The 115,859-nt window shown below is 48.6% G+C and overlaps 5 protein-coding genes across 10 annotated transcripts; 3 read left to right on the top strand and 2 right to left on the bottom strand.

Moving 5' to 3' along the window:
* Positions 1-10,759: 10,759 nt before the first annotated feature.
* On the top strand, positions 10,760-36,721 carry GNL2 (G protein nucleolar 2). Its single transcript, XM_003989868.6, has 16 exons — positions 10,760-10,961; positions 12,791-12,875; positions 13,865-13,959; positions 15,687-15,826; positions 18,390-18,574; positions 22,822-22,888; positions 23,744-23,902; positions 24,670-24,783; positions 28,677-28,805; positions 29,554-29,658; positions 30,445-30,603; positions 30,816-30,929; positions 34,089-34,537; positions 34,865-34,941; positions 35,762-35,847; positions 36,531-36,721. The coding sequence occupies exons 1-16, from the start codon at positions 10,898-10,900 to the stop codon at positions 36,681-36,683; spliced, it is 2,181 nt and encodes a 726-aa protein (XP_003989917.1). The 5' UTR covers positions 10,760-10,897; the 3' UTR covers positions 36,684-36,721.
* Positions 36,681-45,300, bottom strand: DNALI1 (dynein axonemal light intermediate chain 1). Its single transcript, XM_004001551.5, has 6 exons — positions 45,106-45,300; positions 44,410-44,555; positions 42,162-42,331; positions 40,796-40,974; positions 40,292-40,456; positions 36,681-38,422 (listed from the first exon to the last, which is right to left on the bottom strand). Exons 1-6 carry the CDS (start codon positions 45,184-45,186, stop codon positions 38,387-38,389), a joined length of 777 nt encoding a protein of 258 aa, XP_004001600.4. The 5' UTR covers positions 45,187-45,300; the 3' UTR covers positions 36,681-38,386.
* A 1,292-nt stretch (positions 45,301-46,592) lies between these two features.
* Positions 46,593-57,920, top strand: SNIP1 (Smad nuclear interacting protein 1). The gene is made up of 4 exons (XM_003989867.5): positions 46,593-46,906; positions 48,167-48,269; positions 54,904-55,502; positions 56,438-57,920. The coding sequence occupies exons 1-4, from the start codon at positions 46,671-46,673 to the stop codon at positions 56,700-56,702; spliced, it is 1,203 nt and encodes a 400-aa protein (XP_003989916.1). The 5' UTR covers positions 46,593-46,670; the 3' UTR covers positions 56,703-57,920.
* Positions 57,921-64,281: 6,361 nt separating this feature from the next.
* Positions 64,282-98,103, top strand: MEAF6 (MYST/Esa1 associated factor 6). Of its 5 annotated transcripts, none has more exons than XM_023258488.2 (8): positions 64,282-64,437; positions 65,647-65,762; positions 68,580-68,667; positions 68,817-68,862; positions 83,975-84,164; positions 88,474-88,503; positions 89,290-89,323; positions 89,920-91,487. In XM_023258488.2, exons 1-8 carry the CDS (start codon positions 64,348-64,350, stop codon positions 89,926-89,928), a joined length of 603 nt encoding a protein of 200 aa, XP_023114256.1. In that variant the 5' UTR covers positions 64,282-64,347; the 3' UTR covers positions 89,929-91,487. The 5 variants fall into 5 exon arrangements, 4 of the variants coding, with proteins under 4 accessions (XP_023114256.1, XP_023114257.1, XP_044891495.1 ...); XR_002744423.2 differs by lacking the exon at positions 88,474-88,503 and adding an exon at positions 88,609-88,666; XM_023258489.2 differs by lacking the exon at positions 88,474-88,503.
* A 1,007-nt stretch (positions 98,104-99,110) lies between these two features.
* Positions 99,111-108,127, bottom strand: ZC3H12A (zinc finger CCCH-type containing 12A). Of its 2 annotated transcripts, none has more exons than XM_023258487.2 (6): positions 107,971-108,127; positions 106,651-107,122; positions 102,137-102,276; positions 101,414-101,648; positions 100,859-100,965; positions 99,111-100,680 (listed from the first exon to the last, which is right to left on the bottom strand). In XM_023258487.2, the coding sequence occupies exons 2-6, from the start codon at positions 107,040-107,042 to the stop codon at positions 99,806-99,808; spliced, it is 1,749 nt and encodes a 582-aa protein (XP_023114255.1). In that variant the 5' UTR covers positions 107,043-107,122; positions 107,971-108,127; the 3' UTR covers positions 99,111-99,805. The 2 variants fall into 2 exon arrangements, with proteins under 2 accessions (XP_023114255.1, XP_044891494.1); XM_045035559.1 differs by lacking the exon at positions 107,971-108,127 and adding an exon at positions 107,262-107,670.
* Positions 108,128-115,859: the final 7,732 nt, after the last annotated feature.

The following is a 115,859-nucleotide window of genomic DNA, read 5'->3' as shown; positions in this document are numbered from 1 at the left end:
CCTCTAAACACCCAAGCAAAAAATCAGAGTCTTAGCAAGATGGAACGATCTGAATCCTCCCCTGCATCTCCTGTGTCACCTTGATGTTTACTCTGAGACCTTCAGCTTCTCCGCATCCACTCCTTAGGCTGCTCCTGAAGCTCTAGGCCAATGGGGAAAGGACCGTGACGCGGGCTTCAGCGGGGCCTGAGTTTCCACACCTGCAGAATTACGGGTGGGAGGGAATTCTCCTGATACCAATATGCCGGGCGCTTCTAGATATGACCTCTTCTTGAAAAGTTAGCCCCGCCTGGACCTACCCCTATCTGTCTCACTCTATCCTTTAAAGACTAAGAATGTGGTTTTTTGCTGGTGGCGGGGTGTGGGTTCCACACGGTTGGGAAGGGGGCAGCGACCTGTGCATGGCCCTAGATGGAGCCCACCTGAGGCCGTGGACCACAAGGCTTGACCGAAAGGCACACCTGGTGATTTTCAGGCATACCGGAAAGAGGGAGTGTGGTTGAGATTCCTAACCCTACCCCCCCCCCCACCCCCCTGTTTAGGCAAACACAGCACATGATTTTTATGTGGCCATTATGTGCCCACATTGTCATTTGGGAAAGGTTAGTTTTTTCCTCCACAAGGTCGCAGATCTGCCCAGACTAATACATCTCTGTCACCTTACCCAGTGCCAGCGTGGGTATGTTTCAGACCAAGTCTCTAGAGAATGGATTTGTTTTCCACTTCAGGATGTTGAGTGATGGAGTTGTTTTCTGGATTTTTTTAAAGTGGTTTTTTCCCCCTCTCTGGTTGGTTTTGTTTGGTTTAGAAGGGCGGTGAGGGAATTTAGGAAAAGGGTCAATTTCCCGGGCCTTGATTCAAGCCCTTGACCCGGGCCCAGGCATTTAGGTGCTTGATCTTGTTCCCTGGCTTCCCATAGCTGTAGTCCAGACCAGACTTAAACGGACGACAGGTGGAAACCCCAGCGAAAGGTGTCAAAGGAAGGAGAAAACAGCCAGCAAGGACAGCTTCCATTTTGGAGGATTAAAGAGATTCGTTGCGAGGGGGGTTGGAGTACAGTCTGGCTGGTAAAAGCCAGAACAAAAGCCTCGTTATAGGGGAGTAGGGAAGATCTGAAGGTGAGATGCCTCCAGGGTTGCTGAGGCCGAGCATACCAGAGCTGGGTGCACCTGCTTTGGTGTGGTGTGCCTCCTGGCTCTCCCGAGGGAAAGAACCGACACAGGGTGAAGAATAAACAGGTTTTGGCTGGAGGCTTGCTTGAGGCTCCTTCAGCATCGCATAGACCCGGGGTGAGCAGCCACTGAAGGGGCTGGGGGCAGAGCTACAAAACTCTGGTGCCCCCGTTTCTCCGGCACCTCGAGCCTGCCAGGTTGGTGGTGAGGATAAGAGACCCAGGCCTGTGGCTAGAGAAGGTGGCTTGGGTCCTACCCTAGAGCCCTTCCAGAACTTAAGTAGGAAATTGCGAAACAGAGCTACATTTTGAAAGAGAAAGTATGTGAAATATGGTTCCTCCCTCGCCTGTTCGCTCTCCCGGAGCTTGGTGCAGGGAGGTGGGTGAAATGGATTCCTGGCTAGACGCAGCCGGCTGCGGGAAAGAGGGCACAGCCAAGCCCCCAAGGGCCCCTCAGGCCAGGCCACCCCAGCTGCCAGCCTTTGATTATTGATTATTGTGATCGGGATGTACTTTTGCCATCTGTGGAGCATCAGCCTGGCCCGTGGAGAAGGCCGGCTCCTTGCTCTGGCCGAAAAGGCTGGCTTCTGAGGGCTCCCTCTGCAACCCAATACGTACCATGGGCTGCTGATTAAATACTTGGAATGTCTTCAGGTTGAGCGAGGCCTATCCATAAAATGGGAGGCATTTTGGCAGTTCCAAGGCCCCTGGCACCCAGTCTTGGCACTAGCCCGGCTGTCTTCTTCAAGGAGCTGGGGTGGGCTTCCCGCCAGCATGCTTCCCTGGGAAACATCGAAGTGAGTTAAAGTCAACAATGAGTTCATCTCCAAAAGGAATAAGCCGGCAGCCTTCAGGGCAGGGGAGCAGGAGGAGGGAGGGGGGACAGGGATTTGGGGGCAGCGGAGGGGGTTCCGTGATGCTGGAACAGCCAGACCAGATCCAAGCCTGTCAAACAAGCTGGCAGCTCAAGGAACAAAGAAAAGTGCTTTCCCAGGCCAGCCCTGGGGAGCTCACTTGGCAAAAGGTGGTCACAATAAGGGTGTCACAATCCCGGGGGCCAGGGGAAGCGTCCTCTCAAGGATTGGGAGCTGGGGCAAGACACTGGCGTGGAAAGAGGCTGGTGGCGGTGGGGTGAGCGGATCCGTGAGCTCTGGCTCTCCTGGCCCCCGGCCTGCCCTGTGGCCACATGAGGATGGGCGCTTGGGCAGTTGAACTCCACTGTCTCGCCTTGGAGGATCCAAGCAGGAAGATGTAGGTGTCAAGGCCAAGCAAAGAGCAGGCTCAGATCGCAGAAGCCGGCCGCTTCATCTGGGCATCTCAATCACTACATTGATCTGTGAGGGCTTTGCATCGGGCCAGGGGTGCCTGATTTGAGCCAGTGTCTCCCTTCTGTGTTCCTTACCGCCGGGGGGCATGCTGAAACCGCACCCTCAATCCGGCTGCCCTGGACTCACTCGATCCAACGCGCTGTGGGACTGGGGAGCCAGCGGCAGAGTAAAGCCCGAAGTGAGCCGCACTCTGGGACTGGGCTGAGGCCGGAGCCACCTCCCTTTGGGCAATGAGTGGAGTTGCGGCCTCCCTGGCCACCTCAAGGGCTGGGCTCCCAAAAGCCTGATGACGGCCCAGCAGCTGCTTGCTGAGATACACAGAACCCATCTGGTTCAGACTCCAAATCCACCCTGGGGGCTGGGAGACCAGCAACACCTGCCTCGAATATATACTTGGTCTTTCTCCCGGGGGCAGGACCATCGCCAGCGATAGACTGTTCGACATCTGCCCTCACATTTGTTCTACAAGGTACTTTATTGTACGAGGTATTTGCCTATCACGCATATTTATAATTCTTTTCCTGCCACCAAACCAACAGAATGTCCACAGACACTGCATCTCGATTTCTCACAAACACATTCTCATCAACATTCCCGTGGCTTGCCCTTCTCCTATTTCCTTCTTAAAAAACCCCAAAACCAAAAACCAACCTGCTTCATCCTTCTGGTCCTACTGATTCCTTTCCACGTTGGCCGATTTGGATATTTTGACTCTCCCAAGAGCTTTTTGGGCCCTTCCTACCTTTTCTTTCTTTCTTTTCTTTTCTTTTTTTTTTTTTTTTTTTTTTTTTTTGATATGCAGCCACAGTTTCTTCCCAGCCGTGGCTCGCCCGGTCTATATTTCCCCTGTATATTTGACCACTGGCATTTGTGTTTTGTTATGACAGCCTAGACGTTTGTTGAACGAATGCCAAAAAAGTGAATGAATGCGAAGGTCCCGCTTGAATGGGTTTGTTCTCACATTATTCCTGGGGATCATAATTATTGATAGTGACTACGCTCTTTTTTCCATCTGGGATGAAAAATGAGACCAGCATCAAAGTTCGTCAGGACACTGGACCAAAAGCAACCTGACCTTGATCTTTTTGTCATGTGGCCACGACTGGTTGGGACAACCCAGCTTTCCAGTCATCTCTGGCCACTCCCATGCCCCCCTCCTGTCTACTCATCTACTCAGTGATGCCTGATAGAAACAATCTTTCCAACTGGGGTGCCTTTGTGTGTGCCGCTCTTCCCCCCTAAAATGCACTTCCCCCATGCTCTCATCTGTGGATCTTCTACTTACATTTCATGGTGAGACCAGATTATTGTGTGAAGAAGCTCCCCTTACTGCGAGTTATTCCCCTCCCCGTATGTCTACGTCTGTGTGCCTTTATCACACTGGTGTCTATGCCCCCAGCCATACACCAGCCCCTGAGAGCAGGGGCTGCGGGATTCATTGTTGCAATTCCCTGTCCCCACCCACCTCCCACTAAGGTGTGGATGCTGCTGGAAGCATACTCATAATCGCCCATGGCAAACATTTATGGAGCCCTGACACTACTCTCAGGCCTTTACTTGCATTGCCTCCCTTAATCCTCAACGCAGTCCTGGGAGGTGGACACTGTTATAATGCCCATCCTGCAGACGATGACACCGAGACAGGAATTGGGGAAGGTGTGTGACCCAAGGCACGCAGTTGATAAATGGTGGAGCCAGGATTGGAACTCAGGAAGTTTGGCTGCACTGCAGCCCCGCTGTGTGAAAACTCACATTTTTGCACGTGCTCTTCCTCACCTGTGGGCCAGGACGCTCAGCCTGTCCAGGTCTCATCTGTTTAGTAGGAAGAGGGATGGGATCCAGGGGCTAGATCACATGAGCTCCCAAATAATACCGGAGCGTCCTCACGGGCTCTCCACTCCAGCCCCTCACTGGTGTCCGTTGCTCATGAAGCTGGTCACAACTGCCTTATGACCGCATGGCTGCCACCAAGCGTGCCAGCGTCGGGTGCGGGGACTGCCTTGGGATGCTCTGTTCCTACAGCTGTGCACCCCGAGATCAGCTCCTGAAGATTCCAATGCACCAGGACCACTTTGGGCAAAGCTGAGAGTCACTTCTTTACCTGTGCTGTGCTTTGTCTCAAGGTCATCGAAGGTAGTCTCATAAAGACCCTGGGCAGAGGGGCTCTTTGGATTTCTGCCGGAAGCTTCATTCTCCTCAGGACCCAGAAAAAACAAAAACAAAAACAAAAAATCCCAGGACTCTGCCAGGGGACTGACAGACCAGTGCTGCTCCCCTCAGATCTCCTTTCTCCTATGCAAGCCTCCCTCTGCTCCCTCACCAGGAAGGTTAAACCTCTATAGAAGCTCCCTCCTAGTCCACTAAAGCATCAGCTATACTCAGGTGTGCATCTGACCCCCTCATTTGAATCCCCCAGGCAGAAAAAAACCAAATGTACCTCCACATTGGGACAGGCAACGTTCACTCTCAGAGGACAATGGCAACTGACAGCCAGTTGTAGTCAGTTACATGCTTATTCAACGCACAGAACACGCACCAGAACCCTAGGACGGGGTGTGGGCGAGCTCTCTCTCTAAAGATCCATATAGCTACTCATCTCTGACATTGCAGTGCAAAAGCAGACGTAGGGGCACCTGGGTGGCTCCATCGGTGCGTCTGACTTCAGCTCAGGTCATGATCTCGCACCTCGTGAGTTCAAGCTCCGCATCGGGCTCGCTGCCATCAGCCAGTCAGCGCAGAGCCTGCTTCAGATCCTCTGTCCTCCTCTCTCTCTGCTCCTCCCCCACTTACACTCTCAAATAAATAAATAAATAAATAAATAAATAAATGCAGTTGTAGATCATGTGTAAGCCAAGGCCGGAGCTGAAATTTACATTTCATGTATTCCTCAGATGTCACAAAACATTATTCTTACTTTGATTTTTTTCCCACCATTTAAAAATGCAAATTCCTAGCTCACGGGCCATAGAAAAACAGGCGGCTGGCAGGATTTGGTGGGCAGGCTATAACAGTTTGCCTACCCCTGCCCTTGGAGATGAGCTGCTTGGGTTTGTTGCTGTTGTTGTTTATCTTATTTTATTTCATTTAAGAGAGAGAGAGGACAGGAGCGGGGAGAGGGGCAGAGGGAGAGAGAGAGAGAGAGAGAGAGAGGCTCTTAAGCAGGCTCCACGCTCAGCACGGAGCCCCACAGGAGGTTCCATCTCATGACCCGTGGGATCCCTTGACTGGGATCATGACCTGAGCCAAAATCAAGAGTGGGACACTCAACCGGCTGAACCACGCAGATGTCCAGGGCTACTTGGTTTATGCCCGGTGCGCCAATGAGGTGGGACAGGATAGGGAGAGCAGAAACATGAATCCCCAGGTCCTGGGCACAGGGTCCAGACATCCTGGGGACTTGCCCAGCTCTGGCTGGAAGCCAAACACAACTCTAAAATCTCTCAATGAGGGTTGATGGGGGGTGGGAGGGAGGGGAGGGTGGGTGATGGGTATTGAGGAGGGCACCTTTTGGGATGAGCACTGGGTGTTGTATGGAAACCAATTTGACAATAAATTTCATATATTGAAAAAATAAATAAATAAATAAAATCTCTCAATGAGAGGAATTTAGAGGATTCCTCCAACCTGGTTGCACACTGAGTAGTCAGAAGGATTGCTTTTCCCCTGAGATGAGTGGGTGGTAGACTTGTCATTTTTTCATCCAGACCCCAAAGTGACCTAAATCAAGATTTTGATCTGTTCTTCCTCTGCTACTTGAAACGGTATTCATCCTAACTTTCTTCTACACCTCAGCCTGAGTCTCCACGTCGGGGGTCAGATTTTGTTTCCAGTCTAGACTAGACCAGACAAGGGGACAAGAGGGATGCAGGAGACCAAGGGAAACCTTAATGTCTTGCTGGGCAGACGCTTGCCTCTGGGCAAGACTGACCTTCTGACAGAGAGCCCCCCCACCCCCCACCCGGTTTCAGGAGTTGACTTTTCGGATTCTTTAACGTGACATTGTTCTTCTGCAAACAATCCAAGGGACCCGGTTAACATTTCTAAAAACTGTTTTCCTAAGGAAAAGGGGGGAGGCCGGCAGGAGGAGAGGAGGTAAAGAATTACACAAAGATTTAGTCTAACGGCTTAAAAATCAAAAGGATCACTGGACAGATAAGATATCAAGTGTAATAGGAAACACACTGATCCTGGGGAGATGACTTAATACGGGCCCTTCAGTCTCTCTGGGGCTTAAACAATTATCTACGATTTGGAATTATGCTTTAAATTCCCACATCGGTGTGTATTCTGGATGCATTTTTCGGGACGCAGCCAGCAATCTTGAGTTATCTAAACCAGGCTGAAAATTACAAGTCATTAATAGCCTTTCACGAAATTGCGTCTCAGATTTTTCCTAAGTGGGATACGCTGAGGGCCACAAGGATTCCGTGATAGGAAGGAGCAAACTGCTGCTAGTTATTTTTCTGAAGCCTAATCGAGGGATCTTTTTGAAGAGCTCCTTGTCTGGCAATAAGATGAATGCCAAGACCAATATAGACCGTGTTTTTCCCACTTAGACGTGGTGATGAGATACATCATTCACGTGGAGAAATTTCTTGCGTTTCTCGGCCACGTTTCATAGCCATTCAGCCCACCGGCTTGCCATACCCTGGTCTCCAAACTTCCCAGGCATCTTCGACTGAAAACCGAGGGCAATTTGGCCCATCAAACTCCCAGTTAATACACCTTAGTTTTCCACTATTCCCTTATAAGGTTGAGCTTAGGTGACCAAGGACTCTCTCCTGTTGTTTCGTACAAAAGAAACAATATAACCAAAGTCTGAGACTCTCTTCCGGGTGCTTCTCTGTTCTTCCAGGGTCCCAGAGCCTCTGCCTGGGGGTTAGTTAACTGTCTCACATCCAGCAGCCGCCACCCAGGGGCCCAACCCTTGGCCTCAGCGGGCAGGGGGGTCAATTCATCACCGCCTTGCCAGAGGAGAGAGACACAGGAGACTGAACGGAGAAGCCTCCCCTCTCAGTTCAACCGGGAAGGATAAACCAACAAGCTGGCACTAATTAAGAGCTAATGGCCTTACAGTGGAGCATTGCCAAAGGATAACGACCCTCAGGCTACAGCATAAATATCAAGGCATTTGGGACAGAGCCAAGACATATATTTTCAGAGTACATTAGACACCGCTGCAGCCTTCCTTGCCCTGGCTCTGCAAGGAAAAAAAAAAAAAGAGGATTTAAGGTAGGTGGGAAAGGAGTGGGGTTGAACTGGAGCTGCCTTCTGGTCAGCTGGTCAGAAAGCCCGGGGGGCGGGGTGGGGGGGGAGCTTTTAGGAAAGAATTTGCTTTTTTTGATCTCTAACTTTTGTGTGTACCAGAATTACCAGCGGAGCTCGTTAAAATGTATATCCTGGGGGGTGTGTGTGTGTGTGTGTGTGTGTGTGTGTGTGTATCCCTACCCCCAGGGGGTTTGGTTGCAGTAGCTCCCAGGTGAAGCCCGGGGAGTCGGCATTTGTAATCAGTTTCCCCCATGGTGATCTTCCAACCACACTCTGAAAAATGCTACTTTAGAAGCTGCCGCTACTGGCTCATTAGATCCCAAAGAGAAGGTTTTCACAGAATGAAGAAGGACGTGGGGTCGAGCAAGATTCTCGGCCTCTTGTGAACACACCAAGCCAATCTTTTCTATCAGAACGTGGCACAAGACTGCTTCAGAGAGCTGGCATGTCTCCAGCAGGCTCCTGTAGGGATCTTCTTATTCAGACCAACCTGTGGTCACTGGGAGCAAGATTCCAGGGAGTGAGGAGCTAACCATGGGTCTGGAGGAAAAGAGAAAGCACCCATGTGCATCTTCTGTACGATGTCTGCGATGTTTTCATACACTGTAATTCATATGCTCGTACTGTAACCTTTCAGAGTCGTTAAATAAATACATCTGCTTAAAAGCTGAGGAATGATAGGCCTGGAGGTGCATCTTGCCTCCTTTGGTCACCATGACACGAGGAAGGGGGGGTGAAAAATAGTCACTGTACCACAATTTGCAGTGAGCAGGGCGGGCAAACCAGACCAATAACTTTGGCCTGACCTTCCTAGATCAAACGTCTTATCAGCTGGTCGAACTGAGGTTGGTTGTTGGGACCGGCAAATACTTGTGAAAGGATTGATGGATCAGATTATAAAAATAGATGGAAAGTTCCGACGATAAACGTAGCTGACTATGGGAACAGGAGAGAAACAACCCACCATATCATCTGGGAAAATGAAACTCCTTGGCAAGACTTCACAACAGCCTGATTCAAAATTTCATAATGAAATTATGTCTCTGATCAAAGCCTGAATGAGCTCATGGGCTGATTTTTGCCATTCGTGTTTATTCTGGTTTGAACCAAATTGAGGCATCAGAAACACATTATGCTAGTCTGTACTCCAGGAGTGGGCTATTGCACCGGCGTTTGGGGGAACAAAGGGACAGTGTGAGGAGGAAGGGGACATCTTTGGGTCCTCACTGGGCATGAAGTTGTTTCTGACTGGCTCTCAGAGACTCCTCCGGGACGCCACGTCCGGGTCAGGGCCTTTGTAGCAAAATTGTGTTTAATCTAATGATACATGTCCTTGGGGCAATAAAAGTGAATGTCAAGGAAGAGAAGGTATTTCCCTGCTGTCGTCCAGGACATGCGCTGTTTTTGCTCTAGAACGAATGTTTTTTGTGGCTTGTTTCAGACTCAGAGAAACAAAGACTCAATCATCCTACCCAAAGAGTATTCACTTAGTACCAAGTCGTTTTTACCAAGTAAGCTATACCACAGGTGGGAATCCACCTTCCTCCTGCCTGGCCACCTCTTCTCTGGTTTCTCCTCAAGGCACAGTGATAGATGGGCACTTCCTGACAACTTGAGGTGCCAAAAACAGAGGGAGGGCTGCTTGGTTGAAACAAGGGCATCTACAGATGTTTCCATATTTCGGCGGTAGAAACAGCAACTGCTGGGTTTTACCTTACCCTCAGGGCAAGAGGCATTCCCATCTGCTATTAACTAAATGTTTGTGTCCCCCTAAAATTCATCCATCGAAGCTGTAATTTCCAACGTGATGGTGTTTGGAGGTGGGGCCTGTGGGAGGTAATTAGCTGTCTGCAGGCTGGGGAGAGAGTTCTAGGAATACGACTCTGCTGACACTCTGACTTTGGACTTCCCAGCCTGCAGAACTGTGAGAAATGTTTGCTGTTTAAGGCACCCGGTCCATGGTATTTTTTTTTTTTTTACAACAGGCTGAGCTAAAATACCATCTCTCTATTCCTTCACTCAGTGAATACTTATTGACTCCTTACTGTGTATCAAGTGCTATTCAAAGTCTTGGAATTACAGTAGTGAACAAACCTACAAAGTCCCTGCTCTCGAGAAAATTACATTCTAGTTTTAGGGAAGCTCTGATAGACCTGTAAATATCATAATTTCAGCTAGTGATAAATGTCATGAAACAAGTAACACAGAATAACTGCAGAAGGGAGGGAGGCAGCTGATTTGGAAAGATCAGACAGGAAAGTTTTCTCTCAGTAGAAAGGATTGCCAGATAAAATCCCAGATGCCCAGTTAAATTAGAATTTCAGATAGACAATGAATTTTTTTTTTTGGAAAAGCATGTCCCAAATATTGCATGGCACATACACTAGGAATTATTGTTTATCTGAAATCCTAATTTAACTGGGTATCCTGTATTTTTATGTGCGGAAATCCTGCAAGCTTACCAGTAGGTGACATCTGAGCTAAGAACGGAATGACCTGAAGGAACTAGCTGTTCAAAGTTTTAAGGAAAGAGTGATTCAGGCGGAGGGATCCAGAGTGAATGTCAGAATAACCACTGGGAGGGAGGTACAAGTGAGGCTAGATAAATAGGCGGGGGCCAGATCCTGCAGAATTCTGTAGGGATGGCAAGGAGTCTTTAATTTCTTTCTCTCCGTAAGTGTGATGCGCTATTGGAATTTTAAGAAGGGCGACAAGGTCTGACTGCTATTTGGCTGCTGTTTGGTCAGCCACCTTTGGAAGGGTTAGAGGGCAACCTCAGAAGATAATTGAACTTAAGCTTGTGCCATTGGCCTGGGAAGCGAGGGTACCTAGGAGGCCGCCAGGGAGGAGCAGCTTGGCGGTTGCTAGGGAGCGAGAGGGGCGGGGCTCTACGCACCGCGAAGGCTAAGCGGCCGGGACGGAGGCGGAGCCAGGAGAGCGGCGGCGCGCGCCGTGCGTTCGCAGGAAGTCGTGCCGGGAAAGCGAAGGGCGCGAGCGGAAGTGACGTCGCCCGTGCCCACGTGGTCCAGCGTGGTTCCCGCGGGTCGTTTCGGCCGGACCTGGAAAGTTACGAGCTCGTTTACTCGACAGAGGCGGGACCTAGCGCTCCGGTGCCCGTCCGGTCGGCAAGATGGTGAAGCCCAAGTACAAAGGACGGAGCACCATCAACCCCTCCAAGGCCAGCACAAACCCTGGTACGGGCGGCGGGGCTCGCGGAGGGTGGAGCTTGGAGGAAGCTTGGTAGGGAGGGCTCCGAGGGGATCGAGGGGGAGGAGGGATACCCGGGTGGCAAATAACTTGGAGTGGCCTCGAGCCGAGTGGCTATTGGGGACGAGAAGGCAGAGGTGGTTTTTTCATTCGCAGGCACTGAGGAGGGCTGACATCTTGCACGCCTCTCAGGGCCAGGTGCCACGCACCAGTTCTAAAGTCGGGGAAAGTGAACCCTTGGGCCTGGCAGCCATGGGGCGTCTCCAGTTGTGAAATGCAGAGACTGGGAAGCTCTGAGTTGGAAAGGGCAGTTATCTCGACCTCCTCTTGTGTTCCTAGGTGGATCAGCCTCTCTCCCAATATGTTTCAGACTTGTATGATTAGGAGTTAATTGGATAGTCAGATTAAAAGTGGTGTAGGCCGACCCAGCTGGCATTTTACACTTGACCACACTTGCCTGCCACTCTAGCTTTGACCATTTAAATGAGAAAGGGATTGTACATTTGGCTGTTGGAGTCATCCTACCTGGTAAAGCGCACGGAAACACTGCAGGTGGACGGATAATGATCATTTCAATAAAGATGTTTTTGGAGATGTTTGTGCGCTTTGCTGAGCTTCCACTTGCGGGATGAACAAGATAATCTTTGGGGGAGTCTCTTCCATTGGAGAGAGACAGAGCATGAGCAGAGGAGGGGTAGAGAGAGAGAGGGAGACACAGAATCCAAGGCAGGCTCCAGGCTCCGAGCTGTCAACACAGAGCCGGACACGGGGCTCGAACTCACCAGCTGTGAGATCATGACCTGAGCTGAAGTCGGACACCCAACCGACTGAGCCACCCAGGTGCCCGTAATAATCCTTTTTTTAAAATGTGGCTTAAAGTTTTTGATGACTTTAGTTGATGTTGAATGCTTTCCCTGGATTGCTGATAACTTATGCAATTTCTGTACCCTGGGATCTCAGAATGTCGGACCCAAAAAGGCCCCTTAGGGGTTACAATGTTGTAGGTGAGGAACCAGGGCCAAAATTGGGGAAGTGGCTCATCACGGTTGGCAAAGTTGGTGAGTAGAGCCGTCAGCACTGGGATTTCAGCCTGTTTTCTACTGCATCGCTTCAGGAGTAGGCAGGTGACTTGAAGACATCCCCAACAGGAAGAGCTAGGCCAGTATTAGCATGCTTATTTGTCCTTCTCTCTCTGAGATGTAAGGCAAGATTTGCCACCTATGTTGCTGTTGATGAAACTAAACTCAAACATTAGGAAATTAAGAAACTGGTACATAAGGAATACTTAGGTATCAAAATATGTAGTCTCCGTGGTGCCTTGCATACAGCAGGTACTCCGTATCGGTTCCACAGAGGTAGGTGTCTTAGTAAGAGCACAGACAGTGGTCGAATGCTTTTGTTTAAATTCTGGCTCTGCCGTTTAGTAGCTGTGTGATCTTCGGCAAGGCGTCTGGCCACCTGTGCCTCAGTTTCTCAGCTTGCAGAATGAGGATAATGTCTCTCCTGATAGGGTTATTGCATGGATTGCATGGGATGATGCCTGTACTGTGGATCACACGGTGCCACGATTAATGCTCACAATTATTAACTCTTATCAAACACAGTCATATTGAGGGTCAGAGGTTAGGTCAGCTTTGTCATACCATGTAGCTTCCGGTGATCGTAATTTTGTCGGGACGACGTAGGGGAGAGTAGATATTTTGCGGTGAGGCAGGGCAGCAGCTTGCCTACTTTGAGCTAGTTGGTATGTTTGAGGCAATGAGCATATTTAAACTTGGTTATCAAATAGCTTGCGGTCGACTTCTGTCTTTCCTAGATCGAGTACAGGGAGCAGGAGGCCAGAACATGAGGGACCGGGCCACAATCCGGCGCCTGAATATGTACAGGCAGAAGGAACGCAGGTGAGCATTGCACACTGCCATGCCCCCTTTCCCTTCGTGCCCCGGACTTGTAGCTGAGACCTCGTAACCTATGACCTTCCCACACCCGCTTTCCCCAAATACCAGTAGTGTATTTTCAGATGTCATCTTATATGGGTGTTGTTATGATAAATTGTAAGGTTCCGGTTAAAGGCGTGGGTAGTGGGTGGTGAAACAGTGATTGTGTCACAAGACTGTAGGACAAATCGAGGTTTTATTCCTCACAGCCTCGCCCTCCACGAATGGCACATGAAATCTCAAGTTACATATCCCTCAGCTAGAAATTTGGTTTTCTTTCCCAAAGCATATAGGACTGTAGTTATGAAAGCAGCCAGAAAACTTGTTTTTTAATGCGAAACTTTAGATCACAACATTGTGGCACTTGGAAACTCATCACAACTGGGAGTTCTGCTGAGGCAGCCTCTACCACAGGGACTTGCTGACCATGGCATTTTGCTAGCTGGTCTTAATTTGTTTGGTAATTAGATTCTTCATCCATTCTGAAAGATGTGTTTAAAGCACAAATGTCAATGAACTTAATCTTCCTTAGTCACCTACTCTGCTGTTTGTTTTAAAATTTTGAGTCCCAGCATAAATCACCCTCTACTTAAAACTCGTTTAAACCGGCCTTCAAATAATTACCGCAGAAACTCAAGTATGTGGCGTTTTTTTTTTTTTCCTTTTTAAAAAAAAAGCAAACAAACAGTAAACAGATTTTCAGACATCAGCGTTATTTGTTATTCATCCAGCAGAAATCATTACGTGCTCTGTTGCAAGAGGTTTAAATGGCTTTTGGACAATCTGTTTCAAATGTAGAAGTACTTTTTGTTTACTGAAATCTGTATTTCATGATCATTTAAAACCAGAAAAAGAAAAAAAGGTCCTTTTGATGGAAAGGGTATTCTGTAAACCAAGCTTTTCTGTAGCCTTTCTTCTGTCATCAACCAAAATCTGTTATTTCCTCAATTTAGGAACAGTCGTGGTAAAGTGATTAAGCCTCTGCAATATCAGTCAACCGTGGCTTCTGGCACGGTGGCAAGAGTGGAGCCAAATATTAAATGGTTTGGTGAGTACTGTCACTGTCCCCTGTCACTTCGTTCTACCGAATGTGCGCTGTATGGAAAAAGGTGGGTCTAAAAGGCAGAAGCTTTTGGGCGAGTAGTACTGTCAGGGGTTATAGGAGAAAGGGATGAGAAGTACCCGTAGTGGGAAAAGTGCTAAGAAAAGTAGTGGTGGCGGTGGTGGTGGATTCCAGAAACAAGTTCTTCTTCTTTTTTTTCCTTTTTTTTTTTTTTGAGAGAGAGAAAGTTCCAGTGGGGGAGGGCCAGAGAGAGAGAATCCCAAGCAGGCTCCGCCCTGCTAGCACAGAGCCCACTGTGGGGCTTGAACCCACGAACCACGAGATCATGACCTGAGCTGAAGTCAGACGCTTCACTGGCCTAGCCACCCAGGCGGCCCCTCAACAAGTTCTTTGTGTAAAGAGCTCATTGTTCATTGTAAGTGAACCCTCTTAAACAGATAAGTCCGTCCTTGGTGACCTGCTTTCACAGAACCTGAGAGCTGTCATCTCGTCCTTTCCGGTGGCCCAGAGGGTGCCTTGCAGGTAACGCCTGTGCCTTTAACTCGAAGCACAAGTGCATTGGCTGGAAGCTCCTTTGAAACAGTTCTTCATGGGCACCTACACTGGCCGTGAAAGGGTCTCTTGTTGGCCTTTCCCAGGAGCGAAGAGAGCGGAGTCAGGGCTTCTTGCTTTGGAAAGTCGGCCTCCAGTTGAGGCCGGGCTTTCTCTCAGTCCCTGCTAGGTGCGTGGGCACGTCAGGTCACACCCATGGTTTGCTTGGTGTTTGACCTCTGTGCGTGGAGGCAGGTGACAACTACCTTTGAGTGTCTCTCTCATCTTTTGAGGGGATACCCTCTAGGAAGCGGCAACACGGGAAGGTGTCCGAGAAAACGTTTTAGAGAGGTGTTTTAGCCTCTCTGGAGACTGTGACTCTAGGTCCAGACCATCTGGGTGTGAATCCTAATTCTGCCATTTCTGTGACCGTGGGCAAGTTATTAGGCTTCTCTGTTGGTTGACTTCCTTGTCTCTAAAATGGGGATAAAAATAGTCCCTATTTTCCTACGGCTGCGGTGGGGATTAGGTGGGGGAAGACGTGGGCAGTGTAGCAGCCAGCGGCCCCTTGGCCCTCACCATCTTGAGTTCTGTATTTGTGCTGCCCCTGCTGTTTCGTTGAATATGTGTTTCAGGCTCCCTCACTTACAAGGAGTTCCCCAGCTAGTGTTATGTAGCTTTATTTTGTTCCCTTGCATGGATTTATTGGTGAACTCAATAGTCCCTTCAAACCCTCATAACCCTAAAGGCAGTAATTGTGACTCAGGTTCTGTGCTTCAAGATTCCCTTTGTATATGAGTACATCAGCTGTGATTGGCTCCAGATTTCTTTGCCAGATCTCGCAGGAAGTATAGGATAGTTGTCAAATCTCAGTTCCATTCAGTGATGTTGATTTTTCAGTTTCATCCAGTCAGGAAACTGGGCTTGGAAAACTCTTGAAACCCTTTGTGTGTGTGGTTGGTGGATTAGTTCATAGTGTATGAGTGCAGGAGAGGCAGTTTTTTTGTTTTATTCCCCCCCCCCCCTTTAAATTTGAAAATGGCTACATGGGACAGATGTATCAGATGTTTGGGCAAGCCAGGGTAACAGAGTCTTTCTTGCCTTTCCCTGTGTCTTTGGGAAGAAGGATGCAGAATCAAAAAGGAGTCGTTTATAAATGACAACATTCTTCCATAAAACAGGAAACACACGTGTGATTAAACAGTCGTCGTTACAAAAATTTCAAGAGGAAATGGGCACAGTTATGAAGGATCCATACAAAGTTGTCATGAAGCAAAGCAAGCTACCCATGTCTCTTCTCCACGATCGGATCCAGCCTCACGTAAGTTGGAGGATATCCCTGGCAATGGAATTTCGTGGGCACACTCCACACCGATCCAGCTCTAACGTGTTTGTCTTTTGTGTTTTTCCATAGGGAAGAGTGGCTTTAATGCCGTACTGATGAACTTTCTGAGACTTCTCCTTTCATCTGTGTTAGGGCCTTACCCTAGTATGAGTTGCGTTGTGTCAGGAGGGCGCATTACCTAGTGGATCAGAGCGCAGGCTTGGGAGTCAGGTCCCACTTAGCCTTTACTCTCCCCCTTGCTAGAGCCTTAGGTATCTCCATGGGCTTTCACTTCCCGGCTATAAAGCCAAGAAAACCGACTTCCTTGGGTGACCAGATGAAGCATTTGGCATACAGTGAGGTCATAGCCCACTGCCGTTAATTAGAGCTGACTAGATCATGGCTATTACTAATACTAGTTGTATTTTGGGTTTTTTTGGGTAGGCAAACTGGTTTAAGTAGTAACTCCTTCAAACTTCGGGGAAATGTAGAGTTAGGACTGGGTTGGTAGGAGGGAGGCCTTTGGTGCTATGTACTTTGGGCTTCTGTGAGACCCTTGGAATTCTTTCTAGTGAAGGAAAGGGTGCTGGGCAGATTGGTTCTTAACCACTGTGGTTGAAGGACAGTGAGGACTGAATCCTGCTTGAGTGGAATGAGTTTCACACAGAACCAAAGAAATGGCCTCATGTTTGCACGCTTTTACTTGCATCGAATGTTAATTCTCAGAAATGTAGCCAGTACGTAAGCCTCAGTTCAAATGTAAGGAGGGGAAGGAAACATTGACATGCATGCATGGATTAAACAGTTCAAAGCAAATTGTTTACTCGCAGAACAAAATAAAAACCAAGGCCTGGTTATTGCCTCAGGTTTTGTCAATTATGCTTTGTTTTATGACGGACTAGAAGAATGGCACCTATTAGTGGAATGACTGTTTTCTTTCAGGGAAACACATGAGTGTAATTCACGAACCACAGACAAGTTGCTCATTTCCCTTGTTCTCTTGGTCTGTTCTCCCTAAAGCCATCTTTTAACAAACTATTGAATCTTGTTTACGAGGAGAACAGAGAGGGCTTATTATGGATTTATTGCTTTGTTGCTCATTCCAGTTGTTCAGTGCTTCTAAAACTCAGTGCCAAGTATCTGATCTATAGAGTGAAGGATGGACAGCTGCACCAGTCAGCTGGTATTTTGATGCAGATAATACTCAAGAGTACGGGATGCCTTTACTGCTTTGGCCTTGAAAAACCTTCCCTGTTTTATTTTAGTGTGGTATCTACTGCTCCTTATAAAGTTTAATCCTAGATCCCTGCACAGGGGAGTCCAATCAGATATGCTTTAACTTTTACACTGTCGTCAGTTACATGTGCGTTATAATTACTATAATTCTGTAGCAGTCCAGCAAAAATACTGTCACTTATTTGTGTGCTTTGTTAAATACTGCTATAGCTGCATGATACTCGTTAACGTATGGACTCACACACACACACATCTGTGTGTGTACTGTACTTGATAGGTTATTTATGAGCTTTCCAAGAATAACTTTGGTCACAGTTTTCCCGCTGACATCAGTACCTGGTTCCCCTGTAAAACTGAACTAAGAGAGGGGTTAGAGAATCTAAAAAAAATGACAACAGCTTAAGGATCTTCAGGAATTGGAGGGGGCGATCAAGGTCAGAAGCCATAGGGGCCGGTCCATCATCCGTGTTTAGTGGCTGGTGCTCACAGAGGAGCTTTGTACTGAGGGGCAGAGGGTGATTTTTTTTTTTTTGAGGCTATACTCTGCCGTCTGTTAACGTTCTGTTACGTGTTAGATCCTAACTCAGACTTTGACTTTTATCCTATTTCAAAAATTCCTATGCCCGTAACTCCTTTACAGGCACATCAAGTTCTAGTTAGTATCAGGTTCCTTTTATCACATCTAAACTATTACTTTGGACTTCTGCTAGATGTTTTTCATCTGAAGGCTTTCCATGTGCATTTAATAAAAACGTTACCTAAATTAGGAAAAATGTTATCTGAAACTAAAATGCATCTTACAAAACAAGCAATTCCTTTTGGCCATGAAAGAAGTGAACTTCCAAGAAAAAGTTGGCATTTACAGTTGGTTTAAAAAAGAACATAAATTTGAGTATAATTGTCCTTGACAAAATCTGTGAATTTGGCGAATTTTATGCACTTGTTTGAAAACTCAAAAAAGAAAAGAAAAGATAAGTTAATTTTTATCATTGTGGCCGTAATTACATATGACTAAAGTTTATGATAAATGAAATAAAGCAGAGTTTTTGGCAAGTCTTACACAACTATTCATATTTGCTTTGACTCTTTGTATTACTTTTGTATTTCTCCAAGGAGGCTTATAGAACTTTAGGATTGGGGAACAAGTGCTTTTGCTATTTAAGCATTTCAAATTTGAAACCAGGCTGCATCCCTGTTGTAGTTTTTGGTACGGGTTGAGCTTTGAAAAAACAAAAGCGGGAAGCCTTTCCTGGGTAGGTTTTAAACTTTCTGTTTTTGCTCAGTGCTTTCCTTAGCTTTACGTGAAACTCTGTTTTCTCTTTAGAACTCCAAGGTGCACATTCTTGACACCGAAAGCTTTGAAACTACATTCGGCCCTAAGTCACAGAGGAAGCGACCAAACTTATTTGCGAGTGATATGCAGTCTCTTCTAGAAAATGCAGAAATGTCCAGCGAGAGCTACGACCAGGGCAAGGATCGTGACCTGGTCACCGAAGACCCTGGGGTGAGGTACGGTTTGGGTGTCATCTGTTCTCATCATTTGCTCTTGTGCAACAAAACTTTTTTTTGAGTTTATTTGGAGACAGAAGTTGCGCCAGGGGAGGGGCAGAGAGAGGGAGGGAGGGAGAGAATCCCTAGCAGGCTCCGCGTTGTCAGCGCAGAGGCAGACTAGGGCTCCAACTCACAAACTGAGATCTGGCCTGAGCCAAAATCAAGAGTTGGACACTCAACAGACCACCCAGGTGCCCTGCAACAAAATATTTTTGTACCTTTATTTTACCTATATGAAGCTTGGTGCTTACCTCCTAGATAGTGATCTTCTTCCCTTATGCTAGAAAAATTTGTGACGTTGGGGCCAGATGGAAAATAATTTCTGAGGTGGCTTGTTTTCTCTGGGTCTCTTTTTTTCATGATTGTTTTTTTCTTCATAATAATAGCAGTAGATTCTGTTGTAGACAATTTAGAATATACAGTTAAATTAGAAATGCAACAAAAACTAAGAACTCCTAGTCCCACCGACCATGTTATTAAATTGTTAAAATCATCAATGTCAGGGCTTCCTTAATCAGAGACTCTGGACCACTGGGGGTTCATGGATGGTCTTTGAATTTCCTGTGACCTTCTGAAGATAATATGGGAAATGTATGTACATGCGTAGAGGTGGCAGTGTTTTGTCATTTTTATGTTTGCTGCGGAGGGGGAGGAGAAGGATTGATACCTTTTGTCATATCATATTCTCATAGAATTCATACCCAAAAAGTATCAAGAATTAGTCACTGTTAGATGTATTATTCTGGATCTTTTTTACACTCAGTTTTCATTTATAATACCTTAAGAGTGTTGTTGGTTTTTTTAAATTTTTAATGTTTATTTTTGGGGGGGAGACAGAGTGTGAGCGGGGGAGGGGCAGAGAGAGAGAGGAAGACACAGATCTGAAGCGGGCTCCAGGCTCAGAGCCGTCGACACAGAGCCCAACTTGGGGCTCGAACGCATGGACCGTGAGATCATGACCTGAGCCGACGTTGGACACTTAACCCACTGAGCCACCCAGGCACCCCCTTAAGAGTATTTTAACTTGCCCCCCCCCTTTTTTTTCTTAATGTTTAAATGTTTTTTTTACTTCTGAGAGAGAGATGGAGTGCAAGCAGGGGAGGGGCAGAGAGAGAGGGAGACACAGAATCTGAAGCAGGCTCCAGGCTCTGAGCTGTCAGCACAGAGCCCGACACGAGGCTCGAACTCACGAACGGTGGGATCATGATCCGAGCCAAAGTCAGACACTCAACTGACTGAGCCACCCAGGTGCCCTGAACTTACTTTTTATTTTAATATATTTTTCTAAATTATTAAGAATAAATTTCCATTAAAAAAATAGATTTCCATGGTAGTACTCATTGACAGTCCCACTGTGGAACATTTATGCCGTTTGTAGTTTTGCCCTGTGGTAAATAAGGCTAAGGTAAAGCATCCGTGTGACTAAATCTTTCTCCTTAATTATTCCCCTAAGATACATTCTTATGGGGGAAATGGCTGTGTCAGAGAGCATGCGTGTTTTTTGTTTTTTTTTTAATTATTTTTTAACGTTTATTTATTTTTGAGACAGAGAGAGACAGAGCATGAACAGGGGAGGGGCAGAGAGAGAGGGAGACACAGAATCTGAAACAGGCTCCAGGCTCTGAGCGGTCAGCACAGAGCCCGATGCGGGGCTCGAACTCCCGGACCGTGAGATCATGACCTGAGCCGAAGTCGGACGCTTAACCGACCAAGCCACCCAGGCGCCCCAGCATGCGTGTTTTTGACAGGCAGCTGCCCGGTGCCCTCCAGAAAGCGTTGCCGTGTCCCCTCTTCACCGCTCGTGAGTGTCCCAGATGCCTCAGCAAAGAGGTGCTGTTGCTCACCTGCACTAGGGCTGCCCCAGTGCTGTCGGCGGCCTGTTTTCTAATTGTGCGTCTCCTGGAGAGCAAGTCAGGCCATCTGAGGCCAAGCAAAAGAGGTAGCAAGTTCATTTCTTCTTAGACGTATTTGGAGGGTGCCTAAGTGGCTCCTTAGGTTAAGCATCCAACTTCGGCTCAGGTCGTGATCTCACGGTTCGTGAGTTCGAGCTCCACGTCGGGCTCTGTGCTGACAGCTCAGAGCCTGGAGCCTGCTTCGGATTCTGTGTCTCCCCCTCTCCCTGCCCTCCCCCACTGGTGCTGTCTCTCTCTCAAAAATAAATAAACATTAAAATAAAAATAAGTATTTGGACTTTGTGTGCCTCTGCTGATGTGAATTTTTCCCCCTCCCAAAGGTGCAGTATATAATGGGGGGGTGAGGGGGAGAAGAAAACTGGTTTTGTTTCCAAGACACTGGGTAAATATCTGTGAGGCTAGTGGATAAACAGATTCTTAGCCTTATCAGAAAAATTTCACTTCATATGGGAGTGTAGATTATGATTCAGGTCTTGCCAAATCCTTTTCATAATCTTCTATGACATGTTGCCTAATTACAGTTGCTTTTTAAAATATTTGTTTTGGGGCGCCTGGGTGGCGTAGTCGGTTAAGCGTCCGACTTCAGCCAGGTCACGATCTCGCGGTCCGGGAGTTCGAGCCCCGCGTCAGGCTCTGGGCTGATGGCTCGGAGCCTGGAGCCTGTTTCCGATTCTGTGTCTCCTTCTCTCTCTGCCCCTCCCCCGTTCATGTTCTGTCTCTCTCTGTCCCAAAAATAAATAAACGTTGAAAAAAAAAAATTAAAATATTTGTTTTAATTTTTCCATATTTTTTATGTATGATGTATGGCTTAAAATTTTTTAATTTTGTTTTTAATTGATATACCATTCTCTTTAAAAAAATTTTTTTAATGTTTATTTTTGAGAGAGCATGAGAGGGAGAAGGGCAGAGAGAGAGGGAGACATAAAATCTGAAGCAGGCTCCAGGCTCGGAGCTGTCAGCACAGAGAGCCTGACGCGGGGCTCGAACTCATGAGTGGTGAGATCATGACCTGAGCTGAAATCAGATGCTCAACTGACTGAGCCACCCAGGCGCCCCATAAATTTTTAAATGTTTTAAATTTATTTATCATGGTAAGTGTACTCTTTAATCCCCTTCACCTATTTTTCCCATCCCCCGCCCCCCCCACCTCCCCTTTGGGTAACCATCGGTTCTCTTTAGTTAAAAGTCTGTTTCTTGGTTTGTTTCTCTTTTTTTTTTTTCTTTGTTAGTTTGTTTTGTTTCTTAAATTCCACATACGAGTGAGATCACATGGTATTTGTCTTTCTCTGACCGACTCATTTCACTTAGCATTACACTCTCTAGCTCCGTTTTTAATTTTTTGAGGAAACTCCATACTGTTTTTTTGGTTTTAGGTTTATTTTGAGAGCAAAGAGAGCGCAGTTATGGGAGGGCAGAGAGAGAGAGGGAAAGCGAGAGAATCCCAAGCAGACTCTGCACTGTTGGTATGGAGACCGACCAGGGCTCAGACTCACGAACCATGAGAACGTGACCTGAGCTGAAATCAGGAGTCAGATGCTTAACCGACTGAGCCACCCGGGCGCCCCCTCCATAGTGTTTTCCAAAGTGGCTGCACCAGTTTGCATTCCCTCCAGCAGTACGTGAAGGTTCCTTTTTATCCGCATCCCTGCCAACACCTGTTATTTCTTGAGTCACTTTATTTTAAATTTTACATTTTTTACTGTGGTAAACTGGACATACAATTTTATCTTTTCGGGCATTTTTAAGCCTGCAAGTCAGTGGCATTAAGTACGTTCACGTGGTTATGCAGCCGTCCCTGCTCCGGGTCTACTGCCAGAATCCTTTACATCATCCCAAACTGAAAGTCTTTCCCCATTAAACAGTAACGTCCCCTCCCCCGCTCTCCCCAGTGCTTGGTGGCCACCATTCTACCTCTGTCTCTTAGGAGTCTGACTACCCTTGTGAGAGGTACTTGATAGTAAGTGCAGTCCTACAGTGTGTGTCCTTTCGTGTCTGGCTTGTTTCATTACCAGAATGTCTCCAGGGTCATTCATGTTGTAGCCTGTGTTAGTACTTTATTCTTTTTCGTTCCTGAATAATACTCCATTATGTTTGCAACACATTTTTAAGTCCATTCATCCATCGATGGACATTTGGATTGGATATAGTCACTTTTTAAATTAAATTTGCTCTTGGTCCGTCTCCAAGTAGTTTTAGGGCCCTTTTCCCGTGGCACATGGCCGGCTCTTCCCTAAACATCCTCTTACCCTTTGTAGGGCTTCACTTGCTCACTTTGAGTGTTTTCTTATTTAGAAACGAAGCCCAAGAAGAGATCTATAAAAAGGGACAGTCCAAGAGAATATGGGGTGAGCTCTATAAGGTAAGACTTGCGGTTCTTTCTCGTTGAGCGTTCCCCTTGGCTTTCGTGATTTTCTATGAGAGAAGTAATCTTGACGTATCGAAGATCTGTCAAATCACAAACTCCGCTGCCCATTCTGTCCTCATTCCCTCACAAAAACGGGATAGGTGTGCCCACGTATGTACTGCCATTGTTCTCGATAACTGCATTCGATTTCTTTTTATTGCTCACGTAATAGTAACAGCTGCCATACACAGACCTTACATTTATCGTATGTGGTAGAGCCGTGTGGGGATTTTTAAGTTTCGTAGTCCAGCCGTCTCGTTTACAGGCGAGAACACAGGTCTAGAAAGATTGAATTCCTCACCCAGCTCACTCAGCTGGTTAGTGGGAGATTCTGTGTCCTGAGTCCTGGTCCAGCATTCTTCAGCTGGCTGAGTTTTATGTCCACATGCTAGAGATCAACCTTGGTGACCGAGGCTTTCAAGCACAGTCCCATAATCCAACAGTAACATAACCGGAAAGCAGCACCCTGAAGGCAAACTAAATTTTTTAGGTTTTTGTACAATACACAAAAGCTGTGGCAGCAGAAACTTTTAGAAATCTAAGAAGTGAATGGTTCCATTCGATAATCGATAGTAGTCACGAAGTAAGGTGGGTTTCACCTAAGTCAGTTTTCCTGTTTGAAATTCAACAAGTTTCTGACACTCACAGGATGGAGAAAGTTTTGAATTCTGATCACTGGGCATCAGGATTGGCTACTCCTGTTTTGAAGTTCTCACTATTGCTTTCTTTTCCCTGGGTTCCCTTAGATGTCATCCCTCTCCCATTTCTCATTTCACTAAAGCAAATCACTTTTGCCTCTTTGAATTGCAGGTGATAGATTCCTCAGATGTTGTAGTTCAAGTTCTTGATGCTAGAGATCCGATGGGTACCCGTTCCCCTCACATTGAGACTTACTTGAAGAAGGAAAAACCCTGGAAGCACCTTATTTTTGTTCTTAACAAATGTGACCTTGTTCCAACCTGGGCAACAGTAAGTACGGCTGCTTATCCACTGCCGGACTGCCAGGCCGCTCAGCTCCTCGTAGGCTGAGTTCTCTGTAAATGAGTCAGTTTCACGGTTTTTAGAATTTGAGACAGTAAAGTATCACACTTCTTGCATAGTAGCCACGGAAGTGTTTTCACTGAAAACAGAAGTAAAATGTGCTTCACTGACAGGGGGCAGAGTTATCTCTTATCCCCTGATGGTTGGTGAAGGCACAGTTGCCAGTATCCCCTGGACGGATGATGAGGCCCCTTTGCGTGGAGACAGCTGCCACAGCCGCTGGCCTGTCCCATATTATGTCACATCAATTGCATTTAGTCGCAACGAAGGCATTTTTGTAATTGTTCTGTCCGTGTTCGTAGACAAAAGACAAAGTGTTAACTTTCATTTAAAAAAAAAAAAAAAAAACATTCGAGGCACCTGGGTGGCTCTGTTGGTTAAGCCTTCGATTTCGGCTCAGGTCATGATCTGGTGGTTCGTGAGTTCCAGCCCCGCACTGGGCTCTGTGCTGACAGCTCAGAGCCTGGAACCTGCTTCTGATTCCGTGTCTCCCTCTCTCGCTCAGCCCCTCCTCTGCTCACACTCTGTCTCTAATATAAACATTAAAAAAAAAAACACACATTTTAAAGAATTACAGCTACCATTTCCTAGGACAGCTGTGTATTTGAAATGCAGTCTGTTATTCAAGCTCCGACTCTTCCTGTATTGTGAATAAACAGGTTACAACTCACCAGCGTCTTCTCTCCCCACTTTAGAAACGTTGGGTTGCTGTCCTCTCCCAGGATTATCCGACACTTGCCTTCCATGCAAGTCTTACCAACCCCTTCGGCAAAGGAGCATTCATTCAGCTTCTCCGGCAGTTTGGAAAGGTACTGGGACCTGACCCATCTCTGGGAACATGCAGCTGCGGGGCTATTAAAGCATTTGTCTTGCCAGCATGTGGCAGAGGGGTACCCACCTCACCTCCCCCATCATGCCCACGAGAAGTGTGTGTTCCTAGACGTATGTGTTCCTAACGTGTGTGTTCCAACGTAAAAATTCCTAGAGCCTTGGGGTTATAAGGGATTTTGGAAAATGTTTTCTGGCTCAACCATCGCCCCTATCTTTGACCGGCATTGCCCCCTTTCTGCCGTGTCCCTGGCACCTGACGGTCCGTCTTCTGCTTGAGAACAGACCCCCTCCCCATGCTGTGTTCCCCATCCTGGGTTTGTGAGCCTACCATGCCACCTCTGCCCTCAGGCCTGTGCAGTTTCTGTCCCCTCTGCCTGCGGGGCATCCTGCCCGTCCCTGCTCTTGTGTCGTTCTCTGGGAAGCCCCGCAGCCAGGTCGCCCTAGTAGGTATTCTCAAAGCTTCACGTTCTGTACCTTCAATTTGGTGTTCGTGTGTTTAGTTCATTCTACCTTGGCTTCTGACAAAGTACATGTGTCCTTTGTCCCACCCTTCCCCGATTCCCAGGAGTGAACATGTCCGGCCCGTGGCTGTTAGTTACCTTTAGTATTTTCTTCCGTATTTTTTATACATGCTTATTATGATTCTATTTCTCATCTCCTCCTGCCCTTCCCCCTGACGTTTTAGATATTTATATGTTAAGTCTCTGCTGTGGAAAATGAGGACTAAGTTTCTTATGGCTGTTCTGTTCCCACACATACTCCCCTCTCTCCATTCTCCCTGCATCGCTCTACATCATCTGGCCAGATTGTTCTTTCCTTCAGCGTTTATGTGGTCATGACTGTACGATGTCAGTCGCCACTGATCCACACAGCACTCTGAATGTAATTCCTCTCTGATGGAACCTTCTGTTTTCTCTGGCGTTAATTAGCTCTGTGTCATTTGTCACTAATGTGTCACCAGATCCTCTGCTAGAGTGGGGACTTGGAGAGTGTTCGGCCCCTCCCTTCCCATCGGGACCGGCTACGGAGCCTTCTTCCTGGAGTTCCCTTTCACTGCCACCCTGAGCATTTCGTTGGGATCAAGGGATCCCACACAGGATCTTCTTTCTCGGTTTTTTGTCTTTCCTGGTTTACTCTTTCCTTTAAATAGAACATATTTTCCAAAAGCTTCCGGAGAAGGAGTGCTTAGAAGGAACACTTTTTGAGACCTTGCATTTCAGAAATACCTTTATTCTGTCCTCACACTGTTTCTCCTCAGAATGCCGAGGGCACCAGCGCATCGTCTTCTGGTGGCTTCTGTTGTGCTGTTGAGTAATGGGACCATTCCAACTCTTGGTCCTTGGTGGCTGGGAGCTCTTAAAAAAGAAACTCCTGTTTTAAAATTGCACATTGATGTGTTTTAAGGTGGGTCTTTTACTGTTCAGTGAGTTAGGCGTTGGATGGGACTTTGCCTAATGTTGTCCGGTATTATTTCTTTGAAATTCTCCCGCCCTCTACCCCATCAGCTCTTCTCTGGTTCAGGAATTGGGTGCGCTCTCTTGGTTTAATTCTTGAATATTTTTCTTTATTTCAGTGCTTTTGTGATGTTTTGCTCTATTTTATGGGAAGTTTCTTTGACTTGATGATCTAGCTGTTCTGTCGCAAAATTTATTTTGCCTCTCACTTTTAAGAATTGCCCTGCCCCATTTTTGTTTTTCAGATGAACTCTTTTCTGTTTCTGAGAATGGTAACGATGGTGGTATTTTGAAATTTTCCTCTCTCCCTATATTAACTCTGTTTCCTGCCAGTTTGTGTTTTTCTGTCTGTAGTACTAGAGTCACACTTCAAATGTCTGGTTATTTTCGCCTGTCTTCATATCTAAGGGTGAACCACTGAAGAAAAGTCTCGTAGGGGTTCCTGGATGGTTCAGTTAGTTAGTATCTGACTCTTGATCTCGGCTCAAGTCATGATCTCACGGTTCGTGCAGTCTAGCCCTGTGTCGGACTCTGTGCTGACAGCGCAGAGCCTGCTTGGGATTCTCTTCCTTTCCATCTGCCCCTCCCCTGCTTGCTCGCCTGCTCTCTCTCGCTCTCAAAAACAAAAACAAAAACAAAAACAAAAAACAACCAATAGAAGTTTTATGCGGGGGGTAGACTATTGAATACTGGACTTCCCTGTCAGGTGACTAGGTTAAAAGCCAATATTTTGTCGGAGGGCACTCTAGATGTCAGTGTAAGTTTCCCCGTAAAGCAGTCTTCCAGTCTCCAGCTCGGGGATGTATATAATCCCTTGGCTGCACGGTTCGGGAGCTCAGTGGGAGTAGGGACCTGGGGGTCTCGTCAATATTTAGACTTTCATGGGGTGCCTTGGTGACTCAGTCAGTTGAGTGTCGACTTCAGCTCAATTTGTGATCTCTCAGTTTGTGGGTTTGAGCCCCAAGCTTGTGCCGTCAGCACAGAGCCCGCTTCAGAGCCTCTGTTCCCCCCTCTCTCTGTGCCCCTCCCTCGCTCGTGTTGTCTCTCCCAAAAATAAACATTAAAAACATATATTAATTTATTTAGACTTTCATTTAATCACATTGGGAACACTTGCCTTCAGCTACTGTTATCCACAAGTCCAGGTTCCCTTTTAGGTCTAAGAATGCAATGTTTTCAGAGATGTAGGATTTCCAAAAAATCAGTATCTGGTAAGGTTCTGGGGCAGAGAACCTAGGTGCCCCTGGTGGGGGAGGCCGGGGTGGGGTGGTGTCACTGCTCTGCAGACTTCTCGCTAGTCTTGATTTCAGACCCCCTCAGTGGTAGCTGTCCTGCCCATTCCCCATTTTGTGATTCTTTGGCAATATTTTTGCTGGGTTGTAAATTTTCCTAACTTTGTCACTTAGCTTTCATCTTTGTAGTGAGCCAGGTTGGGTACTACTTAGCTGGTAGTGATTTATTAACATTGTAGGTTTTTATTTATTTAACTTATTTATTTTTTTAACGTTTATTCATTTTTGAGAGATAGAGACAGAACATGAGTGGGGAAGGGGCAGAGAGAGGGAGACAGAATCTGAAGCAGGCTCCAGGCTCTGAGCAGTCAGCACAGAGCCTGATGCGGGGCTTGAACTCACGAACTGCGAGATCACGACCTGAGCCGAAGTCGGACGCTCAACTGACTGAGCCACCCGGGTGTCCCTGTAGGTTTGTTTTTATTGTCTCATCTCCAGCTCATTCTTTTGTTTTATATGCCTGGTTCTGTAAGTTCCTGTATGTGCTCATTCCCACTGCTGTCATCCTAGTGGAGGTTGTGGCAGGAGCGAGGCCAGTGTGGACGTTGGGTCCGCCATCTTGAATTAGAAATCCTCAACTAGCCTTAGGCAGTTGTTGAGTTCTATCTCCTTGAGACTTTCACCCAGTGGTCTAACTTCTGAGGTTGGTTTTTTGTTTTTTTTTTTAACTTCTGTCATTTATTTTTGGCAATGCGGATGCAAAATGTGCAGAGCAAAGGAGGGGTGGGTCACGGGATTGCCAGTTGGTGCCATCTGCTGAGGTTCTCTTCCCTTAAGACATTTTATCCGTGGATGATGTTCTAAATTGATGACTAACAAGTTCTTTCTTCCTTTGCTTCTCGACCTACATACTTTTAACCTTAAAACATTCAAGAACAATTGCACATGGACAACTTGAGGAAATGAGTCATGTCTGATTTATTAATAAGTGTATGTGTGCAGCCCACTCAGGCAATGTAGGTGGCATGTGTCTAGGTTTTAGATCAAGTTCTAGTAACCCTTCTGCCTTATTTTCTTTATATTAGCAAAGTAACACAACCTGTTTTTCTCAAGGGATGTTCATGACCGTGTGTGTGTGTATGTGTGTGTGTGTGTGTGTGTGTGGTGTATTCTCTTTTTGAACAGTTGCACACTGACAAGAAGCAGATCAGTGTCGGGTTCATTGGCTACCCAAATGTTGGCAAGAGCTCCGTGATAAACACATTGCGCTCCAAGAAAGTCTGCAGTGTGGCCCCCATTGCAGGCGAAACAAAGGTACGTCCGGCTTTAAGTGCCTTATTTACTTCTCCATATTGTATTTCCCTAGAGGGTGATTGTTTAGAGCATGGAGGTTTCTACCTACTTCTCTTGAGTAAAGGCTACCATTGGGAGTTTGGTCTCCATATAATAGTTTGGAGTGTTACCAGAGTTGTCTTTGCCCATTTTGGTAAGACTGAGAGTAGTTTCTGGTTCGTATGGCACTGTGTGCCTTTGGCACGATGTGGGAAGTGCCGTTCACATTTAAGTCTCTTTTAAATGGTCACTCCAGCCTTTTTCTTTGATAAACAAAACTAACCCAAGAATATTTGGTGCAAGCGTTATGAAAGAAAACTCAGATGTTATGGTGGATTCTGGCAGTTGGGGGGGACATACCCTGAGATGCAGAGTGAGGAGCAACGTGGTTCTCCCGAAAGGAGGAGGGGCCGGACAGTATTAGACTCCCAAGAGTACCTTGAAAAACCAGAGAAGGTTTACTGGATTATTATCACGCGATACCACACGGAGCTCCCGCCTCTGCCTTCATTTTAGACTCTTGGCTGGTGGAAGCTGTAGTCTGTACTTAGAGGAAGCACCTTGTGCGTGGCCCAAGTAGAGGAGACGCTTTTTTGCTTCATCAGTCAGCAGGTTGCTTCTCTTTGAGCCCTGACCCCACCCCTTTCTAGCTTGGTGCGCATCAGAGATTTGTGAAGTCGGGCTCTTAAGTTTTGACCCAGGGAAGTCTCTGGCTTTTTACTGACTTCAGGTCTGGCAGTATATCACCTTGATGCGTCGGATATTCCTTATCGACTGTCCGGGTGTGGTTTATCCCTCCGAAGACTCAGAGACAGACATTGTGCTAAAAGGAGTGGTGAGTATTTTGGTCCTGACGGGCTCTTTGTTTGCCTTTTGGGGGAAGCATTCTGTGGGGAACACTGGATACCTTCGCGTTTCACTCATTTGGAAGGCGGTTTGGGGTCAGCCTGTCTGACCAAACTTGAGGAACGTGATGCTCTGCAGGGCAGCCTCTCCATTCCGCTAAAGCCTGTTTGAGGAGTCAGTGGAGCCACGGGCATATCTGGTCAATGTCATCCCACAAAAGAGTTTGTAGTTTACACACAGGATCCAAAGGGAAGCAGGGCCTGTTTATGTTTAGTGATAATTCATCTTCGAGGGTTTATGGGTTGAGTCATTTTGGAACTCAGGCAGGCATTTCCTCACTTGTGTCTGAATATGACCAAAAACTTTAAATGGTTCCACTTGACCTTAACCAGTGCTGCTGGCTATATGTCCTGCGCGCATTCCTCCCCTCTTTGCTTAAACTATCGAATTCTCTTTGTGTCCTGGGATTGGCAGGCTTTTAACCATTTCTGTACGCGACTGGCATGAAACAGTCCAACTTTGAACTGCTTGCGGAAGGAACCACACAGTTAGTTTGTGGTGAGCTGGGATTACAGCTGAGTGCCGGGCTCCCTGGCTGGACGCTGTGTGGTGGTGTTCCTTTCCCCTGACCACGTCTGGCCACCTCGGAGACCGGCCCCTGCCAGGCTCCCCTTGCATCGTGGTGTTGAAATCTATTTTCAGATACTGTTACAGATGTGAACGTCACTGCTTCCATATAAAGCTCGTAAGCCAGAAATTTCCTCTGAACATCTAGGTTCAAGTTGAAAAAATTAAGACTCCCGAAGACCACATTGGTGCTGTACTTGAACGGGCAAAGCCAGAATATATCAGCAAGACATACAAGATTGATTCTTGGGAGAATGCTGAGGACTTTCTCGAGAAGCTAGCTTTCCGGACTGGGAAATTACTGAAGGTGAGCGAGGGTTTGTGAGACTTGAGACCAGGGCAGGTCACACGGCAGACGTGTGTATGTGGCGAGGACCTTTTTTGTGGGTATGTGTGGTGGGAGCGGTCCGAAACTTGGCAGGCCGGTGGTGACGAGCACCTGGGGCGGCTGACGTGCCCCCACACTAGGAGGTGCTTTGGCCTGTGAATTTAATGGGGAGTCTTTCTGTGGCATTTCAGGGTGGAGAGCCAGACTTGCAGACTGTGGGTAAGATGGTTCTCAATGACTGGCAGAGGGGCCGGATTCCTTTCTTTGTCAAGCCGCCCAACGCAGAGCCCCCTGAAGCCTCCCAGGTAAGAACGGGGCACACCTGCCTTTTGGAGAGCACGCTGCCTGCCCTAGGCGTGGTGCCTTGATTGCCTCCCTTTGTGGAGTGCCTTTTTCCTGTGTGGTCTGTCCATGCCAGTGTCTCCCCTTCCATAGAGCCATGGCTATGACCTTGTGGGGGGGTGGGGGGGGTGGGGGGGGTGGCATTTGGAGACCAGGAAGCAGATGTGTGGTGGAAGTCCGAGGTTAAATACCAGCCTTTGGGGCCTCGAACAAAGAGGGCTGTAACTATAAGTGCTTTTCCAATACTGGGTCTGTCCTTATGCTTGAGGAACAGGAACATTTCCAAGATTGACTCAACGTTTGTGAGGCCCAACAATATGCCAGGCCCAGGGAATATAGGGATAAATAATTTTTTTGTCCTCAAGAAGCTGGTAATTAGGGGGAAAAGGAGAGTGTACAGTTTATAGTCCGGGAAAGAAGTCTTAGATTTGGGGCCTCTGGGCTGAATTGAGAAGCTTCCTTCCTGTTGGATTTCCCTCCCCCTGGCAGTGGACCACCACAACAAGGCTCCAACCGTGGCCCTTTGCTTTTCTGTTTCTAGGCTCTTTTTCAGAGCTCTGCTGAGTCTTTTGAAGAGGGGGCTTTAAGTTTCACTTCCATGCTGATCTTTCGGGTTTGTGTAGCTTTGGTTCATTCCCTCTTACCTGAAATCCGTTCCGCGTTTCAGTTATTAGCTAGAAACTTCCAGTTGAATACTTTCTCCAGCATTTCAGCATCACCATACCTGAAACTGGTGTTCTTTCTTCCTCCCCCCCTAAAGCCACCAAACAGCCAAAAATACCCAGTTCCTGGTTCACTCATTGATTGGTTCATTCAGCAAAAGCGTCCTGAGGATCTCCCGTGTGCTGGGCACTCTGCTGGGCACTGGCGGTATTGCAGTGAAACTAGAGGAGTCCCTGCCTATCGCACTTCTGTGTGTACGGATGCCGGCAGAGGAGCTTGTGGTTTTTTCTGATACCAGATGCATTTCGTTTGTCCGCACCAATTCTGCAATGCTCTGACACCCGCTGGGTGTCCAGTAATTCAGTTCTGGCACTATCTCCGAGAGTTAGCACAGGCCCACAGGTCTAGGGTCCGGCCCCACAGGATGGTCCCCACTTCAGAGGCCAGCTGCGGGTGGGCTTCCCCAGCCACCCACACTTCTGTCCAGCCAGCTGCAAATTCAGGGGTTCTCAGGTTTGGTAATATGCTGAAACAACTCACAGAACTCAGAAAAGGGTTTGCTTACGATAGCCAGTTTATTGTAGAGGACACAGCTCAGGAACAGGCAAATGGAGGAGATGTGTAGGGTCAGGAGTGGGGTTGTGGGTGGCATGGAGTTCCCGTGGCCTTTCTGGGCATGGTGCCCTCCCAGCATATCAATCCATTCAGCCCAGAAGCTCCCCAGACTCCATCCTTCAGGGTGTTTTGTGGAGGTTCTATTATGTAGGCCTGATTTTTTTTTTTTAAATGTTTTATTTTTGAGACAGAGCATGAGCAGGAGAGGGGCAGAGAGAGAGGGAGACACAGTATCCGAAGCAGACTCCAGGCTCCAGGCTCCGAGCTCTCAGCACAGAGCCCGATGTGGGGCTCGAACTCACAAGCCGTGAGATCGTGACCTGAGCCGAAGTCGGACGCTCAACCGACCGAACCACCCTGGCACCCCTACGTAGGCCTGATTAACTAAAGTATTGGCCATCGGTGATCAAACTCCATCTCTAGTCCTCTCATCAAGTGCTTGGTCCGTCTGGTGACCAGCCCCCATTCTGAAGCAAGGCCTCACCATGAGCATCTCATCAGATAAACTCTGGGGTGGTGGAGATGGACTCGTTATGAATAACAAAAGACACCCTTCTGTACCCAGGAGATGCAGAGGGTTTTACAGTTCTGGTGCGAAGACCAAACATACGTTATTATGCTACAGGGACAGATAGTAAAGAGATAAATATATTCCATCGGGAGGTACCGGTGACTGTGAGTAGGACAGGACCAGGGAAGTGGGTTTGGGAGATGGGAGAGTGTTCTTGTACATGGGGTGGCTGGGGGTGGCCTCTGAGGAAGTGGCGTTTTGGTGGAGCCCTTAACGGTAGGAGGCAGGAGCCCTGCGGGTATCTTGAGGGGAGAGGGGTGCGGGCAGAGGCTGCCCCCCACCCGGAGCACCTGAGTGGGAGCAAGTGTGCTGCGGTCGCGGTGTGGCGAGATCGTGGGGCTGGACCCGGACCCGCGTGGGCGAGGGCAGGGCGACGTGGTGGGAAGCAGATGGACGGTCGTGAGTTTGCCAGCTGCTGGACGTGAGGGAGGAAGACGTCGGCAGGGTCTACTGTGACCCTGTGTGCACACGGTGGGGCGATCTTGGACTCTTCGTGTCTGGTCGTTGAGTGTGTCAGATCATTAGTTCCCCCAGTGTGCGATTTTCTTCTTTTATTCTTCTTGGTAGTGGCTGACACTCCTTCAGAACGCAAACACTATATGCTTAGCTGAGGAAAAAGGTATAAAAACGTACCTGCGAATTTTGTATGCAACTTCCTGAATTTTCTGAATTCCTGACTTATTTAGCGCTTTGTGTAGCCACCCTTGCCTTCGGAAAAATCACTAAAGTTCCAGGAGTCTCCGTCGCAAGGTTAAAACAATGCTTACAAGCACAAAGCGCCAGGATAAAGCCTGGCACGAGCTTCTCCTTCACCTTTAATTACCTCAGACAGCTGTGTCCCCCGGCTCGGCCCCTCCCGGTCACACCTTTCCTCCCGGGGCCTGTCCCTGCGCCCCGAGCAGCTCTCTGCTTTCGCTCTCAGGCGGTTGTGTGCGCCCCTCTTGTGCGTGCTTACCTCAGCACCCCCGTCCCTTGCCCTCCTCAGGTGGGGCGGAGGGAGTCGCACACTGTGGGGAATGGCTGATAGTGTGACTGGTTAAACACTCACAGTTGGCTCTTCCTTGGGCCCCGCAGCCGAGTCCCTCTGATCCTTTAGTGCCGGCTTCTGGGCTTGACGCACCGTGGCTCCCGGGAGATGAACGACACGACTCCAGTGTGGGGTTTTCAGTACTTTCCTTAGTCCCGGGGGGAGGACTCCCTCGTTTGAGAGCCAGGTGTGAGGCCAGAAACGGTTGGCATTTTCTGATCCCGTCTCTCTCCCCCACCTCAACAGCTCCCATCCTCCTCGTCGTTGGAAGTCCCCACAGAAACAAGCCAGAAGAACCCAGAAGAGGAAATCACGGCAGCTGTAGGCGAAGCATCGGAGCCCGTCACTGAGAAGGAAAAAGAGAACAGTCGCTGTGACGCTGACTTGGAAATGCAGCAGATCCTGGCACGAGTTCGGCAGAACTTTGGCAAAATCAATGTCGTGCCTCAGTTTTCGGGGGATGACCTGGTCCCTTTGGAGATGTCGGATATTGACGAAGAGCTTGAGAGCTTTTCCGAAGGGGAGGAGGAGGCACAGGAGCTACCAGGAGACGAAGAGGAGGAGTCTTGCCCAGAGTCCCAGGAAGAACACACGGAGAATGACACCAAGGCGGTTATTAAAGCCCTGGATGAGAAGATCGCTAAATATCAGAGATTTTTAAACAAAGCCAAAGCTAAGAAGTTTTCAGCAGTCAGGTAGCAGCCTCATCTCACCAATTGCGGTTTGCTCGTTCTTTTCTCACACACTTGCCACGCGTACTGGAGCCACGGCTCTATGGGGCGTGAAAGGGAGTTATTGCCATTTTTAAAAAGTGATGTGTAGGTTTTTAAGGTGCGGCTCCGTGAAGTGTGAGAAGCTTTAGTTCAGGCTTCGGCAGAGGCCCAGCGGCTTTGGGCGGGCTGGGGGTGGCAACCGTGCGCAGAAGGTGGTCCGCCAGGTGGTCACGGCCCCCGGGTGGGCACGTGATTTGGGCAGTCGAGGGGGCTGGCGGGCAGCTTTGTTACCTGGCTTTTCTGTTTCAGAATATCCAAGGGACTAAGTGAGAAGGTTTTTGCAAAATCTGAAGAGCAAGGAGCAGCTGAAGAAGTGGAAGATACAGGTAAAATAGTGCAACCACCGGCATGCGATTTGCTCGCGTCTTCAGAACTATGGGGGATCGAACTTTAATCTCTCGGTCCTCTCTCGTGCCGTCATCCACACAGATATTCATCGTAACTGGCACCGTGTACTGTTTATGATACAGGTTGGATTATTCACTTTTTATTCTGCACGTTTCTTGGGATTAATTCAGGAAGCTTCCTGTAAGAGGAGTACTTTAAGTAACCTTATAATCTAGGGGTGGGTCAGCAGATTTTCTGGGGGGAAGGGGGGGTGGATCAGGTATTTATTCTTTACTCCGTTGGGACTCACAGCTTCTACATCAGAAGTGCGTTTCTATGACATAAATGCCAATCCTGCCATGGCCCACCAGGACCCTCCTAGCCTGGCACCCTCCCGGCCTCACCCCACTTTGTTCTTTTTGTGTTTTTTTTCCAGAATAGTTTTGTTTTTTTTTTTTTTTTTTAATATTTATTTATTTTTGAGAGAGACAGAGACAGAATGCGAGTGGGTTAGGGGCAGAGAGAGAGAGGGAGAGATACAGAATCCAAAACAGGCTCCAGGCTCTGAGCCGTCAGCACAGAGCCCGATGCGGGGCTCAAACTCATAGGCCGTGAGATCATGACCTGAGCCAAAGTCGGACGCTCAACTGACTGAACCACCCAGGCGCCCTGTCTCACCCCGCTTTGTGCTGTGCCCATCCACGCTCCATGCACACTGGTCTTCCAGCACATCAAGCTCATTCCCACCCTAGGATTCACAGACACATTTTGAATAGAGAATTCCTGTTTGTTTTCTTTGTGCTCATGTATTGTTTCCAGCACCTACCAAAAAGGGAAGGAAGCGGAAGGCACAGAGGGAAGAGGACCGTTCAAATAAAACTCGCAGGATGCTTACATCTAAGGAAGTACGTGGTTTTGGTCTTGGTTTTGGTCTTAAACTTCACCCAGGTCTAGAAAGTAGAGAGGAGAAATCCATTTCCTAAGAGACGACGCTCTCTAAAAGTGATGGTCTGGAGCTGAATTCTAGGAACCCCAGTCCTAAGTGACCTAGTTGAGGTTAGTTAGACAGGATCAAGAGTTGGCCCACTGGATGAAGGTCCTTGAGTTCATGTCTTACGCTTTAGGAGTTCTCATCGCTGCCCTCAAACATGTAGACTGTCCTCTAGAAAGTCCGCTGGTTTTATGTGGCCCCTTGGTTTTCTGTGATGAGCAGAGCCGTTCAGGCCGACAGATCCCTGCCCTCTGTGAAGTTCAGTGTGGTAACTGGCTCTTCAGAGCTGGAATGGGCCTTCTTGGGAAGGGAAGAGCTTGTTCCTGGAAGTGTTTACCCTTAGACCAGAGGGCCACTGGTCGGGAGCGCAGTAGGAAAGATTCCAGCGTGGATGACCTGACGACAGTCTGTAGAGCTGTCGCAGGTTACAGTGGGAGGGCACACTTGGGTCTGGGAGGGGAGCCTTCCCTTGTGAGTGCTGCTTCCACTGGTTGGGAGAGCAGCATAGGAATGGGGCACAGAGGAACAGAGGGGCCTGTTTTGTGACTTCCGCGATTGATCGGTTTGTCTTCTTTGCCATTTTTTTTTTTTTTACAGCGGAGGCGAGCAGCGCGGCAGCAGCAATCCAGGAAAGTTGGCGTCCGCTACTATGAAACACACAACGTGAAAAACAGGAACAGGAACAAAAAGAAGACCAATGACTCAGAGGGACAGAAACACAGACACAAAAAATTCAAACATAAGCAGTAACATTTTAAAAGTTTATTAAATTATACAGAAATAGGCAATTAGAAACTGTGTTCATTTTCTTCATGCCCGGTTGGCATTTCTAAGGCCATGATGCTTTTGTTCTGAGGTTTGACAGTTGAAACCATTCACCAGTGCTGGTGAAAACAGTCTGTCCGCCCCCAGGGCTTTCCGTGATGGGGTCCACTGGCACTTCTTGGTTCCTCCAGAGCGTAGCCATGTCCTGCACGTCTGACGGAAACAGATGAGGTCTATAGAACGGAGAGTGGCATTTCTCTTACACTGGCAATTAGCAGTTTGAAACAGAAGCGTAAAAACGAGAAAATCTCAAGGACGTAATGTACACGGCCTAAGCTTTAAAATACGAAGAAGTGACAGCATCTTCAGTTGTCTGTCGCTGTGTCTGTTAGCTGGCCACAGGACGTAGGTGCTTGACGTCCAAGGAGTCCTGGAACCAGCACACCTCAGCAGAGTTCTGTCTCGCGACGGTGACAGCCCAGCCAGGCTCTTATGGTGGGGTCTTAGAGTCCCCTCAGGGCACCCGGAGGAGGGTGAAAGCTGTGACTTCGGATCTGAGATTAGAGCTGCGTGGGGCATGTTTGGGAACACAGCTCTTCCTGTAGGAATGCGATTCTTCCAGGGAGCCTTGGAGCCTTCACTGGGATGATGTCGGGTCAAAGCTCTAAGGAGAGTCCTTGGCTCCTTGGGAATGCAGCTTGAGGCATTCCAACCGAGTGGACATGTCAGTGCCTCCTTAGGTGTGTTCCTTGTGAAATTTAAATGGATGGAGTCATCTTGCTGCACTGGCCCACCCGGATTGCCCTAAATTAAAGCTTTGTTTCGCTAACTTCCTCTTCTGGGTTTACGGGCCTCCAAACTTTGGATTTAACTTACAAGGAATACTAAAGTGCAGTCTACAGGCCATAGCCTAACCATTAATAATTAGAGCTGCATGTGAGGTCTGGGTACCTCTCCAGTTATGAAGCCCCAGCCAGTTAGGGGTGTAGGGTCAGGGGTTGGTTTTCTGCAGAATAAGATGAACAAACCAAATCGGCAGGCAGGGGCCGAGGTGCAGGCAGCTCACCGGGGACCTTGTGACTTGTATTTCTTCCCAGCAAACATTTACTTTCTCAAGGCGGGTTTGACTCCGCCTTTGGCGCCTCCTCAACTGTGCAAACTGGGGAAGTAGGCGTGGTGGGCTAGGTGGGCAGGGATAAAACAACATCACATAAACCCAAATCTCCAAAATGAGCCACTAGAACTGCACTGGGGTAGGGATGGTGAAAGGCACCAAGTAAGGGAAAGACAGGCCCCAGAAGCCCAAGTTCAGGTCTAAGATGAATCGCGGACCAGGACCAGGGCAGGGAGGCAGCTTCATTTGGCTAGAAATAAGTGCCAGTGTGGAGCAGTGGCGGGAGGGCCGTTGCCTCACCTGCGAGGGACGGGGCAGAAAGCCTGACTGCTCGGGTTGGCGAATCCCAAGGTTGGCCACGTACAGAGACTGTGGCACCTTCCGCTGCCCGGCCGAGAGCCTGGCTGCCAGACCTAGGTGTTCATGACACTGGGGCCACGTGTGACTTCTGACAAACGTGTGGGTGGTGATCAGGGGAGGGTATGGCTTGTTCACTCAGGAGACTAGCTTTTTTTTTTATTACAACGGGCTTATGATGGGGTAGCAGTGCTTGCTGAGACCCATATGGAAATTATCACTTCTTTGGTGCAATAATGCCTTCCAGTTGGGCCTGAAAAACAAAAACAAACTCCGTTAATTATTTGAAGTTTGCAGCCTAACAAATAGCTGAGAGGTGATAAAAGGCTCTGGGAAGAAGAATCCGACGCAGCCCCTCCAAGTGTTTTTCCCTTCATTCCCAATTCCATATTTCCTAGATTAGCTGATGTCTGGCTTGGCATATGGTCTTGCTACATTAGGAGAAACCGGAGCTGTCCTGGTTTCCATACAATAATGGCTCAGTGTAGAACATAAAGCATCGAAAAGGAAATTGAATAAAAGTTGTTGAAATAGTGGTTTCTCGTGGCTCAGATTTCAGGCCTGAAATGCTAAGTTAAACATTTGGCTCTCTGGTTTGGGATCCTGGGAGCTCTTGTGCTGGGACAAGAGGTTTGGGAAACAGCAATTTTTCAGCCACCGAGACAACTTGACACCCAATTAGAGAGAATTGCTACCAGTAAGTAGGGAGCTGTCCATCTTGTATGTAAAGCTCAAGGCCCTTGGGAGTTATATACTCTGCTCCTCCAGCAGCCGGTAACATAATTTACTATCATGGTGTGTGGACAGATCTTTAAGTAGGTCTATCCTGGGGACTGCAAACACTGCTTTATTTGCAGTGCAGCTTGGAGCCAATAAAAATAACTCACTTCTAAAGAGTCCTTCACCCAGGGGATGACAAGGTTGCTTGTAAATGTTAGAAAGATGCCAAGATATTCTGCTCTGCTCTGGCTGCGGGTACCGTAGGGGGAACTGAAGAACTCGGGCTGGTGATCAAGGAACGTGGCAGATAAGGCACGCAGCTTCAGAGGCTGCTAAGTCAACAGATTCGTGGCCGGCTGTGAAGTGTCTAGCTTTTCTTTGTGAAACTCAGCAACGAGAGAATCTGTCATCCTGCGCTAGCAGTTAATACAAGCCCTCTTTATCTCAAATGCCTGTCCTTGGTGTAGCCCCAAGAGGCCTGCCAATCGCAAGACTGTAAGCTTTCCGTGAGACTAGGGAGGGGAGGGAGATCCACCCAGGGGCCCCTGCGGCCAGGGCCGTGGGAGACGGCCACTCAACAACAGGTCCCCTACCTAGAACAGTGGTTCGCAAACTCAGGCAAGCACCAGAATCACCTGCAGACCTGGCTAGGTTGTTGGGCCCGAACCCCAAAGTTTCTCATTCAGTAGATCCGGAATGGGCCCAATAATTGGTATTTCTCCAAGTTGCCGGGTGATGCTGCCGCTGCTCTGGGGGCACAGCCTTTGAGAACCTTTAGATCCCATGGAGAGCCTGGAGTTTGGGACGCCTGGCCCCCATCTCAGCTCAGCTGGGTGAAAGTAAACCACCGGCAAAGGGGCTTGGAGGAAAAATACCTACAGTTGAGTTCCTCTGACCACACACCCGGGCAGGGTTTCTGACTTCAAATGGTTCTTCTCCTTCCCTGCCGGCCCCAAATGCTGTGCCTCAGAGGGGGCTGCAGGCGGGACGGCACCCCCACGAAAGCCTGCTGAAGACATCCCGCCCACTCCAGGAAGGCTCCAGAATGCCAGCCGTAACGGGAGAGAAGTTCCACTCTGCCATATCCATCTCTCCTGGACGCTGGGCAACTTTTCCAAGGGCAACAAAACCATCCACTTGGAGGGGCTGAGGAGCCAGGCTGAGGGGTCGTGGAAATTCAGAGCCCCCCTCCAGAGACAGAAGGGTGGAGAATCTGTGTAATGACCCCTCACCCTGCATCCCCCCGCATCCCCCCCCCCCCAGCTTCCTTTAGTCCTTGGCAGTACATGTGGACAAGTATTCGGAGGCCCCTGCAGGAAACGGAGCCGTGGGGCCGGGGTGGGGGGAGTTTGGGGGAGGGCGCGGGCAGGAACCCCTCCACCTGGGCCTGCACGGGGCTCACCTTCAGCTGCTGATTCGTCCGCTTGAGGAACTGAATCTCCTCATTGTGCTTCTTCTCCTCCACCTGTCTCCTCTCGCTCTCCCGCTTCTCGGTGGCCTCGCATTTGGCCTTCTGCTCATTCACTTGCCTCTCCAGATCTTTCTTTTCCGTTTCCAATTCTGCAATCTGAGGACAGAACCTCCCGTCATCCTGGGACGTTGCCAAGAGGATGGGGCGGTGTGAGTGCCTGGGCCTCAGAGGGGACCTGGGACACAGCTGTCCAACCTGAGACGTGGCCCGGGTCTGTACTGCCACCCAGTGGGAGGTCAGTGACTGGCACGGCACAGCCAAGAGGAGCCAGCTCTGCCAGCACCAGGCTGAACCCCGGGGGACACGGGGGGGGGGTGCCCTCTGAGGGGATGGCACCCTCGGTTGTCAGAATGTCGTCTGGAACGACAAGCATGTGACCCTGAGGTTGACAGAAGAGTCACAGAGGGCTGAAGCTCCAGGGTCAACCCCACTCACTTTCCTCTCCATGTCTGACTTCCCCTGTTCGGCCTGTAGCGCCTTCCTCATGCCAAAGGCCACGCTGCTCTCGTACAAGGTCTGGTAGGCGGCGATGGTCATGCGGATCTCGTCCCGGACTCGTAGCAACAGCAGTCCCCTCTCCGCACAGTTGATGGTCACCTCCCGGATCAGCTCATCTTCCAAAGCACACACACACCGAGGTCAGGAGGGCAGGCAGGAGGGAAGGGCACCACGTCTCCGGCTAACCACCCTCCCTCCTGGGGAGGGTGCTAGCGTGTGTCCTCCTCACCTGGAGACAGAGGCCCCAGGAGCCCTGCTATACAGCCACTGCTCTGAACTTGGCACTTGGGGGCCCGGGACAGAGGGAGACAGGCGCCCCCAGGTTTGTTTGCGGCCCTGAGGCCCCTCTCTTCCACCCTCAGGCAAAACCTCCAGGGTACTAGTCATGGAAATTGGACTTTTCAGTTTGAAGGTGATGACTGCTTTATTTTTATTTTTATTTTTTTAATGTTTATTTTGGGAGGGGGACAGAGAGAAGCAGAGAGGATCCCACACTGACCGTGCGGAGCCTGCCATGGGGCTTGATCCCACGACCTGTGAGATCATGACCTCATGAGTTGGACCTCAAGACTCGGGCACTCGAATGACTGAATCACCCAGGCGCCCCGTGACGTCTGCTTTACAGCAGCAGGGAAATCCTGTGTGCCCTCTAGCTTGACAGGCTTGGGGCTGGAAACAGTAGGATTTAGAGCCTGCCCACCCATCTCTTCATAAATGCCGACCTGGAGAGCAGACCCTAATCATACTCACACTGAAGGGAGCCTGCCAGCCCCTGCAGCTGCCTCAGGGTTTGGAGGCAGTCTGAACGTCAGAGTCCACAGGGGCCAGTGAGTTTGGTTGGGGGACAGCCATTTGACACGATCACTTAAATCGCTCGTGACTATCAGTTAACAGTAAGTTGCCCTGAAATATTTCCCCGGCCCAAGGGCTGGAATATTGGTCGATGGATATGAATCTAGCACGTTAATTGTTCCGATTTTAAAAAATCAGCACATGCTTATTATAAAAATCTTTGAAAAGAAAAAGACTTAGAACGGAAGTTCTCATCTTACCTCCGAACATTTGCCGAGAGGTTAGGAACCCGGTTGTCAGGTCGGCGGGCAAAGAGCGGGAAGGAGGCGCGTTTGGCAGTTCCTGGGTGTGGGGCAGGTAGGGGGACACAAGACGACTCCGGGATGGGGTGGGCTTGCAGCTCAGGGACGCTCAGGGCTGGGGACTGTGCTCGAAGGGAAGGGGAGGGGGCGGCAGATGTGCGTCGGATCCCCCCCACCCCGACCTCCACCGCGCACGCCGCGCCACTCACCGAAGCACTGCGAGTACAGCTCTCTGCGCACGGGGCAGATGCCCGTCTCCCTGGCCTGTCGCTGCTGCAGCTTCCGGTCCAGCTGCTCCTGCAGGTGCACTACATCCATCCTGGTGCTGGGAGCGCTGGACACCTGCTGGATCCATAGCTGCGTGTCTTCCACCCACTCCCTGTGGCACAGACACAGCGAGGCTGAGCAGGCCCATCGACCACGGGGTCTTCGGGACCCGAGCAGAGGCGGCCCTTTGAGCTCTCTGGCTGAGCGGGAGCGAGGGGGCAGCTCGGTCCCCAGCCCGCCGCAATCCTCTACCCCCCTCTCTTCCTTGAGGAGCGGATGGCTCCAGAGCCACACCCACTAAGCCACCTCCACGGGGCCCCTAGCTGTGGGCCAACTCCCACCTTCCTACGTGTCCCCGTGAAAACATCACCTGTGTTCCAGATCTTAATCTAGCGGGTTGAGGACAGATTCATGGTCATTGTTGCTTGGTTGGAACAGAAGGCCCAGTGAGAATTCCCCCACTGACTTGTGGGGTGGGAGGCACAGGGCACCATGAACCTTGCCAGCCAGAATGGGGCAGATGTGTGCAGTGGGGAGGTGTGTGCCTGAAGGTGTGTGCCTATGTGGCCCCCGCCCCCAGCCCCCACTATAGTAGACCTCGTGTCAGAGGCATGGCCAGGTTCCAGAACCACGAGGAGGGAGCCTGAGGGTAGAATCACTGTGGGGGGGGGAGGATTTCCATTTACTTATTTATTTAAAAAATGTTTTTAAATGTTTATTTTTGAGAGAGAGAGAGAGAGAGAGAGAGAGAGAGAGAGCGCACGCGCGTGGGGGAGGGGCAGAGAGAGAGGGAGACACAGAATCCGAAGCAGGCTCCAGGCTCTGAGCTGGCGGCACAGAGCCCGATGTGGGGCTCGAACTCATGAACCGTGAGACCATGACCCGGGCCGAAGTCGGACACTTAACCGACTGAGCCACCCAGGCACCCCGAGGATTTCCATTTTATTGATGGGAAAGAACCACCTGAAAAATCACCCGTCCCTTCTTTGACTTCCATCTCAGACGAGACTGCAGTCTCTCTTTACATCACAGCCTTCGAAACCGTACTGTCAACCGATCCCATAAGAATCATCAACAAAGCATGTCAGATAGTGATCAATGCGGCTGCAGGAGGAAGAAGCAGGGTAAGGGGACGGTGAAGAAGGCAGAAGGTGCTCTTTTACAAGGATCCGCAAGGAAGGCCCCCTTGAGGAAATCACATTTGAGCAAGACCCGAGGAAAGAGACAAAGGGACTGAGGTGGACGTCAGGGGAAGAGTATCCTTAGCAGTAAGAACAGCAACCGTCAAGGCCCTGAGGGTGATGGAAGGTGTTTCAGAAGCAGTGAGCAGACAGCCCTATGGCATTCGTACACTGAACAAGAAGGAGAATAACAGGGGACGAGATCATGGTATGTGAGGGACGAGATCATGCCAGGGCTTCCGGGTCATTCTAAAGACTTTGGATTTTAGCCTGAGTCACATGGGAAACCAGTAAAGAGTTCCTGGTAGAAGACTGGCATGATCTGGCTTGTGATTTCGGGGCTGTTCGGAGGATACATCGTAGGGGCAAAGAGCAGAAGCAAGGTTTTCAGACAGGAGGCCACTGTAGGTGACAAACAGTGACGAGGAACAAGATGGTGGAAGCAGAGGCGGTGGGAAGTGGTTGGATTGGGGATGTCCGTTTGAAGGCGGAACCAAAACAAGTTGATGAAGGATAGGACGTGTGATGTGAGAGACCAAAAGGAACGCAGGGTGGCCTGAGCTACTAGTAGAAAGGAGAAGACTGGGGACGAGTAGGTGGGGAGAGGGACGCTCTGTGATTTCGTTTGGACATGCTGAAGGGTGAGATGTCTATGAGGCACCTTCATGAAGATCATGAGAAAGCAGTAGAACATATGGGTCTGGAGCTTCGAGGAAAGGACAGGACTGGGGATAACACATTTGGGAGCCATCAGCATATAGATGGTATTTAAAGCCGCAGGCTTGGGTTAGAGCGCTTGGGAAATGAGGATGGCAGAGAAGAGGTCCCCCCCATCCTCCCAGGATCCAGCCATCTGCAAGCTCTAGGAGTTCTGGGATGCTGGGAGGAAATCCTGGCCAGGAACAGAGACAGGGTGCCTCTTCCTAAGTTGCGGAGCACTGGAATGCAAAACCTGGGCTTTCTGTCAGCCACCGCTCCCATTTTTTTTTTTTTTTTTTTTTTTTTTTACCTTGGGGGCAGAATGGCATTCAAGATTTCTTCTGCCTGCTTCGTAGGATCTGGGACACAGGATGTTGAGGGAAGCTTGGTCTTTGGTGGCTGTGGGACCGGACCCGAAGGTCCAGGCTGCTGGGGGCTGACTTTCAGCGGCCGTGCCTGAGAAGAGGCAAGATAGGGCAGGAGGTCATTCAGGCACTGAAATCCACACATCCAAGCCCTTGGGGTTGCTCCAGGTCTACTCAACACCCCTCCCCTCTTCCCAGCTCACTTCCCCCATCTCTCCTCTGGTCAGAAGTTGTGTCTTAGCTGAAGGAAGCCATGAAGAGCCTTTGGTCCCACCCTGACCCAAGGCTTGTATCTCCTGGAACGACGTTTCTGGCAAGGGTGCTCAGCCCTCTGCTTTCACGCCTCTAGTGATGGAGTAGTCACCACCAGATCCGTTCTTGGACCAGGCTACTTACGATAAAGGGTGAGCCCCATCCATCTCTTTGACTTCCTTTCTCATCCTAAATCTGCCCTCTGGGGTCCCCCATCTGGGTTTCTTGTTCCGCTCTCCCATCCTCCTTCCCCCATCCCAATTCCCTTCTCTTCCAGTTGCTGCAAACCTTATCCCTCGGGATTCCCCCTCCTCAACGCCGGAACCTTTCTGTATCCGAGCTTCCAGGCTCCCCCGCCCCCTGAGACGCCCCCTGAGACCCCTCCTTACTTTGGGGCTCCGCTTCTCCGTGTTTCGGCTCACCAACACCGGGGTGTCATACTTGAGCAGAGAGTCCGCAGGGGGGATCATGGCAGCGACGGGGGTAGTAGTCCAGCGGCAGCCCCTCAAATATGCGCCTTGTTTGCCGTCTCCATGGAAACCTCCTCTCCCGGCCTCGTGGCCTGGGCGGGGCCTCGGAGTGGGGCGGGGCCAGCAGCGCGCGAGTTTCCGAGCCGCCTTACGGAAGAGTTCTCCTGGCGCTTAGTTTGTCAGGCCTCCTGTTCAGCGAGTCGCCTTGATGCTCTTGGAAGCAGGCAAAACAGGAGTTCAAGTTCCTGCGCTTCATCTTGCTCGCAAGTTGAATGAGGTGGCAGGTCACCCTCTCAGCCCCCCAATTTTGTCACCTGCAAAACGGGAGTCATGTGACTCCTGAGTGAAGGGTTCAGGAGATTTCCAGAGGAAGCCATCTAGTGGGCCCAAGTTTTATTTATTTACTTTATTTTTTTTTTTAATGTTTATTTATTTCTGAGACAGAGAGAGAGAGAGCATGAGTGGGGAAGGGGCAGAGAGAGAGGGAGACACAGAATCAGAAGCAGGCTCCAGGCTCTGAGCTGTCAGCACAGAGCCCCACGCAGGGCTCGAACTCACAAACCGTGAGATCATGACCTGAGCCACCCAGGCGCCCCTAGTGGGGCCAAGTTTCAGAGACTCTTAAAAACAGAACAAACTGAGGATTGATGGGGGGTGGGTGATGGGTATTGAGGAGGGCATCTTTTGGGATGAGCTCTGGGCGTTGTATGGAAACCAATTTGACAATAAATTTCATAGTAAAAAAAACTAAAAAAATATAATAAAAAAATAAATAAAGTATTTCTTTTGCGGGGACGCCTGGATGGCTCAGTGAGTGGGGTGGAGCGTGTGACTTCTGATCGCGGGGTTGAGTTCGAGCCCCACCATTGGGTGTAGAGATTACTTGAAAAAAAATTTTTTTTAAGTATTTGTTTTTAACTAAATGGAGAAATGACAACATAACAGAAAGTTCAAGAACAGAGGGGTAAATACTAATGATTTGCCCACTGGCTGCCAGCTGCGACTGCATTTCCGTCTCTTTTTAAGTTCGTGTTTCCAAAGATAAACGTAATCACAGTTTGCGCACAATTTTTTACCCCGTTTCATTCGTTGAACAAGTCAGGGATTCCTCTGTCTGTCACAGTGTGTAAATAGCATTGCGAATGGCGACAGACCACCGATCGGCTGGCTAAACAGTTTCCTCCTGGTGGGCATTCAGATTGCCTCCGTGTTTAGTAATTACTAATAATGCCTCCACAAACAGCTTCGAGAGTAGTTTTTCTCCAGAAGTTTGCTTTTGACACCTTAAAACTCCCGCCAGCGGGACCGGGCCCGTACAGCCCCGCCCTCCGCCGAAGAGTCGCGATCACGTGCTTAACTCTCCGCCGCGAGGGTTTCTGGGAGAACACGGACCCGGAAGCGGAAGTCCAGGGGTCACCCGTCATTTCCTTTAGTGAGAGGAGCGCAACGGCTCTCTTTTTCCTTGGCTCGGCTGATATCTCAGCATGAAGGAGGTAAAGAGCGAGCGGGAGCGAGGGAGCCGACGGAGGCACCGCGACGGGGACATGGTGGCAGCGGCGGCGGCGGCGGTGGTGGTGAAGGTGAAGCAGGAGCGCCTCAGCCCGGAAGCCGCGCCTCCCGCCCACCGCCGCCCAGATTCCTCTGGCGGTAGCGCGTCCCCGCCGGCCGGCGAGCCGGGCCGCCCTGGTCACCGAGGGAACCGAGCCCGAGGAGGTAGCCGGTAAGTGGGAAGGCGCCCGGGACGGACTTGGGTCGGGCTCATTGAGAGAGGACAGGGCTAGCGTGAGAAACACACCTTGAATGCTGAGCGCAGCAGCTTGGATTTAATCCTAAGGTGGTGGAAGTGACCCGGTCGTGCTTGTGCTAAAGAATGTTTACTCCGGTACGTGTCACTTGCGTTAAGCGCCTGATGCCTAATGGGCAGGATCCCCGCCCCGTCCTTCATCCCTGTGCCCAGCACGTGTCCGAGTACGGCCCAGCAGATAGCATTGATCAAGTTGAAATAAAAGATTTGCCCCATCTGTCTACAAATGGAGTGCTGTCGTTGGCTTTCCACTGATCTGCCTCCAGATGTTTCCCGTCGAGAGCCTAAGCGACCTACCTGGTAGAGGTTTAGAAGAAAAATGGTCTCTTGATAGACCCGTTGATTTATTCCTTCAACATAGTTTTTACTGCCTGTTAGAGACTGCCCTGGGTACTGGGGCCTCAAAGGTGAAGGAGATGGGCCGTGTCTGCCCTCGCAAAATTGCTGTGCTCTCGCCTTGAGACAAAGTAACAGAAAATAGTGTCAGTTAGTAACCAGCGTTAGGAGGAGGTTAAAACAGGAATGGGATAGAGCTTGAAGGCAAGTGAGAGAAGGCCTCTCTGAAAAGGCGCCATTTGAGTTGAGACCCAAATAAGAATAATCTAGCCTTGTAAAGATCCAGGCTGAGGGGACCCTACGTGCCAAGAACCTGAAGCAGAATGAACGTGATTGTTCTAGAAATAGAAAAAAAGAGCACAAACCGTCTAGTGATCAAGGAGAGTGTGGTAGGAGTGAGGTGGGAGAGGGAGGAGATAGAGCCAGGGACTTGCTGACGGGTGGAGGTGATTGTGGGGGGTGGGGGGGGGTTAGGGAGCCGCTGGTGGTGACAGTAAAGAGAGTCAAGGGTGTCTTCTGGGTGTGTGGCTTGAGGAGCAGGGTGCATGGTGGTGCCAGTTACTGAGATGGCAGAGACCGAGGGAGGAAAGGGTGTCGAGGGGTTGGGACGCAAGGATTATGTTCTGTGAGGACGTTCAGCAGGCAGCTGTGTATGTGGGTCTGGAACGCCGGGAAGACGTCAAGGCTCGGAGAGTGGAGCCCCTGCCTCCTTTAGCGTGAAGAGCAGAGGCGTTCACAAATGTGCTGTTTGTGTTAGTAGGTAAGCTCGATACTTGAAGTGAATTTATATGGGGGAAGGGAAATTGAGATAAAACCCTGTGTGTGCCATGCTCTGAAAAGGTCCCCAGCCAAAAAGAAAAACAAGTCCTCAGGGAGAAGAAGCAAGTCTCCACGAAGTAAGAGAAGCCGAAGCCCTCACCACTCGACAGTCAAAGTGAAGCAGGTGAGTGCGCTGAGATGTTTTGCCACTAGGTGCAAATCTAGAGCCTCTTCCCATCATAACTACAGAGTGCTTTGTATGTGTTTTACGTGTACCTGTGATGGGCTTTTCTAGAAACTGGGTTTTTGTGCTCGTTTTCTGCTGGTTTATGAAGCTAAACTTTTTTGTTCTAAGATCCTTGTTGGTTCACATTCAGTTGTAAAAAAGGAAACGCAGAGGTGCTCTCTCTACCTTGTTACTCCCGCTGGCACCGTCTTACGGAATGCTGGTACAGTATCACAAGGGGAGCGTTGACGTCGCTGTGGTCCAGACGCGAAACATTTCCGTCACCACAACGACCCATCCTGTTGTCCTTTTATAGTCCCGCCCACGTCCCTCCCACCCTCAGCCCTCAAGTCCTGGCAACTTCTCATCTGTTCTCCAGTGTTGTCACTTCAAGAGCGTTATGTAAATGGAGTCATACGCATCACCCTTAGGGATTGGCTCTTTTCACTCAGCACGGTTCTTCTTCTTCTTCTTCGGAGACCCGTTCAGGTTGTTGCATCTGTCGGTAGTTCGTTCCTCTCTATTGCTGAGTGACACTCAGTGGTGTGGGTTTAACCATTTGCCCACTAAAGAACATCGGGGTTGTTTGCAGTTTGGGGCTATTACATAGAAGGTTGTGATGGCACATTTGTGTACGGGTTTTTGTGTGGACATGTCTTCATTTCTCTGGGATCAATGCCCACGAGTGCAGTTGGTAGATTGTAAGGTCGTTGCCAGACCGTGTTCCGGAGCGTCTGGCTGCATTAGTTTGCTGGGGCTCCCATAACAAAACACCGCAGACTGGATGCTTGAAGCAACAGAAGTGAATTTTCTCATAGCTCTGGAGGCTAAAAGTCCAAGTTCAAGGTGTCAGCAGGTTTGCTTTCTCCGGAGGCCTCTTTCCTTGGCTTGCAAATGGCTGCCTTCTTGGCTGTGTCCTCACATGGGCTTTCCGCCGTCGGCTCATCCCTGGTGTCTCTCTTCGTGTAAGCATAGCAGTCATGTTGGATTAGGGCTTTGCTGGCATTTTAACTTAACCATGTCTTTAAAGACCTTATCTCAAAAAGAGAGAGAGAGAGAGAGAAAGAAAGAGAAAGAAGGAAGGAAGGAAGGAAGGAAGGAAGGAAGGAAGGAAGGAAGGAAGGAAGGAAGGATGGATGGATGGATGGAAGGATACAAGAAATTCCACAAAAATGGTTACATTCAGAGGATGGGGTTGGGACTCGACATGATGCATCTTGGGGGTACACGATTCAGTCCATGACCGTGGCCGTGCTGCTTCACGTCCCACCAGTACTGTGCGTGGGACTTTCTCTGCATCCTCCCTGCTGCATTCTCAGCACGTGGTGTTGACGGTGTTTTTGTTTCAGCCATTCCAGCAGCCGTATAACGATATCTCATTGCGATTTTAATTTGCATTTCCTTGATGGCTAACGATGCTGAACATTGTTTCATGTGTTCATTTGCCATCTGTATATCCTGTCTGGTGAAATGTCCCTTCGTGGCTTTTGCCTGTTTTCTAGTTGGTATATTTGCTTCCTTACTGGTGAGTTTGTAGACTTCTTTGTATATTCTAGATACTAGGCCTTTTTGGGTATGTGATTGGCGAATACTTCCCTTCAGTCTTGTATCTTGTCTTTTTCTTCACACAGCAGGGTTTTTCTCAGCAAAAATGTTAAATTGTCATGAAGTTCAGCTTGTCAGCTTTTACTTTTTATGTTTTATGGATCGTGCTTTTGGCGTCATGTCTAAGAACTTTATGCCTCGCTCTGGATCCCGAAGACGTGTTTTTTTCCCTACAAGTTTTACATTTAAGTTCATGATTTGAGTTTGTTTTGATATAAGGTGCAAGGCCTGGGTTGAGGTTCATTTTTTGTCTTGCCTTCCTTGAATTGCTTTTGTTCCTTAATCAGTTGGGGGTATGTGCATGGGTTTATTTCTGATTCTGTGTTCTGTTCCACTGATCTCTCTCATTCTGCCAATACCACACAGTCTTGATTATTGTCACTATATAGTAAGTTTTGAAATTGGGTAGATGGATTCCTCTTTGTTTCTTCTTCTTAAAAATGGCTTAGCTTTACTAGTTCCTTTGTCTTTCCGTATAAATTTTAGAACAATCTTGTCTGTGTCTAAAAAAAAAAAAATCTTGCTAGGATTTGGATAGAAATAACATGAAGCTGTATTTTGGGAAGAATTGGCTTTTTACTAGATTGACTCTTCCAATCCATGAACACTGTACGTGTCATTTGTTTGGATTTTTTTTTTAATTCTTTTAAAGTATGTATGTATGTATTTATTTTGAGAGAGAGCACGTGCATGCACGTGCACATGCACGAGTGGGGGTAGGGGAGAGAGGGTAGAGGAGAGAATCCCAAGCAGGCCCCATGCGCAGCACGGAGCCCGACTCAGGGCTCAATCTCACAAACTGTGAGATCGTGACCTGGGCCAAAACCAAGAGTCATGTGCTCAACGGACTGAGCCACCCAGGTGCCCCTATTTAGATCTTTGATTTATTTCTTCCACGTTTATAATTTTCAGCATTCAAGTTCTATGTAAATTTTGTTAGATTACACAAAGTTTTTTCTTTGGTGGAGTGATGGTGAGTGATACTTTAAACTGCAGTCCACATGTTCTGTTCTTTGCTAATATATAGAAATATAATGAGTTTTTGGGGTGCCTGTTTGGGATTCTCTCTCTCCTCCCTGCCCCCTGCCCACATTGTGCTCTAGCATTCTCTCTTTCTCAAAATAAATAAACTTGAAAAACATGTATGTATAATTGATTTTGTGTTTTTGTTATATCCTGTGACCTCATTGAACTCAACTTCTTTATTCCAGGAGGACTTTTTTGTAGATTCTTGGGGTTTTTTTTTATATATAGACCATCATATCTTCATATAGAGGCAGTTTTATTTGTTCCTTTATAATCTGTATGTGTTTTATTTCCTTGTCTTGCCTTATTGCATTAGCTAGGACTTCCAGCACTATGTCGAATGAGAGTAGTGAGAGCAGACACCCTTGCTTTGTCCTCAATCTTGAGAGACAAGCATTCAGTCTTTTTAAAGAAATTCTGTTAACAGCATGCTAATAGGCATTAAGAAAATGTATTTTTGTGTTAATTTGACAGGCTATGGGTCAGCTTTCTGCTACCTTAAAGATATAAAGCCAGGCAGCCTTGATGGTCTGCATATAAATTGATCAGGCCCTGCCCTAGCTGTCTCAGGATACAGCCACGAGAACCACACCACCCACACTAGGCCTGTCAAACCACTTGTACTTTTTCAGGCTTTTGTTTTTTTTCAGTGCACAACTGGCAGCCCTTTACCTGTGGTTTCTAAATGAACATTTTACAATAAATCCTGAGACTTTTATTTATTTTTTATTGTTTTAATGTTTTTTATTTATTTTTGAGAGAAAGAACGTGAGGGGGGAAGGGGTGGAGAGAGAGAGGGAGACAGAATCTGAAGCAGGCTCCAGGCTCTGAGCTGTCAGCACAGATCCTGACGTGGGGCTTGAACCCATGAACCGTGAGATCATGACCTGAGCTGAAGTAGGACACTCAACTGACTGAGCCACCCAGGTTCCCCAAATCCTGAGACTTTTAGAATGGAACTTTGCTGGGGAACCTGGGTGGCTCAGCCAGTTAAGCGTCCGGCTTTGGCTCCTGTCACGATCTCACAGCTCATGAGTTTGGGTGCCTGTAGGGCTCTGTGCTGACAGCTCAGAGCTGGAGCTTGCTTCTGATTCCGTGTCTCCATCTCTCTCTGCCCCTCCCCTGCTCATTCTCTCTCTCTCTCTCCCTCCCTCTCAAAAATACATAAAAACATTTAGAATGGAACTTTTCTGTGCTTATTGTTTTTGAACTATATTTGCTTATCTGTGCTAACTTCCCTCCTGACCTTAAATTATCTCTTTAAAAGCTAATTTCTGTGTATTAATCAGCTGGAAACTTGGAAGTGACTTTCAAGCAAAAGGGCTTGACAGTTGAAACTAAGTGACTTTCACATGGGTTAATCCTAAGGAGGAATGCACACAGCCTGTGACTTAGGCATGACTTGTGCTTGCAGGTATTCTTTTCTCCACCACTGAACGACCATTTAATAAATAAATTTATCGATTGCATGCTCATTGTAAGAACACCCAAGTATGTAAAATGAAAGGTGAGAGTATGGCATACGTAATGTGTGGTTACTTCTCCTGTTATCCCCAATTGCAGCCCCCAACAGAAAAATCACCTGAGTCCCCAGAGGCAACCATTTTATTTCTTATTTTATTTTCAGTTTTTAACTTTTTAAATGTTTATTTAGTTTTGAGAGAGACAGATAGAGCGTGAGCTGGGGAGGGGCAGAGAGTGGGGGGGGGGGGGACACACAGAATTGGAAGCAGATTCAAGGCTGTGAGCTGTTAGCACAGAGCCCGACATGGGGCTCAAACTCCCGAACTGTGAGATCATGACCTGAGCCAAAGTTGGATGTTAACTGACTGAGCTACCCAGGTGCCCCAGAGGCAACCGTTTTAATAGTTTGATATTTATTCTTCAAGACTCCATTACTTTTTTCTTTTATGTTTTAGTACGTGTCTTAACATGCAGTTGTTTGGGGGAGAGGCAGAGGGAGGGGCATAGAGGATCCGAAGTGGGCTCTGTACAGACAGCAGAGAACCCGACATGGGGGCTTGAACTCATGAACCACGAGATCATGACTTAAGCTGAAGTCAGACACTCAGCTGACTGAGCCACCCAGGTGCTCCCATAGAGTTTTTTTGTTTTTTGTTTTAATGTTTATTTTTGAGAGAGAGAGAGAGAGAGAGAGAGAGAGAGAGAGAGAGAGTGTGTGTGTGTGTGTGTGTGTGTGTGTGTGTGTGTGTGTGTGTGTGTGTTTGAGCGGGAGAGGGGCAGAGAAAGAGGGAGACACAGAACCCGAAGCAGGCTCCAAGCTCTGAGCTCTCAGCGTAGAGCCCAGTGCGGGGCTCAGACCCATGGACTGCAAGTTCATGACCTGACCCCAAGTGGGACGAAGTTGGATCATGAACTGACTGAGCCACCCAGGCACCCCGCAGAATTTTTAATTAAAAAATGGAACCATATTATGTATACTATACTGCTTATCAATAATTGAAATTTTAGTTATTTTGTATTACCTGGTTATGTAATTTGTCATATTTTTTTCTTTAGTTTTTGCTAATTTTGCTTGGTCCACACGTATTTGAAATGAAGACTGAGAATTAGTCATTGGAATAGTGCGTGTATACAGCCTTATGGGAATTAGAATTCACAGGAGGTGGGGGTGATGACCCAGAGTCTGTGGCTTGTTGTGACTCATTTAATCAGGGATAAAGGACATAATGAGATTAGTCCTGGCAAATGTACTCAAGGTAAGTGGTGGTGGCAAGCTTGTGAATATCTTAAGGTAGGAGGGATAGGCATTGGAAACCCCCTCTTGATGCTTGTCTTGGAAGCTAAAAAGTCTCAAAAACCAGAGTCCTGCTCGGAGTAAGCAGGCCCACTCTTGAGAGTGGGCGGCCAGGAGAAGGCCTTGGGAGCCCGGGAGGCAGTGAGAACTCAGTGCTCAGGTGTACCTTTTTACCCTTTCCGGGTGGGGTGGCCTTGCTTATAGTGTGCGGGGCTCTGTCTTGAACTCTGATGCTTTGGTTATTAGTAAGGATAAGCTTCTTATATTCACGTGTTCATTAGATACTTATTTGTTATGAAAATAACGTGTTAATATCTTGCCTATTTTTTTTCTGTTGAATTATTTGTGTTACTGATTTATTTTTTTAATGATACATTAATAGATGTTATATGTTTCAAACAGTTTATATCAGGCTGATTTTTTTTTTTTTTTTTTTTTCAACGTTTATTTATTTTTGGGACAGAGAGAGACAGAGCATGAACGGGGGAGGGGCAGAGAAAGAGGGAGACACAGAATCGGAAACAGGCTCCAGGCTCCGAGCCATCAGCCCAGAGCCCGACGCGGGGCTCGAACTCACGGACCGCGAGATCGTGACCTGGCTGAAGTCGGATGCTTAACCGACTGCGCCACCCAGGCGCCCCAATCAGGCTGATTTTTAATACTGAGTCTTTTTCAAGAAACCGTGGTATGTTTCGTCATTTTTTCAGGTTTTTAAAAACCATCTATCAGTAAATTTTTATAGGTTTCTTTTTACATGCCTTGCATATTTCTTAAATGTATTCCTGAGTATTGAATATTTTTTATTATTGTTGAAATGAGATCTTTTAAAATTATAATTACTTTTTTCTCATTTTTGACACAAGAGGAAACTGGCTTTCTTTCTTCACATGTTTATCTTGTACGTGACTACTGAACTGTCTCTGTTAGTTGTATTTTCTGTATGTGCTTCCTTACAAGTTTGCCAATAGCTCCATTTATTTCTAGGGCTCTGAACTTGGGCTTGCAGTGTTAGAGCTGTAGTTGGTGACAGCATGGAAATAGTCTGTGTAGCCTTGCAAGGGAACATAGCCACCGCTGCCCACCTTATTTCTGTGGGACATTTTGCTCTGAGGGCCAAAGTCCAAATCACAAATGGCTTTTTGAATGCAGCTTGTTCACAGGTTGTGGGCTGCCTTTAATTTACTGGATCTTTTTGAATTTCAGGAACGTGAGGATCATCCCCGGAGAGGACGGGAAGATCGGCAGCACAGGGAACCATCAGGCCAGGAACACAGGCGAGCTAGGAATAGCGACCGTGACAGACACAGGGGCCATTCCCACCAGAGGAGAAGCTCTAATGAGAGGCCTGGGAGTGGGCAGGCTCAGGGACGGGACCGAGACATTCAGAACCTCCAGGCTCAGGACGCAGAGCGGGAGTTTTACAATGCCCGACGACGGGAGAATCGCCAGAAGAACGAAGTTAGTGCCGGCGGTAATGAGCCTCAGGAGTTGGCTCCCCGACCTGGTGGCAACAGTAAGGACAAAGAGGCGCCCGCTAAAGAAAAGCCAAGCTTTGAACTTTCTGGGGCACTTCTTGAGGATACCAACACTTTCCGGGGTGTCGTCATTAAATACAGTGAGCCCCCAGAAGCACGGATCCCCAAAAAACGGTGGCGCCTCTACCCCTTTAAAAATGATGAGGTGCTTCCCGTCATGTACATCCATCGGCAGAGCGCCTACCTCCTGGGCCGGCACCGCCGCATAGCGGACATCCCAATTGATCATCCCTCCTGCTCAAAGCAGCACGCGGTCTTTCAGTATCGGTGAGCGTTTGTAGGAAGAACCAGGAGTGTGGGTAGACGCCGACAGTGTGAGGATTACTAACATTTGTGTACACGTGCTTGCGGCAGAATGCCACACTCCTCGGATCTAATCTTTGTCTTAGATTATGAGAATGTGTGTGGCATCTGTGTTAGCCGCGTGTGTATTTGGCAGTTTGTGGAGTGCGTCTGTTACCGTTTGGTGCTCGTGACAATCTTGTGAGGAGGACAGGTCACACATCAATATCCCCATTTGACAGGTGTGAAGACTGAAGGTCAGCTTCAGAGTTAGTGCCCTTGACGCTGGAGTCAAAATGCACTGCTTTATTCCCGTTGGGACAGGAGATAAGATAGGTTGAAACATGGGTGAAAGAAGCATCGTGTTGATTATAAACAGCACAAAAGTGTTTCTTCTTTTTCTTGTTCTTTTTTAATTTTTTAACATTTATTTATTTTTGAGAGAGAGAGAAAACGAGCAGGGGAGGGGCAGAGAGGGAGACACAGAAACCGAAGCAGGCTCCAGGCTCTGAGCTGTTGGCACAGAGCCTGACACAGGGCTCGAACCCATGGACCATGAGATCATGACCGGAGCCAAAGTCGGATGCCCAACCGACTGAGCCACCCAGGCGCCCCTAAAAGTGTTTTTTCTTAATCACAACAAGAGGTCTTGGATTCTGATGTTAAACTTTTGATCTGCCATGAATTTCCCGGTCCACTCCCTCAGCAACCAGTTCCCACCTTTTCTACTAAGTATATTTATTAACTTGCTCGTAATTTCAAAATCCAGGGCCATACCATCCCCTTGATTTCCTGGAGTTGACTCGAACTGTGTTCAAGCCAGGTAATTGACATCCTGTGTGTAGGCTGTGTTAGGAAAATAACGGGAGGGCCTCGAGACGGGATTTTGCTCACAGGTTTCTCTCTTTTATCTCTGCTAGGCTTGTGGAATATACCCGTGCTGATGGTACAGTTGGCCGAAGGGTGAGGCCCTACATCATTGACCTTGGCTCAGGCAATGGAACATTCTTGAATAACAAGCGCATTGAGCCACAGAGATACTATGAACTAAAGGAAAAGGACGTACTTAAATTTGGGTTCAGCAGCAGAGAGTATGTCCTGCTTCACGAGTCCTCTGACACCTCCGAAGTAGACAGGAAAGAAGATGAGGATGACGAGGAGGAGGAGGAAGTATCTGACAGCTAGCAAACTAAGAACCAACCCAAACTCTGGAGAGACCTCTTCTTTCTTTGAAGGTTTTGGGATTGACTCAGAGAGTACAAGGGTGCTCTCTGTAATGCCTCTTATTGCCTTAAGTCTTTCCTCTGTTGCTGACCAGCGTATGTTCTAGTATAAGAAAACTGACCTATGTTTGGTTGAACTTTTTCCTGTGGCACATCAGCCACTCGCCTGTGGGCATTTGTTTTCAGAACAGTCTCACCAACACATCGTGTTTCAGTAGAAGCATTGTGGCTTTAGTTGGTGCTTCCAGAACTGCTGCCTAGGAGACTATAAACCCTTGGATAAAGGGGAACTGTGGCTTGTTCTCTTTGTACAGTTACTTTATTTATATAGCTGTTAAGCTTCGTGGACTGGGTTTGTTTTTGTTTTGGGGGCAACCCCCTGAACAGAGAATCTTACTAAGCTTTGGTTGTCACCAAAACAGCCTCCAGTATATACCAAAGCTTTGACCTGGTTGAGCTCTTGAGTCACAGAAGTTGATTTTTGCACTTCATTTTGGGGGGGAGGGGTGGGAATGTACCACATGACCTCATTATTGATTATTGGACTTGAACAGATGCTTTATGGAACCTGCTTCAGCATGGACTGTATAGGAGGGTCCTGGCTTCTGCCAGTGGGTGCGGATGTAATGTCACAAGAAGCTGAACTGGAGCATAGATCTGTTTCTTGTGAAGAGTTCTGATTTCTCCATAGAGCATGTACAGAACAATTTTGATCATCTGTTCAACTTTGCATTTTCATTCAAATGTTATCTCCTTCCTTCTTTGCAAAACAGTGTCAGTTTCGTAGCAGGGTCCTTGCTTTATTCTAACAACATATGTATATGTCTAAAGGAGGTTGTGTAGTTTACACATTTCATCTTTTCAAAAACTGTTCAGAGAGGTTGTATTTATCTTCCCAAGGCCAGAAAGCAAGGGAATTGCCCTGTTTCCCAATTTTCCACCAGAGGAATATGTGTAAGTAGCAGAGCCCTAACTACTTGCATATATCGTGTGTTTGTGCGTATGTGTGTATATATAACATTGCGTGTGAAAGAGCTGCATATTGATTTTCATATGGGAATGTTTTGTGACGTAAATGTAATACTACATTATAGGCAAAGGCCTCCCTGCATTTGAAGAGCAGGTTTTCATTTATATGTATTTTTGGGATAAAAAAATAATAATAAAATTTGTAAATACAGCCCCATTTCAAAAGGTTATCCTTTCCTCGCAGAGAGGGCCTTGTGTTTATAGGGCCATTTGCAGCTGCGGGAATCTTAGTATTTGTGAGGTAAAAATAGCTAGTTGCAGGGGCTGACTTGGGAGGGGCAGGGGTGACACCAGGAAGAGTGAACTTGGGACCAGCAGCAGCTCTGCAAGCCAGACCCTCACATGTCAGCGAGTGAGTGCTAGTCCTGTTGAAGAGGCAGTGTTTTCTGAATTGGCAGTGAAGGGGTTTTCCTTTCCAGAACAGTCCGTTGGGGCAGGTTATACATAGCAGGCCTTGCCCCAGTTGACCCCTGTCCCTGCTCTGTTGCCCTCAGGTGGTCACCTGGCGGGAGAAAGGAGTGGCAATGCAACTTGATGCTGCCATCTGCCTTCCTCTTTGAAAAGTATGATGTTGTTAGATTGTCTTCTTCACCATTGTTTTTCCGTTGAGGTCCCACCTACCCATGTGGACTTGGGGCTAAGTGCTGACTAGTGTGGAGGAGGGACAGCTGACTAACATTTATGCAAAAGAAAGGAGATGTTCCCTTTAAAGAGTGAATACGAAAGGAGGTCAGTTAGATGTAGGGAAGCTCTAACAACCAAAGAGCAGTTAGCATTCCCTCTGCCATGTACTCCACCCTGGCCCCTGGCCACAGTAACTGCTACCTTTCCAACTTTCCTATCTGCCATAGACCCCTAATTGCACCTGTGCCCATCTCAAAGGTAGGTTTTGTTTTGATGGATCCAAACTGATGGCTTTCTCTTGCTGGGATTAGGCAATAACCTGGCCTCTAGGGCCTCCTGTTCAGTTTGTGCTCCTACTGCTGCTTCTAGGTAGCCTTGGGCTTCGCTGGAAACACCATCGTGCTGGGCAACATGATAGATGGCCACTTTGCCTACGTTCTTCAAGAAGGGGTCCCAATTGTGAAGTAAACTTGCTTTAGCAGAGGAATAACTTTCTGCATTCAGAGATTCTTGATGCCAGATATCTGGGCATCCTTTTGAATTTTAATTCCTTTAAGCCTGGGTGGCTTAGTTGGTTGTCTGACTCTTGATTTTGGCTCTGATCATGATCCCAGGGTCATGGGCTTGAGCCCCATGTCAGGCTCCACACTCAGTGTGGAGCCTGCCTGGGATTTTCTCTCTCTCTCTCAATCTCTCTCTCTCCCACTGCCCCTCTCCCCAGCGTGCTCTCTTCCCTCTCTAAAAATATACATGTATATTTTTTATCTCCCTCTCTCTCTCTTTCTGTCTCTCTCAAGAGACCCGGCCCATCTCTAAAACCAGATATCACCAGCGGACTTCTCATTTGAAGTTGACATAATCCTAAAGCTTTCCTCTTGCAACTTCTTTATTCTCCACCTATTCTCCACCTTGGCTGCAAATCATCGCTGTCAAAATCAAGCCATCTGCAAAACAGCCCTTTGTTTCTGAGCCCCTCCCCTAAATCCTCTCCGATGATCTACAGTTCTGCTGTGGTGTAGGACAGAATCTGCAGATTTTCCCCATCAAGCCTCTCCCTAGGCCCCTAGTTCCCTATTAGTACATGGACAAAGGACCCCTCGCTCGTTGAGTGCACCTGGTGATGTAGCTTTCAAATACTTTGATTGTAACCTGGTGATAAGTAAAAGTAATCAATTCAGATAACTGGAGTTGTATTCTTGTATGGAGTATGCCGGTATACAATAGAGCTTGATTTTAAAAGGCTTACAACTGAAATACAGATTTCAGGTTGATAATTATTTGATACGGTGCACAGATGGTTGTATTTTTTAACATCCCTTTGTGGAAATTAGTTGTGGTGTGGATGTGGCGAATGCGATGAGATGATGGCATGTTAGTGAAAGCCTAAGCGGGGCACGCATACAGCACGCCAGCAGTGCCTGCTTGTGTGATGGCGTTCTGAGCCCACCACATTCCTGCGTTTGTGCGTTTGTACAGGTGAGAAGCCTGCTTGACTTAAATTAAAGCTTTGCAAGGTAAAGCTTCATCTGGTCTCGGGTAAAGTTTCCATTTGTTAAATGGGAAACAATTGAAAAAGACCGTTGATTTGCTCACATTTACTCCAAAGTTGAAGTGAGTTAATCCGACAAACAACTGCATAAGCATACTGTGCTAACAGTTGGTTTACAATTGTGAGTTAGAAACGGCAGTCATTTGGAGGTGGGCTGTACCTTGTGCGAGACTTGGCATTTGAGGTGTGCCTTAGAGCACAGGTTGATTTGGAACCCAGTAGTAGAGGTGGCATTGTTTCAGACTGAGCAGTCCAGGGGACAGCAGGACAAGAGCGGAGTATGTAGAAGGAGTCCTGTAAAATGAACCTGTTTACCTGAAGTCCCACAGCCAGGCAGGCAGGGGTAGAGCTAGGATAAGAAATCACCTCCGTCCTGGTTCAGTGGTCATTTTCTCTAGACTGTTCCTCCTGCCTCCCTAACAGTGCTTCGTAGATGGATTTGGAAAAGACAACTGGTTTATTAGGCTGCTTGATTCGTAGTGGGTTCAAAGATATCACAGTGGATGAGCCTTTTCAGGGGTAGAGAGTGGCTCAGGAAAATCTTAACCTCACCACGTCAGAGCTGCTCGGAAATCATCATGTTCATTCATAAAAACATACAGACATTCAATAATCAGGTGCCTAACAAGTGCCATGAGCCGATACTTCAATAAGGAGCACTTTCTATGTACAAGGCACAATTTTAACCATTTTCATAAGCATTAACACATACACTGACATCCTATAACCCTGTGATGCAGGCTTGTGTGATCCTATTTTGCAGATGCAAAAACTGAAGCACAAAGAGGTTAAGGTCGCACTGGGATTCAAACCCAATCTGGTTCCAGGTGCCACACTCTTAGCCACTGTGATACACTGCCTTTCGAATAGTTGTGAAATGTATAAAGTCTGGCCATTGCAGAGCAACATAACCAGCAGCTCCAGGCTATTAGATAGGAGAAAATTGGGGATTGTGGAAGCATAGTGGAATGGGATTTAACAAAGCCCTGGGAGTCAGGGAGGTATGAGCAGTTAGCCAGAAGAGGTCAGTGGGGTTGAGGAGAGAAAGGAATATTTCTAGGCAGACAGACTGGCACTTAGAACTGCCTGAGGTGATAAACTAATGAGGTTTTGGAAGCATTCGAAGTTCAATAGGGGAAACAGATTTCTGGTGTCTGTTCATGATGAACTAAGTTGTTTGTTTTTTAACTCTCCTGCTGCAAGAAGCCGAAACCTCTGGATAAAATATAAGCAAAAACATTTCTGAAAGCATCCAGGAACGGACAAATTAGTAAAAATGTTTTCAGGCCGAAAGTGAAGAAAAACAAGGGTCCAGGGAAAAATGGAGCACAGGTGCCTGGAAACCACATTTGATCTAAAGGCAAACCACATTTGATTTCAGCAAATCAGACCTTACCCTAGGTTGAATGGGACAGAATCAAAATCCAGAGCCCACATACAATGGATAGACTGTTAGAAGATGTTTCCCCCAAAAAGCTGGCATGCCAAAGGGCTATCCTTGTCACAGTAAAAGAGGTGATCAGAAATCAAATCCTCCCAGGGACTTGCAGCCTGAGAGCTCAGAAAAATTCAAGCCTTGAACTTGGTTTAAGATGACCCTGTACTATCGATGCCTTCCGGTGTATGATAGAAGAAATGAAATTACTTTTTGGAGGAAGGGATTTTTTTCTTTATCTCCCCTCCGTTCTTTCCACACTCTTTTCCTGCGGAGATAGAATTACTTTTTTAAAGCATAAAAGAAAAGGTACTATAGGTGAGAACCAACAGGAATAACAAACTGGTTCTCAAAAGATTTTAGATACTTGATTTAAGATACTATAAAATGTTCATGGTTACTGTTTTCAAAGAAAAAAATGGTAACTTGCAAATTCAGGGAATAAGAAATGGCAAAAAGTGAAGTGGAAAATTTTTGAAAGACCAACCAAAACTTTTAGAAATGAGAAATACAATCTGGAAACCCATCAGTGGATGGCTTTAACAGAAGCTTCAGGGAGAATTAGTGAACTGGAAGATAGAAATTATCCAGGCATATAAATTTAACAAATCACATGGGCCAATATCTCAAAAACTGTAAATTACCAAAATTCACCTGATATGAAATAGAGCATCTGAGGGGCGCCTGGGTGGCTCAGTCGGTTAAGCCGCCGACTTCGGCTCAGGTCATGATCTTGCGGTCCGTGAGTTCAAGCCCCGCGTTGGGCTCTGTGCTGACAGCTCAGAGCCTGGAGCCTGTTTCAGATTCTGTGTCTCCCTCTCTCTGACCCTCCTCCGTTCATGCTCTGTCTCTCTCTGTCTCAAAAATAAATAAACGTTAAAAAAAAAAAAAAGAAATTTCAGAAATAGAGCATCTGAATAGTCCTATAACTATTTAAGAAACTGAATTTATAATTTAAAAAGTTTCCAAAGAAAAATCCAGGCCTAGATGGTGATGGTTTCACTGAAGACATCTACCAAATTTTAAGAAGAATTAGCACCATTCTATACCATCTCTGCCAGAAATTAGAATATCAGGCAATACCTTCTTAACTCATTTAATGAGGACAGGATTACTTTGCTATTGAAGCCAGATAGGAGATACCAAAAAGGAAGAGAGAGAGGCAGAGAAAAAGAAAAAGAAAAAAACCCTACAGACTATTATCCCATAAATTTAGCCATAAAAAATCCTGGATATTCTATTAGCAAATTGAATCCAGCATACATAAAAAGAACTATACAACATGGCCAAGTGAGGTTTATTCCACGTATGCAACACGGGTTCAACATACAGAAATAAATCTATATAATCCACTATCCCAAGAGGCTAGAGGAAAAAAAATCATGATCATGTCAATTGGACGTAGAAAAAAGCATTTGACAAAATTCAATACCCGTTCGTGATAAAACTATCAGTAAACCAGGAGTAGAGGGGGAACTGTCTCAATTTAATAAAGAGCTTCTACAAAAATCCTACAGCTAATGTACTTAATGGTGAAAGACTGAATACTTTCCTCCTAAAATAGCGAATGAGTCAAGGATGTCCACTATGACCACTCTTACAACTGGAAGTCCTACCTAGCACAGTAAGACAAGAAAAAGAAAGAAAAAAACATACACATTGGGAACGGAAAAATAAAAGCCCTTATTTGCTGATGAAATGATTGTCTATGTAAAAAATCCTAAGGAATCTACAATAAAACCCTCCTAGAATTAATAGGGGAGTCTGGCAAGATTTCAGGTTACAAGATAACACACAAAAGAAATTATGCATAATGCAGCAGAGAAAAAAGATGGGGAAAAACACAGTGGGTTAACAAAAATAAAGCATTATTAGGTTTAATCCGAGTTCCAGAAGGAGAGGAAAATGAGGCAGAGGAATATCTGAACAAAACGAGCTGAGAATTTCCCAGAACTGGTGGAAGATACCAATCCACACAGACTGTAGAAACCCAAAGTCTCCCCCCCCACCCCCCAAAAATCCCATTCATGATAGTGAAATTGCAGAACCTTGAAAAATGGGAGAGTGGAGGCTGGTGAAGTAAGCAAGGGCCAAAGGAAAACAAAGTTAACGATCCTGGAATTAATGATAAAAACGAGTATTTGCATAATCGTTGTTACTTGCCAAGCCCCTACGTGAAGGGATTTACTTCTCCCGGCAAGGGTACTGGGTAGGTACTATTATTACCTCCATTTTACAGATGAGGGATTTTGACTAGCGAAATGTAGTTACTTGCCCCAAATGGCACAGCTTATCAATGGTAGAGGCAGGATTCTGAACGAGGTAGTTCTGGCTTTGGCTTGTGATCTTAACCACTACACAAACTGGTCTCTCTAAAGGGCAACGGGAAGCCATTGAAAGATTTTAACCAGGGGAGTGACACCACACCTGCTTTCCAAACGCTGATCCCCTCGGCACCACTGTGGATAAGGATCAAAGAGAGCTAAGGGTGGAAACAGGAGGCTGTGGGGATAATGGGGCCCAACACAGGGCCTGGACGAGGGCGAGGTGGCAGACAAAGCAAGTGAGCTGCTGGCTCTTCCGGCGGCGAGTCCTCAGGACTCGGGGTTTTGCATGGGAGAGGACAGCGACGATGGTATTCACGTTTCCCACTTGGGCAGTTCGGCGGACAGTGAAAGTCATTCACTGAGGTGACTTGCCAGGAGTCTGGTTTTGGACAAAGTGAATTTGTGGTGTCTGTGACGCCCCGCCGGCCACCGAGGGGGGGGTCAAGAGCGGCTAGGACCCAGAGCAAGGCCCACCGCCGTCTCGTCCAGGCGGGGCGCGCGCGAACCCGCGGCCCCCGACGCGGCGCGCCGCGCGGCTCCGGAAACCGCGCGCGCAGGCGCAGTGCGGCGCGGGCGCCCCCTGGCGGGCGGCGGCGCGCAGGGACCGCCCCCCGCCTGGCGCCGCCGCCCGCCTCAGCCCAACATGGCGATGCACAACAAGGCGGCGCCGCCGCAGATCCCGGACACCCGGCGGGAGCTGGCGGAGCTCGTGAAGCGGAAGCAGGAGCTGGCGGTGAGAGAGCGACAGCGGGGGCGCCCGGTGGGGGCCCCGCGCCTGCCGCCGCCTCCAGGGCCCCGCCTGATCGCTCCAGGCCGTTACTCCCCGGGCGCAACGCGGCGCCCGGGAGCCGGGCGGCCTGAGGCCGGCTGCGCGTTCTGCGGCCCGCCGGTGCCTCGGCTTCTCTGCTGCGCGGCTCGAGAGTCGGGAGCTGGGGCCGGGGGGCGGGGCAAGGAGCAGAGAGGGGGAGGGGGCCGGGACAGGCGGGGGCGTGGAGGCGGGAAGGCACCTGAGGATGGGGGGCTTCAGTGTGGGAGCTCGAGAAAGGTGTCTGTGAGCTTTGGGGTTGGGAGCGGTTGTGTCCTTGGCCTTTGCGGGGTGGGTGAGGGCGGCAGGTCCGTGTTCTTTGAGGGGTGGGGTCGGGCGTGTCGGGGGGGCCGTAGGAGACCGGTTCGGGCTTGCCAGTGGCTTGGAGGGGGTGGCGTAGAGGCGAGTGTGGGAGGGGGACACGGTCATCCAGTCTGGCCTTTGGAGGATGGAGGGGCGCATGTCCTTTTGAGGATTAGGAGATCCGTTGGATGGGGTTTTTGATGGGCATGGCTGTGATGTTTTGGGGGAACATCCAGAAGCTGACAGGCGAGGGGAAGGGATTCAGCCCAGGGAATTGAGAACTGTGATATGCACCCCGGGTCCTATCCACCCTTGGTGGCCACCCCCTCCGCCGTGTTTTGGCTTGGGCACCGGGGAGGGCCATCTCACCTGAAGCTGCCCTTCCAGGTTTCCATGGCAACTGACAGCCCAGGGCCGGCCTTCTTTCTGAGCCCGCGGGGAGGGGAGCGAGTTGGCGCTGGAAGGCTGCTCACCCTTTCCTCTCTTCAGTAGCAATACCTTTGCGCGTGGGGGTGGAGACTGCCCGCGTTCTGCCTGAGCGGGGGTTCTTGACAACTGGGTTTCCATGAACCCTCTGAAGAATCTGCAAAATTTTGTGCATTTTTCTGGAGACAGGCTGTATCCCTTCCCTTCTGGTCTCCAAGGGTTCCAACAAGACAGGTCTAGATTGTCTTAATCTAAAACAGCTTTCCTCTCCCCATGTCATGTCTTTCCACCAGGGCTTAGCGTAATGGAGCTTGAGTGTCTAAGGCTAGTGTCAGAGAATTTGATTCTGTCGGAGTTAATGTTGGCATTTAAGAGGCATTATCCGTTTCCTTGTTTTTCCTCTCCCAGGAAACACTGGCAAACTTGGAAAGACAGATCTATGCTTTTGAAGGAAGCTACCTGGAAGACACTCAGATGTATGGCAATATTATTCGTGGCTGGGATCGGTACCTGACCAACCAAAAGTGAGTGTCAGAAGCCTGTGGTGTTTGTATGGTGCTCTAGTAATATTTGCGTTTGGGGCTATATGTGTTCTTGGAAGCAACTTTGCAGGGAGGCGGTAGCAAAGTGCTGGTGTGGAAGGCAGTCTGGGGTTGAACTTAGACTTTGGCTCGGTCACTTCCTCACTGAGTAATTGTAGACAAATCCAACGTCTGGGAAATAGGGAAAACCTGCTAAGCTTTTTGAAAATTTTCAGATTTGAAATATTTCATTTTTTTTTTTAATTTTTTTTTTTCAACGTTTATTTATTTTTGGGACAGAGAGAGACAGAGCATGAACGGGGGAGGGGCAGAGAGAGAGGGAGACACAGAATCGGAAGCAGGCTCCAGGCTCTGAGCCATCAGCCCAGAGCCTGACGCGGGGCTCGAACTCACGGACCGCGAGATCGTGACCTGAGCTGAAGTTGGACGCTCAACCGACTGAGCCACCCAGGCGCCCCTAATGTTTATTTTTGAGACAGAGAGACAGAGCGTGAGTGGGAGAAGGGCAGAGAGAGAGGGAGACACAGAATCCGAGGCAGGCTCCAGGCCCTGAGCTGTTAGCACAGAGCCCCACACGGGGCTTGAACTCAAACCGTGAGATCGTGACCTGAGCTGAAGTCGGATGCTTAACTGACTGAGCCACCCAAGCGCCCCGCTTTGAAATATTTCAAATTGAAATAGAACTGTGCACACTTGATATCCCTCACCTTCATTCATCACTTGTTAACATGTTGCCACCTTTGCCTCTCTCTCTCTCTCTTTTTTTTCTGATGCTTGTAAACATACACAAACCTATATCTATATACTTAAAAGTTTTAAAAGTCTTGATATAATTACAGGCACATGGGAAGTTGCAGAAATATTAGAGAGGTCCGTGTACTCTTCACCCACTTTTCCCCAATGGTTGGGTTTTATGTAACTACAGCACAATAGCAAAACCAGGAAATGGACATTGGTACAATGTGTATGTGTAATTCCGTCACTGTGTGTAGATTCCTGTAACCACCACTGCAGTCGAGATACAGAAGTATTTCATCGCTGGGAAGCTCTCCCTCCTGCTACCCCTTTATAGTTCTATCTTCCCTTTCCCCCATACTTTTTGTTGTTGTTAGCCATTCAAGCGGATATCATGACACTGTACCCCTAATTATGTCAGCAATTACCTCCTAAGAATATTTTTCTTACCTAACCACAGTTAACCACACATAGAAAATTAGCATTACATTAATAGTATCATCCCCTACAGCCTTTATTCACATTCTCCTAATTGTTCCCAGCATGCTTGGCTGCCCTTGTTTTGATCCAGGCAGTTTTCGTGTATTGTGTTTGGCTGTTATGTCTCTTTAGTCTCTTGATAATAGGACAGTCTCCCACCCTTGTTAGTGGTGAAGTTGTTGTTGATGACACTGTCTTGCAGACTGTCCCAGTTCCAGATTTTTCTTTTCGTGACCTCACGAGGGAGCCGTTAGACGTTTCTGGCGAAAATGATTTGTGTGCCTCGGGTGTCATTTACCTCTGTTATATTGGGAGGCACATGATGTCAGATTGCCCCATTATTGGTACTGTTAAGTTTGAGCATCTGATTTCTCTGTTGTTAAAAATTCGTTTTTTCTCGGGGCGCCTGCGTGGCTCACTCGGTTGAGCGTCCGACTTCGGCTCAGGTCATGATCTCACAGCTTGTGGGTTCGAGCCCTGCGTCGGGCTCTGTGCTGACAGCTCGGAGCCTGGAGCCTGCTTCGGATTCTGTGTCTCCCTCTCTCTCTGCCCCTAACCCCTCACATTCTGTCTCTGTCTCTCAACAATAAATAAACATTAAAAAAAAAATGTTTTTTTAATTCATTTTTCTCTCTGTAATTCGTAAGTAGTTTGGAGGTTGTACTTGTACACGGTGTGAATATATTGCGATCCTCCACATATTTATTCAGCAATGTTAGTATCTTTTGTTGATTTTTACTTGAATCACTTAACAGACTGCTGATTCTAATTTTATTCTTTGTGTACATGGCTTACTGGCATTTGGAAAGATGAGTCTTCCCTTCTTATCTTCTCTCCCTTTCATTCTGTATCTCCAGACCTCTCTCTTTAGTATCACTACAGACCCATGGATTAAAACAACAACAACAAAATCAGCGTATTGGAATTAGTACTGTCACTTTTGCATTGTAGAGGCTTTTTTTTTAAAATATAAACTTATTGAAATATATACAGAGGATTGCACACATCATACATACACAGCTTAGTGACTTTTCACAAAGCAAACACACCCACCATTATCCTCTTTGATGCTTAGTTTGTCCCAAACGCGGCCAGCGGCCAGCGGGAACCTCCTCATGCTGATGCCTTTGTCCTTTCGACATGACCCTATCAGTGCTTGAGCATTTTGGTTCTTTTCTGTCCCAATGTGGTGTCTCAGACTCACCTTTTCCTTATCCCAGAACCGGTACCAGCCCTTTTCTTTAAGGAACCCTGGTCTGTTCTTCAGTTTTTAAAAATTAAGCTTATCTGACAGAAACATTTCATATCACTCGTCTGGGCCGGTTGTTTTGAGTAAGTATTAAAGTAAATACATATTAAAATGAAAATGGTCGTGAGCCACTGGAGCCTGTCCCGCGTTGGAAGCCGTTGCTGTCCCTTCGGGCATTCAGGATAACGGACGTTTTGGTCCATCCACCTGGTGTGCAGGCGCTCCGTCCAGAGGCTGTCTCTCAAGAGAGACAATGAGAGAGAGAGAGTTCTTACACCTAACATCCAGGGCCGTCCCCCGCTTGCTGCTCACGAAGCTTCTTGTGTGTGTTTTAGAAACTCCAATAGCAAAAACGATCGAAGGAACCGGAAGTTTAAGGAAGCTGAGCGGCTCTTCAGTAAATCCTCAGTGACTTCAGCAGCTGTAAGTGAGGTGGAGGGACTCTTTCTGTGGCCCATTGTTGAGGGAAACCTCAGTTAAATTCCTGTGAGTTTTCCCTTTCCCTGCTGTCCGAGTGCTCTCCTGAGGGCTCTGATAATTTTTCTAGTAACGGGTGGTTTCTTGTCTTTTAGGCAGTGAGCGCGTTGGCGGGAGTTCAGGATCAGCTCATTGAAAAGAGTAAGTTTATTTATTTTTTTACTGTTTTACTACTTTATTTTTAAGCTACAGGAGCCCTTGTATTTAACTTGTATCCAACTGTAGGTCTCAAGACTACATCTCTCATACTTTTGCCTCTCCTTTCTGGAAGATAAGCACCCTCTAGAGTCTCGTTAATCGTGTCCTTTTGTTTATTTGTTGGCTTGTTTGTTTTTTGAGGAAGAAACTATCATGTCCCTCCTGCCTCTTCTGTCATGCAGAGGGTGACTTCCCCTGCTCAAAGACACAAAGACAGGTCTTCCCCACTGCTAAGTGTTAGGGGAATTTTTTTTTTTTTTTTTTAACTTAGAAAGAAAACCTTTTCTCATGGAAAATTTTGGGTATATCTGATAAATCTCCATGTTCGCAATTTAATAATTCTTAGGAGAATCTGGTCGTGGGAACAGAATGTACCTGAGTGTTCTTAAATATAAAACAGAGAGTAGATAGTATTTACTTTGTGAAGAAATTGTATCATGCTCCAAACGTAAGCCATACAGTCTAATTCTCTGCTGATGTCAAGTGATAGGATATAGATCTATACATTCATCTTTCCGAGTCAGACTGGGTGTAGCGGTATCGAACACTCTTCCTGTGCACTGAATCACTCCAAAGCATAACCTGCTTTTTGTACCGTGGCTGTGTGCTTCTTTCAGATGATGTATCTTGTAGGATGTGGTTCTCGGGTCTGCACTGGGCCAGTGATTTGGAGGAGAAGGGATTTTGGTAGTTTGGGAATTAGAACTACACTGTGACTTTGATTATTACCTCTGGGTACAGATTTCTAAATATGTAGAAAATGCTAGAAAATGTCTGCGAGTCATTTCCACTCAGATTTTCAGGCTCAAAACATTTTATCTAAGATGGAACTGTTCTATTACCTTCAAAACTTGTCTGCCCAGTTTTTTTCCGTTATAGTACTTCCATTCCCCCTCATTCAAAACTCTGTAGGTATCTTTGACTCCTTTCTGCCAGCCTCAACAATTATAGCAAGTCCTTTTGATTTTTCTCTTGCTATGGCTCAAATACGTTAAATCCTATTTCTTTTCAGTTAATGCCACTTCTAGGACATAGAGCTAGTGTTGTCTGCTCTCTGAAGTCACAAGACTGGTTAAGGAACAGCCTGGACCCCACCGCTGTGAGCGGAGATGGAATGATTACTGACTGCTCAGTTTTCACAAGAGCCTACAATCCTCCTCCTGGCTTAGTGCGTAGTTCAGCATCTGGCCCTGTACTTCACTAGCCACACAAGTACACACCTAGGTACTCGTGAAGGAATGACGCTCAATGCCACTGCTTGCGGAAGCTTGGCTGAGACCAGCACTTACGTATTAAAGATTTTCGGAAACACATGCAGGCCATCCATTCCCCTGAGATCTTCCCCCTGGAACTGGGCCACGCCCCTGGAATAGACCCTGTTGGTCTTCCTTGGTCTTCCCTCTAAAGCTGCATTTGATGAATTACATTTTGGTCCCGTTAAATGTGCCACTGCATTTATTGTAATAGGATGTTGCAGATGTTTACCGTTACTAATTATTATGTCTTTTAGGACTAGTTGTTTTCCCCGAACAACTAGTTGGTTTTTACTGAAAATCTGATGATGGACTTGATTTGTGTAGGCGCTAAAATGTTTTATTTTTTAATTTTTTTTAACGTTTATTTATTTTTCAGAGAGGGAGACAGAGTGTAAGCAGGGGGAGGGGCAGAGAGAGAGAGAGAGGGAGACACAGAATCGGAAGCAGGCTCCAGGCTATGAGCTGTCAGCACAGAGCCCGATGCCGGGCTCGAACCCACAAACTGTGAGATCATAACTTGAGCCGAAGTCGGATGCTTAACCGACTGAGCCACCCAGGCACCCCAGGTGCTAAAATGTTTAAAGCCAAATGTGTGGTTGTCCTCTAGAAAGCAAATCCAAACCTAGACCATGCATTCTGGGAATGAATCTTTACTACTGCATCCAGCTTACGGACGTCTTCTGTCCTTCTGTGTTTTACTTGTCTCATTTTAAATTTATTGTATGGATTTTATTATACGAATCTTGGTAAGCGGCTTTGGCTTCTTTTTGGAATAGGGAATTACATAAATACTGGAGTTCATCAATTCAAATGGTCAGAGCCCCTTTAAAGTAATTCTGTTGTGTTCTGTCTCACCACCTGTCATTACCGTTTCTTCCTGCTATTTATTTATTTTTTTTATTTTTATTTTTTTTAATCTTTTTCACATTTATTTATTTTTGAGAGACAGAGTGAGACAAAGTGAGAGTGGGGGAGGGGCAGAGAGAGAGGGGGACATAGAATCCGAAGCAGGCTCCAGGCTCCGAGCTGTCGGTACAGGGCCCGACAGAATGCGGGCCCACAGAATGCGAGATCTCAAGAATGCGAGATCTCAAGAATGCGAGATCGTGACCTGAGCCTCAGTTGGACGCTCAACCGACTGGGCCACCCAGGCGCCCCCCTGCTATTTCTTTAAAAAAAATTTTTTTTTCATGTTTATTTTTTTTGAGAGAGAGAGAGAGAGAGACTGAGAGACAGAGCTCAAGTGGGGGAGGGGCGGGGAGAGAGGGAGACACAGAATCCAAAGCAGGCTCCAGGCTCCGAGCTGTCAGCACAGAGCCTGATGCGGGGCTCGAACTCACGAACCATGAGATCATGACCTGAGCCAAAGTTGGACACCTAACCGACCGAGCCACTGAGCACCCCTACTCCTGCTATTTCTTAAGAGTCTATTTCCATCTTGATTTTCTACAGTCAACTACAATGTGTCTATGAATTTCTTTTTAATTATCTGGCTTGGGTTTCGTTGAACTTCTTGTAGCTGTAGCTTGGTATTTTTCATCAGTTCTGGAAAATTCCCAGTATTCTTCAGATGATGCATTTGCTGCATGCTGTCTCCCCTCTCCTCTCCCACTCTACTTAACTGTATGTTAAACTTTCTCATTTTATCCTACATGGTCTTTTATTAGCTCCTCCGTGTCTTCTGTCTTTGTCTCTGGGCCGCCTGCCAGTTTACTAATTCTCCTTTCAGTTGAGTCTGACTTGCTGTTAAACCTTTCCTTGATTTTTTTTTTTTTTAATGTTTATTTTTGAGACAATGCGAGAGACAGAGTGCAAGCAGCGAGGGGCAGACAGGGAGACACAGAATCTGAAGCGGGCTCCAGGCTCCGAGCTGTCAGCACAGAGCCCGACGCGGGGCTCGAACCCATGATCCGTGAGATCATGACCTGAGCCGAAGTCGGATGCTTAACTGACTGAGCCACTCAGGCGCCCCAACCTTTCCTTGATTTTTAAATTTTTTATTACGTTTTTAATTTCCAAAATTCCACTTAATTATTTCTAAAATCTGCTATGTAATTTTTCAGTAGCTTTCCCTGCAATTATTTTTAAACTTGTCTTTTGTTTCTTTAAGCAGAGTAAGTAAGCCTGCTTGTTGTACAAGATTCTGTTTTTAATTCTGTACGTTCTGTGTTTAATGTGTAATTCTGTGGGGGCACCTGGGTGGCTCAGTCCGTTGAACGTTTGTTTGACTCTTGACTTTGGCTCAGGTCATGATCCCAGGGTTGTGGGATCGAGCCCCACATTGGGCTTTGCACAGAGTGTGGAGCATGCATAAGATTTCTCTGTCTCTCCCCCTTCCGCCCCTGCCCCACTTGTGCGCATGCATATTCTCTCTCAAAAATAAAGCAATAATAACAATTTCAATCTGTGAAGTCTTTTTTAAAATTTTATTTTAATGTTTATTTATTTTTGAGAGAGAGACAGAGAGACAGAGAGACAGTGCAAGCAGGGGAGGGGCAGAGAGAGAGGGAGACACAGAATCTGAAGCAGGCTCCCGGCTCTCGGCTGTCAGCACAGAGCCCAATGCGGGGCTCAAACTCACGGACCGTGAGATCATGACCTGAGCCAAAGTCGGACTTTTAACCAGCTGAGTCACCCAGCCTCCCCAACCTGTGAAGTCTTTAAAGACCTGTTTCTGTTGTAGTTTGCTTCCAAAGTCTAATTTCCCTGTGTGCTTATCTTTGACCGTGTACTGCTCACTGTAACTTAAACTATTTGTTGAGTAATTTGAGAGTGAGGATGAAGTTGTTATCTTCCAAAGATTTTATGTTTTCTTCTGATGGGTGGCTGGATCACTTTAAACCAAGTTGAAGGTCCCTGAAAGAGCCAGGTGATTCAAACCAAGCTTTCATTCCACGAGGGGAATGGTCTCCTTTGCCTTTTGCACTTCTTCCTTTGCATAGAAGCTCTCCAGTGTCTCCAGATTTCCGTATAACAGATCTTGTGGAATGACTCCTGTGTTCTTGTTTTTTGATGGTGATGAACTGAACATTTTTTCTGTCTTAGATTTTGAATTGCACATTCTTAGATCTCAAGGGTTTTGGAGTTTTGTACTTTTGGCATTTTGTTTCCACACCATTCTGAAAATTTTCTTTTAAAATGCATTACTTTTGGTCTTCCTGGGTGACTCGGTTGGTTAAGCGTCTGACTCGTGATTTCTGCTTAGGTCACGATCTCACAGTTTGTGAGGAGATCAATCCCCACACTGGGCTCCGCGCTGGCATCAAGGAGCCTGCTTGGGAATTTCTCTTTCTGCCCCTCCCCCTCTTGTGTTCTCTCTCTCTCTCTCTCTCTCTCTCTCTCAAAATAAATAAACGTTTTAAAAAAGAAATGCATTCCTTGGGGCGCCTGGGTGGCTCAGTCGGTTAAGCGTCCAACTTCGGCTCAGGTCACGATCTCGCGATATGTGAGTTCCAGCCCCGCGTCGGGCTCTGTGCTGACTGCTCAGAGCCTGGAGCCTGTTTCACATTCTGTGTCTCCCTCTCTCTCTGCCCCTCCCCCGTTCATGCTCTGTCTCTCTCTGTCTCAAAAATAAATAAATGTTAAAAAAAAAAAATTAAAAAAAAAATGCATTCCTGTGGGGCGCCTGGGTGGCTCAGTTGTTTAAGCATCCGACTTCAGTTCAGGTCATGATCTTGTGGTTTGTGAGTTCTAATCCCATGTCAGGCTCTGTGCTGACAGCTCAGAGCCTGGAGCCTGCTTCAGGTTCTGTGTCTTCTGCTTTCTCTGCCCCTACCCCGCTTGCACACTCTCTCAAAAAAAAATAAAGAAAGAAACATTAAAAAAATAATAATAAAAATATGCATTACTTTCTGCTTCCTTTGGCCTACCTACCCAAACTAGGATGATAGAGTGGATTAGCATGGTTCCCAAGGGGAATTTTAGGCAAATTAGCGAGGCGTTGTGTGTTTTTGTAAAAAGAATAAAGTAAAAGACAAGCAGGCAGATTTTATCCAGTTTCCTTTAAAGGATCAGCATAGTTGATACTGTTTTATCAGACTCTTCTGAAGCTTTCATCAAACCACATCTCCCCTGAGTGTTCTCATCATTCCAGTGGATAAGTAAAGGGCCGCATGAAGCATTATTTTGGGTATCTTTCTTGCCTCCTTTAAAGTTCTTGTGCTGAAAAGAAGTTTGTGCCTAGCACTATTCAGTAGGTGTTGTTGTTGTTGTTTTAATAAGTAAAGTGTCTCATTTGTAGGCTTATTACACTTAATCAAAATCTGGCATTCTTTTCTTTTCTTTTTCTTTTTTTTTTTTTTTTTTTTTTTTTTGAGAGAGAGTGAGCAGGGGCAGAGAGAGAGAGAGCGAGAGCGAGAGCGAGAGCGAGAGCGAGAGAGAGAGAGAGAGAGAGAGAATCTCAAGCAGGGCTCCACGCTTAGCATGGAGCCTGAGGTGGGCCTCGATCCCACAACCCTGGGCTCATGACCTGAGCTGAAATCAAGAGTCATCTAGATGCTCAATCGACTGAGCCACCCAGGCACCCCCAAACCTGGCATTCTTTACTCTAAAAACGAGTTGCCTTCTTCTGTGTCGGGGAGAAGCAAACAGGTGTCTTTTCTTGGTGACAGCACCACAGGGTTGCCTGACTGCTGCTGTACTTCGGGGTGCTCTAACCCAGCCCTTTTGGCCTCACTCCTCCCCTGGTTCCGGGAGCCCAAAAAAGACCATGATTCTTACTCTGTGGTTGCACTTTGTGTTTTAGCGGTGTTTAATCTAGTCTCCCTGGCTACAGTCCCTATTATAAACCATTTGTAGCCTGATAATCCTAAAACATGGGTTTATACAGAGAACTCAGTAAACATTCACTGTTCGGTGTCACTTCTCTGTTTAGAAATGGCTCGATGACTTCTCCTTATGTCCTGGTAACAACTATTTTATGGCAAATTGTCTACTGTGTTAGAATTTGGCTTGCATATTTATGGATCTCAAGGATATTGAGATTGGAACACTTATTGTGTTCCAGACACTATGCAAACCCTTGCATTATCTCATTTATTCTTTAAAGCTACTTCTTGGGGATAAGTACAGATTATAGACTCCTTGAAAGTAGAGAACATTGCTGGAGCTCCAGTGTCTAGTCCAATGCCTTGTCCATAAGAGATACTCAGTATAGAGAAGCGTCCTATTTTACAGATGGAGGAACAGGGTCTGAAAGATTCAGCAACAAGTCACTATCTTAACCATCACCTCATACTGTCTCCCTAGATCAGATCCCTAAATCTGACACTCATGGCTCTTTTTTTTCCCTTTTTTTAAGTTTATTTATTTTGAGAGAGAGAGAGAGGCAGAGACAGAACCCCAAGCAGGCTCTGTGCTGTCAGTGCAGAGCCCAGTGTGGGGCTTGAACTCATGAACCATGAGATCATACATAACGTGAGCCAGAACCGAGAGTTGGGTACTTAACTGACTGAGCCACCCATGCGCCTCCCAGTCACGGCTCTTAACCTGTCTTTCCATTTCTCCTCTCAATCCTCAAGGCGTCTGCTCAAGAGATACTTGATTCATTTGTCCAAAATGTACCTTATGTTTCCTCACCTCTGCACTTTTTTTTTTTTGAATTTTTTTTTTCAACGTTTTTATTTATTTTTGGGACAGAGAGAGACAGAGCATGAACGGGGGAGGGGCAGAGAGAGCGGGAGACATAGGATCGGAAGCAGGCTCCAGGCTCCGAGCCATCAGCCCAGAGCCCGACGCGGGGCTCGAACCCACGGACCGTGAGATCGTGACCTGGCTGAAGTCGGACGCTTAACCGACTGCGCCACCCAGGCGCCCCCTCACCTCTGCACTTTTGCTTGTGCTATTTTTTGTACCTATTTTGGCTTCTCATTTTCCAAGGCCCAGTTTAAATTCCACCCCCTCAGTGAAGCTTTCCCTGAACAATCCGCTCTTTCTTCTCTGGCTCCCATGATACTTAATATCCAGATCAGTCCTTCGGGACATCTGTTACTCCCTGGGATGTTACCTCTTCAGAGAGGTAACACAGGTGGATTCTCCATTCATAGGGCTTTGATTTGATTTTCACTCTTTTGTGTGTGTTTCCACACAGGTACTTATAGAATATGACCAACTGATCCATTTACCCAGTACTCCCGTAGCAACTGGTCCAAAATGAGTAAACAGTTGTTTTGCCCGTTAATCTCTCTTTTTTTAGACAGAGCTTCGCTTCTTTTTTTTTTTTTTTTAAGTTTATTTTATTATTTATTTTGAGAGTGAAAGAGTGAGTTCAGGGGAGAGGCAGAGAGAGAGAGGAGAGAGAGACTCCCAAGCAGACTCTGCACTCACAGTGCAAAGCCCAGTGTGGGGCTCGAACCTACGAACTGTGAGATCATGACCTCAGCCATAAATAAGAGTCCGACGCTTAACTGGCTGAGCCACCCAGGCGCCCCTATTAATGTCTTTTAATAGAATTGCAACATTGGCCAGATTTGCTCTAACTTGCCATTCTTTCTTGTCTCCCGCTTTTTGAGATAATCTTTCTCTCCCTGTGCCCAGCCCCTACTCAGTCCTGTGCTCCTTCTGTCATCCAGCCGTGAGCCAAAGCTTTTATGACCTCATGGCCCAACAACCCATTCCTGCCCTGGCCAGCGCCTTCGCCATTTGCAGTTTGAGAGATGGCATTTTTTACCTAAATAAAAATAGGACTGGCTCTGGGAGAAGAAGGTTGTCCTCATCATCCTTCTCCATTTTAAACTCATCTTTGTAGATTTCATTGGATTTTTTTTTTTTTAATTAGAAAAGTAATATATTCAGATTGTACTAAGTCAAACTGTTTAGAGGTGAATATGAAACAGGTTAATTACCTCATGCTCTACTTCACCCCCAACTTTCTGAGGTAATCAACGTTAACAGCTTAACACTATTCCTAACACGTCTGGGACACACACACACACACACACACACACACACACACACACACAGATGCAGACTCACAGGGTTGGGGATTTTTTTTTTTTAACTTAGAATTTTAACTATGTACATAAAGAGGATTTTTTTTTTAAAGAAAAAATTGGCTCTCCCAGTGCATATTACCTGCTTTTTCCCTTAGCACATGCACTCCTGCAGGTTGAGTGTGCATCGAGCGAAATGGTAGAGTCATGATGAAGAGCGTGGGCTTTGGAGCCAAACTGTCTTTGAGTGTGAATTCCGAATCTTCACCTTACGAGCTGTGTGACCTTGGGCAGGTTTCTTAACCTCTAGCCTCAATTCCCGTCTCTGTCAAATGGTCATCTTGGTTGTAGAGGTTTCTGTGAAGGTTGTAGATGTGATATATTTGAAGTGTGGAGGGAGTGCCTGGGTGGCTTGGTTAAGCGTCCCAATTCTCGATGTCAGCTCAGGTCATGATCTCACAGTCTGTGAGATCGAGCCCCATGTCAGACTCTGTGCTGACTCTTGTGGAGCCTGCTTGGGATTCTCTCTCTCCTCTCTCTGCCCCTCCCCACCCCTTGCTTGCTGTCTCTCTCAAAAATAAATAAATAAAGATTAAAAAAAATTTTTTTAAGTGTATAGAACAGTGCCTGGCTTCTAGTAGGGACTGTGTTAGCTATTGTTATAATCTCACCATTCTTTTTATTTATTATTATTATTATTATTATTATTATTATTACTTTAATGTTTATTTATTTTGAAGGAGAGAGAGAGCATGAGCAGGGGAGGGGCAGAGAGAGAGGGAGACAGAGAATCTGAAGACAGAGAATCTAGACTGTCAGCACAGAGCCCAACGCAGGGCTTGAACTCACGAACCATGAGATCATGACCTGAGCTGAAACCAAGAGTCCGATATTTAGTTGACTGAGCCACCCAGGCAACCCTCACATTCTTTTTAAAAGCTGAAAAATACCGGGTACCTCCTCTGTGGGTGAGAATTCACATTGTCTCCATTTTCCCCCCGCTAAACAAGGTTGCAGTAAACTTCCTTGTCCACTTGCTTTTTGTAATGGACTTTATTTCTACAGGATAGTGCCCCAAAAGTGGCACTACTGTGTCAAAGGGTGATTTTCATGATATAGCACAGTTACTTTCTGTGGTGTGATGGGAAATATATACTTGGTGTTTGTCCCCTGTTCTGGCACACAGCTCCTAAAAGCCTTGGAATCTCCAGAGCGATAAGAATGACTAGCAGGTGGGGTGCCTGGGTGGCTCAATAGGTTGAACATCCGACTTTGAAGTTTGGCTCAGCTCATGATCTCTCAGTTCATGGGACTGAGCCCCGAGTTGGGCTCTGTGCTGACAGCAAAGTCAGCTGGGGATTCTCTGTCTCCTTCCCCTTCTGTTCCTCTCCCACTTGCACATGTGTGCATGCATTCTCTCTCTCTGTCTCTCTGTCTCTCTCTCTCTGAAATAAATAAATTTTGAAAAAAAGAATGACTAGCATGCAAAAGAAATGCTTTTTAATGTTTATTTATTTTTGAGAGAGAGAGAGAGAGCGAGCAGGGGAGGGGCAGGGAGAGAAACAGAGGCTCTGAAGTGGGCTCTGCACTGTTAGTGGAGAGCCTGATGTGGGGCTTGAACTCACACAACTGTGAGATCGTGACCTGAGTTGAAGTTGGACACTTAACCGACTGAGCCACCCAGGTGCCCCCAAGAGAAATTTCTGTATGCTAATGAAGATGACTGATGGCTGGGGGCCCCTAGAGAGCTCCAGGATGGTGGCTTAGAACTTTAAGCTCTACCCCCAAACCTCTGAGAGAGGGCAAAGGAGAGGGGCTAGAGACTGAGTGAATCACCAGTGGCCAATGACTTAATTAATCACGACTGCGTAATGAAATCTCCATTAAACCCCTAAACGGTGGAGCTTTTCTTGGTGAATGGCAGGGTGGTAGGCCCAGAGAAGGTGTGGGTACCTTGCCCCGTGCGTCTCTTCCATTTCGCTGCTCCGGAGCTGTACCCCGTATAGTAGACAGCGTTAACAGTAAGTAAATCACATTCCTGAGTTTGTGTGGCTATTGTTACAAATTATGGAAGCTGAGGGAAGGGGTTTAGGGTACCCCTGATTTATAGCCGGTTGGTCAGAAGTATGGGAGGCCTGGGAGTTGGGACTGGTGTTTGAAGTGGGGCACTCTTATGGGATTGAGCCCTTAAGCTGTGGGTCTGCCCTAACTCTGGTAGTTAGTGTCAGAATGGAATCCAGTTGTTGGTGTCTGGAGAATCGGGGAATGGGATTTTGGTTTTGGAAAACACCCTAGACTTTCCAAAAAGAGTGTCACCATTTGCATTCCTAAAGGCATAGCTTGGGAAGGCCTGTTGTAGATATTATTGGGTAAACTACGTGGAAAAGTGACTACTTTATTTTATTTATTTATTTTTTTTTTAATTTACATCCAAGTTAGTTAGCATATAGTGCAACAATGATTTCAGGAGTAGATTCCTTAATGCCTCTTACTCATTTAGCCCATCCCCCCTCCCACAACCCCTCCAGTAACCTCTGTTTGTTCTCCTTATTTAAGAGTCTCTTCTGTTTTGCCCCCTCCCTGTTTTTATATTATTTTGCTTCCCTTCCCTTCTGTTCATCTGTTCTGTGTCTTAAAGTCCTCATGAGTGAAGTCATGATATTTGTCTTTCTCTGACTAATTTCACTTAGCATAATACCCTCTAGTTCCATCCATGTGGTTGCAAATGACAAGATTTCATTCTTTTTCATTGCCGAGTAATACTCCATCGTATGTATATATACCACATCTTCTTTATCCATTCATCCGTTGGTGGATATTTCGGCTCTTTGCATACTTTGGCTATTGTTGATAGTGCTGCTAGAAACATGGGGGTACACATGTCCCTTTGAAACAGCACACCTGTATCCCTTGGATAAATGCCTAGTAGTGCAATTGCTGCGTCATAGGATAGTTCTATTTTTAATTTCTTGAGGAACCTCCATACTGTTTCCAGAGTGGCTGCACCAGCTTGCATTCCCACCAACAATGCAAAAGAGGTCCTCTTTCTCCGCATCCTTGCCCACATCTATTGTTGCCCGAGTTGTTAACGTTAGCCATTCTGACAGGTGTGAGGTGGTATCTCATTGTGGTTTTGGTTTGTATTTCCCTGATGATGAGTGATGTTGAGCATCTTTTCATGTGTCAGTTGGCCATCTGGATGTCTTAAAAGTGAGTACTTTTCAACTCTTTATCAAAGTGAATTTTTGAATCTAGACTGATAAAGACCGTAAAATGACAAACCCCTGTGTATCTAGCACATGGCCCCCAAATCATCAGAACACGGTCAGCGCCATGTTCACACCCTCCGTACTCTCACTTCCACCCCCTGTGTTATATTGAAAATCCTAAACATCATACTATTTTTCTTGTATACATATTTCATAGAGTTTTTTTTTAATTGTTGTAAGAACACTAAAAATGGGTTCCACAGATTTTTTTTTTTTTTTTTTTTTTTAAGTAGGCTCAACGCCTAACTTGGGGCTTGAACTCCAGACCTGAGAGTAAGAGTCACATGCTCTACCAGCTGAGCCACACAGATTTTTAAGTGCCCGATACAGTATTGTTAACTACTGGTACAGTGTTGTACGGCAGATCTCTTAGAGATTCTTCGTGTTGTCTGGCTGAAACTTTCCGCTCGCCATTTCTCCTTCCCCCTGGAGGCTGCCAGCATCCTGCTCTCTGCTTCTGTGAATCTATTTTAGACCCCTCACCGGAATCGAATCATGCGGTGTTTGCCCTCCTGGGACTGGTTTACTTCAGTTAGCACGACGTCCTCCTAATTCATCAGCCTTGCAGCATATGTCAGGGTTTCCTTCTTTGTCTTAAGGCCAAATAATACATTCCGCTATAGGTATATACCACATTTTCTTTATCCGTTCATCTGTTGATGGACCTGAAGGTTGTTTCCACACCTTGGGTAATGTGAATGAATGCTGCAGTCGACTTGGGAGTGCAGGTGTCTCTTCAAAATCCTGATTTCAGTTCTTTTGGTTAAGTGCCCAGAGGTAGGATTGCCGGATGATATGGTAGTTCTCTGTAAACGATAGGCTCTTAACACTATAACCACACCAAGGAAAACAAACAAGCAAACCCACAACAGAATGTGTATTAGTATTATGTTTCTTTTTAATGCTGAATAATATTGCATTGTGTGGCTGTACCACATTTTATTTATGCGTTCATCAGTTAATGGTCGCTTGGCTACTGTTGAGTAACACTGCCGTGAACATCCATGACAAGTTTTGTGTGAGCCTGTTTTCGTTCACACGGGACTTGTGGGACTGCCAAACTTTCCAGTGTGGCTGCACCATTTTCTCTTCCCATCAGCAGTGTATGAGGGTTCCAGTTTCTCCACATCCTCACCAACACTCGTTATTGTTTATCTTCCTAGTATCTGTGGTTTTCATTTACACTTTCCTAATGGCTCGTGACGTTGAGCATCTTTCCACGTGTTATTGACCACTGTGTATCTTCTTCTGAGAAATGTGTGCAGATCCTTTGCCGATTTTTTAATTTGGCTTTTTCTCTTTTCATTAGTGGGTTCTAAGAGTTCTTATATATATTCTGGATATGAGGCCTCATCAGATTTGGTATATGTGCTTGGCTGAAGAGCCAACGGGGCGAAGCTACCAACTGCGGGATGGTGACTGAATGCCTCTAAATCCAGTGCGGAGAGCCTCTTGTCCTGGGAAACAGGGTGCAGCCAGAAAGGGGCTGCTCCCTCGCCCGTCACATGATATATGTTCGTGGAGAGCCTAGAGCTAAGCCATTTGTAGACAGCCCATTTGTGGGTTGGGGTTTCGTTCCCGGCAGAGCACCTCCCTCACTGCAATCTACTGAAAGTCAGCCCTCGGCATAAGGGTTTGTAAACAGAAGTAGAAACAAACAAACAAAAAAAGGTCTTATCACATATATGAATCGCAAATATTTCTCCCATTCTGTGAATTGTTTTTTTTTTACTTTTTTGGAATATTGTTTGCAGCTCAAGAGTTTTTTATAATAAAACAATATAGTTCAATTACATTTTTTTCCTTGTTATGCTTCCTTTTGCGGTCCTATCTGAGAAACCATTTGCCTAATCAAATGAGTTCTGAGAGTTTTAGTTTTTAGCCCTTACTTACATTTAGGCCTGTGATACATTTTGAGTTAATTTTCGTGTTTGGTGTGAGACAGGGCTCCAACTTCATTCTTTCCTTCGTGGACATCCACTTGTCCCAGCATTATTTATCAGAAAGACGACACTTTCTTCATTGAATTGTCTTGTCGCCCATGAAAATCATTGGACTGTAAATGTAAAAATGTTTGTAACTGGACTTTGAATTCTTTTGATCTGTAGGTCTCTTCTTATGCCAGTGCCCCCACAGTCGTGGTTCCTGCAGTTTGAAGTTTGTTTGCTAATTTTTACCTGAAATGGGTTTCCCTGAACCTTAGAAGCACAGTTCACCAGCACGCTTTCTCTGGCTTCCTGGTTGTAGGGCTCCCTCTTCTGTTGCTCTCATGAAGTGTTCAGAAGTAGGGTTTCATGGTTTCTGAGATCTGGTTCCATTTCTCCCTTCCGCTCTTTTGGGACCATCCCTTTCTTTTCTTCTTATACCCATGGCCTACTCAATTTGAAATCCTTCCCAACAGTTTATAATACAAAGGTATAAAAAGAAAAAAATTGGGGTCTGGCTCTGCTGTCCACAAGACCCCTCTTGACAGTTTTTACAAACAGATAGTGTACAAAAAATTTTAAAAAATTTAAAACAGAAAAACGTGTACATACTTAGGGTCCTTCAATAGCTGAGTAAAGTGAAAGTATTCTTCCATCCTCATCTATTAAGGTCTCAAGAAATTCCTTTCAGGAAAAACCTAGGTATACATTTGCCAGAGTATATACAATTATTCTTAAAAGTATTTATTTATGGGGCACCCCGGTGGCTCAGATGGGTAGATGTCTGACTCTTGATTTTGACTCAGGTCTTGATCTCACAGTTTGTCAGTTCGAGCCCTATATTGGGCTCTGTGCTGACAGCATGGAGCCTGCTTGGGATTTCTCTCTCCCTCTCTCTCTGTCGCATGTGTGTGCGCGCGGTCTCTCTAAATGAATGAATAAATAAATAAATAAATAAATAAATAAATAAATAAATAAATGTTTTAAAGAGCATTTGTTTATGCAGAATGTTTTTTAATTTTTTATTTAATATATAAAGGATGTTTTAAAATTGGGAATATGTGTCAGCTGAAGAATATTACCACTTTATTTATGTATTTATTTATAAAGTTATTTATTTTGAGAGAGAGAGTCGTAGCTGGGAGGGAGAGGGTGGGAGGGAGAAAGAATCCTCAGCAGGCTCCGCACTGTCAGCGCGGAGCCTGATACCAGAACCTGATGAGATCATGACCTGAGCTGAAACCAAGAGTCGGAGGCCTAACCGGCTGAGCCGCCCAGGCATCCCAAGCCCCCTTTCTTGATAGACAGGATTTCTGTACAGTCTGGGGAAGGAACCCAGGCTTCTTGTATAATTATTAATCCCATTCGTGGATTCTGTGTTTAAATAACTCCTGGTTGTATGGTCCCATCTCCCAGCAGTGCTTAGAAAGGCTGCTTTTGGTTATGGTGTCTCAGAGGACTTCTAGTTCAGGAACACTGGTAACTCTGATGCCTTGAGGGTACATACCTTCTCTGTCTGCAAGTATTTTCCTGTCAGGTAAAATGCCTGGTCCTTGAGGATAGGAAATAGTCTCTTTTTCTGTGTATTAGTGCTCCGAGACATCTCTCCTGGCTGCCGGACAGACTGCCTGAGGAATGCTGACCTTGCTTCTGGGACCTGTGTTTATTCCCTCCAGGGGAGCCGGGAAGCGGGACGGAAAGTGATACTTCTCCAGACTTCCACAATCAGGAAAATGAGCCCAGCCAGGAGGACCCTGAGGATCTGGATGGATCTGTGCAGGGAGTGAAGCCTCAGAAGGCTGCTTCTACTTCCTCAGGGAGTCATCACAGCAGCCATAAAAAACGAAAGAATAAAAACCGGCACAGGTCAGTGGCAGGGGCCTCCCCTCCCCGCCCGCCCCTGCCCCCCTGTCCCCCCTGCCCACCCCCCCTACCCCCCGCAGCCTCCGTGACCATTGCTGTTAAGGGTCTGTACCAGAGTGAGAATCCTTTGGGATTGGTGCCCTCTTTGTGTTGCAGATGGGGAGCGATTGCTTTGATCCAAATGAAATAGAAGTTTTCTCCAGTGGAGGAATTGGTGGGCATTTAGAGTAACCATGAAGGAAGACATCCTTCCCACTGTTCTAGTGTAGAAGAATGGCATTCTATGAAAACTTTGTTTAATGCGGTGAATTTGGCATCCTTTTAGAAGGGCAAAAGGGGAAGTAGAAATGGAATGTGTGTAATAGTCTTTGGAAAATGCCACGAGTACATGTTGGGAAGCTGGAAAAGTGGAGAAAGTCTTCTGCTCTTAATCCTGGTCCCTGCCTACAGTTATTCGCTTGTGCATGGAGAGAGCTGATCTGACATGCCTTTTTTCTCTTTAAATACAGGTTTTTTGATTGCTTGTGATTTGTTATATATCTCTCTAATATGCTGATTTCAGATATCAGAGAGGAGTAGTATAAAGTCTATAAGATATGAGAGTGCCTTTCTAGATAATGTGTGTCCACTGTGTATGTGGGCTGGGGGTTGTCTTTTGGTTTCTTTTGTTTTTACAGTGTGTAATGAGATAGGTATGACATCAGTGGACAGAGAGGTCAGGTGTCATCCAGAGAAGATTTTAGCATTCACTCTGCCTGGGACTATTAACTCAGATAATTGGAAATTAAACAGCTGTACTCAGAGAGGGTAATGGCATAGTTTCTAGAAGAATCTTGCCCTGACCTCAAACCTTCTTCTGGGAGGCATGAAAACCAGGTATCCACAGGCTGGCTTTTGTCCTGCTCCTCTTGGGAGCCTGCATATATGTGTGTGTGTGTGTGTGTGTGTGTGTGTGTGTGTGTGTGTGTGTGTGGATAGATAGATAGATAGATAGATAGATAGATAGATAGATGTGTGTGTGTATATATATTTAATGTTTTTATTTATTTTTGAGAGACAGAGTATGAGTAGGGGAAGAGCAGAGAGAGAGGGAGACACAGAATCTGAAGCAGCTCCAGGCTCTGAGCTGTCAGCACAGAGCCCGGCTCAGGGCTGGAACTCATGGGATCATGACCTGAAGAGAAGTGGACCACTTAACTGGCTGAACCACCCAGGCGCCCCAGGAGGCTGCACATTGAGAGGAAAGGGGAAGGGCAAGGAGGGCGGAGCTCCCTGTGCTCCAGTGTGCTTCTGGGCTGGCTTGTTCCACAGACGTGTAGGATGTTCCTTCACACGCACCCAAGGCATTCACGTTGTTAGCTTCATGGTTATGGCACATGGGGATAATGTAGAATGAACTTAAACTGGTTTAAGCCTCCTAGGCATCAATAATAGATTCTTTAATTCTTCTAAAAATTTTTCTTGTCAATGGTGGTGGTGGTTTTTAGACTGCAGAAATAGTATTTCCTCCAAATGGTGACTCAAGACTGCTGCTCAGCACTTTCCTGCAAACCAAAAATCACTATGCCAATCTCGTAACTGCAGTAACAAATAGCAAAAATTGCTTATCTTTTTTTGTGTGTAGGTTATAGGCTATATAATCACTGTGGTAGGACTAATGCTAACTGATCACAAACAGTAGCAGGGAACCATAATCTTTTTTTTCTTTTTTTTAAGAGAGCACGTGAGTGGGGGAGGGGTGGAACAAGGGGCAGGGGGAGAGAGAGTGAGAATCTTAAGCAGGCTCCACGCTCAGTGCAGAGCCTGATGCGGGGTGTGATCCCATGTCCCTGGGATCATGACCTGAGCAGAAATCAAGAGTCAGGCGCTCAACCGACTGAGCCACCCGGGCCGCCCCCCACCCCCCCGAACCATGCTCAAAATATTTTTTTAAATTGTCAAGATAATTGTCGTGCTCTGTGTTGCTTTTATTAAATTTACTCCAGTGTCATTTTAAAGTAATTACTCTTTTCCTATTTCACAGTGTCCTGAGTAGGGGGAACATTCCTTGAAAGTTTCTGGATGTTTCTTCCATTTGTGGTACAGTAGATAGCTACTGTTTATTATAGGTAATCCTTCCCTTTGAAAAAAAAATTTTTTTTTAATGTTTTATTTATTTTTGAGACAGAGAGAGACAGAGCATGAGCAGGGGAGGGGGAGAGAGAGAGGGAGACACAGAATCCGAAGCAGGCTCCAGGCTCCGAGCCAACAACCCAGAGCCTAACGCGGGGCTTGAACTCACGAACCGTGAGATCATGACCTGAGCCGAAGTCGGATGCTTAACCGACTGGTGCCCCAATCCTTGCCTTTTTTTAATGCCATGATCAGCTGACCGATAAAAGGGAATTAAGCATGAACTTAACTTTCCTCCTGCAGGCTTCTAGTACTAGTAGATTTCCATAGAAACAGCGTTTCTTCCTGCCATTTTTATAAATACTAGGATTTATAAAGATCTTCGATGTTAGTTATTGCTTTCACAAATGACATTTTCTGTCTGGAAAGCTGGAGCCTTTTGTTACCCGCCTGGTGTGGTATCTGGCCGGCCTCCTCCCTTTGGCTGTAGGCGCTTACCTGCCCCAAGGGAGCAGAGTGGAGCTGATTTGCCTTCTTTCTGTGTAAACAGGTTCAGTGCACTGCAGTGGCATCTCAGTGGCCAGTTAAAGTTCTCAGATTTCTGCCATCTTTGGTCAGGAAGTGTCCAGACCCCTTGCCCCCTGACTGATGTCTCTCCTAGTGGGCACAGGGCTGGGGCTGGAGTGCTTTTTGTTTGTACACATTTGAACGTTTGCACCCCGAACGGTACTTGTATCTCCCCCGCAATGTGCCACCCCCCCCCCACCTATTTAGATGAAGTCAGTTGTAAATTATTTCAGCAAATGCCTGAGTACCCACTGTGTGCCAGGCCCATTTAGTGCTGAGTAAAGCAAAGTGGAAATAAATATGGAGCTTGAGCAAAAAGGAATAACTTTTGGATTTGTCCTCCTTAGGAATATGAACATTTATTAAATAATGTTTAGCACTCACAGATGATCACCCTGTTCTGAATTCTTATATTTTACAGGGTATCTGAACAATAAGTCCCAGCGGCTATAAGGAAGAAAGCTGCAATAATAACTTACAGCTGTTCTTACAGGTCTTTACTAATATACAAAACCCTAGAATTCTTCCAGGTAGTTTGCAAAGTTTTCATTAGGTGGGTACAGTCTACTTTAATTTGCGAACAAAATTAGGCCGAGAGTTAGGTTGTTGATAGTTCCCGGTTGGTACACCGTGTACCCTTTCCCAGATGCCGTAAGTGACACGGTTGCATCAGGGATACCGAAGTTATGCTTTCTTCCAGCTTCACTCTTGCAAACATGGGCTAGGAGGAAAATACAGCATTTTGCATATTGTTCCAGCACCTACCTACGGTGTAAAAGGTGTTACAACAGCCAAGGAGCCGGTGTCATGCTCAGGGTTCATGTTTGCCTTGGAGGTCTGCCCGGACCGTGGTCTGTTAGCAGCGATGGCCTACACAGCCTCCTCCCTTTCACCGTTCCCTTGCAGATCCCCAAGGCTTGGGGGCTTGGGGAGATCGGCTCTCCTTTGTTTTAGTAGGGGGGGCCGTCGGTTTGGGTGTTCGAAGTCCTGGCCCTGACAGGAACAGTTAGCTGTCATCGCCAGTTCAGGGGCAAAGTGACTTGCCTCTGCAGTTTCTGGAGCAGGCCTAGCACTGAGGTGACTCGTTTGACCCTGGGCCTCTAGGATGAATGCTGTAGAAAGAGGACCGTGCTCCCCAGACATGCCTCCAACATAGAACTTGAGTTCAAAGTTGCAAAATGCTTTCTTTTTAAAAATGTATGATGTTTTTATCTCTTATGTTGGTCAAAGTATAATGTGCTGAATTGTTAGTACTGTCTTCGAAGCACCTTTCATTGTATGACTAAACCCTTCTTTCTCTATTTCTTCTAATGCCCTATTTATATTCTTCATGACAATTAAATATTTTACAAGTTCTAACTCTGAGTCTGGCAGCTAATAGAGGGCCTGCAGTTACCTCGTTTCCTAATGAAATAACTTTTCCTTTCATAGTCTGCTCTGATACAAAATCCAGGAGGGAAGGGACTCTCCCAACCACAAAATCTTGGGTGCTTTGATGTTTGAAACTTTATCGCTTAAGATTCTGAAAGCTGATTTTGTTTCTACAAATCTTGCTAGGGTGGCTAATCGACTAATTTATTCAATTAGTATATTAATTTCTATTGCTTTCTTCCTTTCAAATGCTGCCCCTCAGCCCGTCTGGCATGTTTGATTATGACTTTGAGTAAGTTTGATTTGAATTAGTATTTGTGCTGTGTTGTTTAGTGTGTAGAGACCGATATGCCTTTTTGAGACCTTTCTAACCCATAGTTTATCTGTTCAATTGTAGGTATGTATATTAGGTTAGGCTGGGAAGTTTTTTTTAAAAACAGAAAAACGTGATGGAGGTAACATTTTATTTAATAACTTAAGCAAAATTAAGTAAACTTCACTCTTATGCATTTTAATTTCTTTAAAAGTAGATAACCTTTACTTTTAATTCACATTTAAATTGATTTTCTGGCTTTGCTTCGTAAGGAGATTAATAGTTTAAGATCTTGATATTTTGCTTTGGAAAGACTTAAAAATTGAAATTTGTTTAATTTCTTTTGTGTTTCCTGTCCAGAAATACAAACTCCTAGTCTCTTTCCTGTTCTTAATCATTATGTGTCTCAGTGATTATCAGTGATAGAGTTACAGAGCTAACACATTAACGTAGAGCATGCCCTCTTAATCCAATCTCTTTAACGCCTAGTTCTGAATAGTTTTAAAATGATACGGCTTTCGTAACTGCTGTACATTTCTTTTTGTCATCTAAGTCTGCCTTGCGGCAAGAGTATCTGCTTATGTTTTTAAATACTTGCTCAATAATATCTGGGTAAACAACTAAATGTGACATAGTCTAATGAAGAATGTGGATTTTACTTAACCAAATAGTCTTTGTTATAGCTTGTGCCCTATGCAGTAGCTGATTCCTGGCCCCTTTTTCTGTAAATTAAAATGCAAATATCTTTTATCTTTTCTATCACAGGATTGATCTGAAGTTAAACAAAAAACCACGAGCTGTAAGTATCAGCCAGACCATTTCAGAGAGACTGGTGATTTTGTAGATGATTAGAACCATGTGTTTGTTCTCAGAGCCTGAGTGCTCCCGCATGAGCGCGCTCTCTCTCTCTCTCTCTCTCTCTCTCTCTCTCTCTCTCTCTCTGTCTCTTGTCTCTCTTGTCTCTCTCTCGGGTTGCAGCTCTCATTTTGAAGGCTGGGGTGTCCATTTGGGTACACTTCAACTTGTAGGTGTTACTTTCTTTTGTATTTTGGGTAGAGAAAGGGGTCACACATTTTTCCTGAAGAAAAAGTCCCTTTGATTAAAGAATGAATTACTACTAGGATTTTTTTTTTTTCTTTCTTTCTCTGATTGGTGAGCTCAGGGGGCCTGATAAGGGCAGCATTGATGTTTCGGTCCCTCTCTGGACTTGGAAGACAGGCCATTTTCAGATGTGAAGTGTTGTCTGTTACATTTGAAGTAGAATATTTGGCTACAGAGCAACCCCCTAGCAGGGTTCTTTATGGGTGAGGTTTTTTTTTTTTTTTTTTTTTTTCCCCTAGGTTCAAACTGATGTTCTACTGAGTGTAAGTTGGGACTTTGTTTTTCTCTCTTTAGGACTATTAGAAGACTCATTAGCGCAGAAGCTTCCAGGCTATAGAGCCCTGCTTCCCTCCTCCGACCTCACAAAGATAAATATCCCTCACCTGAGTGTGCGGCCACCCACCTCTGCTTACCCAGACCCAGTGCCTGTGACTCTGAATAGTTTGTTCTGAACCGTGGTGACAAGTCATTTCTGTAAGACCACATTGGATCATTTACTTTGTGTCATTTTTGGTAACAGAACAGCAAGAAGACCAAGACGTGGTTACAATTCCAGCAAGTTGCTAACTGTGCGTTTTTCCCTTCTTGGAATGAGTGTCTCTCCCCCTCCACCCCCCCCCCCCAAACTGGCTGGCACCAGCTTCTTCGTCTGTGATACCCATTGAGACATGTTCTCCGGTTTTGTTTTATGCCGAAAGTAGAACATAGGTCCCATTTCAGAGGGAGGCTGTAAATATCTGGCATTTTCCTATTTGGTTTGTGTTTTATTATTTTTCTATTGTTTTTACCATCTTCTTTTCTTTTGGGACTTTTTGTAATGCCGTTGTACAGCTCATACCTTCCTGCTGGCATATCTGATCGTCCGCTTCGCGCAGTTGCCACTATTTTTAACAGAGAATGATCTGGTTTACCATAAATAAGATGGGAAACGCGGCTCTGTGTTTTTTTTTGCAGGGGAAAGGTAAAGAGTGTTTATTTAATAATTACCTATCTTAAATCTTTCTGCGTTGGAAGCAGTTTCATGTTCAAGGAACAGGAAAAGCTGAAAGACCTAAGTTTAAATCAATCCTTTTAAAATATTTTTATTCTTTTATATAAATAAAATTTCACAGGTGTTGACTTCTCATGCTTTACTTTTAAACCTGAGATTGTTTTTTCACTTATTTTATTTATTCATATCATGCCTGATGGAAATTTCTTTCATTCTCCATTTTTCTCTCTTTGCTGGTATCTGCCTGATTAAACGTTGCTCTAAAAATCATTCAGGCATATGGAAAGGCTCTCAGTTGCACCCAAAGCCAGTAACGTATGGAGTTCTTGAGCAGAGTGAAAGATAGGATCCGCGAGAGCCAGCGATGCCCGGCAGACCCCCTTCCTCACCGGGCCGGCCGGGCTGAGGATCTTGCCGATTTGTTGAACTGTCACCTGCCTCTTGAGTGGTGCTCTACCTCGGCTGCTCACTGGAATCACCTGGAGAGCTTAAAGACCTACCGATGCCTGGGCCCTCCCCCCACCAGAGACTCTGACTGGGGTGCAGTCTAGTTTTGGGGATTTCCTTCCAAAGAGTTCCTGGGATTCTGATAAGAAGCCAGGTTGCGAACCACTGCATTAGGAGTGTTTGATTGAAATCCTATGTTGCGAATCAGTCTGTGGGATAAGATTTGGGGCCCCACCTTTCCTTTGATGCTGTTTAGTCATAGTCCTTGATTTATGCCCATATCTTTGTTAGAAGAAATATGTTCCATTGTGATAATATTGGTAGAGCTGAATACGGATGGCATCTGTTATCAGAATGAGTCTACCTTGTCGGATGTGCAAACGCTTTCAGTCTTGTTCTCAAATAAACTTTTTTTTTTTTTTGACTCTGTGGCTAATTAGATGTCTTTGGCTATGTCTTTGGTAAGAGGACTCCGGTGTCTGCATTTTTAAGAAAATAGTTTCTTATATTTAGATCGTTCCTTAAAAAAAGAAAGAAACAACTGTAAAACTGAAAACGATGGGAACCAGAAGCTTTCTCTGTCCTTCTTTGCTAGTTTCTCCCTTTCCCGGAAGAGAGGAGTGGGGGTTCCTACAGTTTCCATGATCCCAAGGAAAAGCACACAGCAAACCTGAAAATATTTCTGACTCTCTGACATTTGCTGGAGATCTAGTCGGATTGCACTTAAAAAGATGTATCAGGGGCGCCTGGGTGGCGCAGTCGGTTAAGCATCCGACTTCAGCCAGGTCACGATCTCGCGGTCCGTGAGTTCGAGCCCCACGTCAGGCTCTGGGCTGATGGCTCAGAGCCTGGAGCCTGTTTCCGATTCTGTGTCTCCCTCTCTCTCTGCCACTCCCCCGTTCATGCTCTGTCTCTCTCTGTCCCAAAAATAAATAAATGTTGGAAAAAAAATTAAAAAAAAAAAAAAAAAAAAGATGTATCATTTAAAAGCATACTTGGGGCGCCTGGGTGGCCCAGTCGGTTAGGCCTCCGGCTTCGGCTCAGGTCATGATCTCACAGTTTGTGGGTTCGAGCCCCGCATCAGGCTCTGTGCTGACAGCTCGGAGCCTGGAGCCTGCTTCGGATTCTGTGCCACCCTCTCTCTCTCTTCCCCTCCACTCGCCCTCTCTCTCTTTCTCTCAAAAATAAATCAACGGTTAAAATTAAAAAAAAAAAAAAGTAAATAAATAAAAGCATACCTCTGTATGTGAATACACATGTGTGTGTATAATCATGGTTAGAAGTAGGCTGCTTGCTTTATACTTCTTTTCTCTATAAAGTTTTAATCATTGATCAGGGGACCTGCCAGTTGTCCTGAAAGCTGGCCACAGACCGAAGATATTTACGTCCCGAGAGACTGCTTGTGTCTTTAGATTGGGGAGGTTTAGGAACGAAACCCAAGAGATCCCGCTTACCGTGCTTGTGATGTTTGTAACTTTGCTTATTAACTAAGTTTGTCCACAAACATCCACTGGGCCGATGACCTCGGAACCGGAACAGCTGCCAGGAGCCCTGAGAGGGGCTTCCTTCCGGACAGGTCTTCACCAGGTTACTTGGGTTTGGAATGGTATTTTGCTTTAGGCCTTTAGCCTTCTCATGTCCACATCGGGAAGAGATTGTCCTTCGCTCCTTTTGGTAGTTATGAGACATTTTAAAACACCCAGGCACTTGGTAGTTGTATTTTGTGTCTTCTGGAAGGTAGGTGTCTGTACAGAGCTCCCTAGGGAGTCTCAGGTATGCTCTTCCAGGGGCTGAGGAAATAGTTTGTTGAAACTCAAAATGTTCTCGGGGCGCCTGGGTGGCTCAGTCGGTTGAGCGTCAGACTTCAGCTCAGGTCATGATCTCACAGTTCGTGAGTTCGAGCCCCACGTCGGGCTCTGTGCTGACAGCTTGGAGCTTGGATCCTGCTTCAGATTCTGTGCCTCCCTCTCTCTCTGCCCCAACCCACTCGCATTCTGTCTCTTTCTCTCTCAAAAACAAATAAACATTAAAAAAAATTAAAAAAAAAAAAAAAGAAGAAACTCAAAGTGTTCTCAAAAGCATCTGACCCTACAAGTTGAAGATGGAGAGCAGGGACAACCCACCAAGTGAAAGATCGGAAGCTCTTCTGGGGGAGGGGCCGAGGGAAACGCCGTAAGTTCGGATCCGGCCCATACAAGCTGAGCGTAGGTTTTTCAGAGCCGCTGTATGTGTCTTGGGTGCCTTTCCAGTGCTTGCACAAATTGAGCCTTGGGGTGCTCTAGAATACTCTGTTAAGTAGTCTATAGAGAGTATTGTCGATATCTCGACCCGTGCGGTGAATAAGGGCATTGAAATAAATATTAAAATGGCCAAACCTTGAAAGGAGTAAATACGCTGTTTTGAAACACTCTGTGACCTAGTTGTTCTGCTTTTATTCCTGACTGCTCTGCCCCTCAGCCTCACTCCAAATGACTGAGGCATTAATTACTACATGTAGAAGTTCACCTCTGAAGCCCGACCCCAGGGCCACTGCCCTGGCGCAGTGTGGAGAGAGAGAGGGAGCGGCCTTGTGCTTCTTTGTACACAGTGACTTCTCCCAGATTGGTGTCCTCCTCAGTGCCCGGGGAAGGTGGTGTGCGTGGAAGACGCGGAGAGAGTCGGAAGGAATTGGGAGTCTCATTCCTGTGTTAATGTAAATGTTCTCGTGTCTGAATTTTCTAAACGGGAAGCTTCATGATTTGAAACCGCTTTCACTTTGCTTCAAAAACTGCTTCTGCAGGGGCGCCTGGGTCGGCTCAGTCGGCTGGGCGGCTGACTTCAGCTCAGGTCGTGATCTCGGGGTTCGTTGGTTCGAGCCGCACATCGGGCTCTGTGCTGACAGCTGGGAGCGGGGAGCCTGCGTCGGATCCTGTGTCTCCCTCTCTCTCCCCCCTCCCCCACTTGCACTCTTTCTCCCTCTCTCAAAAATAAATAAAACGTTGAAAAAAGTTAAGAAAAAAGAAGTTGCTTCTGCAGAGTGAAGGTTCTCACTGCTAAGACAGCCGGTGGTATGGATTCTGATCCCCACTTCAGCTCAGGGCGGTGGTCCCCAGGAAGGAGGGTATGGAGGATGGCTCATGGCAGGTGGGGAGAACATATCGGGCCTTCGATTTGTATCCATTTTCTGGCTCAGCCTGTTTTGGTTCTCTGAATGTGTGGTGATACAGTCTCCGTAAATACTCATTAGTACATGTAGATAATTCATAAATGTTCATTTGAACCGCAAGCAGTCGCTGGCATTCAACCGTTTTGATCTTCAGAATGGGCAGTTGTCATGTTTTAACAACACGCACACGTTGTGCTCTAAGTGTTGACTGTTCGTGTACTAGAATAAACTTTAGAGGACCCCCCCCCGCCCCGCCCAGGCCAAAATAACCCTCTTCAGATCCCCACCCCCACCCCCATAACTTACTTCTGTACCTTCCTCAGGCTTTAAAATATTTCATTTGAATAAGTAACACATGCAAACGACATACATTCAAATAGGGCTGGAGTAGGGTCAAGGAAAAAAGTCAGTCCACCTGTCCCTCAGCGACTAGTTGTCCTTCCCAGAGGCCGTTCATTGCGTGTCCTCCCAAAGTTTATTCGCACACACGCATGTGGCTTTTACAAAAATGGTGGCGTACGTTTTTGATCTAGTAACCCAGCTTGGAAAGTGTTCTGTAAATGCAGCCGCCTCACTTCTGTCGGCTACTTCACATTCCTGTATATGCTTACACCAAAATTTATGTAACGGGTCTTCTGATGGCATGAATACTCTTTTCCCTCTTTTGCCATTTCGGGCAGTATCATGGCGCCTTCGGCTTTGCAAATAGGATTCTTAGCAGGGGGATTGCTGAGCTGTAGAGAATGTACCGAGGGGTTAAAACACGGATCTCACTGTGATTTTTATCGCCCCAATCACTTTTGAAATGTGAATGCTTTGTTTTTCTCCCTTTCCTTATTCCTCCAGTTCCTGAGGATTTTTCTTGGGTTATTTGTTACCCGTAGCAGTTGGAATTTTCTGGAGCTTCCAGTTTTGTAGAAGGCGTGACTGTGACGTCTGGTGCCGCTTTGCCAGGTGGAGCTGCAGACGCCATTAAGAATTCCCATTTTGGGGGCACCTGGCTGGCTTAGTTGGTAGAACTGACTTTCGATCTCAGGGTCATGAGTTCAAGCCCCGCATTGGGCGTAGAGCTTACATTAAAAAAAAAAAAAAAAAAAAAAAAGAGGGGCACCTGGGTGGCTCAGTCAGATGAGCATCTAACTTCAGGTCATGATCTCACGGTTCGTGAGTTCGAGCCTCACATCTGGCTCACTGCTGTCTGTCAGCGCAGAGCCCGCTTAGGATCCTCTGTCCCCCTCTCTCTGCCCCTCCCCCACTTGCGTTCTCCCAAAAATAAGTGTTACCAAAAAAAAAAAAAAAAAGTATTTAAAAAAAAAAAAGAATTCCCATTTTTGCCTTAGCACTCTCCATATTATTCTCTTTAAATTCTTGTTTTCAGATCCTATTGGAGATGCTTGTCTCTTGGCATTTCGTTCAGGCCAGTGCTGGTGGCTGTGAGGGCTGAGCCGCCCCCTGCTGCACAGACAGTCATACCAGGAGGTGCCAGCAGGTGGCAGGCAGAGCACCATAAGCACCCCTGGCCTTCAGTGGGGCTCTTCTCTGGACAGCAGCCAGAATCTGAGCCGCTGGACCCTTCCCAGACCCAGCAACATGCCGGAGTCAGTGTGGGTTGCTGTGGGTTGCCCGATCCTTTTCTTCCACCTTTGCAGCCACTTCTTACATGGGCAGACAACTTGAGATGGCCAGCAGCTGCCTTGAGATGGGCTCCAGGAAGCCACATCCTAGGAGGACAGCCTGAGGCCTCCTCCCCATCCAGGAACTAGCTGGAAGGATTTACATATCCTGGCCTGGGACGGCTTGAGTTTCCTTAATTGCAGGGCTTTCCTTCCTGTCTTTTTCAGCCAAATCTCCCACACCCTTCCCTTGAACAAGGAGGTCCCCTGAACAGGCACTTACTCACTGCTCTTAACTCCACCCACTCTGCTCTGGTCTAGGGGGTAGAAAATGAGCCAGAGATTTGAGAAGCCCCAGAGAAAGAGTGCTAGGATCCTGAGACCGCCTTGTTTGGGGGCAGGAGCCCCCAGGGGACCAGGAGCCCCCAGGGGACCAGCCGGGCCTGGGGCTTGGGCTGGTGGCTCCACCACCCGCCCCACACCCACCTCCTAGATTTGTGTTTCACTGGGTCCCAGTTTCTCTGATGGAGGCCTGCCCACCCCCTCCTTCTGGGCCGGGGGCCCTGCCCTTCTCTGTAGGGGAGGGGACATGAGGGAAGGAAGTGGCAACTGCATGGTCAGCGGTGGCCTCTTCTCAGCCACTGCCCCACGCCACCCTGAGGGAGACCAACAATGTTCCAGGTGCTAGCAGTCTCGGGGGTGGGCGGCCTGGGAGAACCAGCTACTCCCCTGGAGCCTCAGAGCTCTCCTGCTCCTGGTTGAAGTTCCCCAGCTCTTCGGGGACCACTGGGTGTTCCTCAGGCTAACAAAGTGGGATGGGGGCAGAGTGGGCAGGGACTCTCATCCGTTGGGGGCCAGGTCATTCTCTGCCAGGGAGGCCAAGGTTTCTGGAGTCACCCTGTGCCCCCAGCAGGGTTAACCCGCATTGAGACAGCTGGCAAGGAGACTCAGGGCCTGGCCCCTGCTGGTAAGAGCCCCAGGGTGAGGTGGGGGATGTGTGGGAGGGGGTTCGGGAAGGGCTGGCAGGAGGCCATGCACCGGGAGCTCCCCAGGATCATTTCCCAACAGGGCAAGGATTTGCATACTCACTGGTTTCCCCACCAGCTTCTCAGCTTCTAGAACCAGGAAGGCAGAGGAGGAAAGGGCACGCGGGGCAGCCGCCTGAGTCTGATCCTCTCCACGCCTCGGTGGCTTGAACTTCTGTCTCAGGATCAGGTCCTGCCCTGGCACCCTCTCCTTCCCACGAGCCCGTGGGAACCTTACAACTCTTTTGTGAGGCAAGCCAGGGAGCTGAGGGAAGTGAGCGGCCCAGGGCCACACGGCCGGGACTTTTCCCTCTCAGGCTGGCACCACACCAACTGAGGTATCCTCTTGTCAGTCTAGAGAGATGCAGGGATCCGTGTGTCCCTTTTACAGGTGGGAACACTGAGGCCTTGTGAGGAAAGGTGCCTCAGCGGGCAGGGCAGGAGGTGGCGTGGAGCTTTGCAGTGACAGCCCAAGTCATGGGAAAGAAACATCCTGGGCATCGGGCTTGGCCGCCAGATTGAGAAAGAGGCCCTGGACAGGGCAGCTCCAAGCCCCGGATGGCTGGCACAGCCAAGCTGGGTGCAAGTGCAGGCCGTCAGGGCCCTGGACTGACTCAACCCTCGCCGGAGCCCAGACTCGGCTGGCACCTGCCTCATGGGCTCTGCTGTCTTTGTTGGTGCCGGTCAACGAGCCAGCAGGGCCAGGCACAGCCTCTAGACATTAGCCACCCCCGGTCTAGCCCCGTTGCCTGCTGCCACCGGCCTGTAGGACCCTTCCCCCATCCCTCAAAACACAAGCAGCAGCTTCCTGTTCCATACAAAGCAACAGAGGCCCCTAAAAAAGCCTTTTATCTGGAATACAGTACTTGATGGGAAGAAAGTATTTTATAAATAAGGCAATGACATTTCTTTGTGCAGATAAAACCTTCGAAGGAAGCTGGAAGCAATGGGCACGGGGCGCCTTGAAGAGCAGGTGTGGAGGCTTCGAGATAATGTTTGCTGAGATCCTTCCCACCTTGCGCCTGGGTTCCTGCCCAGTGCAGGCTTCTAAAGAATGTTCAGGGTGAAGAACGAAGCGGGGGCCTAATGTGCAGGGAGATCGCCAGTGTGGCATTTTCCTCCACTTGCTGCACAGCTGTTCTGTGTTAGAACAGTTTCTAAAAAAAATACAGATACTATAAAAGCTTCATAAACAATAAGTACAAATTAGGTGAGATGTTCAAATATAGAATTATTAAAACTGTATTTTTCCATTTTGCCCTGTTGATGGTGTTTGGGGATGATTTTGACAGCCCCACTTTTCACTTATTTAACATTCCGGGTGCCTGGGTGGCTCAGTCGGTTAAGCGTCCAACTTCAGCTCAGGTCATGATGTCACGGCCCGTGGGTTCAAGCCCCGCATCGGGGCTCTCTGCTGACAGCTCAGAGCCCAGAGCCTGTTTCAGATTGTGTCTCTTTCTCTGCCCCTCCTCCACTGGCGCTCTCACTCTCTCAAAAATAAACTTTAAAAATTTTTTAAAAACATAAAATATTTAACATTTATATCTCATTTATCCATCTGGGGGAGAAAAAAAAGAAACAATTCATATATTCCTGGCTGACGTCCTTCTCGGGGCAGATAAGAAGGTTGAGATGGTGAGGTGAACACAGCCCACAGAGAACGCCACCAGAGGCTCTTTAATGAGCACTTACTATGTGCCAGGCGTTGGGTCACGCACTCAACAAGCATGCTCTTGTGTACCCCCTACAATCCTGTCAGGTAGGTACATTATCGCCACTTTGCAGACGAGGAAATGGGAGACCCAGAGTGGGGTGGTCACTTGCCCCAGGTGACATAATTGGGGTGGCAGAGCCAGTTCTTGAGTTTAGGACCAGGACCCCTAACCTCCCGCTTGGAGGTTAGCCTGGCACCACCTCTCCAGGCTGCCCCCCAGGCGCCCCCTGCTCCGCTGTGCAGCTCGGCCTCTAGAATGCCGCAGTGTCTGGGAAGATGGTGCCTGAGCCGAGCACCCAAGGGCTTCCCCACCCCCTTCTCTCCCAAACTCTCCTGGAAGCCCTATTCTCAGCCAGATAGTTTTCTGCCCTGAGCTCCGGTCCCAGCACAGAAAAGGGGAACAGCCCGATCCCGTGTCCCCCCACCGCCTTCTCTCAGTAAAGGAAGCCTCCGCCCCCGGGGGGCTGGGCACTTTGGTGCCCACCTGCCGACCTCCGTTGCCCAAAGGCCGGCTCAACCCCACCCCGGGTACAACAAAGACCAGCATCTCTTAAAGGGGCTCACATTGTACTTTATTGACGTGTTAAGGGAGCGCGAGGACTTCCACTTAAAGTAGTTAACATGACACCTGTACACACACAAATACGTGTCCCCACCCTCGGGGAAGGGCGAGAGGACTCAGTATAGAAGGAAGGGAAGAGGGGGTGGGGACAGAGGGACCTTGGCCCGCTCCCCCCACCCTACCCCCCGCGGGGGCAAGGACGCTGCAAACAGAATGGGTCGGAAGGTGGGTTATTAAGAAGCATCTTGCTTACTAACATGAGGCCCGGTGCCCTGCGAGAGCACTGATGAGGCCTCATTGGCGTACAGGAGGGGCCCTTGGAGGGCAGGCACACAGTGCCTAACTAGCCAGCCGAGGCCGGCATCCCAGGGGTGGGGCGGAGGTGGGGGGTCGTGCGCAGGGCCCCCAGCCCAGGCCTCTGCTCCCCACCACCTCCCTCCCCGCCCTCTGAGAGAAAGGAGGGTTTGGGCTTCAGCCACGGACTGACGCCTTTACGGCGGCGTCTCCTTAAACTACAGATACAATGTGCATCAACAGGGTGATCGTTCCTGCCCCACTCGGCAGCCGGCTCCAGGTGCCGGGTGGGCCAGGACCAATCCTACAGTATCTTTGGTTTGTGGGTTCCCTTCCCTACTTCACTCCTCCCTCTGTCCAGCGTTAGGGCCGGCAGCCGCACGGCTGGGTCACTCGCTGGGGTGCCCGGGCTGGTAAGAAAGGATCTCGGCAGCCAGCCGCTGGGGGTCCAGGAGCTGAGGGAAGCGCCCCATCACGGCCTCCACCAGGTGCGGGGGAAACACCCCGCACAGCTTGATGTACACACTGGCTCGCTCCTTGGCTAGGCTCCCGGCCCCGGCCCACGGGCCCCGGTCGGCCCCGGGGCCTGGCACCTGCCGCTCCGGCAGGACTGGGGTGGGTGGGGGCAGCTGGTACGGCTCAGACCAATACTCTCGGGGTGGAAAGGCAGCTGGCGGCGGGGCATAGTCAGCAGGGACACTGAAGTGGCCGGCACCCACGGCCCGTCCAAAAGTAGGGAAGGCTGGAGCGGCCGGGAGCTCGGCCCCGTAGGGGCCGTAGCCAGCATAAGGGCCCCGAGGCGGGCCGGGTTCTCCAGGGCCTCCTCCTCGGACCCCCCACAGTTCTGACATCTGGCTCTCCAGGGAGCCGATGCCCGAGTCCAGGCACTCTTGGGAGTTGTACGGGAGAGAATCCAGCGTCTGTGGGAACCAGTCTGTGGGCCCAAAGTTGCTGCCGCTGCGCCCGCTAGGTGGGAGGCTCCTGCCCGCTGGGGCGAAGGTCTGTGTCAGACCCTCTCGGTGCGGCCCTGGCGATGCCCGGGCTCCCACCTTCTTCCCATCTAGGCTGCCCTGCTCATGCTCTGCCGGCAGAGAGCCAGGCTGGGATGAAGGTGAAGGCCGCCGGCCACTCTTCTCCTTGCTCGGGGCCCTAGGGAGTGAGAGGAGGGCACTGGCACGGAGCTCATCAGCCACAGAGCGCTGGGGGCGGCTGGGCCGCTCTGGGTGGAAGAACCGGCATTTGATCCCATAGGTGCATTTCCTCCCTGGAAGAGAATAAGGGGGTCTCTAAGCAAGGGGTTCCAGAACCAGGGCTGGGAGGGGGAAAGGTGGGGCACAGGAAACGTGGGGCTGGGTGGTCTTGGAGAGGAAGCACTCGGGGGCCCAGGCTGCCTTGGATGAGAGAGGAAGGGGAAGGAGTGAGGGGGCAGCTGGGTCTCTTACCATAGGGACACGGCTGCTTCCGGTGCTCGGCTGTGAGTGGCTTCTTCCGCAGGAAGTTGTCCAGGCTTGGCCCGTGACGGCCCAAGGGGTCATCGGGGGGCATGAACCTGCAGGGTAGGTGGGAGAGCAGCTCCGGAAACTGCTGTTCGTCCTGCAGGACACCTCTGGGCCCAGGGCGGGAATGCCCCAAGGGAGGGGAGGAGGACCCCGCCAGGGCAGTTCTCTTGCTGGGCACTCCCTGAGGGCGTGGGGAGGCCAGCAACCTGAAAATCTGCAACTAAGGCTGCATCCATCCGCCGGGCTCTGGCCAGAGACCGAGTGCTGGGAACCACTGACCAGATCCTACCTATCACAGAAGCTTCGGCAACTCCACATTCAGATCCCCTGGCCTAGCCTGGCCCCTTTTACCTGGTGGTGAGTCCCCTGTACTCACTCCCAAAGCTGCCTGGATACAAGGCCGCGGCCCCAGCAGAGCTCCCCGCAACAAAGCCCCGTGCCAGAGGACACGTCCGGCTTCTCCCCCGGGACCCCGGGGCCCGGGAGCCAGGAACGTACTTGTCGTTGACGAAGGAGTACATGAGCAACCGCTCCTCGATGAAGCGCTTCCACTCCTGCCGCTCGCCCTGGAGGTCCCGGTACGTGTCATTGGAGACCACGACGCCGTCGGACTCAAAAGCCAGCTTCACGATGAAGCGGTCGTCATAGCACACCACGCGCTTGCCGCCCACCCGGCGCGACGGGGTGAACACCAGGATCTTCTTCTTCTCCAGTTCCCGCAGGATGTGCTGGTCTGGGAGGCAGTGGCAGCACAGGTCAGAGCCCCATCTGGACCCAGAGCCTCTGGGTGGCCAGGCACAGGAGCTCCGAACTCCAGGTACACCAAGGCAGGCAGGGGCAGAGGACAGCAGAAGCCAGGAAAACAAATGCTGGTCCCTGGGGCGTCTGGGTGGCTCAGTCGGTTAAGCATCCGACTTTGGTTCGGTCACGATCTCACAGTTGGTGAGTTCGAGCCCTGCGTTGGGCTCTCTGCTGTCAGCGCAGAGCCCAGAACCCGCTTGGGACCCTCTGTCCCCGATCTCAGTGCCCCTCCCCGCCCCCCTCGCTCATGCTCGCTTCCTCTCTCAAAAATAAACAAACAGTAAAAAGCAAAAACAAAAACAAACCAAGCTGGTCCCTGCTTGAGGCCCAGAAGTGGTCAGTCACACCCAAACCGTCTCCCTGGGGAAAAAGCCCGGCTGGGGCAGTGCGCCCCCCCCCCCACCCAGAGGTGCCACTCACCTGTGATGGGCACGTCAGGTCGAGGCTGCTCCTTCCTCCAGGATGGTACAAATACCGTAATGTCTGTGTGGCCCCGCTCCAGAAACCAGTTCACCGCCAGGAGGATGCCCCGGCAGGAGAACACCTCCTTATTCCCGTGGCTGGGAAGAAGAAGGGGCACCGGGTCAGCCCTGGAGGGTGGCTGGCCTGCCAGCCCGAGCCGCAGGCAGGAGGGCGTGGCTCTGCGGCCCCTGCCCTGGGCTCAGCTCACTGCCCTCTGGCCCAAGGCCTGCATTCCCTGCTGGTTCCCACAGCGTCCGGGATGGCCAGACCGGGGACTTTCCCTGAAGTTCCATCTCCCGACAGTGAGGAGACGCCCAGGAATCTGGCGGCACCCGCTTCCCATGTGGGGGAGGGTCAGGCCGCTTGCAACACACCTGGGGGTGGGGGAAAGGCTCTGGCAGCCTTCTGGTTCCCGCCCCACCCGGGGGTGCTGGGACCACGGGGACGTAGATGCACACAGGCACACTGAGTCACCACCCCTCCCTCGGCCGCTGGGCGGTGCTGCGGGTGGGGGTGGGAAGCGACGAGCCCCAGCTAACTGAAGAGAAACCAGATTGTTCTGGATTAAACATGGATTAAAGTTCAGTCCTACACAAGCCCCAGGGGCTGGGACTCAGGAGGGCGAAGGGGAAGGAGCCAGGATCCATTGTTCAACACAGGCCAGCAGGGACAGAGTGGGAGAGGCCACTGAGGAGCCTTTCGGTCCGAAAGTGAAAGGGCATTGCTTTTCCTCCCAAGACTACCAATTCCCCCAAACGCCCAGACCCGGACCGCCCTGTCCTTTCCTCACCCTTCTGGGGAGGGCACGACCTGAGGCAGAAAAGACAGTCAGGAAGACACCAGGGGACTCTCTCTGTTAGCAGGGGAGCTGGAGATGGGACACTCCCTGCTGTGGTCTGATGACTAGATTTCACCCCGTCCAAATGTGGCTGGATCCAGAAGCCAGCCCTGAGGGGCTGCTAGCTTGCTCTGGCTCAGTTTCCGAAGGGCCCATGTCAGCAGCGTAACTTTCCTGTTTGCTTGAGGCCAGAGACAGTCCAGCAAAGTGGAGGCTTCCTGGGAGGATAAGAGGAGGCCGGAGGACCCCCAGGGAACCCTGGGTGTTGTAGAAGGGCTCTAGGCCCCGGGCTGGGGGCGCTGGACAGGACCAGCTGCAGCTCCCTCCTCAACAGCCCCTGCCCCTCATTCACCCCTCCGTGAACAGCTCTCAGTCTCTTACGCTTGGTGAAATTAAACAGAATAAACGTTACACAAAGGAGGCCAGGCCACAGCCAACCACATCCTGTGGGTAGCTTTGGGGTGGGTGATAGCCCCACGAGAAGATAGAGAGGCAGGTGGGGCAGCTGCAGGGCACGGAGGCTGTCTGGGGGATAGGCTGGGGCTCCCGGGTCTGAAGGTCTCCATAAATCGTAGGGGGGCAAAGTCCAGCTGAAGGCAGCGCTCATCCCTGCCAGGTGGCGGGGCCTCCCCACTGTCCACCAGGCTCCTTTATAATAAAAAGTTCACATTTACTGAGGGCTGTGAGCCAGGCTCTAACCAAGTGCTTAACACTGAATTGTCAGCAAGCCTCTGAGGAGGGTGCTATCATCAAAGGCCCCTTTCCCCTTCATTCAGATGAGAAAACTGGTCTACAGAGCACAGAAGTTGTGGCAATGGTGAAACAGAGACGCGAGCCCCAGGCCTGTGCTCATAACCACCACGGATGCTGATGCTCAGACAGGTACAAAGTACCAGCCCTGGCCTTGGGGCAGATGGCGGTCAGCGGGCACCAAGCTCCTACTGGGGGCCAGAAGAGGCCCGCACCTTCTGTCTTCATCCTTAACAAAGCCACAATGAAGGAAACCCAGGCTCTGCGACTCACCCAAGGTTCCCTAGCTGGTGGTCGGGGACAGAACTTGAACCCACATCTGGGGCTACTGGCTTGCTGTTCTAGTCCCTTAACAGCAAGACCTGAAGCTTATCTAGCAGAAGGAAAAAGCCCTCAAATTTAAGTCCGAACAAGGTGCTAAGAGGTAGGGGCAGGCTGGGAACAAGAGACAAGAGTGCAGCGGGCAAACTCCTGCTCTTTGGGACCCGTGTGAAACGGCACTGCCTCGGAGAAGCCTCCCTGACCTTCCAGTACGGCTTAGGTCCCTGGTTTGTCTTCATGATGCCCCTCCCTGGGCCTTCTGCTGTCTCCGCATCGGGAACGTGATCATCCCCCGGCTCGGCTCCCTGGCTCAGGTAAGCAGTCAGCACATGCACCCACTGACCTGCTTCTGTACACACGTACGTACGTGCACATGGCCCATCCGAGGCCAGCATCTGCCAGCCCTAGGACTTCATGGGACGCCACAGCTTTCAAGGACAGAGTACTGCCTCTGGGCATCAAAAGCCTGAGCTGGGGACAAGTCTGCCCGCAGCTGTCCTAGCCCCGAAAGCACTCCTGAGGCAGGTAGGGAGAGCCTTGCTCTTGGCAGGAGTAGAGCCCATGATGTAGTCCCTCAAGTCAAGCCAGGCCAGGAGTGCCTCCCTAGAGCTAACTTTAGTCCCTCTTGTTGCAATGGAGGAAGCTGTGCTGGCACAGGAAAACCAGACATCCTCCCTCCCCCACCGCGGTCCCGTTCGCCCAGAAGGTGAGGGGACTGGCTAAGATGTGTGAGGATGCAGGGACTCGGGCTCAGCTGCTCCCACCCTAGGATAGAGGGCAGGGCTAGGCCAGGCTACCCAGGTAAAGAGATCTGCCTGGGCTGGGCCCAGCTACAAGAGAAAAATTCCCTTAGAAGGAAACAGAGGTGAATTTCCCCACGATTTGCATACGGTGGGGGCTGGTCTGTCTGCCCTTGGGGGGGAGGGGGCGGCAGGGCAGGAACCCAGCAGCAGCTGAGACAGGAAGTTTGAGGCAGGAATTCCCCTCCTGCTACTGCCCCAGCTCAGAAACCCCCAAGGCGGTGCCTCTCCGGCCCAGCTCCTCTCGGGGCCACCCCCTCCTCCCGCCCAGGCCCCTCCTCCTCCTGCCTGGATACAAACACACAGAGCACATGGCTGCCCCTGGGGAGGGAGGGGGTGGGAAGACAGTCCTTGGCAGGCAGCCTTAGCTTGGTGCAGCCCACCCAAGCCTCCAGGGGAAGAAGTCACAGACCTATGCAGCTCCTCGCCCAGCCACAGGCTGCTGGAGCCTGAGAAGGGACCCCCTAATGCTCAAAGCACAGACTGTAACCAGCTGCCGCTAGCCGTGTGGCAGCCAGCTCTACCCAACCTCCCACCTAGGCTCAGCCCATTTCCGAGACGGGAAGACTGATCCAAAGGTGGCTAGAACAGGCCACCTGCATCCGTACTGAGCTGGGCCAGGACCAGCCCTACAGCTGACTTGGCCCAGCTGGGCTGGGAGTGGGAGGGGCTCTGGGTACTGAAGCCTTAGGCAGCCCACCTGGGAGACCCCTCTGGCACCAAAGAACCCTCTCCAGGCCCCACCCTGAGTCTGGGGGCTCCCTCTCCACGCCCATTGGAACTTTTCCTGGTGAACGATCCACCCAGCCCTGACTCAGCAACCACTTTGGAAGGACCGGGAGAAAGCAGGGCCAGAGGGAGCAGCCTGGATTGAAAGCAGGCTTGTGCTCCGTGGGGTCAGTGACAGCCGTGGCCCCTGCCTTCGCCTGCCCCCATTCCCTGTGACAGTCTTTGTGGAGAGGGGACTGTTACTGGGATGGAGTCCTGGCTTTGGCCCTGGGGCCCAGGTGCCTCATTTGTAGCAGAGGCAACCCAAGTCACAGCTGACCTGCCCACACCCCCCATGTAAGCCAGATCCTTGAGGTCACTCTTGGTCACAGCGACAAAGGCGTCAGTACTTGGGCCTGCTTCCTTGGGGGTCCAGGTCTGGGACAACAAGGCCTCAGAGGCCCCAGACCCTAAGTAACAGCAGTAAGAACAATTACAGCTTACTGAGCTTCCGTCTCTCTCCAGGCTCTGGGCCGCCCCTCCTCACAAATGTCACCTGAGCAGCGGTTGGCTGGGTCTTACTGATGAGCAGAGAAAGCTCACGGACATCAAGTGACTGGCTCCTACACGGAGGAGCTGGCCCCACGGTCTACTCCCCTTACACCAAGCTGCCTGATGTCACAGGAGAGGAACTGAGATTGAGTGCTGGCCTTCAGGGAGAGACACAGTGCATGAGGTGAACTCCAGAGACACAAGGGCTTAAGTTCGAATCCTTGCTCTACCACTTACCAATACTGAGCCCATGAGCACGTCTTTGAGCCTCTGTTCTCATCCCAAAAACGTTCCTAACAGACCCACTTCCAAGACGCCATAAGGATTAAGGGGAGTCTCTTGGCACATCGTAGAGCCTCAATAAAAGGCCTTCCCTTCCTCTAGACGGGTCTGTGAAAACAGGTCACACTCCTTCCTGAAGGCCTCTTTACCCCAGGTGTAGAGACACATGGCCACCATTCCCAGCCACAGGCCCTGGTCTTAGCCCCAGAAATGACACGTACCTCATGGCCACATTGCTCCCATCGATGACCACAGGCCTCAGGTCACTGCCCTCCTTGTTCTCCTCTGGGGGCGAGGGCTCCAGGGTGGGAGCCTTGGGGGTGCCCCCACCCCGGGGGACCAGGGGGAGCTGAGCAGAGGGGTCCGGGGAAGCCTGGCGCTCCCGCTCGGCTGCTGACCCATGTTTGACCAGCTCGCCCAGCACCGTGTTGGTGTCGGCCTGCACCCCCAGTTTCTGCAGGACACTGTGGATCTCAGCAGATGAGTAGCCTAGCTTCCGAAAGAAATCAACTTTCATCTGTAGCTCCACAGCCGATGCCTCCTCAGTGCTGGGCTCCTGATCCGGCCTGGGAGTACCTTGGCAGCTACGACTGTCAAGCTCCCACAGACTCATGGTGGGGCTGGCTTCCTGAGTGGACCTCTCTCCACCTGCCACTCACAGCTCACACCGACGGAAAGCACCTGTCACGGCTCCTGTAGGACAACCACAAGAATTAAAGATGGGAGTGGCTCTCTCTCCTACCCCTCTCCAGCCCCTACCCCACCCAACAGGTTGAGACCACACTGACTGGTGGCAACGGGCAAAGCCGGCCGCACGTGTCACCTCTCCTACCCTCTCGAAAGCTGTCCCAGCTAGGAGTCATCATTCCCAGTATATACAGGATGAAGCTGAGCCACAGACTTCAAGAACTTGCTTAAGGTCATCCAGCTGTTAGCTGGTGGCGCAAGGACTTGAACTTACGCTGTCTGACTCCACTTCCTACCCCGCCCCTAGTCCCGTGGCAACCCAGGGGAGCCAGAAGTCCTGGGAGGCCTCGGAGGACGTCGCCGCGCCCCCACAGCTGCGGGGCGGGGCTCTCTGATGGAAACCCGGGGTTGGACGGGCGCTGGCGGGGGGGAGGGGGTACCGGGGGCTTCCCCGCTGAGGTCAGCGCCTCCGCCCGCCCCGCGCTCGGAGCCCAGGCCGAGGAGGCGCAGGGCCCGCGGCCGGACTCCCCGGCCGGGGGGGGGGGGAGGGGGGGGAAGTTTCCGAGGCGACCCACTGGCGAGAAAAGTTACTGGGAAACTCTGGTTGGCCGCCGGGCGCGGGTGACGCGGAGGCTGTCGCGGCCCCGAGCTCCGCGGCCCCTCGGCCCCACTCCGGACCTCAGCCCCCCTCCCCGAGGCTCCCCCCAACTTGGGCTAAGTTAGAGGGGTTCCCGGGGACCGGCGAAATCGGAGAGACCCGCCCCACATCCCTCCCCTCCGGACCGGCCGGAGCCCTCCCCGCGCCGCCCATCCGCCCCCGGGGTCCGCGCCCCCCGCCCCGCCACGCGCCTCACCCCGCCGAGCGCCAGCCGCGGCCCGCGGCGTCTCCATGGGGCCGAGTCCTGGGGGCGAGGCCGGTGGCGCCTTTATACGGAGAAGGCAGGTGGCGTTCGGCACCGTGACGCGGAAGCCGGGCAGGGGAGGCGGCTGCCGGCCCGGGCGGCAGGGGGCGGAGCGGCCACCGCCCCTTCCTGCTCCGCCCCCGCGGCGCCCCGCCCCGGCCTCCGGCCCCGCCCCCGCAGCCGGTGCGCGCCAGCCGGCCGGGCCCGAAGGGGGGCGGGGACGCGGGACGCCGCACGCAGGACGCGGCACGGGGCCCCCGCGGCGCCGACGTCTGCGGGACCGGAGCGCACGGCCAGCCGGCGTTCGGGAGGCGTGGGCCGAGCCAGGTGCGCGCGGACTCACCGGAGTGCGCACAGCGATGCGAGGGCCGGTACAGGTACAGCCACGCACGTTCAGACCTAGGAGCGCCCGACAAGTCCGCCCCGACCGACCGCGGGACAGTCACGGTCGCGCTGAGTGAATCAGGTACACAGAGGTTGGTGTACACAGCGTTGGAGGTAGGTCCATAATTGCAAAGACAGGCACCTTTCAGACTGAGACAGGGACAGTCAACAGGCACACCGTGACTGGAGCAGGTACACAGCGGTGGGGTCGTGGTGAGGACACTTAGCAGGATAGAAAAGTACAACCAGGAAGTACACAGTGACCGAGGCGGAAAACCAGGCAAAGAGGTACGTTTACACCAATCACCATGTGAGCGGTCACAGAATAGTCTCTCACGGCTCACGGATGCCACCCACCCCCACCGTGAGAACGCTTTTAGGTTCCCAGGTCAACCAGTCATGGTCTCTTACTGGAGCACAGCACTTTCCACTATTAACCCATGGGCTTAGAGGAGGAAAACAGATTGCTATGTCTATTTTATCCTCGAGAAGTTCAGAAAAGGCCTAATTGCCCCATTTGGAAAGGATTGGAACTAGGGCTAGGAGCTCCCATTCCAGGGCCCCGAGTGTCATCTTTGCCACTTTCGAAATTACCAGTGACAGGGCAGTGGGGAGACTGGAGAGAGGATGGGGCCTGACACCTGCCCTCCAGTGTGTGTGTGTGTGTGTGTGTGTGTGTGTGTGTGTGTGTGTGTGAGAACAAAGGGAACACAGAACCCACAAGCTGGAGGACAAAGCCTCAGCAGTGCCACCAGCTTACTTTGAAGATGAGGAAACTGAGGCTTAGGGAGCCAAAGCACTCAAAACTGAGAGCTTACTGTGCCAATACTTTACTCACATTTTCTCTGCCCTATCAGAGAGGCCTGCATCCTAGAAGGTAGGTATTAGTGTTATATATGGAAAATTTTATTGTAAAAGACACCATGTGCAGTTTAACGGCTAATAATAATTACAATCAAGCATCCATGTGTTCGCTAGCTAATTTAAAAACTAGACCCCCCCCCCAAAATAAATAAATAAAATAAAATAAAAACTAGACCCACACCAGTACCTTTGAGACCTTCCACATGCGTCCAGTGCAGCCTCCCTCCCATCCTGAAGGACCACTTTCCCGAATTTTTTTTTTTAACTTTTATTTATTTTTGAGACAGAGGGAGGCAGAGTGTGAGTGGGGGAGGGGCAGAGAGAGAGGGAGACACAGAATCTGAAACAGGCTCCAGGCTCTGAGCTGTCAGCACAGAGCCCGATGCGGGGCTCGAACCCACGAACCGTGAGATTATGACCTGAGCCGAAGTCGGATGCTTAACCGACTGAGCCACCCAGTCGCCCTTCCTGAATGTTGCTTTAATTGTGCTAATTGTTTCCTTGGTTTTCTCTTAGTTCTGCCACCTTTGTATAAATCCCTAAATAATATATCGAGTTTTCCTTTTTTGTGTACAAATGGAATCATCCTGTGATTATGTGATTCCCCTCTTTCATACAGCATTGAAGTTGGTTTTTACGTAAGATTTTATTTTTTAAGTGATCTCTATACTCAACATGGGGCTCGAACCCACACCCTTGAGATCGAGAGTGTCATGCTCTACCCACTGAACCAGCCAGACACTCACAACATAGCATTTTTTTTTTAACTTTTTGGAGAGAGAGTGCAAGTGGGGGAGAGGGGCAGAAGGGGAAAGAGGGAGACAGAGAGAGAGAGAGAGAAAGAGAGAGGAGAGAGAGAATCTCAAGCAGGCTCAGTGTGGAGCCCAAGGCAGGACTCCATCCATCCCACCACTCTGGGATCATGACCTGAGCTGAAATCAAGAGTCGGACACACAACGAACTGAGACACCCAGGCGCCCCTAGCATTGTTTTTTGAATTTTTTTTTAACGTTTATTTATTTTTGAGACACAGAGAGACAGAGCATGAATGGGGGAGGGACAGAGAGAGAGGGAGACACAGAATCGGAGGCAGGCTCCAGGCTCCGAGCCATCAGCCCAGAGCCGGACGCGGGGCTCGAACTCACGGACCGTGAGATCGTGACCTGAGCTGAAGGCGGACGCTTAACCGACTGAGCCACCCAAGCACCCCTAGCATTGTTTTTTAAAATACATTTCTGTTGGGGCTCCTGGGTGGCTCAGTCGGTTAAGTGTCCGCTTAAGCGTCCGACTTCGGTTCAGGTCATGATCTCACTGCTTGTGAGTTCAAGCCCCGCCTCGGGCTCTGTGCTGTCAGGACTCTGTGCTGACAGCTTGGAGCCTGGAGCCTGCTTCAGATTCGGTGTCTCTGTCTTTCTCTGCCCCCTCCCCCGTCCCCCCAAATAAATAAACATTAAAAAAAATACATTTCTATTGCCTATATACCTATGACTTATTTATTTTACGATTGAATAATATTCCATTTTAGGAACATACCACTAGTCGTTAACCCATTCTGTTATCGGATGTTATTTCTAGGATTCGTTATTTATTTGTTTATATAGCTGTTGCAGGGAGTGGGCTTTGGACATTGTTGTGCATGGCTTTAATGCACTTGCAGAGCTGAGGAAACAAAAAACTCAGAGATTCAGAAAAGACACGTCACTTGCTCAGGGTCACACAGCTCTCTTTGAGGCAGCGAGCCTCCAGTGCCTGCTGGTTTTAGGAGGCCACAGAAGACTCAGGGCCCAGGCGGAGGGAGCGTGCATTTGTACCCGGTCCCTGAAGCTGTTCCCCTGGGTTGGCCTGGCCTTGCCTCCCCAAGTCCCTGTTTTGTTGCACATCAACTTTAAAGATCCCAAAGTGTTCCCTCCTATGCCCCCCATGCACAACCCCAGGGGCTGGCCACCAGCCAAGGAGAGAGGGAAAACGAGGCCACTGGGGCCCACAGCGGGTCTCAGCTGCTCCACTGAGTGTTGTGTATGCTGTGGCCCTAATCTTAATTTTTTTAATTAAAAACATTTTTTTAATGTGTTACTATGTTTTCTTTTTTATATACATTTTTTAATGTTTATTTATTTTTGAGAGAGAGAGAGAGAGAGAGAGAGAGAGAGGGAGACACAGAATCTGAAGCAGGCTCCAGGCTCTGAGCTGTCAGCACAGAGCCCGATATGGAGCTCGAACTCGTGAACCATGAAATCATGCCCTGAGCCGTAGTCGGATCCTCAACCGACTGAGCCACCCAGGTGCCCCTGTACCCCTAATCTTCACAGCAGCCCTTTTATAGGTAAGAAAAACTCAGTGACATTCGGCGTTTATTCATTGTAGTAAGTACCTGTAAGATAGTAAAAATATTAAGAAACAAGTCCAGGTTAACAACCGTCACGATGATAAGTCAACCACAACAATAATGCCTCACATTTATGGACTACTCTCTAGGCCACGGGCCCTGTGCCAGCCCTTTACATCTGCCTCTTCCTTGGCTGGGAGTGCCCTCCCCTCCTTCCCTCCGGACTGCTGCCTGGCCAATTCCATTCATCTTTTTGATGATGTCACCTCCTCTGTGAGGCCTGCCTGAGACTCTTCAAATGCTACTTTCCTTCCTCCCCAGGGCTCCCCCAGCACTGGGCCTGTGTCCCTACGTGCGGCATTGATTGCCTGCCTGGGACCTCCTCTGGGAGGTCCAGCGCTGGGCCAGTTGTAGCCGGCACGACCGGGTGATGAGTCACGCAGCTATGTGCCCTCCCAAAGTGAGCCGTGAGCTGAAGTCTCGCCCTCTTCCGGCTCATGAAAGCTGCTCTTTCCCGAGAAGCTGACTCTTCTGCAGAACCCAGGGCTGCTCCGGGGAACCCCTGCTCCACTTACGGCTGGATTTTGCAAACCTTGGCCCTAATTCCCAGGAACACTCTGGATGTAATGGTGCCCTGCCCACATTTGTCTGTCTTGGTGGCTGGGCTTGCCAGCTTCCTTCCTGGAGCCTGCCTGCACCTGGCCAGCCTGGGTGAGGTCTGCAGAGGTCCAGGACTGCTTATCCCCTTGGCGGGGGATGGGGGACCTGGAGAGAGAAAGGATCCAGGAATTACCTTGGCCTTTGATAGCTCCTCTGGGCAGCTCAGACTGGGGAGGACCCAGGAGCCAGGTCACCTCTGTAGGAAGGGTGACCCAAGCTTTAGCAGAACACAGAGGTTAAATTCATCAAGGACTCCTGGAAGTGGAGAAGAGATCACAGGTCCCTCCCCTGTTTCTATGCTCCTAGTATACTTTTTTAAGTTATTTATGTACATATGTATGTATGTATGTATGAGAAACAGCAGAGGAGGGGCAGAGAGCAGGAGAGAGAGAATCCCAAGCGAGCTCTATGCTGTCAGTGCAGAGCCGGACTCTGAGGCAGGGCTTGATCCCATGAACCGTGAGATCATGACCTGAGCTGAAATCAAGAGTTGGATGCTGAACCGACTGAGCCACCCAGGTGGCCCAAGTTATTCACATATTTATTTTAAGTAGTCTCTACATGGGGCTTGAACTCACGACCCCGAGATCAAGAGTCACATGCTCCTCTGACTGAGCCAGCCAGGCACCCCATCTCCTAGTATATTGTAAAAAGACATCACAGTAGGGCTGCAACAAAATTAAGGTGTGTTTTAAGCAGTAATTGAACAATTGAACTTTTTTTCATCATGTATTCAAATGCAGTGCGATGTATTTGGACCACTGACAAGATAGTAATTGCAGAATTAGTTAAAAAAATTTTTTTTAATGTTTTTATTTTGCTTTTGAGAGAGAGACAGAGTGAGAGCAGGGGAGGGGCAGAGAGAGAGGGAGACACAGAATCTGAAGCAGGCTCCAGGCTCTGAACTATCAGTGCAGAGCCCGACGTGGGGCTTGAACTCACAGGCTGCGAGATCGTCACCTGAGCCGAAGTTGGACGCCCAACCGAATGAGCCACCCAGGCGCCCCCCAATTTTTTTTTTAATGTTTATTTATTTTTGAGAGGGACAGCACAAGCAAGGGACGAGCAGAGAGAATCTCAAGCGGGCTCCACACTGTCGGCATAGAGCATGACGCGGGGCTCGAACTCACAACTGTGAGATCATGACCTGAGATGAGGTCGGACACTTCGCTGACTGAACCACCCAGGCGCCCCATGGAGGATTCGTTTTAAAAATATACTATTTCTTTGGAGCAATGGCTGATTGTTGGGCTGGGAGAGGGAAAAGGTGAGCCTGGAACATCTGGAGGCACCAGAATTGGAAAGTACTCAAAACACAAAAGAATGAGTTGTGTCAGAGGGACCCAGGAGCCCAATCACTCCAGTGGCCCAAATTGCAAATATTAGAGCAATAAAAGGAATAACAGAGAGAGTATTGGATTATTACCCAAAAGTATAGAATACACATCCATGAGTCCACACTGGTAGAAATAAATTATTGAATAGATGGCTAACTGGGAAAGAAGAAATAAATTTTCCTTCCCCCCAAATTCCAACTAATCTATGTAGATTCTCCCCTCCAGGAGATGGAACCTAATTACCCCTCCCCTTCCCTTGACCGTGCACTGGACATTCGACTAGCTTCTCAACTACAGAGCGGAAAATGGGAAAATAGTAACTTTGCAATGGAGAATGCTGGCCGACACCACCTCGGCCAAGTGATCAAGGTTAACGTCACCAGCAGTGAGTGGACTGGATGGCGTGTACTCCTGATATCATGTGATGAGAAGGGCATGTCACTTCTGTGGTTTTCTTCCCCCAAACCCATGACTCTGGAGAACACCTCTGACGGACGCCAGTTGAAGGACATTTTATAAAACACTTGACCAGGACTCCTCAAAACAGGGTTATAAAAAGCATGGAAAGACAGAAACAGTCACAGACCAGAGAATGCTAGGAAATGTGCTGACTGGATACACAATATAGTTGCCTGGGTAGGTTCCTGGATCAGACAGAGTGCTAATGGAAAAGCTGGTTAAGTCCAAATAAGGTCTGGACTAGCAACAGAGATGTACCAGAATTGTTTTGTTTTAAGGGTTTTTTTTTTTTTTTTAAGTTTATTTATTTTTTGAGAGAGAGAGAGAGCACGTGAGCAGGGGAGAGCCAGAGAGAAGGAATCCCAAGCAGGCTCAGCACCATCAGCAGGGAGCCCAAAGTGGGGCTCAAACTCACAAACTCCGTGAGATCATGACCTGAGCCAAACTCAAGAGCTGGATGCTCAACCGACTGAGCTACCCAGGTGCCCCTTTAATATTTTTTTAAAAATATTTTTAATCTCTACACCCAACGTGGGGCTCGAACTCACAACCCCGAGATCAAGTGTTCCATGCTCTACCGACTGAACCAGCCAGGCACCCCAGTGTTGTTTTGTTTTAGCTTTGACAAACATGCCACTGAGGTGTGAGACGATAATATTAGGAAAACTGACACTGGGTAAGGGGTATATGGGAACTCTACACTCTTTGCAGCTCTTCTGTAAATCTCACATTAACTACAAAAATAAAAAGTTCATCTTAAAAAAATCCCTGTATATATAACTTCATGGGCCTTATAGGTGGTGTATTTTGGCAAGGAGGCTGATGTCTTTGTTCATTTCTTTTTGTTTGTTTATTTTTGAGAGAGAGAGCGTACACACAAGTTGGGGAGGGGCAAAGAGAGAGGGGGACAGAGGATCCAAAGCAGGAAGTAGGCTCCATGCTGACAGCAGCAAGCAGCCCCATGAAGGGCTTGAATTCACAAACCGAGTCAAGAGATCATGGCCTGAGCTGAAGTCCCACGCTCAACTGACTGAGCCACCCTGGCGCCCCTGTGTTTGTTCGTTTCTATGGGTTTGTATGTATACTGTGCCTGAGTGTAATTCCGTTTGGAGATAGCATCCAAAGTCCACACTTGGGGCCTTTGGTCTATGGGGCCCTGGCCAGATGGCCCTCCTGCCTCCCCTCCTCCCTAGACCGCCCCCCGCCCTCAGTTACCCCTGTTCCCTCTTTTCTGAACCGTGAATGCTCACATTCTGCATGGTTAGAGCTGGAAAGCCCCAGAGAGACTTACTAGCCTGGAGCCCTTGTTTTATGGATGAGGAGATTGACAGGGAAAGGGACTTGCCCCCAGCCGCACAGCAAATTAATTTGGGCAAAGCTGAGAAGGGGACTGGCCAGGCTTTCTCCATCCCAGGCACCCCTGGCCTCATTCGCCACAGACCCACACGAGTGCTCGGAAGTACCAGTGACTCACTTAAGGGACTAGGTCCGGGGAGTGCCTAACACCAAGGAATGGTTGAATCTCAAGTGTCTGTTAAAGGGGGTGGGTGCGGCGGAAGTTTCCCCCACCGTGCACCCCCTTAACCAGCGAACCCCACCTGGTTTTGAAGATCCAAGAAGACATGGGGTCTGAAGGTGGGCAGAAGGCTGAGTCGGCCTGCCCCTGCCCCTGCCCCAGAGCTGCACTGAAAGCGCCAGAAAGAATTCTGTAAAGCCCTACGGGGTCAGGTCCCCAGTTCTGGGTTGAACACTCCTATTCTGTACTGGGGGAGAGGCGTCTGGATGGATCAGTCAGTTAAGCCCCTGACTTC

This window comes from Felis catus, chromosome C1, assembly GCF_018350175.1.
Source record: "Felis catus isolate Fca126 chromosome C1, F.catus_Fca126_mat1.0, whole genome shotgun sequence".
NCBI lineage: Eukaryota > Metazoa > Chordata > Mammalia > Carnivora > Felidae > Felis > Felis catus.
This window is presented reverse-complemented; position numbering and strand designations above follow the sequence as displayed.

Bases quoted from the DNA above. Each gene is read 5' to 3' on its own strand.
- DNALI1 (XM_004001551.5), bottom strand. From the start codon at position 45,186: ATGATCCCCCCTGCGGACTCTCTGCTCAAGTATGACACCCCGGTGTTG. The intron at 44,556-45,105 runs GTAAGGAGGGGT...GCCTCTTCTCAG, and splicing joins CGGAGAAGCGGAGCCCCAAA to GCACGGCCGCTGAAAGTCAG. The intron at 38,423-40,291 runs GTGAGCCCCGTG...TTTGTTTTTCAG, and splicing joins GGACGAATCAGCAGCTGAAG to GCCCAACTGGAAGGCATTAT.
- ZC3H12A (XM_023258487.2), bottom strand. From the start codon at position 107,042: ATGAGTCTGTGGGAGCTTGACAGTCGTAGCTGCCAAGGTACTCCCAGG. The intron at 102,277-106,650 runs GTACGTGTCATT...TCTTCTTCCCAG, and splicing joins GGGAGCAATGTGGCCATGAG to CCACGGGAATAAGGAGGTGT. The intron at 100,681-100,858 runs GTAAGAGACCCA...ATTCTCTTCCAG, and splicing joins GAAGCAGCCGTGTCCCTATG to GGAGGAAATGCACCTATGGG.
- GNL2 (XM_003989868.6), top strand. From the start codon at position 10,898: ATGGTGAAGCCCAAGTACAAAGGACGGAGCACCATCAACCCCTCCAAG. The intron at 28,806-29,553 runs GTACGTCCGGCT...TACTGACTTCAG, and splicing joins CCATTGCAGGCGAAACAAAG to GTCTGGCAGTATATCACCTT. The intron at 29,659-30,444 runs GTGAGTATTTTG...CTGAACATCTAG, and splicing joins ACATTGTGCTAAAAGGAGTG to GTTCAAGTTGAAAAAATTAA.
- SNIP1 (XM_003989867.5), top strand. From the start codon at position 46,671: ATGAAGGAGGTAAAGAGCGAGCGGGAGCGAGGGAGCCGACGGAGGCAC. The intron at 46,907-48,166 runs GTAAGTGGGAAG...TGCTCTGAAAAG, and splicing joins CGAGCCCGAGGAGGTAGCCG to GTCCCCAGCCAAAAAGAAAA. The intron at 55,503-56,437 runs GTGAGCGTTTGT...TATCTCTGCTAG, and splicing joins CACGCGGTCTTTCAGTATCG to GCTTGTGGAATATACCCGTG.
- MEAF6 (XM_023258488.2), top strand. From the start codon at position 64,348: ATGGCGATGCACAACAAGGCGGCGCCGCCGCAGATCCCGGACACCCGG. The intron at 84,165-88,473 runs GTCAGTGGCAGG...GCTGCCCCTCAG, and splicing joins AAGAATAAAAACCGGCACAG to CCCGTCTGGCATGTTTGATT. The intron at 88,504-89,289 runs GTAAGTTTGATT...TTTCTATCACAG, and splicing joins ATGTTTGATTATGACTTTGA to GATTGATCTGAAGTTAAACA.